Here is a 144179-nt window from a genome sequence, read left to right as displayed (position 1 = left end):
AACTTCAAAAAGATGCAAAGCTAGCTTCGGTGAGTAAGGTGAACCCAGCCACACAAGTGAGGGCTGACTCAACCCTTCCATGTGACCATGAACTTCAGAGCTATTGGCCAGAATGGGGGAGAACAGCCCTTCTCAGACCCTGGGAGCCATTCCAACAACAATCTGGCAGTTTCTATTACAATTTAAAACGTACAGGTCAGTGGTCGTTCGGGCTTACAGAAGATCACACGTTGATACACGCAGAGATCTGAAAACCCCACAAGCACCTGGAAATTCTGATGGCTTTCAATGGGCCCAACCAAGTGACATGGGGACTGGCATGGGACCTCTTTTCACAGTATACCGTTTGGTACCATACTCTGCCCAATTTTTCACACAGAGAATTTGTTCACTTAGCGACACAAATCACGTAAGTGTTCCACGTAAGTCGTGATATTTAAACGTGGGGCTCCATAAAAATTGTGTCACCAAACTGTTAATGATCCTGTGATTGTGCACTACCTCTCTGGACCACTGTCACAGCTGCATACAGGATTCAAGGGCAAGGATGGGTGGTGTGTGTGCAAGTGAGATAGGCTGGGACCCTTCACTGCAGTGCTTGCCCTTGCCCTTGGACAAACATCTTCTCCTTCAACAGGATACAAAGAAACTCTAAGGGACTAAAAGTAACTGCAAACATGCCCAGCGGGGACAATTAAGAACATAAGATAGGAACTGCCATTTCTGAGGTGCTGAGGAAAAGCAGGGTCCTGTGCATGATCCCGGCACACGGCACCACCGGCAGTGGGGGCAGACCATCTAAGCCATCCCTCCGGCCCGACCCAGGTCTGCCCCCGCCTCACCCCATTCACGGAACCATCCAAGCCCCTCGGAGGGCGAGCAAGGGCACCTGTTGCTTGTTTTCATTCCCTCACAGCGAGTCCCAAAGAAGGCTTTCCTGAATTTCTCCTCTGGCCTCTTATCAATTTCTATTGATTACAGACTCCGAGGACCTGAGTGGGTAACAAAAGTGAAACACTGAGAAAATAGACCAAAACACTGTCAACAAGAAAATGGTTAAGTAAGTCATGGCGTATACAAGGCAGATGTAAGGAACTAATTACATCTTTTTGTATAAACTGGTTCTCCACTAAGGGCAATTTTGCTCCCTGGGGGGACCCCTGGAAGTGTCTGGAGACAGTTTTGAACCTCACGACTGACTGCGGAGGGGCTGCTACTGGGATCTGGTGCAAGGAGACCAGGGATGCTGGTCCACACCCTACAGTGCACAGAAAGGACCCTCAAAAAGGAATGATCTGGTTCTGAATGTCAGCGGTGCTGAATTTCAGAAACCCTGGTGTATAAAAACTAAATCTCAAAAATAACGTTGAAGGAAAAGAAAAAAAGCTGGCAATGAATCCTAACAGTAGGATGCTGTTATGGCAGTTTTTAAAAACACAAAAAATTACCATGTGTTGCTTAAGAGCACACACGTTTTTAAAAAGCCTATATACACTACAAGACTACATGTCAAATTAGAAATGGTGACCTCTGGGGAGGGAGGGGGAGAAATATCCATACTGTTTTACAAATGTGTGCAGCAAATATGGCTAAGTGTTAAAATCTGTATATTGCTTCTGTATACAAAATCTGTGTACACTTCTTTGAATTATTTCATTAAAAAGCAAATACGGAAATGGTGTTTCGTTAAGATTAAGGAATTACTTTGGATCTGGAAGACAATCATTTCTCTGTGAAAACTCACCAATAATAGAATAATAACGATATCATGGTATCTAATGAATGTCTACTACACATCATGCATCACTCACTCTAAACAGGGTTTCTCCATATCTGCACTATTAAATAATTTTAGTTGTAAGTGTGGCCCCATTCAGGGCAGGGTGTTGAGAAGCATCCCTGGCTTCCACCCACTAGATGCCAGTAGCACCCCACCTCCACCCCCCAGGTGGTACAAAAATGTCTCCAGATATTGTCAAGTGTCCCTGGGGGTAAAACTGTCCCAGGGTTGAAAAATCACTGCTCTAGACCGTTCATTTGATACTAGAGTCTTTTCTCCCAAGTCCAAGGTCGTAAGTGCTGTCATTCTGCTGCCTGCAGTTCAGGGGTCTAAGACTTTAATATGAGGAGGACGACCACAATGATGAGCTGACACTAACAATAATTAACACCTTTTTTTTTTTTGGCCAAACCGCTTAGCATGCAGGATCTTAGTTCCCCGATCAGGTATTGAACCCGGGCCCTCGTCGGTGAAAGCTCAGAGTCCTCACCACTGGACAGCCAGGGAATTCCAATAATAATCCACACTTTACATCCCACACATCACTTGCTAAATGCACGTACTGTTATGTACGTTCGATTTACAGGCTGGAAACAGGCTCTGAGGCTTAGCAACTTGCCTACTACCACTGGAGAGCTGATTAAGGCTTGGGGCCACGACTGGCGCCCAAGACTGGAGCTCAGCTGAGCAGAAGGTCTGACGGGACACGACTGAGATAGTAAAAATCAGCTGAGAAAGTACCTGCCCTGTCATTCATCATGCTGGGAGGGCGGATGAAGCCAGCTGCAAAATTAGCAGGAAACGTATCCTCCAAGAAGCTACAGCTGTAAAGTGTCAAAACAACTCCCTTTTAAACCATTCCCGTCTACCTCGCTGAATACTCTGTCCATTAAAAGCACAGCTTCTGACGGAAGTCCAATCAGAAGGAAGACAACGTCCCTCTCCTGCCTGTCAGGCCTGATTCTCTTAGATACCAAGAATCCGTCTCCATCTCCACCCAGGTGCAGGGCTCAGATAAGGGGTTTCCGGACATACAATCCACAGGCATCTTATCTTCGCGGTTCCCAAGGAAACAGGGCCTGGGTCCACGTCGCCGTCCAGACCCACCGCTGACCCCTCTACACGGAGCTCAGATTTGGTGAGCCAATGGAAACCAGGCTGCACTTATATCTCACCCACACCCACCCTTCCCCAAAATCCTACAGTGAGTTCGACCCGTGTCCTAAGGCCCAGGGGGTCAGAAGGTCCCGCGCCAACCAAAATTCCCAGGGCTCAGTCCCATCCCACCAGCCTCCACCCGGGCTGGACCCGGGGATTCGCGCTTTTAATGACCTCGCCCCCTACTCTTGGAACTGTGCCCCGCCCTCTGACCCATTCCCACCGCCGCCCGCCACTCCTCCAGCCTCGGCCGACGAGCAGACGCGGGGCCAGGACCTGCGGTGGACCCAGGAAAAAACCTCCCTCTGGAGAAGGAGGATGTCGCACGAAGGTAACCGCAGCCCGCGTCACCCGCCCCACTCCACGACCGCCGTTTCCGCTTCCGGTTCCAGGGCTGCTGGGAGCGGAAAAGTGGCAAACCTTCGGCTTGGGACTGGTGGAGCCCCGAAGATGGGCGGGCCAACAGCATCCTCCAATCGCCGAGCAGAGGAAGGCGATTTCCCCCGCCCCCCCCGCGGGACCCAATGTCCGGCCTCTCCCCTCTAGGTCATTCCTGAAACCAAAATTAAGTTGTGGGCGCGGTTAAGAAGGGATCCGCCTACGTGGGCGTGGTTATCGCCTAATGAGGCCCAGGGATGCTGCTGGAGGCGTGGCCTCCCGCCAATCCCTGAGCGCCCAGGTTACTCTGATAAGCAATTGCCGCTCGCATAAGCAATAAATGCTTATTTCTCCGAACACGTTCCTCATGCTAACACACCCGTATAAAAAGACATTCCCATTGTTGGAATGTTTCTCCCCTGAAAGTCTTTTATTTCTTGGGGAAATGGGGTCATATTTTATTCATTTCTCTACGTGTTGCTTCTGTTACTAATATATGCCTTGTGATATCCTATGGTGGCCACTGGATGGCGACCTACCTCATGTTTTCACTCTTGTACCTATATATGTATTTGTATTGGGTGTAGTCGGGAAAAATGCATGGGGACTCCTCAAAAAAAATGCTCTTTAAGCATCTCTGTATTCCAGACTCCATTGTCTGCACGGGGGAAGACAGCAGTAAACGAACACAAAAATCCTTGCCCTCATCCTTCTTAGATTCCAGTGGGGAGGGACAAAAATTAACCATATAAAGAGCATATATAATAAATATAATGTATCCCAATGTGGACAGGGGAGTGGCTGTGAGCACCTGCTGCTTCTGCTGTCTCCCCAGGGCCCTGCATAGCTGTTTGATTCCAATCACACACAGAGAAGCCTCTACCCTGCCCTAACCGCCCCCTCTCCCCCTTTAGGGACCCATCCCCAGCCTTTTTCCAGGTTCTAGGCAGGATGCTTCTGGTACAGGGAGGGCTGCCAGGGTGACTGAGGTGAGGCTGGGACAGGCCTGGGGGCTCTGCGAGCAGTTCCTGGCTCTGAACTGTTATCTCAGGCACTTGGAGAAGCTCAGATGTGCAGTGGATGGTGTCCAGGATGGGGTGCAGCTGGTTTATTTGCATTAAATTAACAGGCTCAATTTTGGGAGAATTGAAAATTCTTATAGGTCTTCTTTTTAAGGGCATGTCTGTTGATTCAGAAACGATAACTTCATCATAATATAGTGTACACAAGTCAGTTCAGAGTGAATCATGGAAATGAATGTAAGAAATAAAACTCTAAAACATCTGGGAGAAACACAGGAGAAAAATCTTGGGACTTTCCTGGTGGTGCAGTGGTTGGGACTCCATGCTCCCAATGCAGGGGGCCCGGGTTCCATCCCTGGTCAGGGAACTAGATCCCACATGCATGCCACAACTAAGAGTTCACATGCCACAACTAAGGAGCCCACCTGCCACAACTAAGGAGCCCATGTGCCACAACTAAGACCCAGCACAACCAAATAAATAAATAAATATTTTTAAAAAATCTTTGTGACCTTGGGTTAGGCAAAGATTTCTTAGCTAGGATACAAAATGTGGCAAATACACACAAAGGAAAGATCAAGTACGTCATTAAATTTTTAAACATTTGCTCATTGAAAGGCACTATGAAGAAAGCAAGCAGGCAAGCCACAGCAAGAAAATATTTGTGAAACCCTGACAAATAATTGTATCCACAATATACAAAGAAAGCGTTCAGTGGAGAATAGTGACCACAAGAGGGCGCCCTTTCACTAGCAAAACCTCCTAGTTGACTGTTTCAGAACAGCCCCTGAAGTATTTCAGGATAAAGAGGATGTTACCGAACCAAACTGGGTCTGCTCACCTGCGGGCAGTAAAGCCAGTTTACTGACCCGGGTTGTGGTGAAGGAAAGGGCAGTGTTTATCGCAGGCGCCAAGCCAGGAGTCCAGGCAGCTAGTGCCCAAAAGCCCCAGACTCACTCCCCAATAGTTTTGAGGGAAAGGGTTTTAAAGACGGCGTGAGGGAGGGGGTGGTTTTTGTGTGAGTGATCAGCTGGTGGACGTTCTTCTGATTGGTTGGTGGTGAGGTAATCAGGCGTCAACATCATAAACCTTCTGGTTCCAATTGGTCTGGGGTCTACGTGCTTGTGGGCGTCATGCAGTTTACTTCATCCACCTAGAGGTGGTTTCAGTATCTGCAAAACAGCTCAAAGGACACGGCTCAGAATATGATCTATAACCCTTGAGGAGGAACGGAAGGTCCTTGACTTTAATGGCTAAATCATTGCTATTTCGTCTTACTTGGCTGTTTTACTTTCTTTCTGCATTTTCTCCCTTCTCTGATTGAATTTATTCTTTGTAACTCGAGGAAGGCCTAGGAGGCTAAAGGTTTTTTTACAGACAAGAGGAAGGTGGAGGACATGGTGGGTGGGTTTGTCCTACAAAGGCCCCATAGGGTCCTGCTTGGTTACAGGGGCACAGAATGCAATTTCCTCCCACAGTTAAGGGGGAAAATATGCATAATTTATATATACATATGTATATATACACACAAAGAAAATGAAAAAGCAAAAGGGACCAGCTATTAATGTTGGTAAAACTGGGTGAAGGGAATATTCAGGAGTTCTTTGTACTGATCTTGCAACTTTTCTGTAAGCTTGAAATTATATCAAAATAAAATGTTCCCCCCACAAATAGTTTCCTAATTTGTACTAGAAAGCATATAGATAGCCAACCAGTGATCAGAGAATATCAGTGATCGATTTTAATTGTCTGTGACCATTTGGTTTCATTTGTTTTCCTGTCTCTCTGGTTTTATTGCTGTGTTTTCCACGAATATAACTGGTAAGATCATCCCTTTAAGGAATTTTATAATATTTGTGGTTGAAAACAATGGGTCCCAAATGAAGCTGCTTCTCTGTGTCACCCGTTTTCTTTTTGTTTTTCATCCTGAATTTTAATCTGTTTATTTCTGAAAAGCAGATTGGACAGTGACAGGGGAAATTCATTCATTTAGCTCTACACGATCATTGCTTGGAAGCTGCAGGCCATGTACTCTTTTATTTTTTTTTTATGGCCTCTCATGTTATTGGCATTCCTATCATGAAACCATTTTCTTACGTTTCTGTTAGTATGTCTCTCTTTTTTTTTTTTCTTACCATGCTGCGTGGCTTCTGGAAATCTTAGTTCCCTGACCAGAGATTGAACCCGTGCCCTCAGCAGTGACTGGGCAGAGTCCTAGCCACCGGACCGCCAGGGAATTCCCAGTATGTCTCTTTTTTAATTGAAAATTTTTATTGAGAGAACTGTAGATTCACATGCCGTTGTAAGAAATAATTCAGAGAGATCTCTTCTACATTTTTCCAAGTTTTCCCCAGTAGTAACATTTTTCAAAACTATAGTACAATGTCACAACCAGGATCTTAACATTGATACAATCTATTTTATTCAGGGGTGTGTGTGTGTGTTTGTGTGTGTGTGTGTGTGTTAAGTTCTATACAATTGTAACACCTGGTTGGGTTCATTTAGCCACAGTCAAGATACAGAGTATGTTCATCACCACAAGGGTCTCCTGTGTTGCCCTTATAATCACACCCACCTCCCTCCTAGTTTTCCTGCCACCTTAACCCACCAGGAAGTTTTTTTTTTTAATTTAAAAAGTTACTCATTCTCCTAGGAATCCTCTAACTAGAAGCACCAGGCTTGAGCTCAGAAATCTGCATGTCGACAAAGATGATCCCGAGGCTAGGACAGTAATCCTGGAGCAGGCAGTGCTCGCAAAATGATAAGGGCTTGTCACTACAGCCCAGGAGCCAGTTGGAAGGGGCTCCTACTGGCCAAATCTGGGACAATGGGACCATTAAAACAATTAAGGAGATGAAAGCCAAGGGCCCCAAGGGCAAGGCTGGGGGAGTTCTCCAGGGCTCAAACAATCATTCTGCAACTGTCCCAGCAAAGATTGTTTCAGGTAAGAATCAGCCCGAGCAAAGGCCCTGAGGTAGTGTTCAAGGACTAGCAGGGAGGCCTGTGTGGCTGGAATAAAGGGACTGAAGTCAGAGGGGGGCTAAAGACCCCGTGGGGCCTTCAAAACCCACCTGAGGACTTCGGCTTCAACTCTGGGAGACTGAGAGCTCTGGGAGGTGTCTGAGCAGGGGAGGGACAGGATCTGACTCAATGATAGGGATGCTATCTATCAGCAGGGTCCAATATAGCACCCGCCAGCCACATGTGGCTACTGAGCTCCTGTAAGGAGCTGAATTTTAACTGATTGAAGGTTAAAGAGCCACATTTGACTAGGGGTTACCTCACAGGACCTGGCAGCTTTAAGGGAAGGAGAGAGACAAATAAATAAATAGAGAAACAAGATTCACAAAATGTAAGCACCTAAAAGAAAATAGAAGGTGAACGGGTGAAAGTGAGTCAAGATTTTGAGCTAAGGTAGTCAGGAAGGGCTTCTCGGAGGAAGTGATGTTCACAGTGAGACATGGAAGATAAGGAGTTCCTGCCACCCTAGAGAGAACAGGGAAGGCTGTTTCAGGAAGAGGGCGCAGCATGTGCAAAGGTCCTGGGGCAGGACCAGGCCTGGTGTGTTGGAGGAATAGTGAGGAGGCCCGTGTGTCTGGAGCAGTGTGAGCGAGGGGGAGAGAGGGAGGGGGTGAGGGCAGGGAGGGGACGGAGCAGGTCATGCCGGGCCTAGCCTGCCACGGGGGAGGACTTGGGCTTCCCCTCCCGCCCAGGGAGGTGGGAGCCCTGGAGGGCTAGGGGCAGAGGGGGGGCCTGAAGTGGAATCCTCAGGGTATCAGGGGGACCCCCACATCTCAGGAGTGCATCTCTGGTCCCGAGCCTCTTCTCTCCTGTCCCCGCGTGCCTGGAGGAGGCCAGGGCCCTGTCAGCACGTTGCAGGTTAGTTGCCTGTGCTAGGAAGGGGCTGTTAGGTGCCAGGCACGGCCCGATGTGATCTCCGTGTGCCTGAGGTACTCAAGGGCCTGACTCACACTGGGGGTGGGGAGGGGCAGCTCCCAGCTCGGGGCACCTTGCTCAGGCTGAGCACATTTTCCACCCCGCCTGTCCTCCTGCTACCTGGCCCCTTTCTCCTGGGTGCTGGCAGGACTTTCTGCCTGTGCCGGATGTGACTCCTTCCCCAGCCGCATTCCCAGACTAAGCCCCAGAACAGCACAAGGCAAAACAACAGCGTCCCCACCAGGAGGCAAAGAACAGAAATGAAACACTTGTTTTCACTAAGTGGAGGAAATTGGGAAAAGATCCGTTATTTTACCTTTGCTGAAACCTGTGGTCAGAGTGAACGCAGAACCGTCAGGTCCAGGGTGGGTCCCCTGCAGCCACACGAACTGCCCCCCACCCCCACCCTGCAACCAGTGGTCGTCCCATCCTCCCTCCGACCACTGCCCAGCGAAGGACTGGGGTGGAAGCCCCGCGTAAGGTCCAGACAGGACGCCGGTACCTGACCCCACGGCACAGGGTGGAGACTTGGATCGTGAGCCCTGGGGTAGGACCGGATCCATGGCTGCTTCCAGCCCTCCTGACTCTCAGGGGCATTCTCCCTGCGGCCCTGTGGCCCCGCGGCCCAGGCAGGTGAGAGCGATAGGGACGGTACACCTGGGAGTGCACGTGGCAGGTGAGCACAGCAGCTGGGCGAGAGCGAGGTCCATGTAGGGTGCCAGCGGGCCTGCCCCCAGCTCTGATTGGAGGGTGCTCTGGGCTCACCCTCTCATGGAGGGCTCTGATTGGACAATTTCCCAAGACCCGCTCCTGCCTCTTCAGTGACAGGTCAACAGGACACCTGTGGCTGACCAGCCCACCCCCGGCCTGGGCTCTGAGCTGAACCTGGTCCCGAGTGGGCATACCCTCCTGAAGCCAAATGTGTGTCTTTTTTTTTTTTTAAACAATGTGTGTGTCTTGATTCAGTTTCCCCAGGGAGCCAGGACTGGACAGGATGGGATGGGGGTCTGGTGACATCCTGGGCCAGTGGTCTGCCCAATTTAAGGTCGCCTTGGGCCTATGCCCTTTATTTAAGAAAAAAGACAGTGACGTCACCACGTTCAAGGCAGGGTCGGACTCTGTCAGACATGTGACCTTTGACATGGGGTGACCTCGCCCTTCATCCCCACCCTCACATCTGGGGCTTGAGGTTAGCAACCCAAGGCTCCACCATGGGAAGCCGGACCATGAGGCCCTAGTCTCCCCGCAGGACTGGTTCAGTCCCACTTGCTGATCTTGGAGGACATGTCAGAGAGGCAGGAGGCATCTGGGATTCCCTTTGAGGACACCGATGCTGGCTGGCAACAGCCATTTTGGGGAGTTTGTTTTACCAAAAGGACATCATTGTTGAAAAGCACCATTTTGGGGTCCTCCATCTAGCCTATAAGCTCTGGGGGCTTACTAGCCCACCAGCAGGCCGGCACCTGTCCCCGGTCCCCCATGCGATGAGCAACCAGTCACTCCAGGACCTGGCCCCCGACCACCAGTGGGTCAGCAAAGCCTGGGAGCCAAACAGGCCAGGGAACAGTCCCACCTATGAGTGCACCCACAGTGGTCAGATTCACCACAACAGAAGGACCCATAAGCCCACCTAGGGAGCACCCCCAGAGCATACAGCACAGGTGTCCAGAAGGGAGTTTGCGTCTGGGCACCATAGGTTGTCTCTTACATTAAGGTCACATCTACAAGATTGGGAAATGAAACTGACCTACCTAATACATAGAAATAGACACAGAGAATTAGACAAAATGAGGATTAGAAGGAATATGTTCCAAATGAAGGAACAAGACAAAACCCCAGAAGAAGAACTAAGTGAAGTGGAGATAAGCAATCAAATGAATAAAGAATTCAAGGTAATGATCATAAAGAAGTTCAACAAACTTGGAAGAAGAATGATGAACACAGCAAGGATTTTTATGAAGAGTTAGAAAATATAAAGAAGAACCAATCAGAGCTGAAGAATACAATAAATGAAATTTAAAATACACTAGTAGGGAGCTTCCGTGGTGGTGCAGTGGTTAGCAGTGGTTAAGAATCCGCCTGCCAATGCAGGAGACACAGGTTCAAGCCCTGGTCTGGGAGGATCCCACATGCCGCGGAGCAACTAAGCCTGTGAGCCACAACTACTGAGCCCCTGTGCCACAACTACTGAGCCTGAGCTCTAGAGCTCTGCAAAAAGAGAAGCCACTGCAATAAGAAGCCCGCGCACCACAATGAAGAGTAGCCCCCACTTGCCTCAACTAGAGAAAGCCCGTGTGCAGCAACGAAGACCCAAGGCAGCCAAAAATAAATAAAATTAAATAAATTTATATAAAAAATACACTAGTAGGAAATAACGAATGCTGGAGAGGGTGTGGAGAAAAGGGAACCCTCTTACACTGTTGGTGGAAATGTAAATTGGTGCAGCCACTATGGAGAACAGTATGGAGGTTCCTCAGAAAACTAAAAACAGAATTACCATATGATCCAGCAATCCCACTCCTGGGCACATATCTGGACAAAACTGTAATTCAAAATGATACATGCACCTCTATGTTCATAGCAGCACCATTCACAATAACCAAGACATGGAAACCACCTAAATGCTCATTGACAGATGAATGGATAAAGAAGATGTGGTACACATATACAATGGAATACTACTCAGCCATAAAAAAGAATGAAATAATGGCATTTGCAGCAACATGGATGCAAGTACAGATTATCATACTAAGTGAAGTAAGTCAGACAAAGACAAATACCGTATGATATTACTTATATGTGGAATCTAAAATATGATACAAATGAACCTGTCTATGAAACAGACTCACAGCCAAAAATAAAATAAATAAATAAATAAAAACTTATGAAAGGGAAAAGCACGTAGCCAAGAATACTCCACCCAGCAAACTATTACTCAGATTTGAAGGAGAGATAGTGTTTTTGAGACATGCAAAAGCTAAAAGAGTTCAGCACCTCTAAACCAGCTTTACCAGAAATATTAAAGGGACTTCTCTAAGTGGAAAAGAAACTATCACAACTAGAAATGTGAAAATTAGGAAAGGAAATATTTCTTTGGTAAAGGCAACATACAGTAAAGGTAGTAGATCAACCACTTATAAAGCTAGTAGGAAGTTTAAAAGACAAAAGTAGTAAAATCATCTACATCCACAATAAGTAGTTTAAGAAAACACACAAAATAAAAGATGCAAAATATGATGTCAAAACATTACATGTGGGGCTTCCCTGGTGGCGCAGTGGTTGAGAGTCCGCCTGCCGATGCAGGGGACAGGGGTTCGTGCCCCGGTCCGGGAAGATCCCACATGCTGCAGAGCGGCTGGGCCCATGAGCCATGGCCGCTGAGCCTGCGCGTCCGGAGCCTGTGCTCCGCAACGGGAGAGGCCACAACAGTGAGAGGCCCGCGTACCGCAAAAAAAAAAAAAAAAAAAAAAAACCACATTACATGTGGGACTTCCCTGGTGGTTCAGTGGTTAGGACATGGCGCCTCCAATGCAGGGAGCATGGGTTTGATCCCTGGTTGGAGAACTAAGATCCCACATGCCGTGTGGCACAGCAAAAAAAAAAAAAAAAAGAGAGAGAGAGAGAAAGAGAAAGAAAGAAAAAACATTAAATGTTGAGGGGAGGGTAGTGGTGGTAAAGATCCAGGGTTCCTAGAAAGCATCTGAACTTAAGATATGAACTTAAAATAATCACATATATATAGGGTGTTACACAAAATCTCATGGTAGCATAAACCATAATCTATAACAGATATACACATAGAAATGAGAAAGGAATCCAAACATAACACTGAAGATAGTCATCAAATCACAAGGGAAGAAAGAAGAAGAAGAAAGGAACAAAAAAGAACTACAAAATAACCAGAAAACAATAAACAAAGTGACAATAAATACACACCAATCAATACTTACTTTCAATGTAAATGGACTAAATGCCCCAATCAAAAGAGGGCCTGAATGGATCAAAAAAACCAAGACCCATATATATGCTGCCTACAGGTGACTCAATTCAGATCTAAAAACACACACAGACTGAAAGTGAGGGGATAAAAAAAGGTATTCCATGCAAATGGAAATGAAAAGAAAGCTGGGGTAGGAATACTTATATCAAACAAAATGACTTTAATAAAGACTCTAACAGGAGACAAAGTAGGACATAACATAATGATCAAGGGATCAAACAAAAAAGAGGCAATACTAGTTGTAAATATTGGAGCACCCAATATAGGAGCACCTAAATACATAAAATAAATATTAGCAAACAAAAAGACAGGAAATGAAAGTAACTCAATAATAGTAGGGAACTTAACACCCCACTTGTATCAATGGGCAGATCATCCAGACAGAAAATCAATAAGGAAACACTGCCCTTAAATGACACATTAGATCCCATGGACTGACTGACTGACTCTCTCTCTCTCTCTCTCTCTCTCTCTATCTATCTATATAAACATTCCACCCCAAATGCAGAATACACATTCTTTTCAAGTGCACATGGAACATTCTCCAGGAGAGACCACATGCTAGGTAACAAAATAAGTTTCAATAAATTTAAGAAGATTGAAATCATATTAAGTATCGTTCCTGAACTCAACAGGAGACTAGAAATCAACTACAAGAAAAAAAAATGGCAAACCCCCAAAATACGTGATGGCTAAATAATATGCTACTAAATAACCAATGAGTGACTGAAGAAAGCAAAGAGCAAATAAAAAAATAACTGGAGACAAATGAAAATGGAAACACAACATTCCAAAATCTATGGGATATAATGAAAACAGTTCTAACAGGGAAGTTCACAGTGATACAAGCCTACCTCAGGAAACAAAACAAACCTCAAGTAAACAATCTAACCTTACACCTAAAGGGACTAGAAAAAGGAGAACAAACAAAACCCAAAGTTAGCAGAATGAAAGAAATCAAAGATTGGAGCAGAAATAAATAGAGACTAAAAAAATAGAACAGATATATGAAATTCACAGCTGGTTCTTTGAAAACATAAATGGTATATACCATTTTATATCAAATATCTTTCTTTTGAAAATGGTTAGTCATCCATACCCTTGTAGGACAATATACCATTTTCACGTATTGATTCAACTGCTAGCAGTTACTTTCACTCTTTGGACCAATGTTTCTAGTAACATTTTTGAAAAAAATTTAACTTGTAGTAAACTTAGTAAGTCTTATTGGTTTATGTTCTGCTTCAGCCTGTCTTGATTTCATCTCCATCCCGACACACTTAGAGTGGGACTCATCACACTCCAGCACTATTCTCCATGGGTGACAACCTGCATCTCAGTTATAGCAACTCAATCATGCTGGGTTTTTTTTTTTTTTCTGTGCAAAATAATGGAGGAACCATTGACTCTTCCTCTCACCCAAACTTCCGGCCATCAAGAAATTCTAATAGCCCGAGTTTCAAATTATGTCTGGGCTCTAACCCCATACAACACTGCCACTGCTACCAACCCAGTCTGATCTACTACCTTGATTGACAACATCATCCTAGTGCCTGTTCTCAAGGAAACAGAGGATCTTGTGAAGCTGCCTCATCTGGTCAATTTTAGGCTCCATGTCACTCACAGCCAATGTCAGTGCCCCATGGCAGGCCAGTGCATCAATACATGATGTGCCTACCACCCTCACACTCTCCTCTGACCTCTGCTGTTGTTCCATCATTTCACTCTACTCCAGGTGCACCGGCCTCTGGCTATCCTACAAATACTTAAGGCCTACTGCTGCCTTAGGAACTACATTAGTCTACTCAGGTCCCCTAACAAAGCATTGGAGTCTGACATTCCGAAATCAAGCTATTGGCAGCACTGGCTCCTTCTGGATGCTGTGAGGGAGAATGTTCCAGGCCTCTCTCCTAGCTTCTGGTGGTTTCCAAAAACCCTTTACATTCCTTGGCTTGTGGACAGATCATGCCAATTTGCTCCTTCTTACTTCATGTGGTGAGGACATATTTATCTTCTGTGCAGGTCTCTGTGTCCGAAGTTCCCTCTTTCTAAAAGGACATCCATCGTTGGACCAGACCTACTCTAATCTGTTATGAACTCGTGTTGAGTATATCTGAAAAGACCTGTTAAACAAAAATTCAACTGATCATATTTAAAAGATTTAATTGTCTTTATTAAATGACTCATGAATTGGACAACATCTCATCTAGCAAGTAGAAAGGAGCTCTAAAAAGCTACAGAAAAAGAAAGAATGAGGTGGAAAAAAAGAAATTATCATCAAAGAATGCATTGTTTCAGGCAAAGTCACCTTCCTAAGGGAAACTGAAGGGGTCTACCAGTGGAGTACCTCTTACAGTTGACCAGGAGATGCCAGAGGCCGGCTGGCTAGAGGTTACATTCCTGGGAAAAGTTGACACTGCTATTCAGTTAGGTATTAAGACTTGGTATGCTGCAGTGGGGCTGGGGCCTAACACAAGTGACTCCATCTGAGGCCTGTAGTTTCCTTTTTTAAACATTTCCCTCTTTTGATCAGTCTCAGCTTTACTGAGAAATGTGTTCAAAATTTAAGGCATTAGTACCACTCAGCTGTTACCCTGTAGTTCTCACAGCTTTGTGAATTTTGTTGATCCTTTGTGTGGTATCCATATGTCATGACACTTTTTGCTTAATCCTTGTGATATTCACAGGTCACAGCTTTAGGTTTCTATTTTAAATTTGGTCATTCCCTTGTTTCTTTTCTGACATTCCAGTCTTAGATCATTTGCTTGGTGGTTCGCAGCTATGAACACACATTAAAGACTCTTGAGGGGATACAGTGCACCAGAAAGCGTATTATTATTAGTGGAAAGAAGATAATGCCCAATGTTCAGAGTGCACTTTACAGCCATGTTCCCCATGGCCCAAACCAATCAAAATCAAATAAGTCAAAGAAAGACCCCACCAAAAGAGTCACCTCTTTCAGCCAAGGGGCTTACTCAGTGAGCTCACATAACCGAGTTTCAACTTTCCCAGAAATGTTGATCCAGGTGCAGTAGGTTGTGTTGGTCACGGCACAAACCTAATTACTGCAGACTTCCCAAGAGAAAGCTCTGTGTGCACCACCAGCAATTTCTGTGGAACTGTGGAGTAGGGAAAGTGTTGATCCAGCAGACCTCAATAAATGGGGACTATGGAATAGGAGCTCCACATGATTGGGGAACTGCAAGCTGCCACTAACAGTCCCCATGTGGATCTTGGGACAGAAAAAAGGGTTGGAGTTTTCCACTCAAACACCTGGAAATTGCAAACTAAAAAGCCAACGAGAGTGAGAGCTCAAGGGAAAGAGAGTAGAGATCAGAACCAAGAGGAACTTACCCATAGCCCTCAGAGATAATGAGAAAGACAGTGAACTCAAAGGGTTCCCTCGTACCACATCTGTGTTTCTCATTGTCCCCAAATGCCATCAGAAGTTCACCTCAGATCCTATCACTGCCACCAAATCTGCTAAATAACAAAAATTCAACTGAGTAACTTTTAAACATCTAATAGGCTTTATTAAACGACTCATGAATCAGGCAGCATTTCACCTAGCAAGCAGAAAGGAGGTCCAAAGACCTGCAGAAATAATGGTTTTTTAAAGACAGAGAAGGGACAGAAAAAGGAAAGTTATTAGCAAAGAGTGCATTGTTGGCTGGAAGCTGAGGCTCGGGCTTCGGTCAGAGCGCAGGGAGAGGACTGGGGCTGGCGGCGAGAACTCAGCCTGAAGGGGGCTAGTGTGCCCCAGCTAGCCGGGAAGGAGTCCGGGAAAACTCTGGAGCTGCCGAAGAGGCAAGAGACTTTTTCTTCCCTCTTGGTTTCTTGGTGCGCGAGGAGAGGGGATTAAGAGCGCTGCCTAAAGGAGCTCCACAGACGGGCGCGAGTCGCGGCTGAAAGCGCGGAGTCCAGAAACGGGCGTGGGACGCTGGGGCTGCTGCTGCCGCCGCCAAGAAGCCTGTGTGCGAGCGCAGGTCACTGTCCACACTGCCCTTCCAGGAGCCTGTGCAGCCCGCCACTGCCGGGGTCCCGGGATCCAGGGGCGGCTTCCCTGGGAGAACGCACGGCGCGCCTTGGGCTGGTGCAACGTCACGCCGGCCTCTGCCGCTGCAGGCTCGCCCCGCACTCCGTGCCCCTCCCTCCCCCTAGGCCTGAGTGAGCAAGAGTCCCCGAAGAGGCTGCTCCTTTAACCCTGTCCTGTCTGAGCGAAGAACAGACGCCCTCCGGCGACCTACACGCAGAGGCGGAGCCAAATCCAAAGCTGAGACCCAGGAGCTGTGAGAACAAAGAAGAGAAAGGGAAACCTCTCCCAGCAGCCTCAGAAGCAGCGGATTAAAGCTCCACAATCAACTTGATGTACCCTGCATCTGTGGAATACATGAATAGACAACAAATCATCCCAAATTGAGGAGCCAGGAGTCAGTGCTGTGCCTCTGAGGTGGGAGAGCCAACTTCAGGACACTGGTCCACAAGAGACCTCCCAGCTCCACATAATATCAAACGGCGAAAATCTTCCAGAGATCTCCCATCTCAACACCAGCACCCAGCTTCACTCAACGACCAGCAAGCTACAGTGCTGGACACCCTATGCCAAACAACTAGCAAGACAGGAACACAACGCCACCCATTAGCAGAGAGGCTGCCTAAAATCATAAAAAGTCCGCAGACACCCCAAAACACACCACCAGACGTGGACCTGCCCACCAGAAAGACAAGATCCAGCCTCATCCACCAGAACACAGGCACTAGTCCCCTCCACCAGGAAGCCTACACAACCCACTAAACCAACCTTAGCCACTGGGGACAGACACCAAAAACAACGGGAACTACGAACCTGCAGCCTGCAGAAAGGAGACCCCCAAACACAGTAACATAAGCAAAATGAGAAGACAGAAAAACACACAGCAGGAGAAGGAGCAAGATAAAAACCCACCAGACCTAACAAATGAAAAGGTAATAGGCAGTCTACCTGAAAAAGAATTCAGAATAATGATAGTAAAGATGATCCAAGATTCTATTTCCAAGATCCAAAATCTTGGAAATAGAATAGACAAAATGCAAGAAACAGTTAACAAGGACCTAGAAGAACTAAAGATGAATCAAGCATCGATTAAAAACACAATAAATGAAATGAAAAATACTCTAGATGGAATCAAAAGCAGAATAACTGAGGCAGAAGAACGGATAAGTGAGGTGGAAGATAAAATAGTGGAAATAACTGCTGCAGAGCAAAATAAAGAAAAAAGAATGAAAAGAACAGAGGACAGTCTCAGAGACCTCTGGGACAACATTAAACACACCAACATTCGAATTATAGGGGTTCCAGAAGAAGAAGAGAAAAAGAAAGGGACTGAGAAAATATTTGAAGAGATTATAGTTGAAAACTTCCCTAATATGGGAAAGGAAATAGTTAATCAAGTCCAGGAGGCACAGAGAGTCCCATACAGAATAAATCCAAGGAGAAATACACCAAGACACATATTAATCAAACTGTCAAAAATTAAACACAAAGAAATCATATTAAAAGCAGCAAGGCAAAAACAACAAATAACACACAAGGGAATCCCCATCAGGATAACAGCTGATCTCTCAGCAGAAACTCTACAAGCCAGAAGGGAGTGGCAGGACATAATTAAAGTGATGAAGGAGAAAAAACCTGCAACCAAGATTACTCTACCCAGCAAGGATCTCATTCAGATTTGATGGAGAAATTAAAACCTTTACAGACAAGCAAAAGCTGAGAGAGTTCAGCACCACCAAACCAGCTTTACAACAAATGCTAAAGGAACTTCTCTAGGCAAGAAACACAACAGAAGGAAAAGACCTACGATAACGAACCCAAAACAATTAAGAAAATGGGAATAGGAACATACATATCGATAATTACCTTAAATGTAAATGGACTAAATGCTCCCACCAAAAGACACAGATTGGCTGAATGGATACAAAAACAAGACCCATATATATGCTGTCTACAAGAGACCCACTTCAGACCTAGAGACACATACAGACTGAAAGTAAGGGGATGGAAAAAGATATTCCATGCAAATGGACACCAAAAGAAAGCTGGAGTAGCAATTCTCATATCAGACAAAATAGACTTTAAAATAAAGACTACTAGAAGAGACAAAGAAGGACACTACATAATGATCAAGGGATCGATCCAAGAAGAAGATATAACAATTGTAAATATTTATGCACCCAACATAGGAGCACCTCAATACATAAGGCAAATACTAACAGCCATAAAAGGAGAAATCGACAGTAACACAATCATAGTAGGGGACTTTAACACCCCACTTTCACCAATGGACAGATCATCCAAAATGAAAATAAATAAGGAAACACAGCTTTAAATGATACATTAAACAAGATGGACTTAATTGATATTTATAGGACATTCCATCCAAAAACAACAGAATACACATTTTTCTCAAGTGCTCATGGAATATTCTCCAGGATAGATCATATCTTGGGTCACAAATCAAGCCTTGGTAAATTTATGAAAATTGAAATTGTATCAAGTATCTTTTCCGACCACAATGCTATGAGACTAGATATCAATTACAGGAAAAGAGCTGTAAAAAATACAAACACATGGAGGCTAAACAATACACTACTTAATAACGAAGTGATCACTGAAGAAATCAAAGAGGAAATTTAAAAATACCTAGAAACAAATGACAATGGAGACACGACGACCCAAAACCTATGGGATGCAGCAAAAGCAGTTCTAAGAGGGAAGTTTATAGCAATACAATCCTACCTTAAGAAACAGGAAACATCTCGAATAAACAACCTAACCTTGCACCTAAAGCAATTAGAGAAAGAAGAACAAAAACATCCCAAAGTTAGCAGAAGGAAAGAAATCATAAAAATCAGATCAGAAATAAATGAAAAAGAAATGAAGGAAACGATAGCAAAGATCAATAAAACTAAAAGCTGGTTCTTTGAGAAGATAAACAAAATTGATAAACCATTAGCCAGACTCATCAAGAAAAAAAGGGAGAAGACTCAAATCAATAGAATTAGAAATGAAAAAGGAGAAGTAACAACTGACACTGGAGAAATACAAAAGATCATGAGAGATTACTACAAGCAACTCTATGCCAATAAAATGGACAACCTGGAAGAAATGGACAAATTCTTAGAAATGCACAACCTGCCAAGACTGAATCAGGAAGAAATAGAAAATATGAACAGACCAATCACAAGCACTGAAATTGAAACTGTGATAAAAAATCTTCCAACAAACAAAAGCCCAGGACCAGATGGCTTCACAGGCGAATTCTATCAAGCATTTAGAGAAGAGCTAACACCTATCCTTCTCAAACTCTTCCAAAATATAGCAGAGGGAGGAACACTCCCAAACTCATTCTACGAGGCCACCATCACCATGATACCAAAACCAGACAAGGATGTCACAAAGAAAGAAAACTACAGGCCAATATCACTGATGAACATAGATGCAAAAATCCTCAACAAAATAATAGGAAACAGAATCCAACAGCACATTAAAAGGATCATACACCATGATCAAGTGGGGTTTAATTCCAGGAATGCAAGGATTCTTCAATATACGCAAATCAATCAACGTGATACACCATATTAACAAATTGAAGGAGAAAAACCATATGATCATCTCAATAGATGCAGAGAAAGCTTTCGACAAAATTCAACACCCATTTATGATAAAAACCCTGCAGAAAGTAGGCATAGAGGGAACTTTCCTCAACATAATAAAGGCCATATATGACAAACCCACAGCCAGCATCGTCCTCAATGGTGAAAAACTGAAACCATTTCCACTAAGATCAGGAACAAGACAAGGTTGCCCACTTCACCACTCTTATTCAACATAGTTTTGGAAGTTTTAGCCACAGCAATCAGAGAAGAAAAGGAAATAAAAGGAATCCAAATTGGTAAAGAAGAAGTAAAGCTGTCACTGTTTGCAGATGACATGATACTATACATAGAGAATCCTAAAGATGCTACCAGAAAACTACTAGAGCTAATCAATGAATTTGGTAAAGTTGCAGGATACAAAATTAATGCACAGAAATCTCTGGCATTCCTATATACTAATGATGAAAAATCTGAAAGTGAAATCAAGGAAACACTCCCATTTACCATTGCAACAAAAAGAATAAAATATCTAGGAATAAACCTACCTAAGGAGACAAAAGACCTGTATGCAGAAAATTATAAGACACTGATGAAAGAAATTAAAGATGATACAAATAGATGGAGAGATGTACCATGTTCTTGGATTGGAAGAATCAACATTGTGAAAATGACTCTACTACCCAAAGCAATCTACAGATTCAATGCAATCCCTATCAAACTACCACTGGCATTTTTCACAGAACTAGAACAAAACATTTCACAATTTGTATGGAAACACAAAAGACCCCGAATAGCCAAAGCTACCTTGAGAACAAAAAATGGAGCTGGAGGAATCAGGCTCCCTGACTTTAGACTATACTACAAAGCTACAGTAATCAAGACAGTATAGTACTGGCACAAAAACAGAAAGATAGATCAATGGAACAGGATAGAAAGCCCAGAGATAAACCCACGGACATATGGTCACCTTATCTTTGATAAAGGAGGCAGGAATGTACAGTGGAGAAAGGACAGCCTCTTCAATAAGTGGTGCTGGGAAAACTGGACAGGGACATGTAAAAGTATGAGACTAGATCACTCCCTAACACCATACACAGAAATAAGCTCAAAATGGATTAAAGACCTAAATGTAAGGCCAGAAACTATCAAACTCTTAGAGGAAAACATAGGCAGAACACTCTATGACATAAATCACAGCAAGATCCTTTTTGACCCACATCCTAGAGAAATGGAAATAAAAACAAAAATAAACACATGGGACCTAATGAAACTTCAAAGCTTTTGCACAGCAAAGGAAACCATAAACAAGACCAAAAGACAACCCTCAGAATGGGAGAAAATATTTGCAAATGAAGCAACTGACAAAGGATTAATCTCCAAAATTTATAAGCAGCTCATGCAGCTCAATAACAAAAAAACAAACAACCCAATCCAAAAATGGGCAGAAGACCTAAATAGACATTTCTCCACAGAAGATATACAGACTGCCAACAAACACATGAAAGGATGCTCAACATCTTTACTCATTAGAGAAATGCAAATGAAAACTACAGTGAGATATCATCTCACACCAGTCAGAATGGCCATCATCAAAAAATCTAGAAACAATAAATGCTGGAGAGGGTGTGGAAAAAAGGGAACACTCTTGCACTGCTGGTGGGAATGTGAATTGGTACAGCCACTACGGAGAACGGTATGGAGGTTCCTTAAAAAACTACAAATAGGGGCTTCCCTGGTGGCGCAGTGGTTGAGAGTCCGCCTGCCGATGCAGGGGACACGGGTTCGTGCCCCGGTCTGGGAAGATCCCACATGCCGCGGAGTGGCTAGGCCCGTGAGCCATGGCCGCTGAGCCTGCGCGTCCGGAGCCTGTGCTCCGCAACGGGAGAGGCCACAACAGTGAGAGGCCCGCGTACCGCAAAAAAAAAAAAAAAAAACTACAAATAGAACTACCATATGACCCAGCAATCCCACTACTGGGCATATACCCTGAGAAAACCATAATTCAAAAAGAGACATGTACCAAAATGTTCATAGCAGCCCTATTTACAATAGCCCAGAGATGGAAACAACCTAAGTGTCCATCATCGGATGAATGGGTAAAGAAGACGTGGCACATATATACAATGGAATATTACTCAGCCATAAAAAGAAACGAAATTGAGCTATTTGTAATGAGGTGGATGGACCTAGAGTCTGTCATACAGAGTGAAGTAAGTCAGAAAGAGAAAGACAAATACTGTATGCTGACACATATATATGGAATTTAAGAAAAAAAAATGTCATGAAGAACATAGGGGTAAGACAGGAATAAAGACACAGACCTACTAGAGAATGGACTTGAGGATATGGGGAGGGGGAAGGGTAAGCTGTGACAAAGTGAAAGAGCGGCATGGACATATATTAAAAAAAAAAAAAAGAGTGCATTGTTTCAGGCAAGGTCACCCTTCTGAGGGGAACAGAAGCGTGGGCAGTCTATCAGTGGAATACCTCCTACTGTAGACCAGGAAATGCCAGGTTCACTGGTTAAAGGCCACATTCCTGGCAAAGTGGACGCTGCAGTTTGGTTCGTTATTAAGTCTTGGTTGGCTGCCTAACACAAGCGACTCCATTTTGGACCTACTGTCTCCCATTAATCAGATTTTATTTCCAAAAAAGATCATATTCTGAGGTTCCAGATGGACATAAAATTTGGGGGGACACTACTGAACTCCGTATATGTATACTTTTATATATTTTATAATCCATTTAAGTATCAACTTCCAGTGTTATCTGAAATATTTTACTGTTCTGCTTATACTATTTTCTGGAACCAGAAATATTTTAATATTTTATATTTTATACATATATATACTTCATATATATATATATAATCTCCATCTTCATATCCCTCTAGCCCCTACTGTGCTACTAATGAAAGGTCAATGAAAGGTAGATATGGTTCTGTTGCATTGCATTATTTCATTGTGGGTAAGGCTGGGATGTATACTTCCCAGAATCGTCTTTATAATTTCGGGTTATAATTCACCAATAGCCTAATTTGCAAGAGATTTGGAAGGTACAGGTGAAGAAGCTATTTCTCTCAGTGCTATAAGCCATCATGCAGACAGACGGACCAATGCATAGGGGGTTGTTGGACACCAACTTGCAGCTTGTTTTTCTGATTATTGTATAATTATTGACTACTCTGGTCTATCAAGTATGAATACAAACAAAACATTTTAAAAATGAAATAATTAAACACTGGGTAATCACATATATAAATGCAAGGTAAGTAAATATAGTAGGTTTATGGCTTAGAGAGCAGTCAGCTATAAGAGAAAACAGGGGCTTCCTTGGTGGTGCAGTGATTAAGAATCCGCCTGCCAATGCAGGGGACATAGGTTCGATCCCTGGTCTGGAAAGATCCCACACGCCGCAGAGCAACTAAGCCGAGTGCCACAACTACTGAGCCTGCTAGAGCCCTGCTCTGCAACAAGAGAAGCCATGACAATGAGAAGCCTGCACACTGCAACGAAGAGTAGCCCCCACTTGTCTCAACTAGAGAAAGCCCATGCGCAGCAACGAAGACCCAACACAGTCAAAAAAAAAAAAAAAGAGAGAGAGAAAATGCTCACAATAGGCCAAATACATTCAAAAGTGCTTACTGCAATCATAGAAGTATCCAGAAACAACAAATGTAGGGTCAGTGCAGCCTCAACAATGCAACCAGGGAAGTAAGTTTCCTGCATTTGGGTGGGAAGGAAACAGCCTCTCTACTAAAGGAATAAGATGCTTCTTACAGATATCACATAATTATGAGAATCATCAGACATGAAGGGGGGTTCACAGGATATGAGTAAATCACTAGGTGATCTTCTGAAGCCTGAAGAAGTAGGCTGATGGACACCAAAGAGCCATAGGAACATGCAAGGATCTGTGCGCACTCGAAAACCAAAGAAGATCCATAATGAGGAAACTTGTGGACAAGTGTGGAATCTGCTACCCAACAGGGAACTAACGTCAAACACATGTCTGGTTGGGGGCTGTTCCACATGGGCAGAGCCAGAAGTCAGAAAATGGTGCTGGAACTCAGGCTCACCAGGTTGCCATGCATCTCTGTCTCCTGATGATACAGAAGACCTGAGAATCGTGGCTTCCCCACTTCTGCTTTCCAGACCTCATGCATCTTCTTCTTCCCATGAACTTTAACTCAGAACCACTAACAGAAGGACTCTGGATATACAGTTTCCCACTTCACCCAAGCTGACAACACAATTCAGTAGAACCATCTGGACAGGAGCTTTCATCTTCATGCCAGCAAGTCACTCTTCTTAACTCCATGGATCATGTCCAATTTCCAACCAAGATCATGGACATGAACAGAGGTCAAATTATGAACATAATCAGATGAGACAGAATGTCCTCCAAGACCTTGCACAATTACTAATTTCTGTGAGGACATATATGCAACAAGGAAACATGGAAAGGACACACCTTTCAGTTTAATACTCCAGGGGAGGGTAAACACTGAGTCAGAAAATTCCAGTATCTGTAACAGTAGACAAGGAAGGACATTTCAACAATACAGGTCTCATGATCACATACTAGGAAAACAATGGGACGTAAGAATCAAAAATTTTTTCATCTAAAATTATACCAAGTTGCACATGAAAAAAAACCCCAAAACCAAAAACCACTTAACATCCCTGGGTTCAAAAGACACTGTAATGGAAATGAGACAAGTTTTATATGAGGTACAGATGAAGGGGACATGGAGGGATAGTTAATTATCTTAAGTGTTCAGATCAGCAACATGAACTAGAAATTAATACACTGGGATCCCTATTCAGGATGAGGCACTTACAAGGGAAAAACCATGTTTATAAGAAAAGATTTCTGTCGTGCCCTGAGTTTTCATTTATAAAATAAGTGAAGTGCTGAAGGTTTTTCCACATTCTTTCCATTCATAAGATTTCACTCCATGTGATTGCTTCCATTTACAATGAGGTTTTAAGGGAGAAGGAAGGCTTCTCCATAGTTTTGTATTCAGAACTGTCACCAGTGTGTGTCTTCATGTGTCTTTGCATGGATATCAGATACCTGAAGGCTTTCCCACACTGCTGACACTGATAAGGCTTCTCTTCACTGTGTGTTTTTATATGTTGTCAAAGGGATGAGGAAGTAATAAACGTTTTCCCACATTCTGTACATTCATAGGGTTTTACTCCGCTGTGTGTTTTCACATGTTTTCTAAAGTATTTGGGACAACTGTAGGATTTCCCACATTCCTTACACACATAAGGTTTCTCTCCAGTATGGATCCTCACATGTCCTTGCAGGGATTTGAGATAGGGGAAGGCTTTGCCACACTGCTTACATTCATAGGGTTTTTCTCCACTGTGTGTTCTCATGTGTTCTCGAAGGTAAGTGCACCAACTGAAAGCTTTGCCACACTGCTTACATTCATAGGGTTTCTCTCCAGTGTGCATTCTCACATGTTCTCGGAAGTGTGAGATGCGAGTGAAAGCTTTCCCACATTCTTTACATTCATAGGGTTTCTCTCCAGTGTGAGTTCTCACATGCCATGCAATCTGGGAATAATAACTGAAGGATTTCCCACATACTTCACAAACGTGGATTTTCTGTCCATAATGACCTCTCACATGTCGCTGGACAGATGACGGGCAAGTGAATGATTTTTTAGATTTCTTACACTCTAAAGACTGTTTGCTACTGTGACTTTTCACATATCTCTTAGATGCTCTCCCATCATCCTGACGTTTGTCGGTTTTCTCTACAATGTCTGTTCCACCAGGAGGATTTAGGCATGAGACACAGGTGCAGGTTTGCCCACATTCTTCACATGGAAGAGGTTTGTGTCTGGTGTGAGATCTTTGCTGATTCCTCTGGAAAGAACAATCCCTGAAGGCTTTTCCACACTTAGTGCATTTACAGGGCTGAATTGCAGTCAGATAACCCTTATGCACAGTAAGATGTGTAAGCTGGTTCCAGGTTTCTAGACATTGATGACCTTCTTTACCTTCACAGAGACTCTCCACCAAATGATTTCTGTTCAAAGTAGGAAGCACAGTATTAGGGATTAATAATAATAATTTCTTTATTAATAACTTATTGATAGATGTTAATGATTATTTTGACTACGTATTTGCCATGTGCACTGAATTGGCATGTTTTTAGCACTCTCTGCAATGTGACAAAGTTCAACAAGTTTAATGCTCCAGCTGAGGGCTCAAATAGAGCCATAACGTTCAGTGTTTTTTACATATTGGGTTTCCTGATCATTGAAATTTCCTACTGAATTAAGTTTCAGATGCTCAGTGTCTACATCACATTTATAAAAGTATTGTGTTGTAAAAACTCTGTGAGTACACAATTGTTTAGCTAGGTTTATATCTTTTATTTAATTTCAAGTGAGTCAAGTGAGTCTAACACTCTGCTGAGATCCCCTTTCTCCTTGTGGGAGTGCCACTCACCTCAAATGCCTCTCCTGGGTTACACGCTGATCCCTCATGTTATGAAATGCCCAGTTTTCTCCCAAAAAAGAGCAGGAATCATTTCTTGTGAACCCTACTATTTTATCTTCACTGCATAGTCCAGTCTCCAAAATATCCCAATGAGCACTTGATCTACTGGTTTTAACTTGAGGGCAAGAACCTGCAACAATTGGTAACATAACTAAATCCTTGGGAAAGAAATGGTGGGATAAAGGAAAGAGGCCATTTGTACTTTTTTTCCATACGCTGATTCAAAAATGTAAAACAGTTTTATAAAGGAAGGAAGGATATATGTGTGATATTGTGATTTATAAGAAATATATACATATATATTTGGTCATTCAGATGACCAACATACACTTCTCACATAAATCGGGTCCTCATCCACAGTTCCCTGCTCACAGCTCCCAAAACCTTTGGAATTTCCTGAATGATAAAAGCAATGGAATAATATTTGATCTCCTGTTCTCAGTTCCTGAAAATGCTTCAGGGTCAGAAGGGTGAAATGAGTGTTCTGTTATTCATAACAAGCCCTTTCCATCACAACTGGGTTTATATTCATGAAGGTGACTGTTGGAAAGCAGCACAGGATGGGGGCTGGTTGCCAATGGAGACACCATGTGACTAAAGGGTGGAACTTTCAGTCCCACTCACACCCCTGGACACCCCAGCACCTCTGGGGAGGGGAGAGGAGCTGGAGTTTCAATCACTTGCCAATGGCCAATGATTTAATCAATCATACATATGTTATAAAGCCTCCATAACCTCCCCCACCGCAGCAAAAAGAAGTTCAGAGAGCATCTATGTTGGTGAAAACATGGAGATAATGGGAAGACTGGCACCTGGAGACAGCATGGAACCTCCGAGCCCTTCTGACATATACTGCCCTATGCATCTCTTCCATGTGACTGTTCCTGAGTTATATCCTTTTATAATAAACTGGTGATGAAGTACATTAAATGTTTCTCTGAGTCCTGTGAGTGTACTAGCAAATTAATTGAACCTGAGACGGGGGTCACGGGAACCTCTCTCATTTATAGCCAGTTTGTCACAAGTACTGGTAACAACCTGAGCTTGAAACTGGCATCAGATGAGGGCGGGTGAAGACCAGGGGTGAGTCTTGTAGGACCGAACCCTTAAGCTGTGGAATCTGAGGCTACCACTGGGTAGATGCTATCACAATTGAGTTGACCAGTTGTGAGGAGCCTAAACACACAAACACACAGATACACACATGATGCAATTGGGTCCAGAACCTAATTTATCACTCAAGCAAAGAAAAACTCTGAAGACCTCATCTATTTGGAACTTTGGCAATGGTAGGGAAAATGAGTCAAAATGGCAGCCTGTCCACTAAGAAATACCTCAAAAAGAATGGAGACTGATGTCGAGATCAATATTACCAGAGAAGCAAAGTAGGAAGAAACTGGGCAAAATGCACATTCCCAAATGCTCCCTTTATAAAAGGAGCTATAGAAAGACTTCTCAAGCGGGCAAAGATGGATGAAAAGTCCAACAGGGAAGCCAGGAAAATGACAAACGTCACCTTCTCAAAGACAGAGTCATGTTTCTAACAGGTATGTCCAAATACCTCTCCCTGATCCAGAACCTGCTCCTCCCGAGAGGTGTGCCCTCCTGGTGATCGCAGGCACAGAGGCCCTAGAGGAAGCCTATCTCCACTGACCCAGCTGCCACTGGGAGATCAGATGGTGCGTGGCTGCTGTCCTGCTCGTGGAGAAAGGCTTCTCATGGGGAGGATGGAGGACCACAAGCCGTACATCAGATGGGCCGATTCTCTGGTCCTCATGTCACTGAGGATGGGTGAGTTTGGGTTTAAGTGCAGCTAGATTATCATGTCAAATGTGTACTGATCGCAGTGTAACTTTCACAGGGTGAAAACCGTAACGCCGCTCTCACTGCCCCAAAGTGACACTGGAGACCACGCTCACGTTTATACAATTAGGGAGCCTCAGGATTCTGATCAAGAGTAATAAAAATCAATTCAATCTAAAAATATTTATGGTCATGGAAAAGCTATTTGACTCTAGGTAGGTTCTATAAAGGTGGGGACCACGTCTGCCTGTTTTTCAACATATTCCTATTCCTTGGTTACAGTAAGAAAGAACATTGTAAGAAATATTTGTTCCCTAAAGACTAAGTGCAGGGAGGAAGCCGTCCTCACCCACGGAGGCCAGGTTCCTGAAGGTCTCCAGTATCACATCTCTGTAGAGCTTCCTCTGAGCCGGGTCCAGCAAAGCCCACTCCTCCACCGTGAAGTTCACAGCCACGTCCTCAAAGCCCACCGAGTCCTGTAACAGCCACAGGTTCCATGTCAGCAAGGCTCCCTCTTCACCCCCGTTGTGTGGGAGGATGGGGAGGCCGACAGTTGGGAACCGGACTCAATTCCTAGGACTCCTGAGCTTACACTCTTGTGGGAAATGAACACACACAAGCCAATCAAATGCATTTTACTCAGTGATGGTAAGTGCTGGAAACTGAAGCAACATGTAACAGCAACAACAGATGTAGACTTATAGACACATGATTAAAAAGAACTGTTTTTTATCTAATATAAAATAGATAAACAAGAAGGATTTACACAGGGAACTATATTCAATATACTGTAATAACCTATAATGGAAAAGAATTGGAAAAAAGACTATAGATATATACATACATATGTGTGTGTGTGTGTGTGTGTATATATATATATATATAAGGGAATCACTTTGCTGTACACCTGAAACTAACACACAATTTTTTTTTAACTTTTTGGCTGCACCACCCAGCATGTGGGATCTTAGTTCCCTGACCAGGGATCGAACCTGCGCCCCCTGAAGTGGAAGCTCGGAGTCTTAACCGCTGGACCACCAAGGAAGTCCCCTAACACAATATTGTAAATCAACTATACTTCAATTTTTTAAAAAATTGTTTTTAATGAGAGAGCAGAACCTGAGGTGGTAAAGACTGAAAATAAAATCATCATTCAGATAAGAAGGAAATGAATACTTGGTTTGGTCAAAAGTTATTTCCTTGAAACTCCAAGAACAGGAGCAGACTGTCAGGAGGTCGTGAACACTGATTTTCTAGGGCCGCTGCATCTGAAGAACTCTCGCCTGGACTGAACAGCATGTAAAAGCCTGGGCCAGTCCCCTCATATCTGACAGAAGCAGAGACACAACCCTCTGCCAGGATGAGGTGGACACCGAGGGCACAGACGCAGGCCAGGGCCCAGGACCTGGGAAACCTGTGGGGTAAGAGGCGGCCTGTTTCCTGAGGGATCTGTCAAGCCAGCAGGGCCTCTCAGATAAATAATCATGTGCCCAGAAATGGAGGGAAATGCTCCACGAAGAAGAGTCGCAAAAGGATCTGACGGCAATAGGGCCAAAGGAGACTTGAACAGAGAGAAAAAAACACCTAATTATTATCTTTAGGACAATATGGATGACACCAGACCCCTGAAATACAAAGCAAGCAATTATTTTTAAAAATTAGAATTTTAATCCAAAATATAGCCTGACAATCTAAATTATAAAAAATTCCAAATATATCAGCTACAAAGAAGGCAAGGCTGCCTCGCCTGAAGCTGCGACTGGGGTTTGCTAATCACACACCTGATAAGAAACTTGTATTTTAAATACATTTTTAAAAACTAATAGGACAACAATAAAAAGTAAAGGGCAACAAGAGGAAAACAAATAATGCATAAATAATGGACAAATAATGTGAGCAGACATTTCTCCAAAGAATAAATACAAGTGGCCAATAAGCCCATGAAAAGATGCTGGACGTCACTCATCAGGGAAATGCCAAAGCTACAGGCAGATACTTCACACCCACCAGGATGGATATAAGATGGACAAACAAGGCAAGGCGGGGCAGGCGAGGATGTGGGGAAGTTGGAACCTCACACACTGTTGATGGGAAGGTAAAATGGTGAAGCCACTTTGGAAGACAGTCCAGCAGATCCTCAAAATGATAAACACAGTGTCACCATATAACACAGCAATTCCACCCTAGGTATCTATCTACCCAAGAGAGGAGGTGAAAGTGAACACTAACACAAAAACTAATACGCAGATATTCACAGCAGCATGACTTATGACAGCCAAAAAGTGGAAACAACTTGAAAGATCATCAAGTGACTTGGATAAGCAAACACAATATAATCTCACAACGGAATATTATTTGCCAGAAGAGGAATGTTGTACTGATCGGAGGCACAAAACCAATAAACTTTAAGAACATTAAGACTCCACATAACACTTATACAAAAGGCACAGAATGAGCAAATCTATAGAGATAGAAAGTAGATTAATAGGGCTTCCCTGGCGGTGCAGGGGTTAAGAATCTGCCTGCCAATGCAGGAGGACACGGGTTCTAGCCCTGGTCCGGGAAGATCCCACATGCTGCGGAGCAACTAAGCCTGTGTGCCGCAACTACTGAGCCCACGTGCCACAACTACGGAAGACCGCACACCTAAAGCCCATGCTCCACAACAAGATAATCCACTGCAGTGAGAAGCCTGCGCACGGCAACGAAGAGTAGCCCCCGCTCGCCACAACTAGAGAAAAGCCCGCGCAGCAACGAAGACCCAACGCAGCCAAAAATATAAATTAAAAAAGAAAGAAAGAAAGAAAGAAATATGAAGTGCTTTTCAAACTCTCATCCCAATGGAGCAAAATACCAATGAACAATTATTCCCCTGCAGGATCCATATTAATGGAATCTCACCTTCAATCATCTCATCTATCTCCTCATCACTAAGGCATAAATTGCTTGAAAGCAATTGAAATACCAGTCTTGGGACTTTATACATTATCTGCTTTGTAGTTCCTTCCTATTGTTCAATGAGGAAATGCTCCTCTTTAGTAAACAGATATCTGTGTACACTGCTGGGCTGCTTTGGGTCAAGGTGTGACTGACCATGAGAGCTTTCAGGGTATATAGAATTGGAAAATATATTTTTAAAAATCTGCCCAATGCATTTGAGCAGAAGTGCTGGTTTCTATTTAAAACCTGTTTTTCTGCTACATATACCAGGATGGGAGCAAAAGATGCCTTAATATGTCACGTGTCATGTGCTGGAGACAATGAGTTTAGTAAATGCCTGTTTATCTTCTGTGTTTTTAGTATTGGGTGACTGAGGTTTTCTGAGTGGTTTTCATAAAACCACACTTCAAGTCTTGTTTCTGCTCACAGTCTTTTCAAGTATTCAAACATATTTCTCACTCTGAGCTCTTGGTAATAACAGACACAGAAATCTCTCTAATGCTGATCTGCCATACATGCTTGATTTTTAAAATTATTAATAGAGGAGAGTGAAGACAACCTACACAACAGGAGAAAATATTTGCAAACAATGCGACCAACAAGGGCTTAATTTCCAAAATATATAAATAGCTCATACAACTCAACAACAACAAAAACAACCCAATCCAAAATGGGCAGAAGACCTAAATAGGCATTTCTCCAAAGAAGAAATACAGATGGCCAATAGGCACATGAAAAGATGCTCAACATCACTAATTATTAGAAAAATGAAATAAAAACTACAGTGAGGTACCACCTCATGCCAGTCACAATGGCTATCATTAAAAAGTGTACAAATAACAAACGCTGGAGAGTAGCTGTGGAGAAAAGAAAAGGGAGCCCTCCTACACTGTTGGGGGGAATGTAAATTGGTACAGCACTGTGGAAGATTCCTCAGAAAACTAAAAATAGAACTGCCATATGATCCAGCAATCCCACTTTGGGACACATATCCAGACAAAACTACAATTCAAAAAGATACATGCACCCCTATGTTCATAGCAGCACTGTTCACAATAGCCAAGACACGGAAACAACCTAAGTGCCCATCAACGGAGGAATGGATAAAGAAAATGTGGTATGTGTACACAATGGAATACTACTCAGCCATAAAAAAGAATGAAATAATGCCATTTGCAGCAAAATGGATGCAACTAGAGATTATCATACTAAGTAAAGTAAGTCAGACAGAGAAAGACAAATACCGTATGATATCACTTATACGTGGAATCTAAAATATGACACAAATGAACCTGTCTATGAAACAGAAACAGAATCATGGACACAGAGAACAGACTGGTGGTTGCCAAGGGGGAGGGAGTTGGAGGTAGAATGGGGTGGGAGGTTGGGGTGAGCAGATGTAAGCTTTTATATACAGAATGGAAAAACAACAAGGTCCTACTGTACAGCACAGATAACTATATTCAATATCCTATGACATACCATAATGGAAAAGAATATTTTAAAAAAGAAATAACTCAATCACTTTGCCATACAGCAGTCATTAACACAACATTGTAAATCAAGTATACTTCAATTTGAAAAAATAATTTAAAAAAAGAAACAAGCAGTAGAAATGTAAAAGTTTAAACAGACTTTTCTTAACATAGACTTTTTTTTTTTTTTTTTTTGCGGTATGCGGGCCTCTCACAGTTGTGGCCTCTCCCATTGCGGAGCACAGGCTCCGGACACGCAGGCTCAGCGGCCGTGGCTCACGGGCCCAGCCGCTCCGCGGCATGTGGGATCTTCCCAGACCGGGGCACAAACCCGTGTCCCCTGAATCGGCAGGCGGACTCTCAACCACTGCGCCACCAGGGAAGCCCCCCAACATAGACTTTTAAAACTAATTGTCATTAGGGGACCTCTCTGGCTGTCCAGTGGTTAAGACTTGGAGCTTCCACTGCAGAGGGCATGGGTTCAATCCCTGGTCGGGGAACTAAGATGACACTTAGCACAGTCCAAAATAAATAAATAATTAATTAAAACTAATTGTCATTAAAATTAATTTTCTTCCTAAAATACGTTTAACAAAAAATATAAAACAATTTAATGGAAAAACTTCAAAACATTATTGACTAACACCATCCTAGAAGGAAATGAGTGGAGGGATGGAGCATATCCACAGAAAAGAGACCAGGATGTCAGCTTCTCCCAAACAGGTTAAGAGTTTTAAGAAAATTCCATTAAATCCAAAATTGGCTTGTTTTGGGGATGGTTTGATTCTGTTTTGTTTGAACTTAAAGAAAAACTACTTCTAAAAACTGAAATGGAAAACAAATTTCTAAAAATAGCCAAAATTTTCTACGGAACAAGCTGGTGGGATGTTCCGTAACAGACATTGAAGCGTTTTAAACTGCAGTGATTAGGACAGGATGGTGTTAACAGAGGGATGGACAAATACAGCAATGGAAAAACAGCGCACTGAAACAAAAACCTGTTTTTGTCAAGTGGATCAACGCCAGAGCATAAGCTGCTGGGCAGGGGCCAGATGATGACACTTTGACCTGAGGGGCAGTGATCACTGGGTATTTACAGGGGAATAAGAAATCTTTTTCCTTAGTAACTGCACATGCAATAACCAATTCACTGTGAACGTAACTGTGAAAGAAGAAAGTAGAATACGTTGAGAAGTTACAGGCAAACTCACTCATGACTTGAGAGTAAGGGGAAGTTTTCCTATACATTAAAAGAAAAAAGCTACAACGGAAGAGATGGATAAATTCAGTTCAAGTCTATTAAAGTTAAGAATTGTCCATGAAGTGTAGAATAAAAAGAAATGATAGGGACTTCCCTGGTGGTGCAGTGGTTAAGACTCTGCACTCCCAACGCAGGGGGTCTGGGTTCGATCCCTGGTCAGGGAACTAGTTCCTACATGCACGCTGCAACTAAGAGTTCGCATGCCACAACTAAGGAGCCCGCCTGTGCCACAACTAACACGAGGTGCAACCAAATAAATAAATATTTAAAAAAAAACAAATGATAACCCACAGTTTGGGAGAACATCTTTGTCATACCTAGAAATGAAAAGAGATGAATGTCCAGTGTATGTAAATAACACATAAAAAATCAATAAATATACAAATGAATTAAAGGTGAGAAAACAACTGAAAACTATTTCACAGAAGATGAACCACCACTTATAAGAAATGCTCAGACTCAATGATTATCAGTAAAGACCAATATACAATCACAAGCAGATCCATTTTACACACTAGAGATGAACAAAATTAAGCTGGAATCTCCAAATCTCCATCTGCTGGAAATGACGTGGAATAAACACTCGTCTCCAGCCCTCCATCCACACTTCCTAGTATTTTGAAAATATTCATAATCTACAATCCTACAATTTTCCTTCCACATGTACAGAATTTATATTGCATTGGCACTTGGAGACAAAATTAAGGAGTTTAACGGCGCTGCTGACAAATCAAAATTAAACATGAGACAACTCAAGCCTCACACGACTGGATGGAAGATTTAACCAGGTGACCTCTGACACCAGCACGTGTGAAACAGACTGGGGCTGAGAACCACAGAGAAGCCTTCTGTGTGCCATTACTGGTGTGGTATGGGTCATATTCACTTATTGCAAATTCAGCAGAAGCAAAATCAGACAAAATGATGCTTGGTGATGAAGGACAGATGTAAAGCTGCAAAGAATAACAAAAAGACCAGGATGATCAGCACCCTGGCGGCCCGCTCACTGGGAAGTGCTACCAGCCAACCAAGGGAATAAAAATCTACACCTTCAAGTAATGGAACAAAAGTCTTCAGTACTCACACTGAGTCAGATGACACAAGATTCCATCAAAGAAACAAAAGGGAAGAGCAGCCAAGTGTGAGCCGCTCAGATGAGCAGCCTGCTGCCCACGGTGCACAAGGAAACCCCAAGTCAGAAGGTCAAAGCCATCCGCGCTGGGGGGCTGGGATCCCCCTACTGACACACAGCCTGCTGGGCGCCCCCAGGGCAGCGGGAGGGACCGAGCTCCAGAGCTCCACATGCCTGTGCTGCCTCTCTCACTGTGGAAATGCCCCCTCCTTCTGGGTCTCAATTCTCACCCAGGAGGAAATGCTCAAGTTGAAGTTCTGACCCACAGAAACTCTCCAGTTCATCAACCCTCTCAATAGCAGTTGAGCTCAAGGAGCCTTCTCCACGCCTGACCTTCACAGACTCACTCAGGGTGCACACATCACACTCAGAGCATCAACTCCCTTGGATGAGGCCAAAAGCAAAGGTCAGGGAACAGCTGAGGGCAGCAGAACCTCAGAGGACAAACCACCCCTAGCATTCCTGCAGGTGGATCCTCTCCCCCATACTCATGCCATAAACAGCTCCTTCTGTGGTGGTTCTATGGTCTGGAGGCCACCGGCGTGGGAGTGGGGTAGGGTGGACAGCAGGACCCAAGGCCACCTTCCTTCACCTAGGGAAATTCTGGGGCACTTTTATGATTTGAGGAACAGGATACCGCTCATCCCTTTCAGAAGACAGGCATCAGTTCACTAATATCCTCATGATGACAAGCTGTAACTCATCTAAAAAGAAGTGAGCAAGTCTCAGTAGCACTGGTCAGATGCCACAGAATTTCCATTCATCTCTGTTGTCCAGGTAATAACAGTTAGTGGACCAGATTCAGACAGTGTCAGAACTCTGCACCCTGCATGGTAGAGTCACTACAATTCCTGTGAATCTTTTTCATCAGCATCTCCATCCATTTCACATGAAGGGGTGGGACTGCCTGCATTTCCTGCAATCCTAATGGAAGTGAAAACATTTTCTGTACTGAGACACTTCTCCCCAGAGGCATCTGGGGGCCCAAAGGCCCAAAGGCCCAGAATAATACGAGTCAGCAGGAAAGGGCCAAGACCTGAGATGCTTACTACCCTCACTAAAGAGAAGAAACCAGGCAGAAAGAATGCAGAATTTTACACTTGCTGAAACCGGAAGCTGGATTAGGGAAAGGAAGCTATTAGTGCTGACCCAGAGGACCCAGAGGAGGCAGCTCACAGGTGTCAGGGGACAATGCTGAACACTCCCTGAGCCCTGTGCTCCTGGAAACTTCGATGGAAGGTGAAAGGACCCCCCACCCTTTGGTCTTCTGGAAGACGGCAGGCTGCAAGAAACCACCCCCGTGCCCCACCTGACTCAGATAAGACTCACACGGAGGCCCCCTGTTTATCCAGGACAAGGCCAGACGCAGTACCCTCAAAGCCCTGTCTCCACCTCATCAGTGATTAGCGGAACGGTTCCCCCCACTGACCAAGCAGAACAAATGCTTGTTGGCCAAACGTTGGTTCAGCTCCTCTCCTTCCCCCTGACCGGGCCTCACCCCAGCCAGCCGACAGACCCCTAAGGACAGGCTGGCCTCAGGGATCTGCTATCTGAGCATCTCACCTGGTCCCTCCTGGTGGTGTTTACTCCTCTGTATAAGAGAAAAACTCTCTTTGCCCAACTCTTGAGACGCTTGCAGATCTTAGGTTCACATGTCTCCCTTCCTGCAGAGCCCCCTGTGCCTGGTGCAACAGACCCTTCTCCCCCTGCAGGAACTCATTTGGATAAAGGTCTTTTGTCTTGAAGTTTAGATTATTTTATGCTACAGGCTTGACCAAGTATTCTCAATGGTCATGTGAAAATTAAGAGAAAACTCACTAAAAAAGGTTTTGGTGGGGAGAAGAGGGAGCCTCAGCCAGTACCACCTGACGTCAGTTACAGGAACAAGTGTCAATTAGAGACCCCAACAGAACAATTGAAAACAAGAAAGAATCACCAATTGCAGGCCACAATAGGAAAAGATGTACATGCATGGCATCTTCTCAAGAAACTGGCTACCCCAGCAGCTAGCCAGTGAGAAACCAGCATCACCCTGAACTCTCCATTTTCTCCAGTGGAAGTTGCTTCAGTACTATAACTTTTCCCAACTCCATCCTTTCTCTCCAATAAATAAGTTCGTTGGACTTGCATATGGCTTTTACTATTCGTTGTCTGTCCCAAATTGCAATTCTTTGTTCTTCCCAAATAAACACATTTTTGCTGGTAATTTTATTTTTAAGGTCAACGACTATTTCTTAGCCCACCTTTGATCAGGCTTCTCACCCACAGGCCCCTGATTTTGGGTCTCTCCCCCACCTCAACCCCACCCTCACCCGCAGCCCCACCCCAAGAGACACTGAGCTGCAGAACAAGCCCTTGCAGACCTGGGCCGAGAATGCGCTGACCACAGGGAGGCCCGATCCTGAAAAACAGCCTTGCTCTCACCCGCCTCACAGAGAAGAGAAAAGCCCTTTGCTGTGTGGTTGGAGACGCTGGCACCTCTCTGAGATCCCAGCCTCGGCGCTATCGCAACAGCATTCGCAATACAGGCTCCTTGCTTGAAAAGTCTGGGCTGGACTTCATCTGTCAGGTCCAGGGCGGGTCCCCTCCCCACCAGCGCCTGAGCGTCCGCTCCGCTGGTGCTCCCTCGGACCCCACCCCCTGCCCTCCCGGCCCAGGAACAGATCAGGGCGCCCAGACCCTGCGCGTGGATGGGACAGGACACCTGACCCACGTCGTGGGTGAGGGTAGAGAGTTGAGTGGGGACTGCGGACAGGGAGACGGGGCCCGCGGCCCGTTCCGGCCAATTGGAACGAGCCCCGGCGGGTCTCAGCGCATGGCCCGCGCACTCACCATCTCCGCCTCCTTCCGAGTTCTCTGAAGAGTCCTCCGGGCGACCGTCCGACCTGGGCAGGTAAGACCTACGGGGACGCGACACCTGAGGCCGCGCGGGACAAGTTCGCACCAGCGCGCTGGCCGCAGAGAGAAACTTCCGGGGGCTCGGAACGCGCCCGTCGCCCGCCCTCATTGGACGGCGCTCCGGGGCCCGCGCCCTGATTGGACGGTAACCCTTGCCCCGCCCCCGCCCCGATGGGCAGTCCTCCTGGTCCCTTCTTACCCTGATTGGCTGGTTGTCGGGACCCCGCCCAGTCGCCGCTGACTGGACAGTTCAACCAGGCCCCGCCCCTAACCCGAGTGACAGGCCAGGCCACAGGGACACGCGTGGCTGATTCCCCAGCCCGGGACTTGGCCTCCGTGCAGAACCCGCTCCCAGCCAGGAGGCCCCTGTGGCATCTGCCCGCAGCTGGGCGGCTCCCCTGTGTCCTCTTCCTGCACCTGGAAGTCCAGATTCAGTTTCCCCGCGGATCGCTCCGTATCCGGAGTGAGGATGAGGAAAGAGGGACACAGGGCTTCGTGAACTCCGGAGTCAGGACACTGCCCGGGGAGAAGTCACCGGGGGAATGTGCCCGTTAAGAACCAAATTCTCAGTGACATCAACACGTGCAAGGCAGGGTCAGGCTAGGTTTTGAAGTGTGACCCTTGACACGGGGAGGTCCCACTTTTCGTCCCCGCTTCCTGCCTCTGGGGCTTGAGATCAGCAACCCAAAAGCCAGGGACCTTTCCCCCGTGGGAAGTCGGACCCCGAGGCCCCAGCCTCCCTGCAGCCTCAGCACATACACAGGTGTGAAATGTCACCGTTCTCAGGTGTGCATTTTACACTGCAAAGAAATTTGTGTCCGATCAGGCTTTAGTCAGTCCAAGTGAATTTTGAAATGTAGAAGTCTATATTTCCTTATTCAGATTGTATAGCGATGGTTGCACAGCTGTGCGATGTGCAAGCCACTGAGTTTTACACTTAAAAGTGTGAACGTATGTGAAATAGAGTATGTGAAATATATCTTCATTTAAAAAAAACAAATTATAAGGCTATTTTATATCCATGATAACCCTACCTCCTGATCACCACTAAAATACTTTCTGTCTCACTGGATTTACCTATTCTGGACATTTTATATATCTAAATGGAATAATACAATATTGGCCATTTGTGTCTGGCTTTTTTCCTCAGCATAATAATTTCAAGGTTCATTCACATTGCAGCATGTCAGAGCTTTCTTCCATTTTATGGCTAAATACTGCTCCATCCTATGTACAGGCTACATTTTGTTTATCCATTTTATGAAATACAATGTATATTTTGAGGCAGGACAATAAAATTTAAATGTAAAATTCTCTCTGTCCTTTTGGGCCTCCTCCCTCCCTCCCCTTTAGTGGGCAGTGAGCATCTGCCTTATATATTAACCAGACCTCCTCAAAGATGGGATGCCTGCTCAACCGTAAAGTTCCTTTTTTTTTTTTTCCTTTCTTCTGACCCTAGCAACGTAACTTCTTAGAAGATTTGCATTCTTTCCCAACTTTGTAAGGGGTCATGGTTACTTACGGGGTTGCTTTGTACATGCTTACCTGGACGGTGTATCTTTGGTGAGCTTCATGTAAAATATCAGTATGTCATTTTGATGCATGAAATTGAAAATATATGACTGTGCCTTTGACTTCCAGCAGGTCAAGTCCTTTGTTGTTTTTTTAACTGGGTTGTTTGCATTTTTGTTACTGATGTGTGAGGTTTTTAATGTATTCTGGACAATAAAACCTTATCTCTGGACTTCCCTGGTGGCGCAGTGGATAAGAATCTGTCTGCCAATGCGAGGGACACGGGTTCGAGCCCTGATGCGAGAAGATCCCACATGCCGCGGAGCAACTAAGCCCGCGAGCCACAACTACTGAAGCCCGCGCGCCTAGAGCCCGTGCTCCGCAACAAGAGAAGCCACCACAATGAGAAGCCTGCGCACTGCAACGAAGAGTAGCCCACGCTCGTTGCAACTAGAGAAAGCCCGCGCACAGCAACAAAGACCCAACGCAGCCAAAAATAAATAAAATAAACGTATATATATATTAAAAAACCCAACCATACAGCTCTTTGTGAAATATTGACATCGTGGTGACATGGCTCTCTCCTTTCCTGGAACCCTTTCCATCATTCCATTTATTTTAGTCTGCTTTGATGTCATTCAATATAATTTAAAATGTTTTCCATATGGTTCTCTCTATATGTTTCATTAATTAGACTTATTTTGATAATTGAATAATTTCACTTTTACCTTTGGACATGTTACCTTTTAAGTTATACACACTCAACTTCTTTTTGGTAACGATTAGAAAGGTATTGATGTTTATTTTTATATTGTTTGCATTCTGAAAACCTGTTAATCGCTTTCATTTTCATGGTTACCCTCATGTGGTTTTTTTTGTTTTGTTTTTTGTTTTTTTTTTAATTTATTTTTATTTTTGGCTGTGTTGGGTCTTTGTTGCAGTGCGTGGACTTCTCATTGCAGTGGCTACTCTTGTTGCGGAGCAGCGGCATGTGGGATCTTCCTGGACCAGGGCCTGAACCCGTGTCCCCTGCACTGGCAGGCAGATTCTTAACCACTGCGCCACCAGGGAAGTCCCCCTCATGTGGTTTTGAGGTTCTATATGCACAACTGTTTCAGTAACAAGATAAGATACTTTTTTTCTTCCTTTATAATTCAAATACCTATTTCTCCTGGCACCAGCTAGGCTATCTAGGAGACTGTTAAAGGGGTGATGGGTATGTAATTTTATTGAATAAATGACCTTTGGCTACTTATATATACTTTCTATAATGAAAAAAATTTTTGAAGTTGCCTTTCAAAAGATTATGAAAGTTCTCATCTATTCTTAAATTAGTAAGAAATTTGTCATGGGTGTTAAATAGTATAAAACACTTTTTATCCATGCATTGAGATTATTTGAGATAGCTTTTTTAAAATGTGGTATTATGGTGAGTTATATTGATGATATCACAGCATTTTATATTTGAAAACACAATGCAGAAAAATGCATAAAATGTACACTCGACAGAAATATGACAAAATAAATATCATGACGTCACAAACTGGACAAGAAAGAGAGGCTGTGGCTACACCTCACATCCCAGTGGTTATGATGACCTGTCAGGAGAGCCACCTGCCGGCTCAGTCACCAATATCCTAAACTTTTAAAAGGTCATTTCCTTTTTCCCTCTAGTTTCATCACCTAAGTATACAATAATTTTCCATTTTATATTGCATGTAAATAGAATCAAAGAGTATGTATCATTTTATATCAAATATCTCTTGTTCAAAAATATTTACAATCTTCCTGCGCTTAGCTCTTCATTCACTTTATTAATCTATTATTATCCTTCTAGGACTATACCATTTTCGTGTATTGATTCAACTGCCAGCAACTATTTTGGTGTTAACAAACCAATTTGTATTAAAAAAAAAAAAAAAAAAAAAAACACCCAGTATCTGCAATGGGCTTAAAGCGATGTGCACTTCGGGTGCGGGGGTGGGAAGGGAAAAAAAGAACAAAAAACGACATGCACTAAAAGGACGTCAGCCTATACCAAGTTGCAAAAGAAAAAACCCCCAAAACAAAACCGACTTATCATCCCTGGGGCCAAAAGACATTGTAATGGAAATGAGACGAGTTTTATATAACTACAATTATTTAAAGACCTAGATAACAAAATATATGCAGTACGGATGAAGGGGATATAGCGGGATAGTTAATGCCGAGTTTTTTTACATTTTTAATGACATTTATTGTTTTCTTTCTAATTTTACAAGTAATCCGTGTTCACTGCAGACAACTAGAAATAAATAAATAAATACAATTAAAAAAAATAAAACAAAATAAAGCTCTTGAATGAATACAGTGCACCAGAGAGATGATGATGATGATGATGATTGTTATTATTATAAGCAGGAAAATGCTCAATGTTTGGAGTGCACTTCAGAGCCATGTTCCCCAAGATCCAAACCAATCAAAATCAAGTAAGTCAAAGAAAGACCCCACCGAAAGAGTCACCTCTTTCAGCCAAGGGTCTTGCTCAGTGAGCTCATGTAACTGAGTTTCAACTTTCCCAGGTGTTAATCCAGGTAGCAGGTGGTGTTGGCCACAGCACACAACACCTCCTTGCTCAGCTGTAAGATAACCGAGATCTATCCTATTATCAGGAAAAACTCTGGCCAGAGTGTCTAAGGTTCTTTGTTGGGCAGCTGTGGATTCTGCCATACTTTCAGAAGTTATGGGGCAGTTCCTGATCAAGCGTCATTCACCTTTATTCCTCACCAGGAAGTAGGGTCCTGCCAAAGGAAGGAAATCCTGAGTCATCGACGCCTCCTGGAAAATCTTTTCTAAATTAACAATGTAAATTTAGGTGAGTTGGGCAATAAGGTGTCTCAGTAAGTTTGTAAGCAGGTGGCAGCACAGCTAGATAATGTGAGAGGCATTGCCCGCTATGCGGTAGCCATTCAAGCATTCATAGGCCCAAGGAGAACTGTTACTGAAACGCAAGTCCGTGTGCCCAACGCACAGTGAGGCTAAACAATACCAAAACATTGGAGTTTGGAACAAAGAAAGGTTTATTGCAGGGCCATGCAAGGAGATGGGTGGGTGGCTCATGCCTGAAAAACCCCAAACTCCCGGAAAGCTTTCAGCAAAGCCCTTTTATAGGAAAAGTGAGGGAGGGGTGTGGTTAGTTGTTGCAAAGTTCTTGGTGTCGGATCCTTTGTTCTTGAGGTCAGGTCACGATATTCCTGTAAACCTCCACCAAACAAATGTTACTCTCTGTTCTGACAAGAAAAGGCAAGGTCCCAAGACACAACTTTCACCCTCCGAGGTCCAGGTCCTGGCTAAGAGGAGGCAGATCTCGGTTGGTGGCTCCCTCAGGGCCAGGTCCCCAGACCCTGCCCAGCTGTCATCGCTGAGGGAGCCAGGCACCCAGGACCCAACTGGCCCTCAGGCTCCTCAGGCCACCCAAACGGCGGGGGCCAGGTCCCACAGACTGTGTCCCACGCAGACTACCGTTGCCATGAGGTCGCAGAGGCGGGGATGGGAGAGAGGTTCACCGCCCCCTCAGGGCCTGGGCCCGGCCAGTGGGCGGTCCTGGTGAGGGCTCCGGAGCCCTGCAGGACACACCCCCAGCCTGTTCCCTGGGCCCCCCAGCTCACCCGCCAACCCGATGCCGGGTGAGCTGGAGGGCCCCGGAGAGAAGGCCAGGATCTGCCTCTTACCCCACTCTCCACCTGACGACCACCACTCCGGCGACCCTTGGCTCGATGCCCCTCCACCGGTTGCTCATTGACAGCTGCTCGCTTGGGGCGGGGCCCACTGCAGCACTGACCAATGGCTGAGCATGACCTCTAACCTGGCTCTAACCTCCCCGCGTTAATGGTCTCCCGGTAACAGTTGCCTGGTAACAGGGTGCGGGGGGGGCGGGTAACTGCTCGTAGCAACGGCCTAGCGCTAAGGGCTGCGCACTGCAGCGCTCTATTACAGTTCTGAGCAAACTTGGTTATTTAAATGAAGTCCCAGTTTTACATAAGTACACTATTGATATTAAAGCTAATTTAAAAAAATTCTTATATTTATTTATTGATCACACACAAAAATTTTCCCTGATTCCATTCTTACAAAGTTTCTGTAATTTTCTATGTCCACTTGTTTTCTTTCTCTTGGAAATAACCAGCTTTACTTTAGGACAAAATCACTCTCTTTTTTAAAAATTGTTTTTCTCTTTTTTTTTTGGCCGTGCCACACGGCATGCAGGATCTTAGTTCCCCCATCACGGATGGAACTCATGCCCCCTGCAGTGGAAGCAGGGAGTCTTAACCACTGGACCACCAATGAAGTCCCCTAGGACAAAATCACTTTCATTTCCCTCATACCTCATACTGTTTCTAAACAAAAAACATATCTTACTTTCCTTGAATATAGAATTATTTCCCTAATTATTTTCAGTAGTTTTAATTACATGTATTAATTAGAATTCTTAACAATTAGAAGAAGCAACTATCTTTACATTAGCATTTGTAGAATTGTCAGACTTACAAGAACTTTTTATACTTTCTAGAAACGTGCTGTTCCATAGAAAATTTCTCATTTTTACCAATGGAATATCTTTAATTCCTCAATAAAAGGAAGCAAAAAGTGGATAAACCTATGCTCAGTAACTAATGTTTTAGTATTTTTTCTTATTTGGAAATGATCTGGATATTCCATGTATTTAACTTAAATCATCATTTAACTTAGGAAAACTTTAAGATTCTAGGTTACCAAAAGACTTGGGGAGTCTTTTGGAAAATTCACCTAAAACCTTATCTTGCAATCTATTTATTTGTTTTCAACTATTATGTTTCGATTAGTTTTGAAAATTTAATTAAATCAAATTATCTTTTTTCCTGACAAATTTTGTGAGATAAAGTGAAGTTATTTGACTTTAGGTAAACTTAAGTAAAAAAAATTTTTAACATCTTTATTGGCGTATAATTGCATTACATTGTTGTGTTAGTTGCTGCTGTATAACAAAGTCAATCAGCTTATGTATACATTTATCCCCATATCCCCTCCCTCTTGCCTCTAATTTTTATATTTAATGCTGATAACTCTAAAGACATGCCTATTTTAATTAAACCAACAAATGCAAATTAGCTTCACTCGTGAATATTCTCCCAGATGACGTGAACCTGAAAAGCATTTTGGTTAGTTTCCACTACACTTCTGGGAATTTAATTTATATAAGTGCTTATTTTCTTTAAGGCAATTAAATAGAGCTCCTTTTACAATATAAATTAATTTTGTCAATAGCATCCAGAGGTAAAAAAAAAAAAAAAAAACACTGTATCTTTAATGTACATTCATAGACATACACACACAGATCCAAACAGAGACCTTAGAAGACACTTTAAGGGTTTCTTGTTTTTCTAAGTTGAAAATAACCTTTCCCCCTTTCCTTTTACTTCTCATTACAAATACATCCCTGAAGTTTGTACTTTAAACATACGGCCTAGATTAGGAGTTAACATTTTTTTATCTCAAAGGCACAGGGAAATGATATAAATTCCTCTAAGGACTCTGGCTTCCTAAGACCAATAACTTAAAAGCTTTTTGAGATAAATAGGGAAGGTTTTACAATTGGTAAAAAGAAATAGATATTGGATTGCCTCTACAGCTGTTTTTTTTTTTTTTTTTTTTTTTTGTAAGATAAGTACAGTTGCTCTCAGTTCCTCAAAGAATTGGGTTGTAGTGTAAATGATATCATGCGTTGCTCCACCTCTCCACCTTTGCTGGAATGTTCTTCTTTCCCTATGGGTACATTTAACTTAAGGTAAAAGGCCTAATGAAAGTTTTTTCTTTCAGGCTCTGCATATCAGCTTCTAATCTGGCCAAATTTCTGGTTTAACGTTATTAAGTCCTTTCAAATGTCGTGTCAGGTTTCAGCCAGGAGAAGCAGTGAATATTTTTGGCAATTTGAACGTCTTGGATTCAAGAAGTGTCCCCAAGGAGGTACAAAATACATTATCTTCACAATATCTAGAGTCACTCACAAAAGAGCCAAAGAAAGCGCCATCAACTTGTATGTCCCAGGAAAGCAGAAAGCCCAGCCAAGTTCTTTTTCTTTTTCCTATTTATTTATTTATTTACTTTTGGCTGCATTGGGTTTTCATTGCTGTGTGTGGGTTTTCTCTAGTTGTGGTGAGCAGGGGCCACTCTTCGTTGCAGTGCGTGGGCTTCTCATTATGGTGGCTTCTCTTGTTGTGGAGCATGGGTCCTAAGCACGTGCGCTTCAGTAGCTGTGGCATGTGGGCTCAGTAGTTGTGGTTCGTGGGCTCTAGAGCGCAGGCTCAGTAGTTGTGGCGCACAGGCTTAGTTGCTCCATGGCATGTGGGGTCTTCCCGGACCAGGGCTCGAACCGTGTCCCCTTCATTGGCAGGCAGATTCTTAACCACTGCGCCACCAACGGAAGTCCCCCAGCCAAGTTCCTATGACATAAAACAAGACATGCAAGGAAGCAAATCTATCCCTGGGAGAGAAAGGACCAATAACCAGTTGGTATGGATTTTGGAAAGGAACAGCCGTGAAATGTTATTTCCCTCTCTCGACTGGGCAGTACAGAGATTTGGGAGTGCTGACTATGATAAGAATTTTCACCCTTAGCTGATTTTGCCAGTTTTTCCAGGATCGCATCTGCAGGTTCTGAGTGGGGTAGAAAGTGGACAGCGTAGCTCTGATTTTTACTAGAATTTGGCTAGAGTTTTAAATTAATTTTAATTTTAGTTTCCCCTAGGCTGTTAAAGAGAATAATGCAGCAGTTTACCAGAAAATCTCTGACTCTTATCAACTCTAGGAGGGATCCTCCTTTCAAGGTAGGTAGGTATGAGGGTGTATATGAGGCTGCTAACTTGTTGGACTTTATGTTGCCTTTTATACAATTAATTTTTAATTAGCTTGTTGCAAGGAAACTTTAATGAAGGTAATTTTGGAATTTTGAAGCCTTTTGGGAGCTTCTGGGTGCCAATTAAAGTAAGTATCCCATTCTGTTTGTTTCATTTGGGAACTCTTGAGTGCACCTCTGAAATGATCTTATCCAATTAGAGAGGTTCTTCTAATGGGCATTGCAATTCTCCTGGGGGCTGACAGCAGTTATGTAGGACCCTAGTCTGTTAGGTTAGGTGCAACCCACATTTCAGTCTGGCCATGTTTTGGGGCCCCCAACATGACAGTTACCAAGCCAAGTTCTCAGGAAACAAAACAAGCTTAGCAAGATTTTGCCATTACTACAAATATCTACAGCTTCTGGGACCACAGTTCTTAGATATGAAAAAAAAACAAGTGTGCCAGAAAGGGATACACTTGACTCTGTAGATTTTAAGGATCACATTGTATTACTGTTTTTGTATTTTTAGCTAAGCTTTTGGGTCTCTCGAGACAATCTGATACCTAAAAGGGACATGATGCTGGGTTGGAAGTTGTGTGATGTATTACGCTGTACCTCACTGAATGAAAATTAATCTTCTTGAGGCTTGAGGGTGACCCAGTATCAACCTAACCCATTTTGTAACCAACTTAACCTAACATGGGTGTCTGAGTTAGCATTGAAGTTTGCATTCCTTGCCCAACTTTTGTGGCTATGGCTTCTGAAATTCCCATGTAGCAAGTAGCCTTTACCTCATGCACACATTAAGAGCATCCAATGGTAACCAAGGAAATGGAGCTGTGGACACCAAAAGCAACCAGAGAACTAGAGACAGGGACAGGATTAAACCACCAGACCTCACAGATGGGCCCTGTGGACTCATTCCTAACAAATGGAGAACTGCAGTTGCCATCAGCAGTTCCCCATGTGGACTCTGGGGGAAAATTCCAATACATAGGGAACTATACACTAAACCACCAGCAGATCCCAGTAAGGAAACTGGGAACAGAACCAAGGGCTGGGGCTTAGAAATTATTGCAGACTTCCCAAGAAAAGGCCCTGTGTGCACCACCAGCAATTTCTGTGGAAACTTGGACTAGGGAAAGGGCTGACCCAGCAGACCTCAACAAATGGGGACTGTGGACTCAGGGCTCCACATGGTTGGGGAACTGCAAGCTGCCACTAACAGTCCCCATGCGGATCTTGGGACAGAAAAAAGGTTGGGATTTTCCAAACACCTGGAAATTACAAACTGAGAAGCCAAATAGAGTGGGAAGCTCAATGTGAAGAGAGTGGAGATCTGAACCAAGAGGAACTTACCCATGGCCCTCAGAGACAATGAGAAAGACAGCAAACTCAAAAGGGTTCCCTCGTACCATACCTGTGTTTCTCATTGTCCCCAAATGCCAAACATGTGTCTGGTTGGGGGCTGTTCCACATGGGCAGAGCCAGAAGTCAGAAAATGGTGTTGGAATTCAGGCCTACCAGGTTGCCACGCATCTCCATCTCCTAATGGTACAGAAGACCCGAGAATCATGGCTTCCTCACTTCTGTTTTCTGGACCTCACACATCTTTTGTTTGTTTGTTTGTTTGTTTGCATTGGGTCTTCGTTGCTGCATGCAGGCTTTCTCTAGTTGTGGCGAGTGGGGGCTACTCTTCATTGTGGTGCAGGGGCTTCTCACTGCAGTGGCTTCTCTTGTTGCAGAGCACAGGCTCTAGGTGCGCGGGCTTCAGTAGCTGTGGCTCACGGGCTCTAGAGCGCAGGCTCAGTAGTTGTGGTGCACGGGCTTAGTTGCTCCGTGGCATGTGGGATCTTCCTGGACCAGGCCTAGAACCCGTGTTCCCTGCATTGGCAGGTGGATTCTTAACCACTGCACCACCAGGGAAGCCCTGGACCTCACGCATCTTTTCCTTCCCTACACTTTAACTCAGAACCACTAATAAAAGGACTCTGGTATATATAGCTTGCCACCTTGCCCAAGCTGACAACAAAATTCAGTAGAACCATCTGGATAGTAGCTTTCAACTTCACACCAACAAGTCGCTCTTCTTAACTCAATGTTTCGTGTGCAATTTCCACCCAAGATCATGGACAATGAAGAGAGGCCAAGTTAATAAACATAATCAGATGAGACAGAAGGTCTTCCAAGACCTCCCACAATTACTAATTTCTGTGAGGAACACAAATATGGTATCCACTAGCAACAAACATGGAAGACACACCTTTCAGTAATATAAACTAAGGGCAGCTTAAATACTGAGTCAGAAAATTCCAATATCATTCAGGAACCAGAAAAGACATTTCAACAACACAGGTCTCACATCATGATTACATATTAGGAATATAAGGCAAAGTAAGAATCAAAAATATTTTCATCTAGGGGCTTCCCTGGTGGCGTAGTGCTTAAGAATTCTCTTGGCAACGCAGGGGACACAGGTTCGAGCCCCAGTCAGGGAAGATCCCACATGCCGTGGAGCAACTAAGCCTGTGCGCCACAGCTACTGAGCCTGCACTCTAGAGCTCACAAGCCACAGCTACTGAAGCCTGTGCGCCTAGAGCCCATGCTGTGCGACGAGAAGCCACCGCAACGAGAAGCCCACGCACTGCAACGAAGAGTAGCCCCCACTTGCCACAACTAGAGAAAGCCTCTGCGCAGCAACGAAGACCCAACGCAGCCAAAAATAAATAAAATAAATAAATTCATTAAAAAAATTTTTTCATCTAAACTCATACCATGTTGCACATGAAAAAAAACACAAACCAAAAAGACTTTCACTCTGGGTTCAAAAGACATTGTAATGGAATTGAGACAAGTATTATTTGACTGTATAACTATTTAAAGTCCAAGATAACAAAACATAAGTAGTAAATTTGATGGGAACATAGAGGCATGGTTATTATCTTAAGTGTTCAGATCAGTTAACATGAGCTAGAAACTAATACACTGGGATCCCTATTCAGGATGAGGCACTTAAAAGGAAAAATAATACTTATTTCCATTAAAAAAATTTCTGTCTACCCTGAGTTTTCAAGTATAAAATAAGTGAAGTGCTGAAGGTTTCCCCACATTCTTTCCATTCATGTTTCTCTCCTGTGACTGCTCCATTTATAAGATTTTAAGGGAGAATGAAGGCTTTCCCATAGTTTTTCTATTCAGAATTTTTCGCCAGTGTGTGTCTTCATGTGTCTTTGCAGGGATATGAGACACCTATAGGCTTTTTCACACTGCTGACATTCATATGGCTTCCCTTCACTGTGGGTTAGCATGTGTCCTTGCAGGGATCTGGGATACCTGAAGGCTTTCCCACACTGATGACACTGATAGGGCTTCTCTTCACTGTGTGTTTTCATATGTTCTCGAAGGGATGAGGAAGTAATGAATGCTTTCACACATTCTGTACATTCATAGGGTTTTACTCCGCTGTGTGTTTTCACATGTTTTCTAAAGTATTTGGGACAACTGTAGGATTTCCCACATTCCTTACACACATAAGGTTTCTCTCCAGTGTGGATCCTCACATGCCCTTGCAGGGATTTGAGATAGGGGAAGGCTTTGCCGCACTGCTTACATTCATAGGGTTTTTCTCCACTGTGTGTTCTCATGTGTTCTCGAAGGTAAGTGCACCAACTGAAAGCTTTGCCACACTGCTTACATTCATAGGGTTTCTCTCCAGTGTGCATTCTCACATGTTCTCGGAAGTGTGAGATGCGAGTGAAAGCCTTTCCACATTCTTTACATTCATAGGGTTTCTCTCCAGTGTGAGTTCTCACATGCCGTGCAAGTTGGCAATAATAACTGAAGCATTTCCCACATACTTGACACATGTGGATTTTCTGTCCATAATGACTTCTCTCATGTTCCTGAAAAGATGAGGGACAAGCGAGAGCTTTTCCAGACTTCTCACACTCCAAAGACTGTTTGCTACTGCCACTCTTCACGCACCTCTTCGATGCTCTCCCAGCATCCTGATGTTTTTCGGGTTTCTCTACAGTGTCTGTTTCCCTGGGAGGGCTTAGGCACGAGATACAGCTGCAGGCTTGCCCACATTCTTCACATGGATAATGTTTGTGTCCAGGGTGAGATCTTTGCTGATTCTTCTGGAAAGAATCATTCCTGAAGGCTTTTCCACACTTAATGCATTGATGGGGCTGAATTCCAGTCCGATAACTCTTATGCACAGTAAGATCTATAATCTGGTTCAGGGATTCTAGACATTGATGACCTTCTTTACCTTCACAGAGACTCTCCACCAAATTATTTCTGTTCAAAATAGGAAGCACAGTATTAGGGATTCATGATTATAAGTGATTTATTAATTAGTGATTTGTTGATGGTTATTCATTATTATTTTGACTACACATTTGCCATTTTCAATGAATGGGCATGTTTTCAGCACTCTCTGCATTGTGACAAAGTGCAAGTTTAATGCTCCAGCTGAGGGCTCAAGCAGAGCCGTAACTTTCAGTGTTTTTTACGTACGAGGTTTCCTGACCAGTGTTTCCTACTGAATTAAGTTTTAGGAGCTCCATATCTACATCACATTTATAAAAGTAGTTTTGTAAGAATTCTGTGAATAGAAAATTGTTTAGCTAAGTTTACACTTTTTCTTTAATTTCAAGTGAGTCTAATACTCTTCCGAGATTCCCCTTCCCCTTGTGGGAGTGCCACTCACCTCAAATGCCTCTCCTGAGTTAGATGCTGATCTTGCATGTTATGAAATGCCCAGTTTTCTCCCAAAAAAGACCTGGAATCATTTCTTGTGAATCTTACTACTTTCTCTTCACTGCATAGTCCAGCCTCCAAAATATCCCAATGAGCACTTGATCTACTGGTTTTAACTTGAGAGCAAGAACCTGCAATAATTGGTAACATAATTAAATCCATGGGAAAGAAATGGTGGGATAAAGGAAAGAAAAGAGACCACATGTAGATTTCTTTCCATAGACTAATTCAAAAATGTAAAATAATTTTATAAAGGAAGGAAGGAAGATGTGTGATATTGTGATTTATCAGAAATATATATATATATATATATATATATATAATTGGTCATTCAGATGGCCAACAAATATTTGTCAGATAAATTGGGTCTTTATCCACAGTTTCCTGCTCGGGGATCCTAAAGCCCTTGGAATTTCCTGAGCAGTAAAAGCAATGGAATAATATGTGGTCTCTTGTGCTCATTTCCAGAAAACGCTTCAGGATCAGAAAGGTGAAATAGGTGTCTTGTTATTCATAAAAAGCTCTTTCCATCCCAACTGGGTTTATATTAATGAAAGAAATTGTTGGAAAGAACTGAAGTATGGGGGTTGGTTGCCAGTGGAGACACCATGTGATTAAAGGGTTGAAACTTTCAGTCCCACCCACACCCCCAGACGCCCCAACACCTCTGGGGATGGGGGAGGGGCTAGAGATCAAATCCACTGCCAATGGCCAATGATTTCATCAACCATGCCTATGTAATGAAGGCACGAAAAAACAGTTCAGAGAGCTTCTGGGTTGATGAACACATGGAGATGTGGGGAGACTGGCACATGGAGAGGTGCAGAAACTCCTTTTCAAAATCTTACCCTATGCATCTCTTACATCTGGTTGTTCCTGAATTATATCCTTTTAAAATGAACCTGTGATCTAGTAAGTAGTATGTTTCTCTGAGTTCTGTGAGCTAAACTAATAAATTAGTTGAACCCAAGGAGAGGGTCATGGGAACCTCTGATTTATAGCCAGTTGGTCAGGAGGACAGGTAAAAGCCTGGACTTGAGATTGGCATCTGAAGTGGGGGAATATGGAGTAAGTCTTGAAGGACTGAACCCTTAAGCTGTGGAATCTGTGGCTATCACTGGGTAGATGATGTCAGGATTGAGTTGAATTCTATGATGTGCTGCTGGTCCAATAATTGTTTGTTGGTGTGAGGTGCCTTAACACATGTGCATGCGTACGCGCACACACACACACACACACACACACACACACATTGGAATTGGGTCCAAACCAAAATTAATACCCACACACGTTGGAATTGGGTCCAAACCAAAATTAACACACACACAAAGAAAAACTCTTGAGGACCTCAGCTATTTGGAACTTCAGTCATCACAGGGAAAATGAGTCAAAATGGCAGACTGTTCACTAAGAAATACTTCAGAAGAGATACTTCACAGAAGCAAAGCAGGCAGGAACTGGGCAAAATGCACACTCCCAAATGCTCCCTTCGTAAGAGGAGCTACAGAAAGACTTCCCAAGTGGAAAAAGATGGATGAAAAGTCCAACAGGGAAGCCAGGTTAATGACAAACATCACCTTCTCAAAGACAGAGTCATGTTTCTAACAGTTATGTCCAAATATCTCTCCCTGATCCAGAACCTGCTCCTCCCGAGAGGTGTGCCCTCCTGGTGATCGCAGGCACAGAGGCCCTAGGGGAAGCCTATCTCCACTGACCCAGCTGCCACTGGGAGATGGGGTGGTGCGTGGCTGCTGTCCTGCTCGTGGAGAAAAGCTTCTCAGGGGGAGGATGGAGGACAACAAGCCCTCCGTGAAATGGGCCGATTCTCTGGTCTTCATGTCACTGAGGATGGGTGAGTTTGGTTTAAGTGCAGCTAGATTATCATGTCAAATGTGTACTGATCGCAGTGTAACTTTCACAGGGTGAAAACCGTAACGCCGCTCTCACTGCCCCAAAGTGACACTGGAGACCACGCTCACGTTTATACAATTAGGGAGCCTCAGGATTCTGATCAAGAGCAATAAAAATCAATTCAATATAGAAATATTTATGGTCATGGAAAAGCTATTTGACTCTAGGTAGGTTCTATAAAGGTGGGGACCACGTCTGCCTGTTTTTCAACATATTCCTATTCCTTGGTTCCAGTAAGAAAGAACATTGTAAGAAATATTTGTTCCCTAAAGACTAAGTGCAGGGAGGAAGCCGTCCTCACCCACGGAGGCCAGGTTCCTGAAGGTCTCCAGCATCACGTCCCTGTAGAGCTTCCTCTGAGCCGGGTCCAGCAAAGCCCACTCCTCTGCGGTGAAGTTCACAGCCACGTCCTCAAAGCCCACCGAGTCCTGAAACAGCCACAGGTTCCGTGTCAGCAAGGCTCCCTCTTCACCCCCATGTGTGGGAGGATGGGGAGGCCGACAGTCGGGAACCGGACTCAATTCCTAGGACTCCTGAGCTTACACTCTTGTGGGAAATGAACACACACAAGCCAATCAAATGCACTTTACTCAGTGATGGTAAGTGCTGGAAACTGAAACAAAGTGTAACAGCAATACCTGATAAACACTCATGCACACGTAATGAAAAAGAACGGTTTTTACTGAGATAGAGCAGACTGTGAGGTATGACACATACTGAAAATGAAATCATCATTCAGATGACATGGAAATGGACACTTGGCCTGCTCATAAGTTATTTCCTTGAACCTCCTAGAACCGGAGCAGACTATCAGGAGATCGTGAACACTGATTTTCCAGGGCTGCTGAATCTGAACAACTCTCGCATGGACTGAACAGCATGTAAAAGCCTGGGCCAGTCCCCTCAAATCCAACAGAGGTAGAGGTACAAACCCCCTGCCAGGATGAGGTGGACACCAAGGGCACAGACGCAGGCCAGGGCCCAGGGCCTGGGACACCTGTGGGGTAAGAGGAGGCCTGGTTCCTAAGGGATCTATCAAGCCAGCAGCGCCTCTCAGATAAATAAGCAAGAAATCAAGAATAATGCCCCACGAAGAAGAGTCATAGAAGGATCTGATGGCATTAGAGCCAAAGATGACTTTAACGCAGAGAAAAATCACCGAATTAATGTTTTTAGGACAATATGGTATGACTCTACACCCTTGAAATATAAAGCAAACTATCTTTATCAATTAGAATTTTAATTTAAAATATATTCCGGAAATTGAAATGATAAAATATTCCACTACATCAGCTACAAAGAAGGCAAAGCTACCTCACCGGGGCTGCAGCTGGGGTTTGCTAATCACACACCTGAAAATATGGGACATCAGTCATCAGGGAAATGCAAATGAAAACTACAAGCAGATACCTCTTCCTACCCACTAAGAAGGCTATAAGACAGACAAATAGATGCTGGCGAGGATGTGGGAAAGTTGGAACCTTACACACTGCTGGTGGGAAGGTAAAATGAAGCCACTTTGGAAGACAGTCCAGCAGATCCTCAAAATGATAAACACAGTGTCACCATATAACACAGCAATTCCACCCTAGGTATCTATCTACCCAAGAGAGGCGAAAGCAAACACCAACACAAAAACTAATACACAGGGACTTCCCTGGTGCTCCAGTGGTTGAGAATTCGCCTTCCAATGCAGGGGACGCAGGCTCGACCCCTGGTAGGGGAACTAAGATCCCACACACCACGGGGAAACTAAGTCCATGCGCTGCAACGAAGAAGATCCCACGTGCCACAACTAAGACCTGATGTAGCCAAGTAAATAAATATTTTAAAAAACCCCAAAAGTAATACACAGATGTTTACAGCAGCATGATTCGTGACAGCCAAAAAGCGGAAACAACTCAAAAGGTTATCAACTGATTTGGGTAAGCAAACACAGTAATCTCACAACGGAATATTATTTGCAACAAGAGGAATGAAGTACTAATCCACGACACAAAATCAACGAACTTTAAAAACATTAACAGGATTCACAAAAGCCCACAGGCAGTATCATATCATTTATGTGAAGTGTACAGAATGAACAAATCTATAAAGACAGAAATTAGATTAATAAGCTGCCTAGACCAAGGGCGGGCGGAGGCTTGGAATGAGAGGTGACTGCCAGCAGGTACAAGTTCTTTTGAGTGATAAAAATATCTAAAATTAGAATATGAGGACGGTTGCACAATCCAGTAAACATTCTAACACTTTTTTTTTTTTGGCGGTATGCGGGCCTCTCACTGCTGTGGCCTTTCCCATTGCGGAGCTCCACAATGGGAGAGGCCACAGCAGTGAGAGGCCCGCGTACCGCCAAAAAAAAAAAAAGATTCAGACTAGCTAAAAACACGTTCTTCTCAATCTAATGGCAATTTTATTCAAAAGCACCAGAACTTGGGCAAATAAAAGAATATGAATTGCTTAAGGAACAAAATTACAAACGTTTCAGAGATCCAGTAGGTTGAGGAGATATCACAAATCAATTGTCAAGGATGCAACAAGTGTCCAGAGATGGAACTTGATGCATGATGTTCTATTTCTACAAGAGACGAAAATTCAGTCTGGTTTTCTTTCAAGACTACAGGCTGAAAATGGTGATTCCCCAAACTGCCTTAACAGAGAGATCCTGGAGAGAAGTAACGCCGCACATTCCACCATGTGTGAAATGAAAGCAGAGCTGGCCAGTCACGTTCAGCTTGGAACTGCCATCACCTACAGACTGTTCCCACCCACCAAGGGCAGCTCCTGGAGAAGAGTCCTCCCAATACCCTGCACCACCCATACGCCTGATCATCCTTGTTGAAACTCCTAAAACGGTCCCATCAAGAAAGAAAAAAGACAAAAAATAACCACTTTCAAAAGCCCAGAATGAAGAGCTGGCAGATAACATGGCTCGGCAAGAAACAGCTCCTGAGGATGGGCTGAGTGGATGTGAAGCCTTTAAACATGACTGGCCCTAAAGATGATGAATGATGCTCAGTCTTGGAGATGAGGAAAGACTGTCTTTTCAAAAAGGAACCGGGCTCAAAATCTTTCATAGTCTTTCCTAGTATGGAGGGAGGTTTCCATAAAGCACAATTTTTGATACCATTCTTGGGGGGAAAATGTTGCAAGCTGACAGTTCATGAAAGATGTAGTTCTAGTACACTATTTCCACGCACCTGCCTTAATAACAGGTGAACAGGTCACTCTTCAGTATACTTTATGGAGCCTGTTGAGCTTTGAAAATGGACAAATACGGGAAATAATAAATAATTAGTATTAAGTTAAATGATCTTATTTTAGTAAACATGACTTTTTTTAAGGCATATGAAGTGCTTTTCAAACTCTCATCCCAATGGAGCAAAATACCGATGAACAATTATTCCCCCGCAGGATCCATATTAACAGAATCTCATCTTTAGTTAAGTCTTCATCTCGTCTATCTCCTTATCACTGAAGCATAAATTTCTTGAGAGCAACTGAAATACCAGTCTTGGAACTTTTTTACATAATCTTCTTTTCATTTCTTCCTACTGTTCAACGGGGAACTGCTCCTCTTTACTAAACAGATACCTGTGTACACCACTGGGTTGCTCTGGGTCAAGAAGTGCTTCATCATGAAAGCTTTCAGGGTGTGTGGAATGGGAGAATATAAAAAACAAATCTGCCCAATGCATTTGAGCAGAAGTGCTGGTTCCCATTTAAAGCCTGTCTCTCTGCTGCATATACCAGGATGGGAGCAAAAGATGTCTTAATATGTCACGTGTCACGTGCTGGAGACAATGAGCTTAGTGCCTGTTTATCTTCTGTTCTGTCTTTTTAGTATTGCATGACTGAGATCTTCTGAATGGCTTATCATAAAACCACATTTCAAGTCTTGTTTCTGCTCAGAGAGTCTTTTCAAATATCCAAATGTATTTCTCACCCTGATCTCTTGGTAATAATAGACATAGAAATCTCTCTAATGCTGATCTGCAGTACATGCTTGAGTTTTAAAATCATTAACAGAGGAAACTAATGGCATCATTTTACCAGGAAAAAATACATGCAGGCCTTGGCAACACTGTGGGTTTAATTCCAGAGCACCACAATAAAAGAAATATTGCAATAAAGTGAATTACACAAATTTTTTGGCTTCCCTGTACAGGTAAAAGTCACATAGTCTTTTAAGTGTTCAATAGACTTATGTCTAAAAAACCTTGTACATACATTAAGAAACACTATTGCTAAAAAATGCTGACCATCAATGAGCAAATACTCTTTGAAAATGGCACCCACAGACTTGCTCAGATGCAGAGTTGTACAACACCTTCAATTTGCAAACATCGCAGTATCTGCAAAGTGCAACAAAAACTGAAATGCAAGGGACTTCCCTGGTGGTCCAGTGGTAAAGAATCTGGCTTCTAATGCAGAGGACGCGGGTTGGATCCCTGGTGGGGGAACTAAGATCCCACATGCCGCAGGGCAAATAAGCCTGCGTGTCACAAGGAAGAGTCCACGTGCCGCAACGAAGATCCGTGTGCCACAACTAAGACCCGACGCAGCCAAATAATAATAAAACAAACAAAAAATGACAATCAACAGACACCAACACCAAAATCACACATGAATTATCTGACAAGGATTTTAAAGTCACTGAAAAATACTTCAGTAATTACAAACACACCTGAAACAAATAAAAAATTGAAAGTCTCAGCAAAGAAAGAAAAGATACAAAGAAGAACCAATGGATATTTTAGAACTGAAAAATACAATAACTGAATTAAAAAACTGGATGGTTTCAATACAGAATGAATATGACAGAGGAAAGAATCAGTCAACCTTAAGGTAGAACATCAGAATTTACCCAATCTAAACAACAGAGAGAAAATAGACCAAAAAAAAAGTGAAAGAGCCTTAGTGACCTGTGGGACAAACACAAAAGATAAAACATTAGTATCAATGGAGTCCCAGAAAGAGTGGAAAAAAGTATGCAATAGGGCTTCCCTGGTGGCACAGTGGTTGAGAATCCACCTGCCGATGCAGGGGACACGGGTTCATGCCCCGGTCCGGGAAGATCCCACATGCCGCGGAGCAGCTGGGCCCGTGAGCCATGGCCACTGAGCCTGCACGTCCGGAGCCTGTGCTCCGCAACGGAGAGGCCACAACAGTGAGAGGCCCACGTAACGCAAAAAAAAAAAAAAAAAAAAAAAAAAGTATGCAGTAGAAAATTACTAGAAGAGGGACTTCCCTGGTGGCGCAGTGGATAGGACTCCGTGCTCCCAATGCAGGGGGCTCGGGTTCAATCCCTGGTCAGGGAACTAGATCCCACATTCATGCCGCAACTAAGAGTTCGCATGCCACAACTAAGGAGCCTGCCTGCTGCAACTAAGACCCAGTGCAACCAAATAAAAATTTTTAAAACTACTAGAAGAATTATAAAAATGAAGAACAGATGAGTGGTTGTCAGAAGTTAGAGGTGAGGGGAAGAAGGAAGTGGGGTTTGTGTGACTATAAAGGGATAGCAGGACCTATCTTTGTAGTGACAGAATAGTGCTGTATCTTGATTGTGGTGATGGCTATACACATATACACATGATAAAGCTGTACACACACACATACACATACATATAAAATTGGTGAAATCTATAAAAACCAAACAACCCTACACTTTCAAGTAATGGAACAAAAATGTTTTACATGCTTTCACACTGAGTCACAGGGCAGAACACTGTATCGAGGAGGACACAAAAGGGAAGAGCAGCCAAGTGTGAGCCACTCAGATCAGCAGCCTGCTGCCCACAGTGCACAAGGAAACCCCAAGTCAGAAGGTCAAAGCCATCCGAGCTGGATGGGTACCCCCAGGGCAGGGGGAAGGACTGGGCTCCACCTAAGTGTAGGAATGCCCCCTCCTCTGGGCCTCAATTCTCACCCAGGAGGAAACTCTCAAGTTGAAGTTCTGACCCAGAGAAACTCTCTAATTCATCGACCCTCTCAACAGCAGTGGAGCCCAAGGAGTCTTCCCCACGTCTGACCTTCACAGACTCACTCAGGGTGCACACATCACACTCAATCCACCAACTCATTGAATGAGGCCAAAAGCAAAGGTCGGGAGATAGCCAAGGGCAGCACAACCTCAGAGGACAAACCGCCCCCAGCACTTCTGGAGCTGGATGCCCTGCCCCATGCTCGTGCCATCAACAGCTCCTTCTGTGGTGGTTCTATGGTCTGGAGGCCATCTGCAATGGGGGTGGAGTAGAGAGGTGGGGCGGGGCAAGACCCCAGGGCACCTTCCTTCACCTCCCTCACAGGCTCAGCTTGTCCCCGCCCCAGATGATGCACCTGCTTCAAGCACCGTGCGTCATTTACATGAGACGAAGACCCCTGTCTCAGTGTGTAAATGAGAACCTGCAGGATCACTGCTTCCTCCTGTGTTCATGGATAATGTAGGAGAGGGAAATTCTAGGGCACCTTTATGGTTTGAGCAACTGGTTACTGCTCACCACTTTCAGAAGACAGGCACCAGTTCACTAATATCCTCATGATGACAAGCTGTAACTCATTTAAAAAGAAGTGAGCAAGTCTCAGTAGCACTGGTCACATTTCACAGAATTTCCACTAACCTCTGTTGACCAGGTAGTAACAGTTAGTGGACCAGGATCAGACAGTGTCACAACTCTGTACCCTTCATGGAAGAGTCACTACAATTTCTATGAATCTTTTTAATCCATCTCTCCACCCATTTCACATGAAGGGGTGGGACTGCCTGCATTTCCTGAAATTCTTTTTTCTTTTTTTTCAAAATAAATTTATTTATTTATTTTTGGCTGTGTTGGGTCTTCATTGCTGCGCGTGGGCTTTTCTCTAGTTGCAGCGAGCGGGGGCTACTCTACATTGTGGTGCGTGGGCTTCTCATTGCGGTGACTTCTCGTTGCGGAACACAGACTCTCGGCATGCGAGCTTCAGTAGTTGTGGCTCGCGGGCTGAGCAGTTGTGGCGCACAGGCTTAGTTGCTCCACGGCACATGGGATCTTCCCGGACCAGGGCTTGAACCCGTGTCCCCTGCATTGGCAGGCGGATTCTTAACCACTGTGCCACCAGGGAAGTCCCATTTCCTGCAATTCTAATGGAAGAGAAAACATTTTCTGTACTGAGACACTTCTCCCCAGAGGCATCTGGGGGCCCAAAGGCCCAAAGGCCCAGAATAATACAAGTCAGCAGGAAAGGGCAAAGACCTGAGATGCTTACTACCCTCACTAAAGAGAAGAAACCAGGCAGAAAGAATGCAGAATTTTACACTTGCTGAAACCGGAAGCTGGATTAGGGAAAGAAAGCTATTAGCGCTGACCCAGAGGACCCAGAGGAGGCAGCTCACAGGTGTCAGGGGACAATGCTGAACACTCCCTGAGCCCTGTGCTCCTGGAAACTTCGATGGAAGGTGAAAGGACCCCCCACCCTTTGGTCTTCTGGAAGACGGCAGGCTGCAAGAAACCACCCCCGTGCCCCACCTGACTCAGATAAGACTCACACGGAGGCCCCCTGTTTATCCAGGACAAGGCCAGACGCAGTACCCTCAAAGCCCCGTCTCCACCTCATCAGTGATTAGCGGAACGGTTCCCCCCACTGACCAAGCAGAACAAATGCTTGTTGGCCAAACGTTGGTTCAGCTCCTCTCCTTCCCCCTGACCGGGCCTCACCCCAGCCAGCCGACAGACCCCTAAGGACAGGCTGGCCTCAGGGATCTGCTATCTGAGCATCTCACCTGGTCCCTCCTGGTGGTGTTTACTCCTCTGTATAAGAGAAAAACTCTCTTTGTCCAACTCTTGAGACACCTGCAGATCTTAGGTTCACATGTCTCCCTTCCTGCAGAGCCCCCTGTGCCTGGTGCAACAGACCCTTCTCTCCCTCCAAGAACTCATTTGAATAAAGGTCTCTTGTTGTAAAGTTTGTAATTTTTTTAATGCCACAGCGTTGACCAAGTGTTCTCAACAGCCCTTGTGAAAATTAAAAAAGAGAAAACGTACTAAAAAGAAGTGGGGGTGGGTGCAGAAGGGAGAGCCTCACCCAGTACCACTTGACATCAATTACAGGAAGAAGTGTCAATTACAGTCCCCAACAGAAAAATTGAAAACACCAAAGAATCAACAATTACAGGCCCCAACAGAAAAAGATGCACATACATTGCATCTTCTCAAGAAACTGGCTACCCCAGCAACTAGCCAATGAGAAACCAGCATCATCCTGAATTCTCCATCTCTCGACGGACTTTACATCAGTACAACCCCTCCCAACTCCCTCCTTTTTCTCCAATAAATAAGTCTGTTGGAGTTGCCTATGGCTTTTGCTATACTCTGCCTGTCCCGAATTGCAATTTTTTGCTGTTCCCAAATAAATCCATTTTTCCTAGTAAATAACTGTTATTTTTAAGCTCAACATCCATTTCTTACCTAAACTTTACTCAGGGCTTCTCTTCCCAAATGCCCCTGACTCTGGGTCACTCTCCGCTACACCTCCCAAACAGAGCATCACTGAGCTGCAGAGCAAATCCCCTCTCACCTGGGCCGAGGACGCCCTGACCACAGGACCTCTGGTTCTGTCAATCCGCCTTCCTCTCACCCTCCTCTCACAGAAGAGAAAAGCCCTTTCCTGTGTGATTGGAGATGCTGGCACATCCCTGAGATCCGAGCCTCGGCCCTATCGCAACATTAATTGCAAAACACTCTCCCTGACCAACCCTGGACTTATTATCTGTCAGGTCCAGGGCGGGACCCCAGCGCCTGATCGCCCGCTCCGGGGGCTCGCCCCGTCCTCGCTCAGACACCCACCGGGACAGGGAATGGGTCGGAACTCACGGGATCCCACGTTGCGGTCGAGGGCGGAGACCCGAGTTGGGACCCGAGACCCCACGCGAGGACCGGACAGGACCCCGGGACCGCGCGACGCGGTCGAGGGTGGAAACTAGGGTCCGGACCGGGGTCAGTGAGTCCTATCCTGCTGCCGCTTCCGGCCAATTCGAACCAGCCCCAGCCGGTCTCGGCGTCAGCCCCACGCACTCACCATTTCAGGCCCTCTCCGCGCATTCAGGTCGTCCTCCCCGTGGCCCTGCAGCCCAACAGCTCCGGCAGGTTAGAGCGACAGCGACGGGATACCTGAGGCCCCCTGAAGTAGGTGCGACGGAACGCCCGGGCGGCTAAGAGCGACGTCACCACGTAAGAGAATGCGCCCGCCCCCGTCTCTGATTGGATGAGGCTCCAAGCCTTCGCACCTTAATTGGATGGGCCTCTAGGCACACCCCCTTCTTGGGCCCTGATTGACAACGGGTGCAGGCCTGGATTCTGAGTGAAGGGCGGGCTGTAGGTCACGTGACGGAGCAGGGCGGAAGTGCGGGTGGCTGGCTTCAGCCCTTTACTGCCTGGCTTTCTATGGGGCGCCAGACCTGGCTGCCCTGGTGGACTCTAAGCCGAATGTACTCCTGGCCAGACAGACACAGCATCAGCCCACAGCTTGCAGTCCCCTTCTCCTGAACAGAAATGTGCCATTCAGTTCCCCTCAGTGCCCCCTGTCCAGGGCTGCCCCCCTAAGTCCGGGAGCCAGGACAGCAGGGGACAGGTGTGAAAGGAAAATCAAAATGGAGTCAGTATTGCTAAGAAAGCGCTCTAAAATGAAGGCAGGAGGCCACTGAGGAAGTGGGCCTTATGCAGGTCTCAGCCCAGATGGAATCTGAACTTTTGACCACTTGCTGCCTTAACACAGGCATCCAGAACATCTGCCCAATGACCCAGAAAGTCAAGATACTTGTTGGACCCTTCCCCTAAATAACTCGTGACAGCCTATTCCTTAAGGACAAATATTTCATTCCCTGTGTCAGTCTATCATAATTCATGCCAGGCAACTTTAACAACCCTGTGGCTTTTCCTTTAATAAGTCTGTTACTCTTTCTCCTCCCTACAACACTTTCAGTGTTATGCTGTTGATGAAAAATGAATAGTTGGTCTAAAAGAGAAAATAGAAAATTTTGTTTAAGCCTATGAGAGGATTATAACCCAGGAGACAGTCTCTCGTAAAACTCAGAGGGCTGTTCCACTTACTAGAAGTCTAAGGCCATCATATACATTTTTGAGACAAAGGAGCATATATCAAAATGACACAATGACATCTCGCATAAAGTTCACCAAAAATACATAGTCTAGATCTGCAGCAGATCAGCATGACCCCTGACAGGATTAGGAAAGGTATGTTATCTTGGAGTTACATTGCTGGTGGAAGAACGAGGAAAAAAATTTGATCTTTCTGGTGGAGCAGACATTCCTACCTTTGAGAAGGTCTGGTTAATGTATAATGCAGATGCACAATGCACATTAGGGAGGGCCCAATAAGGGCAGAGAGTAATGTTATGCTTAAATTTTCTTTCTTATGCCTCAAAAACATAAATTGTATTCCATCAACTCAAATCTGGGTCCCCCAAGTTGCAATTCCTAATACCCCAAATAAAGCTCAATACTGATAACTGTTCCACATGAGACAGGAGCGCCTGGGGACCTCCTGAGTCAGGGGTCGGCCTGGGGGCAAGGTCACTGTGAATCTGTTCCCAGAATACAAAGACACTCTGTGATGCTCCCTGCATGTATTCAGGGGCCAGCCCCACTTTGACATTTTATCTTTGACACCAGGAGATCCGGCCCTCCTGCCCATACATTTGGGCTTGACCAAGTTCTCTGTGTCCTGTTTCTTACCCCACAGCGTCAGACTTCTCCCCACAGGTTCCTGGACGGGGTGTCGCCCCCACGTCTGAGCAACACTGAGGTTCCAAACAAGCCCCTGGTCAGCTTCTCCAGACAACAGGTGACCCAGGGAGCCCTGTCCAGTCCAGCCACGCTGGCCCCGCACTCCGCGCACCGCCCTCACTCGCCCAACTTCCCTCCTGCTTGCCCTCCTCACACAGAAAAGCCCTTTGCTGTGTGGCTGGAGACGCTGGCACATCTCCGAGATCCGAGCCTCGGCGCTATCGCAACAGTATTTGCAATACAGTCTCCTTGACAAGTCCGGGCTTGACTTTATCTGTCAGGTCCAGGGCGGGTCCCCCACGCCCCAGCGCCTAACGGCCCACGTCGGGAATAGTCCTGTCCTCCCTCCGACCCCCACGGGGCCAAAGACTCAGTCCGGACGCCCCGGACCCCGAGCAGTGACGGAGCAACACGGCAGGTCCTCAGCCCGCGGCCGAGGGGGAGACTCGGGTCCGGATCCCGGGTACCCACCCCGAGGCCGAGGGGGAGACTCGGGTCGGGAGTTCGGGGTGGGTGGGACGCGGGGAGACCCTGGCCCGGCCGTCGCTTTCGGCAAGTTTCGGACCGTTCGAACCAGCCTTTCCCCTGTTAGGGCCCTGAGCGGTGCACTCACCATCTGTGCCTCCTTTCGGGTTCTCCGAAGCGTCCTCGGGGCGACCCTCCGACCTGGGCAGGTGAGACCGACGGGGACGCAACACCTGAAGCCGCGCAGGACAAGTTCGCACAAGCGCAGAAAAACTTCCGCGGGCTGGGAACGCGCACGCCGCCCGCCCTCTCCGGGGCCCGGGCTCTGATTGGACAGTAATCCTTGTGCCGCCCCTGCCCTGATGGACAGTCCTCCTAGTCCCACTCTATCCTGATTGCTGTTTGTCCGGACCCCGCCCAGTCGCCGCTGATTGGACAGTTCAACCAGACCCCGCCCCTGCCTCCAAATGACAGGCCACAGGGACACGCGTGGCTGATCCGCCCGCCTGGGAATTGGGCTCCGTGCAGAACGGGCTCTGGGCGCGGAACACCCTGTGGCATCTGCTCGGTGGCTCCCCTGTGTCCTCCTCCTGCACCTGGAAATCCAGACTCAGTTTCCCCGGGGATCGCTCCATACCCGGAATGAAGATGAGAAAATACGGGTCATAGGGCTTGTTGATGGAAATAAAAAATAAACGACAGGGCCTCCCTGGTGGCGCAGTGGTTGAGAGTCCGCCTGCCGATGCAGGGGATACGGGTTCGTGCCCCGGTCTGGGAGGATCCCATATGCCGCGGAGCGGCTGGGCCCGTGAGCCATGGCCGCTGGGCCTGCGCATCCGGAGCCTGTGCTCCGCAACGGGAGAGGCCACAACAGTGAGAGGCCCGCATACCGCAAAAAGAAAAAAAAAAAAAATAAATAAACGATCTATAATAGGAATAGAAAAGTCTTTTGAGCCAAACTGAAGACTAGAGCCCTTAAGACGGCCTCTCAGATAACTCAGAGGACCTGCTCAGGAGAAGCAAGGTTTTAAGCACCGTTTTCTATCTTGTCAGAACTCTTTAACAGCAGACAAGGCAAGGAAATATTCCTTCAAGGTTTCAAAAACCAACAGATCAGGGACTTCCCCGGTGGTCCACTGGTTAAGACTTCGTGCTCCCAGTGCAGGGGGCGTGGGTTCAACCCTTGGTCAGGGAACTAGATCCCACATGCTACAACTAAAGACCCCGCATACCACAACGAAGATCTCGCGTGCTGCAACTAAGACCCAGTGCAGCCAAATAAGTAAATATTTTTTTAAAAAACGGCAAGAACAAACAACAACAACAAAAACCCAAAAAACAAACAGATCAGTACATAGGCTGCAGCAGGAGGCAACGAGTAGCTATGGCCTTGGCACCTGGGAAGGAAGTCATCATAGAAGGAGGACCAGCATTGGTGTCCCAGGAAGGGAGACATTTAGTCTTTATTTTTAACATGGACATCTTTTGTTCTGGTCAATGTGCCCTTTAATAATTAAAGCATACAGACAATGTGTTTGATAGGCCACAAACAGGCCGTTTTAGTTAGCATAAAATTCGAGTTAAATCATGTATAAGCCCGAATAACTTCCCCATACCTCAATAGGTGAAAATTTCATCAGCTTGGTGATCTCCAGTGTCAGGGCATGGCCCAGGGCAAGGTCATGGTGGAAACTTGCCCTTTAAGAACAAAGACTCAGTGACACCACCATGTGCAATGCAGGGTCAGGCTTGGTCCATGTGTGACCTTTAACAGCAGGAGGCTCTGCCCTTAGTCCAAGCTCCCACCGCTGGGGCTTGAGGTCAGCTACCCAAGGCCCAGGGAGCTTTACCCCATGGGAAGTCAGACCCTGAGTCCCCAGTCTCTCTGCAAGACTGGTCTCAGCACAGCCACTGAGATGTCACAGTTCTCAGGTGTGCATTTTATACTGCAGGGAAATTTATGTCAGATCAGCTTTTAGTTAGTCTCTGTGAATTTTGAAATGTAAAAAGTTATATTTCCTTTTTTACACTGTATAGTGATGGTTGGACAGCTGTGCAATGTACAAAAAGTCAGAGTTTTACACTTAAAAGTGTGAACGTTATGGTATGTGAACTGTATACTCGTTTAAAAACAAAGTATAAGGCCATTATAGCCATGATAACCCTACCTCTTGGTCACCACTAAAATACTTTCTGTCTGGGAATTCCCTGGCAGTCCAGTGGTTAGGGCTCTTCAGTTTCACTGCTGAGGGCCTGGGTTCAATCCCTGGTGGGGGAACTAAGATCCCACAAGCTACAAGCCATGGCCAAAAAAATTCTTAAAAAAATTTTTTTTTTCTGTATTTGGATTTACCTAGTCTGGACATTTTATATACCTAAATGAAATCATACAATATTGGTCTTTTGTGTCTGGCTTTTTTTCCTCAGCATATTTTCAAGGTTTCATTCATGTTGCAGCATGTGTCAGAGCTTCCCTTACTTTTTATGACTATTATTCTCATCCTATGTACAGGTTATGCTTTGTTTATCCATTCAGCCACTGATGGACATTCGGGACATTTCCATCAGCCACTGATGGACATTTAGGACATTTCCACCTTTTGGCTATTGTGAATAGTGCTGCAACCAGCATTCATGTACACATATTTGAGCATCTGTTTCAGTATAGGCAGGAGTGGAAATGTTGGCTCACAGGGTTAATTTCATGTTTAACTTTTTGAACTTCTAGAACTTTGGACTTCCTGCATTTCTTGTCTAGACAAAGCCTTTCTTACTTCTGCATTATGACCATTGATGGTATGGTATTTCTGCAACACAGTCTTATCCACAGGATCATGCTCATCAAAAGTAACAAACCCAAAGACTCTTTTCTTTCCAGACTGCCTATCAATTATCTCAATGGTATCAATTTGTCCGTATGCCTCAAAGTAATCTCTAAGATAATGTTCCTCAGCATCTTCTTTAATTTCACCTACAAACAGCTTCTTCACAGTGACATGAGCCCCTGGCTTTCCAGATTCCCCTCTTGCAAACAGCATGTTTTGGCTCAACCGCTCTCCCATCCGTTGAACGAGGTCTGGCAGCCATGGCAGCACCAATCTCAGCCATGGATGAAAAAGTTACAAAACCAAATCCTCTTGATCTTTTGCTTGCAGGATCCCTCATTACCACACAATCTGTAAGTTTTCCCCCATTGTTCGTAGTACTTCTTCAAACTTTCTTCTGTCGTTTCAAAGCTCAGGCCACCAATAGTTTACGGATTTGTTCCTTTTCTCTCTCCATCGCGGACTCACTCGCTTCATCCCGATTTCCCGCAGCCGAGCGAGATGAGAGAGATCTCCGCGGACGAACACGAACCGGAATCGTCCCCGCGCTGTAGTCAGAACTGCCGCTGCTCTAGGAGCACCTCCACTCTCTGGACCCGTTGCTACTGCTACTGCCGCTAGAGCCGCCGCTGCTGCTTTTCTCCTTGACAACACTTCTGGCCATGATTCTAGCCATCCTAGTAGGTGCAAAGTGGTTAGCTCATGTGGTTTTGACATGCATTTTCCTGATGATTAGCGATGTGGAGAAAATTTTCATCTGTTTATTGGCCATTTGTATATCACTCTTGGACAAAAGTCTATTCAACTCCTTTCCCATTTTTTAACCGGGTTGTTTGCATTTTTATTATTGATATGCAAGGCTGTTTAATGTGTTCTGGATAATAAAACCTTATCACATGTATGATTCCCAATATGTTCTCCCATTCTGTGGGGTGTCTTTTCACTCTCTTGATAGTGTCCTTGGATGCACAAAAGATTTTACTTTTGATAAGGTCCAGTTTACCTATTTGTTTCTTGTGTTGCTAGTGCCTGTATTCCTGTCTTACTGGTTGTTTGGCCTGAGGCGTTCAGCACTGGAGTTTGCAGGCAGTTGGATAGAGCCAGGTGTTGGTGCTGAGATGAGGACCTCCGGGAGGCCTCACTCCAATTAATATTCCCTGGGGTCTGAGGTTCTCTGTTAGTCCAGCGGTTTGGACTCGGAGTTCCCACCATAGGAGCTCGGGCCCGACCTGTGGCCTGGGGACCAAGGTCCCTGCAAGCTGCGTGGTGTGGCAAAAAAAAAAAAAAAGAAAGAAAGAAAGAAAAAAGGGAGCAGTACAATATCAAAGAACAAAAAACAAAATAAAATTAGAAAGATGAAAAATATATTAGGTAAAATAAAAATATAATTGAAACAAACAGTCGCTGGGGGTTCCTCCCATCCCCTAGGTGTCTGTGGTCCCCCACTGGTGCCTGGTAGGTGCCCTAGTTGTGCGGAGACGCGAATTCCACATCCCCCTAGTCCGCCATCTTCCCTATGTGAAGTTTTAAGTGATAACTGTTTTATGCTAGATCTATTTAGAATAGCTTACCAATTTTGAGGGGGTAATTTACACCCTTAGAGTTTGCTACATTAAACTGAATGATGGGAATTCATTGAATGTCTATGTCATTTCTGAGTAAGATAAAATACTGAAACATTAGTTATTCAATACTAAACAAGCCTAAGTTTACCTACCTTTGCCTTATTATAGAAAACAAAAGATATTTGGATCTATTAATAAGATACTTTTTACTGAATTGGAAAAGAAATATTGGTATAACAAACAGTTCACAATTGCTTACTTCTTAGTTTCACTATAAATTAAGGTTTCTAAAACTACTAAGACTAATAAGGAAGACATCCTTGTATGCAAGAAAATTAAAAGAAAAATGTATAAGGAATGGGAATGCATTTTGTGGGAAAACGAAGTGACTTTGTCCTAAAGCCAGTCATTTCTAAATAGGAAAGAAAACAAAGGACAAGTAAAATGGACATAGAAAGTTGTAAAAGTTTTGTGAAAAAAAAGGAATCTTTAGAAAGGATTTTTTTGTGTCATCAGGACTGGCTAAAATTGGAATAAATTTAGGTGAACAAGTTTTAATATGACAAGTAAGTTAGTGCAAAAGTAAAAATTGTTTTTTCTGTCAAAAGAACAAATATTTTTTCTAGTGGTCTGCTCGTGATAATAAGAGACTATAAAAGATGGACATGTTTTGTCAAAATAACCACTATGTTCAATGTTGTCTTTATGAGTTCTTTTGTTTTAGATACCTCTTACAGCTTTAATTTTCTATTAGCCTTTTGTAATGAATTTTTAAGAATTTTTTTTTTACTTTGGAGGGCCCTACATGCCAATTAATCCCATTCTGTTTGTTTCACATGGAAGCCCTCACTTTTCTTTTTTTTTCGCGGTACGCGGGCCTCTCACTGTTGTGGCCTCTCCCATTGCGGAGCACAGGCTCCGACGCACAGGCTCAGCGGCCATGGCTCACGGGCCTAGCTGCTCCATGGCATGTGGCATCTTCCCGGACCAGGGCATGAACCCATGTCCCCTGCATCGGCAGGCGGACTCTTAACCACTGCGCCACCAGGGAAGCCCAGAAGCCCTCACTTTTAAGTGCACTTTCTTTGTAATTCTTAAAAATTTTTATTATTTTAAAATTTTTTATTAAGTGCACTTCTTAAATGATCTTATCTAATTAGAATGTTTCTTATAACAGCCACTGTAATGCTATGTTTTAATTTCCCTGAGGAATGGCAGCAGTTTGGTAGGACCCTAGCTGCAAATGGAGATTAATATACATTTCTGTTTGGCCATATTTTGGGGCTCCCAAGCCATGTTCTCAGGACACAAAATTTGTAGGTTGTGGTAAGATTTTGCCATTTTTACAAATATTTATAGCTTCTGGGACCACAGTTCCTAACAGGTGTACTGGAAGGTAGGCATGCTTATTAACCATGTGGATTTAAGGATCTTATTTATGTATGTATGTACGTATGTATGTACCTTTCTTTCCTCCCTCCCTCCCTCCATTTCTTTCTTATACTTTCGGTCACTTGGAGACAAACTAATACCTAAAAGGGACATGTCACTCGGTTGGAGACTGTGGTAGTTTACAATGTACCACACTGCATAGAAATTTTCTTGAGTTTGGCAAGGGACCTTGTACCATTTCAACCCATTCTGTGACCAACTTATCCCAACATGGGAGTCTTTGAGTTAGGTGGCAAGTGTTCTAACAGTTCTTAAATTCTTGATCTGTGACCACCAACTTTTGTGGCTTTTTGGTTTCTGAGATCCATGTTAGCAGTAGCCTTTATCTCTACAAAACAAGATAAACATGTTCACCAAAACAAACCAGCAGCAACCAAGACACACTGCTGCAGAAGTCCGAGTACACCATCAGCAACTCCCAGCATGGGGGACTTCCCTGGCAGTCCAATGGTTAGGACCCTGCACTTTCACTGCAGGGGACACAGGTCCAATCCCTGGTCGGGAACTAGGACCCAGCATGCCTCAGGGCATGGCCAAATTAAAAAAAAAAAACCCAGCATGGACTAAATAAGGAGACTCCAGCAAATGGAGTCAATAGACTGGAACTGAGGAAAGGACTGTATCAGCAACCCCAGTAAAGGGGAAATGCAGGGTGCAACTTGCAAAAGGGATTCCAAACAAGCAGGAGATTGCAGACTGAACTAAGAACTAGGGACTAGGGTTCTGGATGGAATCATCTTCCAGCTCAAGCTGACCCCCTAAACCCTTGACTGGAAAGTCAATTCGATTGGGAGTACAACAGAGAGCAGAGCTCAGAAATGAGAGGAACTTATCCACAACCCTCAGAAATGGTGAGAAAGACAGTGAACTCAAAAAAAGGTTTGCTGGTACCACGCCTGTGTGTGTGTGTGTGTGTGTGTGTGTGTGTGTGTGTGTGTGTTTTAATTATTTATTTATTTTTTGGCTGCGCCACATGGCACATGGCATGTGGGATCTCAGTTCCCTGACCAGGGATGAACCTGTGCCCCCTGCGGTGGAAGTGCAGAGTCTTAACCACTGGACCACCAGGGAAGTCCCCCACGCCTCTGTTTCTGGTCATCTCTGAATACTGTTGGAAAGTCTTTGATCCCACTGCTGCCACCAAATCTGTTAAATAGCAAAAATTCACTGAGTAAATTTAAAGATCAAATTGGCTTTATTGAACAGTTGAACAGGGCAGCATCCCATATGGCAAGTAGAAAGGCACACCAATGAGCTTCAGAACAGGAAAGGTTTTCAAAAGTGGAAAGGAAATTATTAGCAAAGAATGCATGGTTTCAGGCAATGCCGCCCTCCTAAGGGGGACGGAGGGGGCCTATCAAGGGGATTACCTCACTAGTGCTGAGCAGGAAAACCCAGATTGACTGGTTAAAGGTCACGCCCCTGGGAAAGACTGAAAGTGCAATTTGGCTAGGTAGTAAGTTTTGGCTTGCTGACATGGGATTGAGCACAGGTGACTACATTTTGGGCCCGATGTCTCCTTTTTTTTAACACCTGATGTCATAATCCATAAAGGACAAGGAGGCTGCTGTCACACCCCCCACATCCCACTTGGGTTTATGCCCCATCAGAAGCCCCACCCTGCCTTCTCACAGTTACCAATATCCCAAACTTTTAGAAATCATTTCCTTTCATTTACTTTTAGTTTCATCAATAATTTTTCCTGTTTTATATTTCAAGTAAATAGAGTCAAATGGTATGTATTTTATATCATGTCTTTTTAAAAAAATATCAGCTTTAACAGTCCACTTTTAAAATTTTATTTATTTTTTTATTTTAGCTGCGCTGGGTCTTTGTTACGGCACAAGGGCTTCTCTAGTTGTGGCACTCGGGCTTAGCTGCCCCTCGGCGTGTGGGATCTTAGTTCCCCAACCAGGGATCGAACCCACATTCCCTGCATTGGAAGGTGGATTCTTAACCACTGGACCACCAGGGAAGTCCCTATCAAGTGTCTTTTATTCAAAAATGTTTTCCGTCCACAGCTTGGTAATTTGTGCACTTTTATTAATCTATTTTTATGCTTGTAGGACTATACCATTTTCATGTACCGATTCAACTGTTAGGAGCTTTTTTTTCCCACATTTTTGCCATTGGGACCAATGTTTGTAACAACATTCTCTTACAATATGTATTTATTTTTTTAAATTTATTTTTAGTTTTTGGCGACACGATGGGGCATGTGGGATCTTAGTTCCCAGACCAGGGATCAAACCCACACCCCCTGCAGTAGAAGCTCAGAGTCTTAAGCACTGGACCGCCAGGGAAGTCCCTAAAGTATTTTTTAAATTGTAATAAAATCTAATAAAATTCTCATAAGTTTACCTTCTGCCTTAGTATGCCCTGATCTCATCTTCATCTCAGCACACTCCAAGTTCAACTCCTTACACTCCACCAATATTCTTCTCCATTGCCCATGACCTACATGTCAGTTGATGGCAATACCATCATGCCAGTTTTTCCTGCACAAAATAATAGAGCCACTCTTGACTCTTCCTCTCACCCCACCTTCAAGCCATCAAGAAATTCTGATGGCTCTTACTTCAAATTACATCCGGGCTCCAACCTGGCACATCACTGCCACTGCTACCAACCCCATCTGATCCACCACCTTAAGTGACAACGTCTTAGAGTCTATTCTCAGGTAACACAGGGACTTCGTAAAGCTGCCTCATCTGGCCACTTTTAGGCTCTATGTCACTCATGGCCAATGTCAGTGCACCACGGCAGGTCAGTGCATCAGGACATGATGTGCCTACCCACTGCCATTGCTCTCCTCTCACCTCTGCTGTTCTTGCCACCAGCTCACTCTGCTCCAGAAACACTGGCCTCTGGCTGTCCTTCAAATATCCAAGGCCCACTCCCTCCTTAGGAACTACATTAGTCTGCTTGGGCTGCCCTAACAAAGCACCAGAGACATGATGGTTTAAACAACAGAAACTTATTTTCTCACAGTTTAGGAGGCTGGCCGTATGAAATGAAGTGGTCAGTAGGGCTGGCTACTTCTGGAGGCTCTGAGGCGGAACCTGTTCTAGGCATATCTTCTAGCTTCTGGAGGTTGCCAACAATCCTTCGCATGTCTTGGCTTGTACAGAGATCACACCAATCTCTGCTCTGTCTTTACACGGTGAAGACGTGTCTGTCTCCTGTGTAGGTCTCTGTGCCCAAATTTCCCACTTTTTATAAGGATACACATCATTGGATTAGGACCTACACCAATCCAATATGACCACATCCTGATTACATCTTCAAAGACCTTATTCCAAATCAGGTTGTGTCACTGATTCCAGGTGGACATGAAATCGGTGGTGGGGCGGGGGAGGACACACTACTGAAGTCAGTATATACGTATGTATTTTTTGTGGGGGGCTGCGCCATGTGGCACGCAGGATCTTAGTTCCCTGACCAGGGATCGAGCCCATGCCCCTTGCATTGGGAGTGTGAAGTCTTAACCACTGGACCAGCAGGGAAGTCCCACACATTTGTATATATTTTAATAATCCATTTAGGTATCAACTTCCAGTGTTATCTGAAATAGTTAGTTTACTCTTCCGCTATAATATTCCCTGGAATAAATGAATGAATGAAACTTCCATCTCCATATCCCTCTCATCCCCACTGTGCTACATTCCTTGGTACTACTGTGAAAGGTCAATGAAATCTAAAGGTAGGTATGTTTCTGCTGAATTGTTGTTTCACTGAGGGTAAGGCTGGGAGGTATGTTTCCCAGAATCCCTGTCTTTACGATTCCAGGTTACAATTCACCAACAGCTTAACTCATATGAGATTTGGAAGGCACCAGTGAAGAAATCATTCCTCCCAGGGTTTGGAACCACCATATACAGACAGACCAGTGCACAGGGGCTTGTTGGGCAACCAGGCTGGAGCTCGTGATCACCAGCCAGGTCAATCAAGTAAGTAATCAAACCAGACGCCAACTTTTTCTCTTCCATTTTCTAGGGGTCCTGGCTTCCACATGTAACATCTATAAACCCCCATCATGGATCAGATTCTGTAGCCAGAAATCCACAGGGTTGGGTTCATCAAACATGTCTGATTGGGACTGTTCCACACGGGCAGAGCCAGAAGTCAAAAACCAGTGCTGGAACTCAGGCTCACCAGATTGCCATGCATCTCTGTCTCCTGATGGTACAGAAGACCTGAGAATCATGGTTTCCTCACTTCTGCTTTCCAGACCTCATGCTTCTTCCTCATCTTAAGAACTTTCCTCAGAACCACTAACAGAAGGACTCTGGATATACAGTTTCCCACCTCACCCAAGCTGACAGCACAATTCAGTAGAACATTCTGGACAGGAGCTTTCATCTTCATGCCAGCAAGTTGCACTTCTTAACTCAATTATCATGTCCGATTTCCAACCAAGATCATGGACATGAACAGAGGCCAAATTACAAACATAATAAGATGAGAATGTTATTTTCCAAGACCTTCCACAATTACTAATTTCTCTGAGAAACACAGATATGGTATCTGCTAGCAACAAATAACTTGGAAGACACATCTTTCAGTAATGAAGGTGCAAGGGGAGGGTAAATATTGAGTCAGAAAATTCCAGTATCTGTAACAGTGGGCCAGGAAAGACATTTCAACAATACAGACCTCATATCATGATCACATACTAGGAAGATAATGCAAAGTAAGAATCAAAAACTTTTCATCTAAAAATTATACCAAGTTACACATGAAAAAAAACAAAAACTGAAAACCACTTATCACCCCTGGGTTCAAAAGACATCATAATGGGAATTCCCTGGCAGTCCAGTGGTTAGGACTCTGTGCTTCTATTGCAGGGGGCATGCGTTCGATCCCTGGTCAGGGAACTAAGATCCCACAGGCCGAGCAGGGCAGCCAAATAAAAAAAGACACTGTAATGGAAATGAGGCAAGCTTTATATGACTGTATGATTATTTAAAGTTGGAGATAAAAAATATAAGTAGTACAGATGAAGTAGACATATTGAGATAGTTATTATCTTAAGTATTCAGATCAGCAATATGAGCTAGAAATTAATACACTGGGATCCCTATTCAGGATGAGGCACCTACCAAGGCAAAACCATATTTATCTCTGTTAAAAGATTTCTGTTGTGCTCTGAGTTCTCATGTACAAAGTAAGTGAAGTGCTGAAGGCTTTCCCACATTTTCCCTTTCATAAGTTTCCTCTATAGTGTGCTGCTCACATTACAAGTTTGAAGAGAGAATGAAGTCTCTCCCATGGTCCTTGGATTCAGTTTCTCCCCAGCATGTATCCTCATGTGTCCTCGCAGGTTTGCGGGGTACCAGAAGGCTTTCCCACATCGCTGACATTCGTAGGGCTTCTCCTCACTGTGCATTCTTACGTGCTTTCGTAAGGATGAGGGCCAACAGAAAGCTTTCCCACACTGTGTACATCTGTAGGCTCTCTCCCCACTGTGCGTTCTCATGTGTCCTCGAAGGGAGGCGTGGCGAGTGAAGGCTTTCCTGCAGTGCTGGCATTCGAAGGGCCTCTCCCCAGTGTGCGTTCTCTCGTGTTCCCGGAGGGATGTGGAACAACTGTAGGCTTTCCCGCATTCCATACATTCATAGGGTTTCACTCCGCTGTGCATTCTCACATGCTTTTTAAAATATCGCTGATGCCTGAAGGCTTTCCCACAGTGCTGACATTCATAGGGTTTCTCTTCGCTGTGTGTTCGTGAGTGTTCTCGAAGGGATGAGGAGCAACTGTAGGCTTTGCCGCATTCCGTACATTCATAGGGTTTCATGCCACTGTGTGTTTTCACATGTCTTCTGAAGTATTTGGGACAACTGAAGGTTTTCCCACATTCCTTACACACGTAAGGTTGCTCCCCAGTGTGCATCGTCACATGTTCTCCCAGGGATGCAGGATATCGGAAGGTTTTCTCACATTCCTTACATTCATAGGGCTTCTCTCCAGTGTGAGTTCTCACGTGCCGTGCAAGGTAGGAATAATACATAAAGGATTTCCCACATACTTTACACACATGGATTTTCTGTCCATGGTGACCACTCTCACGTGCCTTAAAGGATGAGGGACAAGCGAGAGCTTTTCCAGACTTCTCACACTCCAAAGGCTGTTGACTACTGCCACTCTTCACGCACCTCTTAGATGCTCTCCCAGCATCCTGATGTTTTTCAGGTTTCTCTACAATGTGTGTTTCCCCAGGAGGATTTAGGCACGAGACACAGCTGCAGCCTTCTCCATGTTCTTCACATGGATAAGGTTTGTGTCCAGGGTGAGATCTTTGCTGATTCTTCTGGAAAGAACTATCCCTGAAGGCTTTTCCACACTTAGTGCATTTATAGGGCTGAATTCCAGTCGGATAACCCTTATGCACAGTAACATGTGTAATCTGGTTCAGGGTTTCTCCACATTGATGACCTTCATTACCTTTGCAGAGATTCTCCACCAAACCATTTCTGTTCAAAATGGGAAGAACCGTATTAGGGATTAATGATTATAACTGATTTCTTCATTAATGATTTACTGAAGGTTGTTCATTATTATTTTCACTATGTATTTGCCATTTTCAAGGAATGGGTATGTTGTAGGCACTGTCTGCATTGTGACAACACGTAACAAGCTTAATGCTCTGGCTGAGGGCTCAGATAGAGCCATAACGTTCTGTGTTTCTTACATACAGGGTTTCCTGGTCGTTGTTTCCAACTGAATTATGTTTCAGATACCTCACATTTATGAAAGTATTCTCTTGTGAAAATTTTCTAAGTACAAAATTGTTTAGCTAGGTTTATACCTTTTCTTTAGTTTCAAGTTAGTCTAACAGTCTGCAGAGATCCACCTTCCCCTATAGCTGTGCCACTCACCTGAAATCCCTCTCCTGAGTTTGGTGACCTCGGATGTTATGAAATATCCATTTTTCTCGAAAAACAGAACAGGAATCATTTCTTGTGCATCTTACTATTTTCTTTTCACGGCATAGTTCATTCTCCAAAATATCCCATTGAGGACTTGATCCATTGGTTTTAACTTGAGGGCAAGAACCTGCAACAGTTGGTAACATAACTAAATCCTCGAGAAAGAAATGGTGGGACAAAGGAAAGAAAAGAGACCATATGCAGATTTCTTTCCATATACTCACCCAAAAATGTAAACAAATTTTATAAAAATGGACATGGGAACAAAGAAAAACTCTGAGGACCCTGGCTACTTGGAACTTTGGCCATCGTACGAAAAATGAGTCAAAGTGGCAGCTTGTTCACTAAGAGATACTTCAAAAAGAATGGAGACTGATGTCGAGATCAATATTTTCAGAAAAGTAAAGTAGGATGGAACTGGGTAAAATGCACATTCCCAAATGCTCCCTTTGTAAGAGGAGCTACAGAAAGACTTCCCAAGTGGGCAAGGATGGATGAAAACTCCAAGAGGGAAGCCAGGTTAATGACAAACATCACCTTCTCAAAGACCGAGTCATGTTTCTAACAGTTATGTCCAAATATCTCTCCCTTATCCAGAACCTTCTCCTCCTGAGAGGTGTGCCCTCCTGGTGATCACAGGCACAGAGACCCTAGAGGAAGCCTATCTCCACTGACCCAGCTGCCACTGGGAGATCGGATGGTGTGTGGCTGCTGTCCTGCTCATGGAGAAAAGCTCCTCATGGGGAGGATGAAGGACAACAAGCCATCCATGAGATGGGCCAATTCTCTGGTCCTCAAGCCACTGACAATGGGTAAGTGTGGGTTTAATTGCAGCAAAATTATCACGTCAAATGTATACCGATCACAGTGTAACTTTCACAGGGTGAAAACCATAATGCTGCTCCTACTGCCCTAGGTGACACTGCAGACTATGCTCACATTTATAAAATTCAGGACCCTCAGGATTTTAATCAAGAGTGACAGAAAGTCAATCAATGCAGTAAACTTTGTTTTCATGGAAAAGCTACCTGACCCTAGGTAGGTTTCATGAAAGGTTGGACTGTGTCTGTCTTTTTTCCAACATGTTCCCATCCTTGTCCCTAATAAGAAAGGACAATCGTAAGAAATATTTGTTCCCTAAAGACTAAGTGCAGGGAGGAAGCCATCCTCACCCACGGAGGCCAGGTTCCTGAAGGTCTCCAGCATCACGTCTCTGTAGAGCTTCCTCTGAGCCGGGTCCAGCAAAGCCCACTCCTCTGCGGTGAAGTTCACAGCCACGTCCTCAAAGACCACTGAGTCCTAAAACAGCCACAGGTTCCGTGTCAGCAAGGCTCCCTCTTCACCCCCATGTGTGGGAGGATGGGGAGGCCGACAGTCGGGAACCGGACTCAATTCCTAGGACTCCTGAGCTTACACTCTTGTGGGAAATGAACACACACAAGCCAATCAAATGCATTTTACTCAGTGATGGTAAGTGCTGGAAACTGAAGCAAAGTGTAACAGCAACACCTGATAAATACTCACACACACATAATTAGAAAGAATTGTTTTTACTGAAAGAGTATATCCTAAGGTATTGTAAAGACTGAAAATTGAAATCATCATTCAGATAACATGGAAATGGATACCTGGCTTGGTCAAAAGTTATTACTACCTTGTCACCTCCAAGAACCGGAAACAGAACGTCAGTGCTGCTGATCTGAATAACGCTTAACTTTAAGGCAACAGCAGCAGGGAGTCTGGTCTAGCCCCCCATATCCGACAGAGGCAGAGATACAACCCCCTGCCAGGATGAGATGGACACTAAGGGTATACAGGCAGTCCAGGGCCCAGGGCCTGACACATCCACTGGGTAAGAAAAGGCCTGGTTCCTCAGGAATCTGTCAAGCCAGCAGGGCCTCTCAAATAAATAACAGAGTGCTCGGAATTCAAGGAAGAGGCCCCACAAACAAGAGCTGTTGAAGGATCTGATGGTAATGGAGTCAAGTTGACTTTAACAGGGAGAAAAAAGAACCGAATTATTATTTTTCGAGAAATATTAGGGACTTCCCTGGTAGCGCAGTGGTTAAGAATCCACCTGCCAATGCAGGGGACACGGGTTTGAGCCCTGGTCCGGAAAGATTCCACATGCCACGGAGCAACTAAGCCCATGCGCCACAACTACTGAGCCTACTCTCTAGAGCCCATGAGCCACAACTACTGAAGCCCACGTGCCTAGAGCCCATGCTCCCCAACAAGAGAAGCCACTGCAGTGAGAAGCCCGCACACCACAATGAAGAGTAGCCCCCGCTCGCCGCAACTAGAGAAAGCCCGCGTGCAGCAATGAAGACCCAACACAGCCATAAATAAATAAATAAATAAATAAATAAATAAATAAATAAATGTTGCAAGCTGACAGTTCATGAAAGATGTAGTTCTAGTACACTATTTTCACACACCTGCCTTAATAACAGGTAGGTCACTCTTCTATGTACTTTATGGAGCTTGTTGAGCTTTTAAAATGGACAAATATGGGAAATAATAAATAATCAGTATTAAGTTAAATGATCTTATTCTAGTGGATGTGATTTTTGTTTTTTAAGGCATATGAAGTGCTTTTCAAACTCTCATCCCAATGGAGCAAAATACCAATGAACAATTATTCCCCAGCAGGATCCATGTTAATGGAATCTCATCGTCAATCAAGTCTTCATCTCGTCTATCTCCTTATCACTGAAGCATAAATTTCTTGAGAGCAACTGAAATACCAGTCTTGGAACTTTTTTACATAATCTTGTCATTCCTTCCTACTGTTCAACGGGGAACTGCTCCTCTTTACTAAACAGATATCTGTGTACACCACTGGGTTGCTCTGGGTCAAGATGTGCTTCATCATGAAAGCTTTCAGGGTGTGTGGAATGGAAGAATATAAAAAACAAATCTGCCCAATGCATTTGAGCAGAAGTGCTGGCTCCTATTTAAAGCCTGTCTCTTAACCTGCATATACCAGGATGGGAGCAAAAGATGCCTTAATATGTCACATGTCATGTGCTGGAGACAATGAAGGTGGTAAATGCCTGTTTATCTTCTGTTCTGTGTTTTTATTATTTTTTTTTACTTTTAATTAATTTATTTATTTTGGCTGCACCACGTGGCACGTGGGATCTTAGTTCCCCAACCAGGGATTGAACCCACGTCCCCAGCATTGGAAGCGTGGAGTGTTAACTGCTGGACCACCAAGGAAATCTGTGTTCTGTGTTTTTAGTTGTTTAACAACTGAGGTCTTCTAAATGGTTTGTCATAAAACCACATTTCAAGTTTTGTTTCTTTTCAGAGAATCTTTTCAAGTATTCAAATGTATTTATCACCCTGATCTCTCAATAATAATAGACACAGAAATCTCTCTAATGCTGACCTGTAGTACATGCTTGATTTAAAAAAACTGTTAATAGGGGAAACTAATAGAGTAAGTTTCACCAGGAAAAAAATATTGTAATAGAAGAAAACATTTACCTTTATTCATTGCTCAAATGTTTGTGCATGTCATGCCCCAAAAGAATATGAAAATAATCACAGAATCAGATTTTTAGTAAGTTTCCTGTATACAAACTCATAAAAATAAATCTTGGTGTATTTTGAATCACTAGAAACAAGCAACTGAAAAGTAAAAATTTTCAGGACTTCCATGGCAGTCCAGTGATTAAGACTCCATGCTTCCAATGCAGGGGGTGAGGGTTCGATCCCTGGTTGGGGAACTAAGATCCCACATGTTGCACGGTGCAGCCCCCCCCCCAAAAAAAGTAAAAAATTTAAATATTAGGCTTTTAAAACTAATTGCTACAAAAAATAATTTTCTTTAAGTCCTAAATTATGTCTAATTAAGGATATAAGCTGATTTGTGGATAAAGTCCAAAATGTTATCAAACGACACCACAGTAAAATGAAAGAAATGGAGAGATGGGCACATTCTCAGTAAGGAGACTTGATGTCACCATGACGTCAGCTTCTCCCAAACAGGTCAAGAGTTTAAGAAAATTCCACTGAATCTTCAATTCCACTGAAGATTTGCTTTGGGTTTTGTTCTGGGGGTTGTTTCTGTTTTGTGTGATCTTAAGAAAAACTACTTTTAAAAACTGAAATGGAAGACAAACTTCTAAAATAGCCAAGACTTTCTACAGAACAAGGTGGTGGGATTTTCCCTAACAGACATTGAAACTTCTTAAGCTGCAGTGATTAGGACAGGATGGTGTTAACAGAGGGCTGGACAAATACACCAATGGAAAAAAACCACAACACACTGAAACAGACCCACATGTTTTCAGCACGTGGATCTACACCAGAGCACTTGATGCTGGGCAGGGGCCAGATGATGACACTTTGATGGGGCAGTAACCACTGGATATCTACAGGGGAATAAGAAATCTTTTCCCTTATAACTGCATGTACAATAACCAATTCACTGTGGGCTTAACTATGAGAGACGAAAGTAGAACACATTGAGAAGTTACAGGAAAATGCATTATGACTCGACAATCGGGGGAGTTTTCTTATAGAGGAATAATAGAGTAAGCTACAAAGGAAGATGGAGAATGTCAAGTCTATTAAAGTTAAGACGTGTCCATCAAATAGAATAGAGAGAACTGATGAACCACAATCTGAGAGAACATATTTGCCATACCGAGAAATGAAAAAGGTTGAATGTCCAGAGTATGTAAAGAAAGTATAATAAATCAGTAATTATACAAATGAATTACAGGTAAGAAGATGACTGAAAATTATTTCACAGAAGATGAACACCACGTATAAGAAGTGCTCAACCCCAGTGGTTAACAGGAAAAACCAATATACAATCACAAGGAGATCTCACTTTGCATATTATGATGGACAAAATTAAGCTGGATACTCCTGAGCCAGGCTGGAACCTGGGAAGCTTTGCTGCAGTGTCTGCAACTGGACAACCATCTCCTCCAGCAACAAAATACAAAGAAACTATAAGGGACTAAAAAAACTGCATGCAGGCTTGGGGCAAATTAGGAACAAGAAGATATAAAAAGACCAAACATCCAACTGCCACTTCTGAGGAGTCCGGAGCAAAAGCAGGGTATTGCCCATGCGCCTGGCACACAGCACCACCAAGGGGGTGGGCATGCCACTCAAGCCACCCCTCCGGCACAGCTGCTGGACTAGAGCCCCCCCCACCCAATATAAGAGAACGCAGCTCACCCCCACCCCCTCCTCAGAGAGTGAGCAAGGAAACCTGTTGCTTGTTTTCGCTCCCTCCTGCTGCTGCAGGAGCCCCAATAAAGCCTTGATTGGAATTTCATGTCTGGCCTCTTATCAATTTCTGTTGATTCAAGTCCAAGAACCCTGGTCAGTAATACTCCAAGTGCTGGAAATGGCGTAGAATCAACACTAGACTCCAGCCCTCCATCCACACTTCCTAGCATTTTGAAAATATCCATAATCGACAATCCTTCAATTTTCCTTCCACATTTAAAAAATTTATATTGCATTGGCATTTGGAGACAAAAATCAAGGAGTATAAATAATAGCACTGCTGATAAATCAAAACTAACCATGAGACAACCCAAGCCCCACAGAACTGGATGGAGGATACCACCTGGTGACTCCCTTCCTCTGAAACCAGCACATGGGAAACAGACTGGGGCCAAGAACCACGTAGAAGCATTCTGTGTGCCATTACTGGTGTGGTACGGGTCATATTCACTTATTGCAGATTCAGCAGAAGCAAAATCAAAACGCTGCTTGGTGATGAGGGACAGGTGTAAAGCTGCAAAGAATACCAAAAAGACCAGGACGATCGGCACCCTGGGGGCCTGCTCACTGGGAAGTGCTACCAACTGACCAAGGGAATAAAAATCTACACTTCAAAAGTCTTCAGTACTCACACTGAGTCACATGACACAAGATTCCATCAAAGAAACAAAAGGGAAGAGCAGCCAAGTGTGAGCCGCTCAGATCAGCAGCCTGCTGCCCACGGTGCACAAGGAAGCCCCAAGTCAGAAGATCAAAGCCATCCGAGCTGGGGGGCTGGGATCCCCCTGCTGACACACAGCCTGGCTGGGCGCCCCCAGGGCAGGGGAAGGGACTGAGCGCCCGAGCTCACTGTGGAAATGCCCCCTCCTGAGGACCTCAATTCTCACCCAAGAGGAAACACTCAAGTTGAAGTTCTGACCCAGAGAAGCTCTCCAGTTCATCAACCCTCTCAGCAGCAGCTGAGCCCAAGGAGCCTTCCCTAAGTCTGACCTTCACAGACTCACTCAGGGTGCACACATCACACTCAATCCACCAACTCCTTGGATGAGGCCAAAAGCAAAGGTCAGGAAACAGCTGAGGGCAACACAACCTCGGCTGACAAACCACCCCCAGCCCTTCTACAGGTGGATCCCTTACCCCATGCTCATGCCATTAACGCCTCCTTCTGTGGTGGTTCTACGGTCTGGAGGCTACATGTGTGGGGAGGGGTGGCAGCAAGGGCCCAGAGCACCTTCCTTCACCTCCCTCACAGGCTCAGCTTGTCCCCGCCCCAGGTGATGCATCTACTTCAAGCACCGTGGGTCATTTACAGGAGACAAAGACCCCTGTCTCAGTGTGTAAATGAGAACCTGCAGGATCACTGCTTCCTCCTGCGTTCACTGATAATGTAGGAGAGGGAAATTCTAGGGCACCTTTATGGTTTGAGCAACAGGTTACTGCTCACCACTTTCAGAAGACAGGCATCAGTTCACTAATATCCTCATGATGACAAGCTGTAACTCATCTAAAAAGAAGTGAGCAAGTCTCAGTAGCACTGGTCAGATGCCACAGAATTTCCATTCATCTCTGTTGTCCAGGTAATAACAGTTAGTGGACCAGATTCAGACAGTGTCAGAACTCTGCACCCTGCATGGTAGAGTCACTACGATTCCTATGAATCTTTTTCATCAGCATCTCCATCCATTTCGCATGAAGGGGTGGGACTGCCTGCATTTCCTGCAATCCTAATGGAAGTGAAAACATTTTCTGTACTGAGACACTTCTCCCCAGAGGCATCTGGGGGCCCAAAGGCCCAAAGGCCCAGAATAATACGAGTCAGCAGGAAAGGGCCAAGACCTGAGATGCTTACTACCCTCACTAAAGAGAAGAAACCAGGCAGAAAGAATGCAGAATTTTACACTTGCTGAAACCGGAAGCTGGATTAGGGAAAGGAAGCTATTAGTGCTGACCCAGAGGACCCAGAGGAGGCAGCTCACAGGTGTCAGGGGACAATGCTGAACACTCCCTGAGCCCTGTGCTCCTGGAAACTTCGATGGAAGGTGAAAGGACCCCCCACCCTTTGGTCTTCTGGAAGACGGCAGGCTGCAAGAAACCACCCCCGTGCCCCGTGCCCCACCTGACTCAGATAAGACTCACACGGAGGCCCCCTGTTTATCCAGGACAAGGCCAGACGCAGTCCCCTCAAAGCCCCGTCTCCACCTCATCAGTGATTAGCGGAACGGTTCCCCCCACTGACCAAGCAGAACAAATGCTTGTTGGCCAAACTTTGGTTCAGCTCCTCTCCTTCCCCCTGACCAGGCCTCACCCCAGCCAGCTGACAGACCCCTAAGGACAGGCTGGCCTCAGGGCTCTGCTATCTGAGCATCTCACCTGGTCCCTCCTGGTGTTGTTTAAGCCTCTGTGTAAAAGAAACTCTTTGCCCAACTCTTGAGACGCTTGCAGATCTTGGGGTCAGATATCCCCCTTCCTGCAGAGCCCCCTGTGCCTCGTGCAGCAGACCCTTCTCCCCCTGTAGGAAATCACTTGAATGAAAGTCTGCCTTTAGGAAGTTTGGATTTTTATTTAACACTGGCTTGACCCAGTGTTCACAATCACCCATTTCTTACCCAAACTCTACTTAGGCTCCTGTCTACCCACAGGCCCCTGACTTTGGGTCACCACTCCCTCCTCCCGCCCCCCACTGAGAAGCACTGAGCTGCAGAGCAAACCCTCCCCCCGGCCCCCCTCCCCGACCCCGGGCTGAGAATGCGCTGACCGCAGGGACGCCCCATTCTGTCAAACAGCCTTGCTCTCACCCTCCTCACCCATAGCCCTTTTCTGTTTAGTTTGAGACCCTGGCACATTTGTGGGATCCGAGGCCTGTCCCTATTCCAAGTCTTTGGAATATTAAAAACAAGACCACAGCCCCAAACGGAATCGGTTATGCTAAGTCCCAAATCACCAGAGACTTAATTACAGTTTCAGCCTCTCCCAGAAACGGAACCTGAAACCAGTCAGTCAGGAATTACCTGGTCAGCACAGTGAAGTGATCTGCCTGACAGACCCCTGCCCTCCGTAGAGTAACCTGGCCACAGACAATCCACTTTTCGCTACTTTCTTTGTCCCGTTCCCTCTGCCTATGGAAGACTTTCATTCCGTACAGCTCCTGGCAGCGCCCTTATAGATATGCTGGATGGGAAGCTGCCAGATTCATGAATTGTTGCATACAGCCAGTAAGAGCTTCAAAATGTACTCAGTTGAATTTTGTTTTTTAACGGGAATAAAGTCTCTCCTTACCCAATAAGGGTTTGACTTTATCTGTCAGGTCACGGCGGGTTCCCTCACCCCCGCCCCTGACCACTGCCCGGGCCACCCGGTCCTCCCTGGGACCCCCAAGGGACGCATACTCAGGTCGGGACTCCCCTGCCCCCCACGAGAGGACGGGAAAGACAGGACGCCGGGACCCCACCCCGCGGCCGAGGGGGAGACTCGGGTCGGAATCCAGGGGAGCGGGCGCGGAAGACCCGGGCCTGCCTCAGCTCCCAGGCGGTCCTAATCAGCCCCTTCCGGTCTCTGGCCCCGGCCCGCGCACTCACCATCTCCGCCCAGGTCCTGGGTGTCCAGGGCGTCCTCCCGCGGCCCCACAATCTAGGCCGGTGACAGCCACAGAAGACTTGACACCTGGGTCCGCGCCCTGTAAGCGCGCAGGAGCGCCGAGATCCACCTAGAGCGACGCTTGCGCGGGCTGGGAGGGCTGGGAGGGCTGGGAGGGCTGGGAGGGCTGGGAGGGCTGGGAGGGCTGGGAGGGCACCCACCCCAACCCTGATTGGACGGAGCTCCGGGCCTCCGCCCTCTGATTGGACGGTGCTCCAAGCCCTCCCCCCCGGGGCTTCCGAGTGTACACTACTCCGTGACCCGCCCCCGCCACCCTTTAGAAAAGGACTCCAGAACCGGCCCCCGCATTCCTTGATTGGATTGTTCTCCGAGAACCGGCGCTCTGATTGGACGGTACTCCAGTCACTCACCCTATTGAGGACTCAATGTATAGAGCGAGGACAAGCTTCCGGGTTCTGATTGGACAGTTGTTCAGACCCTCCCCGTCCCTCCGCCCAGTTTCACGGGCTCCACCCTAGCGCTTCTGATTATTTCCCGGGCCCCGCCCCCGTCTCCCTTGATTGGACAGTGTTATAGTCCCTAAGGCCTCAGTGATAAGCTGGGACCTTGGTCAAGTTCCCAAGCTGGGCAGAAGTGCGGTTTTTGAGCCCGGGGCGTAGGCTCCCAGCAGAACTTGTTCCTGGGCAGGCGGACGCGGACCGGGACGTCCTGAATCAGTTTCCCCGCGGAGAGACCCTTGTCCAGAGTCGGGACTGGACAAGATGGGCCGGGAGAGGCTGGTGACCTCCAGGGTCAATGGTCGACCCGGGGTCAAAGGTCACCATGGGTCTGTGCCCTTTCTTTAAGAACAAAGAAACGTTCGCCTGTAAGGCAGGATCCGGCCGGGTTTGACGTGTGACCTTTGACACCTACCGCCCTCCTGACCCGCCCGCATATCTGGGCTTGACCAAGTTCTCTGTGTCCCATTTCTTACCCCACAGCATCAGGCTCCCTCCCCACAGGAGGGGGGTACCGTTGGGTCGCCCCCACATCTGAGCAACCCTGAGGTTCAGAGCAAGCCCTTGGTCAGCTTCTCCAGAGAACAGGCCTCCTAGGGAGCCCTGTCCAGTCCAGCCACACTGACCCGCAGTCCACGCACCGTCCTCACTCGCCCAACTTCCCTCCTCCCCTCCTCACACAGACTGGAAAAGCCCTTTTCTTTGTGGCTGGAGAGGCTGACACATCGCTGAGATCCAAGCCTCAGCCCCGTTGCAACAATCTTTGTGAATAAAGTTTCTCTAAGTATAGATTAGTTTTTTATTAAACATACTTTTATTTTTTCGGCTGCACCATGGGGCATGTGGGATATTACTTCCCCTACCAGGGATCGAACCCGTGCCACCTGCAGTGGAAGCACGGAGCCCTAACCACTAGAACGCCAGAGAATTCCCATAAACATACTTTTAAAATGATGAATCCTGCAGCTTCCTGAGAGCTTGGTTCTAGGGCCATTTTGCCCAGGGTGATATGGCACTGGGATATCCTTTCCCAGTGGATACCCATTTGGGTTGATGTGCATCCAATTTTTGTGGCTCTATGGTAGAGCCATAGCGGCTGAGCCACTTGCAGAATTCAATGGCAATTGTGGGCCTGGGAGCTTGACTTGCAAATACCTTTCAAATCAAGGTGCACAGCTAGCAAAGGTGATGGCAGCCTCTCTGAAACTGCCATCATTGGACTTAACTGGCACAATTAAAGCCTCAGTTATGGGTGGCTGAATCTAGAAGCTCCCAACAGTCCAAGGTGTTGCCCAGAAGGATGATGAGATGGTTCTGTTGCAAATAGGTTTTAAATCATATGACCAGATTTGGGTGTATGTGGTTCATAAGGTATCAGGTTGTTTGCCAATTAAAATACATGTGGCTGAGGTTGGAACTCCAGCACTAGCCTGCAAGGACTTTAGTCAATAATAATGTATCAGTGATAAAATAAACAAGGTCCTACTGTCTAGCACAGGGAACTGTATTCAACATCCTGTGATGAACCGTAATGGAAAAGAATATGAAAAAGAATGTATATATATATATATATATATATATATATAAAACTGAATCACTTTGTTGTACAGCAGAAATTAACACACTGTAAATCAACTATACTTCAATAAAACTAAAAACCTTAAAAAAAAAGATTGTGATATTCCAAACTCAACCTCCATAGCTTTTATAACAACCATTCAAATTAAAGAAAAGGTAGTTAAAAAAAGAAAGTCCCTGCATCTCTCAGTATATTGATGGCAATACCAACTTCTGAAATTCCTCCATGAGTGAGGTGTTGCTTCAGGCTTACTATCTTAAGGAACAGTTCTAGAAGCATCTCTTTGACCTTTCCCCAACAATACCCCTCAAGGAAACCAAAATGGTAATTTTAGTGGTTAGTAAGTGTATCTATTCCTACAATCCATCCTGGGCCTGAGGAACTAATCTATGTTCGTTATCTTTATAGAGCATTTTGTAATTTATGATTTTGTAAGTTTCTGTGCACAGGCTTTGCACATTTTTCTTGGACTTTAACATTTTGCTTCTGATTTATAAGCGCTTTTAAAACTATTAATTAGGGTTTCTCTGGTGGTGCAGTGGTTAAGAGTCTGCCTGCCAATGGAGGGGACACGGGCTCGAGCCCTGGCCCAGGAGGCTCCTACATGCCACGGAGCAACTAAGCCCATGCGCCACGACTACTGAGCCTGCGCTCTAGAGCCCGCCAGCCACAACTGCTGAGGCCCGTGTGCCTAGAGCCCGTGCTCCGCAACAGAAGCCACTGCAATGAGAACCCCGTGCACCGCAAGAGTGGCCCACGCTCGCCCCAACTGCAGAGAGCCACCCGCGCAGCAACGAAGACCCAATGCAGCCCAAAAAAAAAAACCTATTAATGATATTGCATTTTTTGCTATGACAGCATTGAAAACATTTCCAAGTTATTATGTCTTTCATCATTTATGACGTTTTTACTTTTTTTTTTCAAATCTTGTCATCATTCTATTTATAGTTTTACTTTGGATGTCGTGACTTTCACTCCCTAAGTATACAGAAATACTTACTGATGTTTTCTTTTCGTTTTTTTTTTCTTTTTAGCTGCATTGGGTCTTCATTGCGGCACGTGGGACCTTCCTTGTGGCACACGGGATCTTTCATTGCAGCGCCCAGACTCTTTGTTGCAGCATGGGCTTCTCTCTAGTTGTGGCACATGGGTTCCAGAGCATGCAAGCTCAGTACTTGTGGCACACAAGCTCTCTAGTTGCAGTGCACGGGCTTTAGAGCACAAAGGCTTAGATGTCCTGCGCCATGTGGGATCTTAGTTCCCCAACCAGGGATAGAACCCGTGCCCCTGCAGAGGAAGCGTGGAGTCTTAACCACTGGACTGCCAGAGAAGTCCCTATTTTTTTAAGTTTAAATCTTTATCCCATCTGGAATTTATCTGGATGTAGTAGAAAGAGGGCTGAGATTGAATCATCTCTTGCCATAAATCATCATATACAGTATTTTATTATATTCTTGTGTCTGTTTATAGACTCTCAAGGGTGTATATGTTCATTCCAAGATTTCTCAACAATGGCACGATTGTTATTTTGAGTCAGATAATTCCTTGTTTCTGAGGGCCATTTCAATTATTTGTATTCATTCGTTATTTTAACTGGTAATCTGATCAGAAGTTCTTCCTCATTCTTCATTTACATTTGCCTACCTACTCCTTGCACTACTTTCAGAAATTCTTTTATAATTATCTTATTATGAGGCATAAAGTGCTTCTTGATGCAAATTTGGTTGGAAATTTCTCTCAATTTTATGGCTAGGTTTAGAGAGACCTGCATCTTTGAACTGAGGAGTCTTCAATATCACCTCCAATCACAATATTTATTCCTATCCTTTATAGGGCTCATTGTCTATTCTGACATGATCTTATAACAGATTAAAGCAATGATAAATAATTGAGGTGAAAATAGACATATTTGTTTGGTTGCTCCTTTCAGTCAGAAGTCCTACTGATATCAGTTCCTCTTCACTTCCTGCTCTCAAACACCTTCAATGAGTAGCAGCCTGGCCCGGCAGTCATTGCCTAAAATCGATCAGAGAAAATTTAGTAATAATAATAATAATAATGGCAGTGTCTCTAGCAGCTAAGGTTGTGAAATAAGGCCATAGACTTCTTTCCAATAGTGCTGAAATTACGTCGGGGAGACAGACAATAAGCACCAAATAAACTCACAGAAAATGAGGCGTATAAATGCAAGAGAGATTCCTCTTAGAGCAATTAACAAAAGGAGAGATAATGCTTGGGGGGGGGGCTCCTCAAAAGGTCACGTGAGAGAGAGACCTTTACACTGAGACCAAGGAGTAGAACACGAGGTGCCTGACTGTGGGGAGAGAGAGGAGGGGATGTTTTCTTCTTACGGGGAAAATGTCACTGATTTTTTAATTGATGGATTAGATCTGCAGAATGGAGAGAGGGTGGTGCTGGGCCCCTGCAGACCTATGGCAACAGAAGCTGGGGGAGAGGGGTGCCTCCGCCCAGATTTTAAACAAAATAACGGAGGGAAGGGCATTCCCTGGCAGTCCAGTGGTTAGGACAGGGCGCTTCCACTGCAGGGGGGATGGGTTCCATCCCTGTTCCGGGAACTAAGATCCTTCAAGCCACGCGGCCAAACAAAGGGAAAAAAATAGAGAAAATAACGGAGGAAAGGACAAAGAATATAAATGGAAACATTGACAAGAAAAATCCTGACCGTACGCTAAAATGATAGAAATGAAATCTTATATAAACAAACCAGAATCAGATCTAAGTGCATTTAAAAAAAAAAATCAGATTTCGAGACCAAAGTGGAAAAAATACGGTTTCCCTGAAAACTCAGACACAATGATATCAATTTTCAGTGTAGGTGCTGGTATACTAGAGGTCGTGGTCTCTAAAGCCCCAGGTCGACACCTGACCCTGGAAGTCACCAGTCTCCCGCGTCCTGTCCAGTCCCGCCTCCAGACACGGGGTGCTCCGCGTGGAAACTGAGTCAGGACATCCGAGACCAGAAAGGAGTACGAAGAAGGACCGTCGAGCTGTGGGCTGACGCCAAGTCCGACCAGCAGGGAGCGAGTTCCGTTCGGAGGCCGCATCCCGTGCAGGTAGTTCCGCGTCCAGGGTAGAAGGCCGGACAAAGACAGGGCAGAAGCTGAGAATCCACGTTTCCGCCCGGCTCTTCCACGTGATCCCTGCCCCCGCCCATATCCCAGACAGGGTCGGTGCAGACACTCAAGTTGCCCAATCAGGGGCGCCGGGGCCTGTAGCACTATCCTCAGAGGCTCCAAAGGTGGTGCCCGAAGCGCTGTGCAATCAGAGTGCGTGCGTCGGGGAACTACCCAATCAGAGTCCCCATGGGGAGGGAGTACTTGGAGAACCGTCCAATCAGAGGGCGAGGAAACCCAATTCTATCCAATCAGGGCATGGGGCCCGGAACACCGTCCAATCAGGGCCGGGGGGCGGGCACGCTCCCAGCCCGTGTAGGGGGTCGTTCTCGGCCGGCAGTGGTGCTGGTGCGCTACTCCGGGCAGCCCGAGGTCAATCTTCCCCATCGCTCTCACCTGCCCAGGTCGCGGGGCCGCGAGACCGCGGGAAGGACTCCCGGCAGAGTCCGGAGCGGGGCGGAGATGGTGAGTGCGCTGGCCGGGTCGGAGACTGGGAGGGGCTGGTTCGAACCGGCAGGAACCAGCTGGAAGTTGACGCGGGCCGGGGTCTCCACGCCCCTCCCCCAAGGTCCCGGCCAGAGTCCCCGCCCTTGGTCGCGGGGTGGGGGGTCCCCCTGTATCCCCTGCTTTTTCTTTACTGACTCACCAAGCTTCCTAAACTATGAGGCTTTAAACGAGGGGATCTTTTAATTTCTCATTTGTTTATCGCAACCACAGGGGGGAGGGTATATAGCACTTATTAGACATTCAAGGTTTTTTTCATTAAATGGATGGATTCTGGTGCCCATGGGATTGAGTTTCTCGCATGTAAAAAACTAGGATTAGAGTCAGCATTTCAAGTACAAAGAATGAGTTGCAATTACAGTGAACCTGTAGATGAATTCGAGGGTGGATCTACATCCTGTACGGTATTGAACTTTGCGATCCACGGTCTTGGTATGTCTCTCCATTAATTTCCTTTAATAATGTTCTACTGTTTTCGTCATGTTTTACAAAACCTTTGTTAGACTTGTTCTGCATGTAATGTTGATGCTGATTTAAATGGTATCTTAAAAAAAAACTGTTCCTGGTACATAGAAGTAAACTCATTTTTGAGCATTTTTCTTAGTGTCTTTGTTAGGTGCAAGCATAGATTTTAATTATTGATCTGTAAAATCTTTGAATCTTTACTTACAAAATCTTACCTGCAAATAATGATACTTCAGTTTTTTTCTTGTCCTGTCATTTTACCTTTTTCTTTTCTTTTTAAATGATTCATCAGGACCTCCTGTCCAGTGTAGAATAAGGTACTTTGTGTGTCTTGTCTTCTTGACAAGAGAGCTGTTTTACTATTTCAGATTTTTCATTTAACATTGCAGTAAGTGTTTTTATGCACCATCTTCCCCAGGTAGCCATGTTCCTTCTAGTTCTGATGTATTAAATTTTTATGTCCATTAATGATAGTCATTGTTTTGGATTTGAGGACAACGAATTATGATTTTTCTGCATTTCTATTAATATAGTAAAATGGATTAACTTTTGTATACTGAAAACTACAAAAAAAACTTTAATTTTTATTGGAGTATAGTTGCTTTACAATGTTATGTTAGTTCCTGCTGTACAGCAAAGTGAATCAGTTATACGTGTACATATATCCCCTCTTTTTAAGATTTCCTTCCCATTAACGTCACCACGGAGCACTGAGTAGAGTTCCTGGTTTTATAAAATGGATTAATTTTTGAACATTATTGCATTCCTAGAATAAAATGAGCTTGGTTGTGGGACTTCCCTGGCGGTCCAGTGGTTAGGACTCCATGCTTCCACTGCAGGGGGCACGGGTTCGATCCCTGGTCTGGGAACTAAGATCCCACATGCCCCATGGCTCGGCAGAAAAAAAAAAAGCTTGGTTGTGCTTGATTATGCACATTACTCATTATTTAGGGAACTAATTTTTAATAGAATTTTGCACCTGTGTTTGTTAATGATAGTTTATTTTTTTCATTTGTACTATTCTGCTCTTGGCATGTCTCTGAAAAAGGAATTGTTTTCTGCTCATAGAATTATTGATCTCGTTAATACTTAATAAAACTAGCCTGTAAAACAATTTGGGATTTTTGTTTCCTTTTTGTGAATGTTTGAAAACACCCTTTTATTATCTTTAAATTACTTTCGACTACTGAGTAGTATGGAAGTACTCAGATTTTAAAATTTTATTTTAGACCATTCCCCTCCTCTCGTGTTTAATCCCTAGAACATCCCTAATTATGTCTGCTTTTTCATTTGTAACTTTATTTGCCCATGCTTTGTTTTTCTTGAAAAAAATTGTCAGAGGTTGCAATCTGATTAGTTCTAAGAGATGTGGTTTGTATGGTTTTTTGTTTTGGACTCGCTGCACAGCTTGTGGGATCTTGGTTCCCCAACCAGGAGTTGAACCCAGGCTCTTGGCAGTGAAACCACAGAGTCCTAATGACTGGACCGCCAGGGAATTCCCAAGAGATGTGTTTTTAGCCTCCCTTTTATATCGTTCATTTTGCCCTTCACATTTCATTCTGTGCTTTCTTCTTTTATTCTGCTTCTCTTTTTCCAGATTCTTGAGTTCATTTTTAGCCCATTGGTACTGTTCTTTCTTTCTTTTTCTGGGAGTAGATGGTGCTTCTGCTCTTGGCTGGGACACTTTGATTCTAGTGTCTCTCCAGTGGGACACGGTGAAGTTAACAAGCACTTGAAACCTTTCCAGAGGTTTTGTGAAATCATGACATTGTTTCTAATCCTTATAGTTTAAAAATGCAGTGGCATTAAAAACAAACAAAAAACCAAGCAACGGTATCCATTTCCAATGTTACCCAGATGGTTATGTCTCTGTTATGATTTCACCCTGCCCCAGTCCCTTTGCTCATGTTCCTAGTTCCAAATGCCTTCATTGTCCTGTATTTTACCTACAGCACTTAACCCTTCATCTAGATAATATTCAATTTACTTATTGTCTTCCACTATGAGATTTTAAGATCCATGCGGTTCAGAATTTTTCTCAAGTGCTGTATCTCTGCATGTAGTAGGAATTATCACCTAAATAGATTTTCAGCAAATGAATGAGTCAGAGCTACAGCTGTATAGAGAAGCAACTTGCCTGAGACAGAGGGCTTTGCCAGGAGAAAGAGCCCAAGGATGTCTGATGTGAAGAGAATGTTCCATTTTTCTAGTCTCCACTGTCCTCTCCAGGAGACAGGCAGAGTCTAGATCTGCACTGTCCACTAGAGCACCCCTGGCCACACATGGCTGTTGAGCTCTTGTACAGCTATCAAAATTGAGTTGGGTGCATGTGTGAGATCCATACCAGATTTCTAGCATTAAGTATGACAAAAATAACATAGACTATCTCAGTAATTATGTTAGTTATGTACTGAAACGATCTGTGTACTTGTATTTAGTGGGCAAAATGAAAATTATTAAAATTTCAATACAGGGACTTCTCTGGTGGTCCAGTGGTTAAGACTCCATGCTCCCAATGCAGAGGGCCCAGGTTCGATCCCTGGCTGGGGAACTAGATCCCACATGTCACAAGTGAAGATCCCACATGCCGCAACGAAGATCCCACGTGCCGCAACTAAGACCTAGTGTGGCCAAATAAATAAGTAAATAAATATTAAAAATTTCAATACGACTTTTTTATAAGGTAGCTACAAGAAAATTCAAATTTGGATATATTGTCTGTATTGTCTTCCTATTTAATGGCACTGCTCCACAGGCCAAACCCAGCCTGCCACCTATTTGCATAAATAAAGTTTTATTGGCACACCACCACATCCATTCTTTGACATGTTGTCTCTGGCTACTTCTGTGTGACAAAGGCAGACCTGAGCAGTTGCAACAAAGACCACATGGCTAGAAAAGCCTAACAATGTACTATCTGACATTTGCAGACAAAGCCTGCTGATCTCTGCTCTAGGTCATTGTACACATTTTGAGGAATAATGGGCATAACAACATGTATATACAGAAATGCAGCTGCTAGACATTTAGGCTTTTAAAGCAGTCAGACCTACGTACAGGGTTCTAATTGGGTAACATGGAGCATATTATTAATTGATTCTGTCCTTTTGAGTTTCCTCTGCTACATACTGATTGTAATGATATCTACTGTGAGATTTATTATGATACATAAATGAACTCAGGTGTGCAAAATATTTCACACATCATGGATGCTCAAAGAGCACATTTTCTTTCTTTTTTTTTTTTTTTTCTGATACGTGGGCCTCTCACTGTTGTGGCCTCTCCCGTTGCAGAGCACAGGCTCCGGACGCACAGGCTCAGCAGCCATGGCTCACGGGCCCAGCCACTCTGCGGCATGTGGGATCTTCCTGGACCGGGGCATGAACCCGTGTCCCCTGCATGGGCAGGCAGACTCTCAACCACTGTGCCACCAGGGAAGCCCCACATTTTCTTATTAATGCTGTTGTGAGACTGTTACAGGTTTTTTTTTTTTTTTTTGCGGTATGTGGGCCTCTCACTGCTGTGGCCTCTCACACTGCAGAGCACAGGCTCCGGACGCGCAGGCTCAGCAGCTATGGCTCACGGGCCCAGCCGCTTCGCGGCATGTGGGATCTTCCCAGACCGGGGCACGAACCTGCGTCCCCTACATCGGCAGGCGGACTCTCAACCACTGCGCCACCAGGGAAGCCCTGTTACAGGTTTTGATGGCTTTTAAATGTCACCTGATACACAGCAGTGGAAGAGTTAGTTGAATTTTATCTGTGGATAAAAGTTTGTTTTGAGACAGTGCTAGATACCAGAGTACCTTGGTAATTAGTAATTAAGGATGCCCAAAGCAGCTGACTTTACTTACCAGCCTCATGAGAGAGTGTTCCCATTCTGGAGCATTCTAGTTCTGCTGCTGTTTATTGAACATGTAAATCGTATCCCCTGCATTGGACTGTGGCAGCCTATGTTCACACCTCTGCATGTGGAAGCTGATAGAGTGATGCACTTCCTCAAAAGCCAGGCTCTTGGGGGACCCTGCGAGCCATCAGATTCCATGCTTGGGGTTGGGCAGTTATGCCTGTCTGCATGCCACGGAGTGCAGAAATGACTGCTGTGTGTAGTGCCCCTAGGAGGCTGGTGTATAAGTCAGTGCCTCTGGCTTTTCAGTGGGAGCAGATGTCCTTTGGGAGGAAGGTGCCACCTGATCCCTTTATACCTTTTATGATCTGGGCAGATTCACAGCCAAACCCTTCTGGACTTCAATTAATTCATTTCTACAGTGGGCTCAGAACTGCCTCTTCACAGGCAGGAAGGACCAGGGCACTCTTTTCTGGGGAAGGCAAGGCTGTTCTGGTGTCTTGTGACATCAGTGACATCAGTTGAGGAAGAGCCACCACCCATAATTTTGACATCACTCATAATTATCAGCCCTCAGGCCCCTGAATGCAGGCACTGTCGTGAGGTCTGAAGTCTTAGGCTTCCCTTCTCTTGGCTGGGCTCCAACTTGTCAGTACACTGACTGCCTCCTGGAGAGCATGGAGAGAAAGGAAAAGGTGCTGTTTTATAAAAGAACAGGAGACAGATAAGTAAATATTAATGCTTCGCATAAAGGTGGACCTGCCAGTTTATGATGGATTGGAATTTTCCAAGGAACTATATCTATCTCAGGGCCTGGGTTGAAGGTTGGGCATAATCAGGCCTCTTGAGAATCAAATTGTTCGTGAGGGGGCAAGCAAGAAATGCCTCTGGACCCTCACTGTGTTTTAATTCATTAAAACCTCATCCAGGCCTGACTTAGTTTCATATCATGCTTTGGCCTGTATTGGACCACGAAGAAGGAGATGAAATCATTTTCATTACAAGGAACTGATGTTTTTAAAGATAAAATACTTGTTTTATTTGTACAGTATTTCTTCCATATCTCCAATGTATTGTGGACTGTTCTGGACCCTTCAGATGGAGGGGAAGAGTGGAAGGAGCCAGAGTCAAACTAGAGAGATAGGTGTTAAATCTATGAGGCAGGCTGGCATCTTGGAGGAAGTCAGCACTGAAGAGAGGGGAAGAGATGATGACAGAGCCCTAGAGTTGATGGGAGACCACAGAACCATGGATGAACTTGCTGTGAATTGAGTCCTGGTTCCCCAGTACTGTCAGCCTCCCCCTTCCTTCTGCACACACAGGTGGAGAGTGGTACCTTGCTAAACCAGAATTTGTTGGATGTTTTAGGAGTCTGGTTTTTGAAGATGTGGCTATGGACTTCACCCCAGAGGAGTGGGCTTTGTTGGATCCGGCTCAGAGGAACCTCTACAGAGATGTGATGCTGGAGACCTTCAGGAACCTGGCCTCAGTGGGTATGGATGACATCATTGCTTTACTGACTCTCTAGAGGACAGGTATCCCCAAGCTATTGAGCTTGCTCTAGAACTTGGGCTGAACAGTGGGAATTTATTGCTAAGTAAGATAGACATGGTCACATTACTACGGAGCAAATAGTCTAACAGCTTTCTCATGTATGTATGAAACCTACTACTTTCTCATTAAATGTTTTTAGCCTCTGTTAAGGGTTATAACTGTTCCTTAAGAGGAACAGCCCTTGTTGAGGAACATTACATTTGGAAATATTAATTAGAAAAAGAAATTACTCTTCTTTCTGTGGAAGTTGAATTTTGCAGATATGTTAGCTTCCCTTTTTTTGACTTTTCATCCATCCTCATGAATGGCCTTGCCCACATTGAAAGACCTTCCATAGTTCCTCTTTGAAAGTTTATATTTAGGCATATGCCTTTTGTCCAATTCTGTCCTATGTTGCTTCCTGACAATAGGGCATTTATGTCACCAGAAGTCTCAATCTTCATGGAAGTATTTCCAGTAAATTGCCCACCATTCTGTCTTCTTGTCCTTATTATTGTTAAAGTCCTGAAGTAGCCAGAACTCCTCCAATTCTTTTTTTATGCAAAAGTGTATTTTTCCTTATAAAATTTATCTCTTGGGTTGCTCTTGCAAAGAAATGTACATGTTTCCTACTTATTTTCTTGCCTTAATCCCACAAGTTCATTCCAAAGAAAGTAAACTTGTTACTATTTTTCATATTATGGCACTCAAAATCAATGGGTTAAGTCCTGTACAGTGAATGTTTGGGGAAGAAGTATGAAATGAACAGAATATAGTAAGTTTCAGAAGAAATGATTCCTGGTTCTTCATTTTAGGAGAAAACTGGAAATGCCATAGCATTGAAGATGAGCACAAGAACCAGGGAACACATTTGAGGTGAGTGACACATACATTAGAGAAAGTAGGTCTCAGGAGAGAGTGCTATGATATTAATAAGTGTGTAGATATATGTCAGATCTTAAGTGTTTACAGAGAATTTTCACAAGACAGTTTTATAAACATGATACAGTTGTTGGCTGATTGAGACGTAGTTCAGTTGTAAACAATTGTCAGGAAAAAAAATCCCATATATAACAAACAGTGAAAATGGTACCTCAGGTTGAGCCCTCTGTCAGAGCACTCAGCTTATATCACTTTGAAACAATTCTAACAGGGCAAGAAACATACACATTCACTGAAAATGGTAAAAGTGTAATCATATATATATATATATATATATATATATTTTTTTTTTTTTTTTTTTTTTTTTTTTTTTGCGGTACGCGGGCCTCTCACTATTGTGGCCTCTCCCTTGCGGAGCACAGGCTCCAGACGTGCAGGCTCAGCAGCCATGGCTCATGGGCCCAGCCGCTCCGCGGCATGTGGGATCTTCCCGGACCAGGGCACGAACCCATGTCCCCTGCATCGGCAGGCGGACTCTCAACCACTGAGCCACCAGGGAAACCCTAAAAGTGTAATCATATTAATCATTAAAAGCCATAATGAATTGTTAACAAATCATTAGTAATATGATTCCTATTTTTAACAGATGGCGTGTGGTGGAGATACCCTCAGAAAATAATGAAAGTAATCAATGTGGAGAAACCAACCAGATTTCCAATCTTATTGTACATAAGAGACTTTCTACTGGAGTAAAATCCTATGAATACAATAAGTTTGAAAAACCCATCATGGATTCTTCATCCCTCAAGAGTCCCATAGCATCATCTCAACATGGACAAAAACCCTATCAATGTAAGGAATGTGGGAGAACTTTTATTTCTTACTCATCCTTTGGGGCACACATAAGAGCTCACACTGAAGAGAAACCCTATGCATGTAAAGAATGTGGAAAAGCCTTTATATATTTCTCCAAACTTAGAGTCCATATAAGAACTCACACTGGAGAGAAGCCTTATGAATGTGAAAAATGTGGGAGAACCTTCAGATCTCCCTCAAACCTTTGGACACATAGAGAAACTCATACTGTTGAGAAACCCTATGCTTGTAAAGAATGTGAGAAATCCTTCTCTTCTCCCTCTTCTCTTAGAAAACATGTGAAGGTTCACAGTACAGAAAAAGCCTATGAATGTAAGGAATGTGGAAAAGCCTTCCTTCATTCTTTTTACCTGATCATACATGCAAGGATGCACACTGGAGAGAAAGCCTATAGATGTGTGGAATGTGGGAAAGCCTACAGCTGGCCCTCAGACCTTAGGATTCACATGAGGACACACTCTGGAGAAAAGCCTTATGAATGTAAACTGTGTGGAAAATCTTTCAGTTCTTCTTCGTCCTTTAAGGGACATTTGCGAACTCACACTGGAGAGAAACCTTACGCATGTAACAAATGTGGGAAAGCCTTCAGTAGTCCTTCATACTTTAGAACACATGTGCGAATTCACACTGGAGAGAAACCCTATGTGTGTAAGCAATGTGGGAAAGCTTTCAGTTGGTCATCATCTTTTCGAGGACATTGGAGAACTCACAGTAGAGAGAAACCGTATGAATGTAAGGAATGTGGCAAAGCTTTCAGTAGGCTTTCATCCTTACAAAGATGTGTGAGAATTCACACTGGGGAGAAACTCTGAATGTCAGCAGTGTGGGAAAGCCTTTTATACTCCCCTATCCTTAAAAAAAAACACATGGAAACTCAGGAAGGAAACTCCATGCCAGTTCCAATGATGGAAGGCCTGCATGCAGTTTACATGTATTGTGCACCACAAATTGCATAGCATTGGAAAATATTTACAAAGGTCTTGGATATACTGTTGGCTTTATTAGCGCCTTAAAGTAGATCCCTATCACACTATTTCCAGTTCTTTCTGAGAATAACATCTAGGAGATAATAATTCTTTAAGTTATTACTTTGCCAGGGCTGCCCTAACAGATTGCCACAGAGTTGGTGGCTTAAAGAAACAAATGTATTTTCTTCCAGTTCTGGGTACTAAAAATTGGAAATCAGGCATTATTAGGGTTGGTTCCTCATGAGGGTTCTGAAGAAGAATCAGATCCATGTGCTCTACAAACTTCCAGTGGCTACAGCAATCCCTGGTGTTCTTGGCTTATGGACGCCATCATTTATTTATTTATTTTTTGGGCGGGGCATACTGTGAGACATGCAGGATCTTAGTTCCCTGACCAGGGATTGAAACTGCACCCCATGCAGTGGAAGCACAAAGTCCCAACCACTGGACTGCCAGGAATAGACACAAGCGTGCATCATTCCAATTTCTGTCTTAATTTTTTTTTTTTTGCGGGACATGGGCCTCTCACTGTTGTGGCCTCTCCCGTTGCGGAGCGCAGGCTCCGAAAGCACAGGCTCCGCAGCCATGGCTCACAGGCCCAGCTGCTTCGCGGCATGTGGGATCTTCCCGGACCAGGGCACGAACCCATGACCCCTGCATCGGCAGGCGGACTCTCAACCACTGTGCCACCAGGGAAGCCCTGTCTTAATTTTTTTAATTAATTAATTTAATTTTGGCTGCATTGGGTCTTCATTGATGCACACAGGCCTTCCCTAGTTGCGGCAAGCAGGGGCTACTCCTCGTTGAGGCACACAGGTTTCTCACTGCGGTGGCCTCTCTCGTTGCGGAGCACGGGCTCTAAGTGCATGGACTTAAGTAGTTGTAGCGCACGGGCCCAGCTGCTCTATGGCATGTGGGATCCTCCTGGACCAGGGCTCGAACCCATGTCCCCTGCATTGGCAAGCGGATTCTTAACCACTGTGCCACCAGGGAAGCCCAATTTCTGTCTTAACATCCCCTTCTCTTGTAAGGACACCTGTCATTGGATTCAGGGCGCACTCTAGGATGATCTCATCTTGAGATCCTTATTACATTTACAAAGACTCTTTTTCCAAATAAGTTCACATTCACGGGTTCTAAGTGGACATATCTTTGGCGGGGAGGGGAGAGGCACCATTCTACCCACTACGTACCTTGTCAGCCAAATTACATACCTTTTGGTATATAGTGTTTTCATCATGAATTGCTTATATAAAGGTTATTTACACTATGAAATCTTTTGGACCCATAGATCTTTTGAAGTGTGTGTGTGTGTGTGTGTGTGTGTGTGTGTGTGTGTGTATATATATATATATATATATTTTTTTTTCCACACCACATGGCATGTGGGATCTTAGTTTCCCCAACCAGGGATCAAACCCACACCCCCTGAAGTAGAAGTGTGAAGTCTTAACCACTGGACTGCCAGAGAAGTTCCCCTGAGTGTATTTTAAAATACGTAACTAGTGGAATGTTAGTTTTATTTGTTTCTAATTATTATTACATTCCAGTCCACAATTTGGATCTTCCTGCAAGCTCCAACATGTCCACCCACACCACTGATTTTATACTTTCTTGGTTGATGACCTTCTCTGACATTCTCTCTTTTCTCCAGTTCTTACCATATTTGTGTTGGGTCTAATTTGTGTAGTGAACATCTTATATCTAGTGGCCCTGTGTTCCTGACTCTATCCTGAAAGTTACAGTTGTGATGTCAGAAAACACTTAGGACTTTATTTCCTGATTGCATTGTTGAGTGGTTGCATTTACCCTGTACTTTTTGTTTCCAGACAGTTCCACATGAGAGATGGGCACTGTGTAGTTATATGAAGCAGATTGTGTGAGTTTTCTGTTATTCACAGCTGAATGCAGTCTCTAAACAATGAACTTAATATGTGGTCAGTAATTAAAATTTTCATGCTTGCAAAATAAGATACATATTTTTAAAGTCCGACACAAGGTTCTGTACATATTTCTTAGAAAAATCCAAGTAAAACTGGTTTTATGATTGCTGTATACTTAAACATTATCTTTCATGTATTGAGAGAGGATATGTTAAAATATTCCAATACAGGGCTTCCCTGGTGGCGCAGTGGTTGGGAGTCCATCTGGCAATGCAGGGGACGTGGGTTCTTGCCCCGGTCCGGGAGGATCCCACATGCCGCAGAGCGGCTGGGCCTGTGAGCCATGGCCGCTGAGCCTGCGTGTCTGGAGCCTGTGCTCCGCGATGGGAGACGCCACGGCGGTGAGAGGCCCGCGTACCGTCAAAACAAAACAAAACAAAAAAAAGAAACCTACTGTTCAGTGCCCAGAAGAGGGACAGACTGTGCAGCATGTGTGCTGGGGGGATATGGAACTAATAAATCACTGCCATTTAAAAAAAAAAAAATTCCAATACAATTATGTATTATCAAATCAGTAATATAATTTTTGTCTTTTCAAACATGTTCTGAGATTATAGTACATAACTATCTTAAATTTTTTCATGTGAATTTTCTTATAATAGTTTTCCATTAAAGCAACTTATTCATTCATAAGAATAAAAGTTTATATACTGGCTATGTCAGTGCCCACGAACCAGAACCCAAGAGAAACACACCTGCAGTTGAACAAAACTGGGTTTGTTGACTTATATGCAGTGGGGTGACTACATAGCATGATGAACAACAGGACATCTCAGAAATTCTATGTTAGAAAGGACATACGGGAATCAGACTTATTTCAGATGATTTGGGGAGACACTTCAAAGAAGCTTTGCACCAGTTTGGCTGTTGCCAGGAAGTGTGCAGTAAAGTATTAACTCAGCAGGCTTTGGTTGCTCAATCTCCACACTTTTCAAAGAGCGCACTGGTTCTTGACCAGCTCCTGGGAAATAAGTTCTGAGTCCTTGGAATATTCTGCCCGATAAGACTGTTTTGTCTGCCTGAGGCCTTGGGCCACACTTTTTATCAGTTTGACTAGATAGTTTATGCTAACAGTGTGACTTAAGGTGAATGCCTGTTTTGTATGCGTAAGGCCATAGGTGAAGCTGTATCCATTTGACCGCTGAGGAAAATAGCTGGAGACTGAGTGGCTAAGCTCAGTTATGTGGGCTCTACATGACCTCCCAATAAAAATCTGGAGACCAAAGCTCAGGTGAGCTGCGATTGGCAGCACTTCACATGTTGTCACTCACTGCTGGGTGCTGTCCACGTGACTGTACTGAGAGACGATAACTGGAAGCTTGCTCCTGATTTCTCCTCCACTTCACCATATATTTGCCTTTTCCCTTTGCTGCTTTTAATCTGTATCCTTTCACCATAATCATGATATAATGGCTTTTCTGAATCCTGTCAGTCCTAATGAGTCACCAAGTCTGAGACAGCTCTTGGGGACTTTTTTTTTAATAAAATTTATTTATTTTATTTATTTATTTCTGGCTGCATTGGGTCTTTGTTACTGTGCGTGGGCTTTCTCTAGTTGCAGCGAGTGGGGGCTACTCTTTGTTGCGGTGAGCGGGCTTCTCATTGCAGTGGCTCCTTTTGTTGCGGAGCATGGGCTCTAGGTGCGTGGGCTCAGTAGTTGTGGCTTGCAGGCTCTAGAGCACAGGCTCAGTAGTTGTGGCGCATGGGCTTAGCTGCTCCATGGCGTGTGGGATCTTCCTGGACCAGGGCTCGAACCCATGTCCCCTGCATTGGCAAGCGGATTCTTAACCACTGTGCCACCAGGGAAGTCCTTGACTGGGAATTTTAATATTTCTTGTTTAGAAGGCAAAAAAGAGGGCTTCCCTGGTGGCGCAGAGGTTGAGAATCCGCCTGCCAATGCAGGGGACACAGGTTTGAGCCCTGGTCCGGGAAGATCCCGCATGCCGCGGAGCAACTGGGCCCATGAGCCACAACTACTGAGCCTGCACGTCTGGAGCCTGCGCTCCACAACAAGAGAGGCCACGATAGTGAGAGGCCTGCGAACCACGATGAAGAGTGGTCCCCGCTCGGCGCAACTGGAGAAAGCCCGCGTGCAGCAACGAAGACCCAACACAGCCAATTAATTAATATTAATTGATTGATTTTTTTTAAAGGCAAAAAGAAGGGACTGGGGCTAAAATTAACTTGTAAGGAAACAAGTCAGTTTTGTTAGCTAGACTAGGAGAAATTTTCATCATTTTTGTGATTTGCATAATTCTTTTGATCCTGTGTGACGACATGATCACAGAGTGCTCTTGCTTGTGCCTAACCCCATAACATAACACCCAGTGGCCTTGTCTGATGACAGTGTTGTTTAAAATGGTTTCTGTTTAAGGGACCTGCCTGGTGGTCCAGTGGTTAAGACTCTGCACTTCCACTGCAGGGGGCGCAGTTTCAATCCCTGGTCGGGGAACTAGGATCCTGTTTGCCACCACGTGGCATGGCCAAGAAACTGAAAAAAAAAAAAAAAAAAAAAAAAAAAAAGTTTCTGTTCAGCAGAACACCACAGCCTAGGAGTGAAGACCAGGCCAGGTAGATCCCCATCTCAAGGGCTGATTCTTTTTTCTCACTATGTGAACATTTTGGTATGTTTACTATATATCTGCCACTGTTTTGTTTCCCATAAATTAGTTCAGTTAATGTAAATTGAGGTAATCCTCCAAAACTATAATGTAGATACTCTGATATCCTTTTGTGAGTTAACTGGGGCCTACAGATTACAAAGCTAGCAAGTGGTAAAGACAGGATCAGGATTCAAAACAAAACCTAGCCCTGAGACCATGCTCTTCACCGCATGTTAGTCTTTGAACCTCCTTTAATACACCCACCATTCTAAGCTCAAAACAAAATTAGGCCCAATCATGGCACACATGGTAGACTCTCAATGCAGAAGCAGGAAACAAGTCCTTGCAGTTCTGATTTGGCATCAAAGATGGAAATATGTGTCTTGGTGGAAAATAATCCATGATAAGAGAGAGAATAGAGAAAGCAGGAGGGTATAGTCTGTATTTTTTTTTCCTCTGAAAGGCGGGGGCATCAGTGAGTGAGGATGTGTTCATTAACTTATAATTCCATCATCTAGTGTCTTAAGTAAACACTACTAAAGGAAATGCTCAAGGGAAGTAGAATAATGAGTCTCCATAAAAATAAAATCCTACAGACTTGTGGTTGCCCAGGGGGAGGGGGTGGGGAAGGGAAGGATGGGGAGTTTGGGATTAGCAGGTACAAACTATTATATATAGGATGAATAAACAAGGTCCTACTGTATAGCACAGAGAACTATATTCAATATCCTGTGATAAACCACAATAGAAAAGAATATGAAAAAGTATATATGACTGAATCACTTTGCTGTACAGCAGTAATACAACATTGTAAATCAAGTATACTTCAATAAAATTTGAAAAATAAAATTCTACTCATGGTTCAATTTGCAATAATTAAAAGCTTTAGGGGCTTCCCTGGTGGCGCAGTGGCTGAGAGTCCGCCTGCCGATGCAGGGGACACGGGTTCGTGCCCCGGTACGGGAAGATCCCACATGCCGTGGAGCGGCTGGGCCCGTAAGCCATGGCCGCTGAGCCTGCGCGTCCGGAGCCTGTGCTCCGAGAGGGGAGAGGCCACAACAGTGAGAGGCCCACGTACTGCAAAAAAAGAAAAAAAAAAAGCTTTAGCTCATGTGATATGTACTTAGGAATTGGAAAGGGTTTCTGTCATCAGTGTCCCATCATTTATTTGGGCCACAGAGTGTGGCTGTTTATAATTCTTTTGAAAGAACTGTAAATTGGATTATATATTTGGCATTATCATTTTGCTATTATAGTATAGTCCAATGAGAGTTTTGTATCCCAGAAATCAGAGTTGCCCCCTAGTTTGCAAAAGGAATATGGTCATTTGCACAGCTATACCCTAGCATATGCTTTTTCCTATGAGCAGAATGATACCTATACAAGCTCTCGGAAATGTCCCAGTAGATGCAAGGAAAACTGCAGTCAGTGATGGGATTTTTCCACATCATAAATCCATTTCAGCTCTCAAATTCCTTTCCCAAGCCCATTTCTGTGTCTTTTTGCTGAGAGACTTCATTAAGGGATCCACACCTGTCTCCATTTTGGGAATATTTCCCCTAAGCAATGCCATGTGGCAGTGAGTGGGAACAGAAAACAAGGGCAACCAGGGCCCAGGACAGTTACTAACAAACTGTGGGCCAAGGGCAGAGGAACCGGCTCTCGATCATCTTCAGCTCAGCAGCAAGTACCAGGGTCACCACCGCCTCGACGCTGGACCCACAGACGCCGCATGTGCAATCACAGCCCCTATGTCGCAGTCGACCACCACGGGTCAGGAGCAATCGGGGCTGGGGCTCAGGGCTGCACATGCGCAGTCCACACCTAGAGCCACCTGGACTCTGGCTCCCTAGTCATTCGCAGGCTCCAGACCAGCTTTAAAGAGCCCTCCCTTTTGTCCTCCAAGTTCACTCACTTCCTGGGACACCACCCCAGGGAACCTGAGCCCCTTGAAAAATGCAGCTGGAAGAAAGCCCGCAGAGACTAGATTCCAGGCCCTCATTGCTTCCAGCACACAACGTGGCCTCCACGCCCCACCAGCTGTCCCCAGAGGCTGCTGGCCGTTGTGACCTTTGTCGACTGCCCAGGTTCAAGTGGATTATCCTCCCCTTGTTAGTAGCTGCGGCCTCTGGTTTTCCAGAAAAGCCCGAAAGGACGCCAGGCAGGGCCGAAGGTAGCAGGAATCTCTGCCTTCTAGTCCGGCCTCACTGGACCTCACTTCCGCCCGTAACCAGGTACTGAGGCCAGGTGAGGGGTTGCGAGGTTTCCCGAGGCTTCAACCTCCCTTCCGTCCCCAACCATGGCTGCCACTGGGAAGGCAGCTAGGTGCTAAGGAAACCACAGCAGATGCTGAGAGACTTAGTAGAGGATACGACAGCTAAAGAGGGATTGCACACCTTGGCAGCCCCAATGCAGTTCCTCCCTGAAAACAAAGGGACAACCAAACCCTCTGTATTGTCAGGTAGTGAGGGGCCTGTTCTTGGAAGAGACCTAAAGCAGAGTGGCTGGCTGGAGTATCCTTGACAAGGGATGTTGGCCCTTGACTCTCAGGGCCTCAGGCTTTTATCATGTGGTGGTGATGTCCCCTTGGCAGTTCTTATGATGAGTGCCTTCGAATGTTATGCACGGTGAGGGCTCATCATTGTGAGGTCCCCTCCCTCACCAGGTCGGCTGAAAGACCCTCCTTTGGGATTTGTTTTGAGTGCCAAGGGACATCACTCTGCCACATGGGAAGGGGGTGAGAACTGTATGGATCTGTTATGAGCTTTGAACAAAACCCTCATTGTCTGTGTGTGAATATATAAGTATCTGAACCTGGTCATTCAACTAGCATTTATTGATCACCTATATACCAGGTCCTGTTCTACATGCTGGAGATGCAGCAATGAATAGACACATACACACCCACACAAAGTCATGGGGATGTAATGAACAGCAAGGTGACTATAGTTAATAATACTGTACTGTGTATTTAAAAGTTACTAAGAGAGTAGATCTCAAAAATTTCAGTATACACACTGGGGAAAACCCAGAGACAGAGAAACACTACAGTCATCCATGCAGTGAGATGCACAGACAATCGGCACTCCTGTCAGGACACAGGAACCACCACTCAAACACCTGAACCTTCCCAGACAAATGCATGTGGTGGCATGACAAAATGACACAAACTTTGTCACTGGGACATACACGTGGACACACTCAGACACAGATACACAAATTCAGACACACTGGCAAAGATGATGTCTCCAGAGAAACTAACACACTCCCAGAGATACACAGCCTACGGCCTCTGCGACTCCCCCACTCCCCAACAGCTCTCTTTACTTAGAACTAACCAACCTCAGATACGTCATCTATTGCACTTGTTATCTCTCCTCCTGGAACAGGGACTTCACACTTCCTGAACCTGCACAGTTCAAAACGCCTCTCTCCCTAAGAACCACAAGAACCCAACCTGCGGAAGAAGTGTCAGGGGCCCGACGTGGCTTGGGTTGTGATGTTCCAGCCCCCCACACTGCTGAGGATTCTACCAGCAACACACTCATCACTACCTTTACCCTTTGTCACTTTGCTTTCCAACTGGAAACTCAATGCGGGCAGCAATGGTGTCTATCTTGTCGACTGGCAGCCATGTGTCCTGCACTGTGGTCCCCCCGGCAGCACTCTCTGCTGGTCTCATGTGCCCGTAGACTCCACCCTGTCTGCGCTGGGTGGCCCCAATGTCCTCCCGGAGACTCCGAGGATGGGCGCTTAGGGAGCACGGACCACACATCTCCAGGCCACAGAGATAAGTCTTGCTGATGCGCGAGAGGTGGTGACCCGACTTCCATCTTTCCCTGGGCAGCCTCTCAGTCGCCCCACCCACGAGCACCTGCACACTTCTGCGAAGTCTGCATCCCCCAGTGTCTCCAGAGGCGTTTAAGAGGCGGTCGCGTTGCATGCCTGGAGGAGTGTGGGGGCGGGGCTCTGGGCATCCGCTTCTGAGATCTCCATTTCCCACAGGCCACAGCGGCTGAGACTACGCTGAGCGCAGGCGTTGGTAGAAGTGTGCATGCACCACCATGGAGCGCGACCCAGAGGGGAGGGGAGGAGAAGGCGCGACCGGAAGTGAGAAGTTTGAGTGGGATTGGCGCACCTGCAACCTAAATCCTCCAGTGGTGGATGATCGTGGGGCAGTGGGTGTATGCGCGTGCGCGCCAACGGGCAGGCCATGGCTGGATGTCCCCTTGACGTCCCTGGAGGTTTTGAGATTGGTGTGCGCCTTGGAGCTTGTGGGCACTGAGCTGATGCTCCCGAGGAAGCAGGGGTTGCTGTGGCCACAGGCCATCTGTCGCTTTGTCGCAGGTTCTGCTACTGCTATGTTTCTGTCATCTCCCAGACCCATGCAGCTGCTGCAATGTTCCATGAGCGGGAGTGTAGAACCCTCATGATGTCTCCCAGCAAGAAGTCACAGGACCCGGCCTGATGCAATTTTAGAGCTGGATGGCCTAGAGACAGGCCCAGTAAAGGCATGACGCTGATGCCCAAGGATTAAGATGCCCCCAGGCAGGTCTCTTGGGGAGAACTGTAGGGGCACTTTTATGGTTCAGACCAGAGCATTCCCAGAGATCTCACTGGAGGAACCTGGCATAAACTTGGAGAAAGATTCCAGGAGCCCTTTCACTTCTCTCCTGTTGTGCGAGGCTAAGGACAGATGTGGTCCTTGCGGGTGTTTCCTAACTTTAGACCGAGTTCCAAGAATCTGTTTGGCCCCAAGTCTTTCTCTCTGCCCCCTCCAGGTCCTTCAGCATTTATTGAGGATCCCAAGATGGGGGTGGGGTGGGTGTCAAGGTTCAGGAGTTTTAAAATTCCCTTAGCAAACAAAGGCTTTGTTTTTCTATTATTTTTAATATACATGCAGTAAAATTCACTATTTTAAGTGAAGTGCCATGAGTTCTTATAAGAGATAACACCAACAGTCAAAATGAACACACCATCACCCTGAAAAGAACACAGGTGCCCATTTGTTCTCAAATGCCCCACCCATAATCACTGACTTGTTTGTTTCCTATACTCTTGTCCTATCCACATCTCATAAAAGGAAAGCCTTCCTTTGTCAGTCTTTTTGTAAAACTGGATGCCATTTTTCTAAAATTCAGAAATCACACTTGCCTTCCAGTGTTAAATGTCCAACACTTCCCAATAAAGATTAAGCAAAACTAAAACCTTCAAACCTGACATTCCATTTTTATGAGCTACATGAGTTTGGGCAACTCTGTGCTCCCCGTGCTTGTCATCGCCTGAATGATAGGAGGGAAGGAGGTACAGATGATTGTCAAATCACATCAAACTATGGAGTGCTATGAAAACCTAAGTTAGCACGGAAAAAAATTAGGGATTAGACATTAACTGCTCTTTTTTTTTTTTTTTTTTTGCGGTACACGGGCCTCAGTGTTGTGGCCTCTCCCGTTGTGGAGCACAGGCTCTGGATGCACAGGCTCAGCAGCCATGGCTCACGGGCCCAGCTGCTCTGCGGCATGTGGGATCTTCCCAGACCAGGGATCAAACCTGTGTCCCCTGCATCGGCAGGCAGATTCTCAACCACTGCGCCACCAGGGAAGCCCTCAACTGCTCTTTAATAAAAATAACTGACTGCTTCTGTTCTACCAATTAGTTTTAGCCAACCTCAACTACTTATGCTTTCTACACTCACCAAACACCAGCCCAAAACGGAAAATATATTCTTCCAAACAACCTCTGACTGGTACATCCCACTGTCTGTGCATTCATTCAAATTGCTTTAACTCAATACATCCATTTTCTTTGGTCAAACCAATGTGGTCCTGGTGGCTTTTGGGTAGAGACCTTGACAAAACCATTATTTAAGCTTTTATTATTAACAATGAATAAGCAATCCATTTAATGACAGATGTTGAAGTATGTAACAATAAGAATGTTTATATGACAAAAAACACCTTAACTTGTATATGCCAGCTAATATTGTCTCAGACTGTATAATGCTTAAATTAACAATATTAGTTGACTTAAAATCCATAATTGCAATGGAATACTTTAACATATTCTCAGTACATGAAAAATAATATTTGTTAGTATTACAGGTTGAACTGTGTTCCCCCCAAAATTCGTATTAAAAGTTCCAGTATCTCAGAATGTGACCTTATTTGAAAATATGGGGTTGTTGCAGATATAATTAGTTAAGATGAGGTCATACTAGAATAGGATGGGCCCTAACCCAATACATATGGTGTCCTTATAAAAAGAATGCCATATGAAGAGACAGGCATGCACAAGTAGAATGCCACGTGGAGATTTTTATTTTTTGGGGGGGCTGCGTTGGGTCTTCATTGCTGAGTGCGGGCTTTCTCTAGTTGCAGCGAGCTGGGGCTACTCTTCGTTGCAGTGCGCAGGCTTCTCTTGTTGCGAAGCACTGGCTCTAGGCGCATGGGCTCCAGCAGTTGTGGCATGTGGGCTCAGTAGTTGTGGCGCACAGGCTTAGTTGCTCCGCAGCATGTGGGACCTTCCTGGACCAGGACTTGAACCCGTGTCCCGTGCATTGGCAGGCAGATTCTTAATCACTGCGCCACCAGGGAAGCCCCCATGAGAAGATGAGTTATGCTTGTTGCAAGCCAATGAGCTAACAGAAGCTAGGAGAGTGCTGGAACACATCCTTCCTTAGCACTTTCAGAGGAAGCATGGTCCTCCCAACATCTTAACTTTGGACTTCTGCTTCCAGAACTGTGAGACAAAAATTTCTGTTGCCCTAGCCACCCAGTTGTGTGGTGCTTTGTTACAGAAGCCCTAAGAAACTAATACAGTTAGTGTACAAATGATTTGGAAACAGTAAACAAGATATTTCTAAGACATACCTACAGAAGATTTTTCTTGAAAATAAACACTGTTTTTAGTGACTTAGAATCAAACATAATAATTAAACCCATATCAAGGAACTGCATTCAGCTCTAACAGACATCTCCCCAAATTCACGAGGAATATGTTTGTTCTCACACAGGACTGAGTCAGCGCATTTAAAAATACAGTAGGACTTCCCTGGTGATGCAGTGGTTAAGACTCTGCACTTCCACTGCAGAGGCCACAGGTTTGATCCCTGGTCAGGGAAGTTCTGCGTGCCACATGGTGCAGCCGGAAAAAAAAAGAAAAAAGAAAAAAAAATACAACACCTTAACAAAGTCCCACGGGTTGTTTTGTTTTCCTGCAACATTGTAGCTTTTGTGGTAGAATCATGATCAGAGTCACTAAAAGTTTTGAGAACAAAGAGTTCGCTATACAAATTAGACCTTGTAAAATAAAGTTAACATCTAGAGAAGAGTGGAATCACAGCATCAGAGATCACTAAACATGAGTCTGAATTAGTGGTCTGCAGGACATGTTAAGGTTTGCAGGAAAATCCAAATTGTGAGCGCCTGACCACATGACCGAATCCCTGACACCAAGCTCTTGGAGGTATTTATGGAAGCCTACAACTCTGAGAAAAATAGAAATCAAGTACTTGGCATTTCTTTTGATGATACTCTTGATTGGTAAGGCCAACAATCAGGAAAATGGGCTGAAAGCTGGCTTCCAAGTAGCCCCTATGCATCTCTCTCTCATACTTTAATGTGGCTGCAAAAACTTAGTAATGGCTTCATTTCTGCCTTCCAAATCTCATGCCAATAGGCTACTGGTAAATTCGAACACAGAATCATAAAGGGAAGGGATTCTGGGAACTGTAGCTCCTAACATTACCCATGCTGACGTAACACAATCCAGAACTCTGTATCTCATGGTCACATCACAAGCGTCTCTTAAGTAAAAACCCACTGTTTAATTCGCTATCACAAGCAAGGACAAAGCAAAGGGCAAAAGCTGAAAGTAACAATTCACATGAGACTGTACACTTGGAAGAACTCTGCATAATTACAAATTTCTGCCAACTATTTAGAAGAAAAACAGAATAAGGCTCCAATGGCCTAAAATAAACAAATAAAGATTCTCTCAATCCATGGTGGAAAACATATAATGGTTGATTATCCAGTATCTGCCACACTAAGCCAGTAGGAAAACCCAAACAAATACCAGTGTCATTGTTCCAATAACCCCTTAAAGGACAATTTAAAGAACATATTAAAACTACTTATATATTAAAAATACACTTCAAATCACCCATGAGTCCAACAAACTGTAAAGATAAATGTTTTATTTCCTAAAACCTAAGAAAAAACACTTCCTGCAAAATTTACGTAGTGTAGCCAAGAGTACTTCAACAGTTAGTTTTCATCTAAATGTTTATGTGCAAAAGAACTGGAAGTACACTCCCTATGGTTCCACTTTAGTGATGAAGGACTCATAAAGGCAATACCAGGTTTACAACTTTTTAAGATTTCTCTCCTGATGTGAATTTTCTGAAGCACTGTGCATGAATTCATTTGCAGGAGGATTTCCCAAGTTACATATGTAGTGTTTCTGGGTAGTATGTATCCTCACATGTCTTCTTAAGGATGAGGAACAACTGAAGGCCTTCCCACACTGCTTACATTCATATGGTTTCTCTCCAGTGTGCATTCTCATATGTATTGGTAAAGATGAGGGCCATTTGAAGACTTTACCACATTCCTTACATTCGTAAGGTTTCTCTTCAGTGTGTGTCCTCACGTGCTGATGTAAACGTTCAGGCCAGCTGAAGGCTTTCCCACATTGCTTGCATTCATAAAGCTTCTTGGCAGTGTGCCTTCTCATGTGTCTTTGTAAGGAGATGTGGCAACTGAAAGCTCTCCCACAGAGCTTGCATTCATATGATTTGTCTCCAGGATGCATTCTCACGTGCTCTTGACAGCAAGCGGACAAACTGAAGGCTTTCCCACATTGCTTACATTCATAGGGTTTCTCTTTAGTGTGTGTTCTTGTATGTTTTCGCAAGGATATGGGCCAGTTGAAAGTTTTTCCACACTGCCTGCACTCATAAGGTTTCTCTCCAGTGTGCACTCTCATGTGTCGTCGAAAGGATGAGGGGTGGCTGAATGCCTTACCACACTGGTTACATTCATAGGGTTTTTCTCCACCATGCGTCCTTTCATGCCTTCGAAATGACTGGGGATAAATGAAGGCTTTTCCACATTGCTTGCATTCATAGGGTTTCTCTCCAGTGTGAATCCTTTCATGCCTTCGAAAGGATTGGAGATAAATGAAGGTTTTCCCACACTGTTTACATTCATAGGGCTTCTCCCCTGTGTGTGTTATCATGTGCCTTCGAAAAGCCGAGGAATAACTGAAGGCTTCCCCACATTCCTTACATTTATATGGTGTCTCCCCAGTGTGTGATATCATGTGTCTTCGAAAAGTTGAGGAATAACTGAAGGCTTCCCCACATTCCATACATTTATAGGGCTTCTCTCCAGTGTGTGTTATCATGTGTCTTCGAAAAGTTGAGGAATAACTGAAAGCTTTCCCACATTCCTTACATTTATATGGCTTCTCTCCAGTATGAGTTCTCACATGACTAGTAAGACTTGAAAAATCAATGAAGGCTTTTCCACATTGCTGACATTCATAGCTTTTCTCCGCAGTATGAATCCTTACATGCCGGTTGAGGGAAGAAGTACGAGCAAAAGTTTTTCCACATAATTTACACACATAGGGTCTCTCTCCACTGTGGATTCTCTCATGCGTCCTTAGGTGTGAACGACAACTGTAGGCCTGCCCACATTCCTGACATTGATACGGTTTGTGTCCAGTGCAAACAGCGATGTGACTCTTGAGGGATGAATGATGCGTGAGGACTTTTCCATCTGTACTGCATTCATACCTTTTTACCCCAGTAAGAGATTTCTGGTACAGGTTAAGATTTGGAGTCTGACTGAAGCCTTCCCCACATTGATCATTACTTTCATGGAGTCTCTCCACCACATGATTTCTGTTAAAAATGAGAAGCATGTTATCAATGGTTTGATTAATAATGATGTATTAGTAAGTACGAGAATTACATTTTCACCAATTTCAGTGGATGGATTTTCTCGACTTCTTTTTTTTAAAATAAATAAATAAATAAATAAATGTATTTATCTGTCTATCTATCTATCTATTTATCTATTTATTTATGGCTGCGTTGGGTCTTCATTGCTGCATGAGGGCTTTTCTCTAGTTGTGGTGAGCAGGGGCTACTCTTCGTTGCGGTGCACGGGCTTCTCATTGCGTTGGCTTCTCTTGCTGCAGAGCACAGGCTCTAGGTGCACGGGCTTCAGTAGTTGTGGCACACGGGCTCAGTAGTTGTGGCTCACAGGCTCCAGAGTGCAGGCTCAGTAGTTGTGGCACACGGGCTTATTTGCTCCACAGCATGTGGGACCTTCCCCGACCAGGGCTCAAACCCATGTCCCCTGCACTGGCAGGCGGATTCCCAACCGCTGCGCCACCAGGGAAGCCCTATCTGACTTCTTTTAAAGTGGAATGAACTCAATGCCACAGAAGGGGGCTCAACCAAAACGATTACAAAAACAATGTTTCTTAAACATGGGCTCTTATGTTGATTGTTTTCAGCTGTTTCTATCACTCAACATCAATGTCGCATTTAAGAAAAAAAATCATCGTGAAAATCTCTATGAATAAACAAATTTGATCTAGGCTTACATGTGTTTTGTTTGTTTGCTTCTTAAACTTTATGACATACTAAGATTCCCTCCTGGAATACTGTTTTCTCTCATGAGTGCAACTCACCTCGGATGTCTCCCTTGATCTATGTGCTGATCTTCAAGGCTGAGTTCTTCCCAAATTTTTCCTAAGACGGAGGCCAAGGAATCATTTCCAGTGAACTTTGATATTTTATGCTCCTTGGAAATTTTATTCCCATAAATATCCTGCTGAGAAACTGACCCATTGGCCTTAAATTGAGTCTCATCATCTGAAAGCAAGAAGGGAACAAATCTTACAAGAAAGGAGGTAGGTACCTGTTAGCCAAAAAGGTCACTGAGGAGTTTAGCTATGTCAAGACTTCATCAATAACAAGTATAAGGGGTCAAAATGGTAAGCACTTTAATAAACACAGTAAAATTCTCATATGGTTCAAAAACAGACCTCACTGGGCCCCCTAAGGCCCCATGAAATCTATATCCACCAATGATGCTAAGGGAGCTTTCTTTACAGAAAGAAAAACTCAGTTTAATACACAGATTCTCAGTCTCATGGGGAGAAACTATTAGATTCTAGCTCTATGATGGTTATGACCATGTCTGTCTTATTAGTTAACGTATTCTCTTTCCACAGTCCAATTCTTGGAACAGTGATGTGCCAGAAATGCTTGTCTCTAAATGACTAAGTGAAGGAATGATGTCATTCTTACCCACTGAGGCCAGGTTTCTGAAGTTTTCCAGCATCACATCTCTGTAGAGCTCCCTCTGAGCAGTATCCAGCAAAGCCCACTCCTCCAGAGTGAAGTCCACGGCCACATCCTCAAAGACCACTGAGTTCTGAAACACCCAAGATATGTGCAGGAGCATGGGTGAGACTCACAGCATTGAACAACTGTACTCAAGTCACAGGAAGTTCAAATAAGATTCCATGGTCACCTAACATCTGTTCTGTGATTCAGTCATCACACCTCCTACTTTATGTCCACAATCATAGATTATCCTCAGAGATTTAACAGCACTAACACACTGAACTTAATCTCTACACTTTTACTGTGACCATTCAAGTCTTATTCTTCTCTAACCAAAGGGTTTAGACCACACTGGAGAAACGAAGAAAATGCTATACAAATGAAATAATATTTGCATTTTAAGACCCATCAATCCCTTGTGACACAAGTGACTTTAGCTCCTTCCTACTGTACAACATCCATAAGCACATGAAGCCCAAGGTCAACCTGGATGAGGCTTAAGGAAGGAGCTTCACAGTGAAGGACTGGGAACTTTTCCTTCTCTTTCTGCCACCAAATATAAGAGGCCCATGGGTCTGTGGGAACCCAACTTGCTCCAAGGGCCTGCTATCCATATTGTCGTTTTTTTTTTTTAACATCTTTATTGGAGTATAATTGCTTTACAATGGTGTGTTAGTTTCTGCTGTATAAAAAAGTGAATCGGCTATATGTATACATATATCCCCATATCTCCTCCCTCTTGCGTCTCCCTCCCACCCTCCCTAATCCACCCCTCTAGGTGGTCACAAAGCACCGAGCTGATCTCCCCATGCTATACGGCTGCTTCCCACTAGCTATCTATTTTACATTTAGTAGTGTATATAAGTCCATGCTACTCTTTCATTTCGTCCCAGCTTACCATTCCCCCTCCCCATGTCCTCAAGTCCATTCTCTACTTCTGCATCTTTATTCCTGTCCTGCCCCTAGGTTCTTCAGAACCTTTTTTTTTTAGATTCCATATATATATATATATGTGTGTCAGCATATGGTATTTGTTTTTCTCTTTCTGACTTACTTCACTCTGTATGACAGACTCTAGGTACATCCAAGCCATACTGTCTTAAAGAACTCCAGGCCATCAGGACAGTCCAACTGGCTGAATGAAATATTTCTTTTGAAGAAGTATTAATTTTAACATTTTTGTATAATACTTATCACCAGCTCAGTTTCTACTCTTTTCCTCTGTGTATTTTCATGAAAATAGGAAGTCAGAACTGCACACGTTCCCTACACTCCTGAGCCAGTGCTGCTGCCCACCAGTTCTGAGTACACACACACACACACGTTACATAATGCCAAAACAGCTCTTCTACCAGACCCATAAAAGAGTACTCTTGCTGACCTTGAGAATAAGGTTAAGAGTCCTACTTTGCAAAGGACTTTAACATCAAAAACATCTGACAGTGGGCTTCCCCGGTGGCGCAGTGGTTGAGAATCCGCCTGCCAATGCAAGGGACACAGGTTCGAGCCCTGGTCTGGGAGGATCCCACATGCCACGGAGCAACTAAGCCCGTGCGCCACAACTACTGAGCCCACGTGCCTAGAGCCCATAAGCCACAACTACTGAGGCCCGCGTGCCTACAGCCCATGCTCCACAACAAAAGAAGCCACCTCAATGAGAAGCCCGCGCACCACAACGAAGAGTAGCCCCCGATCGCCACAACGAGAGAAAAGCCCACGTGCAGCAACGAAGACCAAATGCAGACAAAAAGAAATTAATTAATTAATTTAAAAAAGAAAACATCTGACAGCAAATTTAGCCTTGAGTATAAAATACATAGAGGATTCAGCAGTGCTTTCCTACAAAGGAAACACTCCCTTGCCTCAAATTCCAGGAGACAGTGATTCCACACAAACCATCCTAGAGGCTGCACTCTCAATTTCTCTCACGTCCATGTCCCTCCCCTGGTGGGCACATGAGCGTGTCAGGCCAACCCCTAAGCACAGGGACCACTGAGCTGCATGTCTCCTTTAAGCCATGGTTTTTTAAAAAGTTCATCAACCCACTGACACCCATGAGCGTGGGAAAGAAAACACTCTCATGTAATAATCCTGATGCCAGTATTTAGTACATATTCAACGCAGTAGCAGCATAACAGGAATATCTCTACTGTACAGAACAACAGGAGCTTCTGGAGCTTCTGGAGGTGAGATGCTCTCTGTATAGTTATATGTAGTGTTTCCTCTACCTAGTGTGCAGGAAAGGAGCTGACATGGCAAACCTTAACTTTACCCTTGGCAGTGACTGCTGGCAAGGTTGGCCTTGGCCAATGTGTGGGAACTTTAATTTCTGAAGGTTTCACATCACCCTAATTATTACTCCCTGTCTCTGACTGTGCAGACAACACAGTGCTGAGCACCTGCTTTTCGCGTGGGAGTCTGGGCTTTGGGCCCTTGTTGCGCAGAGGATGCTCACATGATCAGCTGTGGGCTGACAGAGACCCCCGGTGAACTGAGTCCCCAGTGAGCCTCCGGTAGATGGTATTTCACATGCTGTCGCAACCCATCGCTGGGGCTGCCAGGCGTGTTATGTGCCACTCCACTGGGAAAGGACTCTTAAAAGCCTGCACCTGGTTTCCTTCAGATTTCTCCCCATGTGCCTTTTCCCTTTGCTGATTCTGCTGTGTTCTTTTGTTGTAACAAATCATAGTCATGACTCCACCTATATGCTGTCACGTGAATCCTACCTGCAGGACCTAGGGGTGGTCTTGGGGACACCAGACACATTGGAACTGGGATTTGCAAGAGCAACCCCGATTCACTAAAATATGGCAAAAGCACTGTCTGGGAAGTGGGAGGGTGAAGCAGGAGGGGATGGCAAACCTTTGCGGCAGGGTAGCTATGGAGTCATCCAGGGTATGAAAGGGCAGCTGAGCTGTCTGGTGTGAGGCTAAAAGTTGAATGAGGTATGGGAATTCCCTGGCTGTCCAGTGGTTAGGACTCGGCGCTTTCACTGCTGGGGCCTGGGTTCCATCCCTGGTCGGGGAACTAAGATCCCACAAGCCGTGCCGGGGCCAAGAAAAAATGTTGACTGAGGTAAAAACAAGCAATCCAACTCCAGGAGGTCCAGCTCACTGGATATACCAGCTGCCTGTGGCCATGGAGGCCAAGTGAGAAGAAAATCAAAGTTCAGCACAGGTGACACCTGTGATTTTTGCTCTCTCTTCCAGGCAGGAGGAGAAAGGGCCAGCAAATTCACAAAAGTGAGCTCTGGATAGGCAAAAAATGTTAAAAGATTGTACTGCATCAGGAGAAAAAAAGTTAAATCAGTTCCTAGAGCTGAAACAAAATTTTACACAAACCAAAGGGGAGGGGATAGCCAGCCTTTCTTCAGCCTAGCTGCTGGGCCTCCTGGCCCACCCACATGTGCCAGCCAATATCTTCCCAGCTGTAACGCTATCCCTGTAAATGCTAAATACGTTTACAGAGATAGGCTGAAATCCTAACCCCTGATACCTATAAATGTGACCTTACTTGGAAATAGGGTCTTTGCAAATGTAATCAAACTAAGATGAGGTCATTAGGATGGGCCCTAATCCAAAGACCGGTGTCCATAGGAGACGGGGAAAATGCCATGTGAAGACAGAGCCACACAGAGAAGGCAGCAGAGGAAGAAGATGGACACAGAGACTGGAATCATGCTGCCACAAGCAATGGAACGCCTCGGGATACAGAAGCTATAAGAGACAGGAAATGACCCCAGGACTCTAGAGAATTCTGAGGGAGCATGATCCTGCCAACACCTTCATTTTGGACTTCAGCCTCCAGAAATGTGAGAGAACACCCACATTGTGGTAATTTGTTATTGCAGCCCTCGGAAATGAACACAAGGTTTGATTGCAATGAGGGAAAAAAGGGGGGGAGGGATTTTTTTTTTTCTTTACTTAAAATGGTTTTGTTTTGTGGCTACTGCACCTGCTTGGATGGTAAAAATGGATACTAATGGTATCTGCTTGTAATTTTATAAATGCTAGAGAGATCATCCCCATCAGTGCAAAGAAAAATGAGACACAGCTTCCTTGCTGTTTCCAACTGGTGCCTGGATTGGAATTTGAACCCTAAGTATCAGAAACAAGATTAGGTGTCCATAAATGATTTTTTACTATGACTTTTACCCACTGGAGGTTCAAAAAGAGGTAAACAGGGACTTCCCTGGTGGTGCTGTGGTTAAGAATCTGCCTGTCAATGCAGGGGATACGGGTTCAAGCCCTGATCCCGGAAGATCCCACATGCCGTGGAGCAACTAAGCCCATGTGCCACAACTACTGAGCCTGCACTCTAGAGCCCACGAGCCACAACTACTGAGCGCACATGCCTAGAGCCTGTGCTCTGCAACAAGAGACGCCACCACAATGAGAAGCCCATGCACCGCAATGAAGAGTAGCCCCCGCTCGTTGCAACTAGAGAAAGCCCGCGCAAAGCGACGAAGACCCAACGCAGCCAAAAATCAATCAATCAATCAATTAATTAATTAATTTTAAAAAGAGGTAAACAAAAATGAAAAGAAAGGCAATCTTTAAGTAAATATATACTTTTGGAATTTTAGGTAGAAGTTTTCAGTTTGCTAAAAAGCTCTTTTGAAAACCTATTTCGGATGACCTTCCGAGGCTGATTGCCCAGCAGGGGCTTAGCTGGGACTCTAAGGCAGACAAGACAAAAAGGGCTTAGGACAGTCTCAATGCAGGGAGAAAGGTACCCAATCCTGTTGACTTTGCTTTATTCTTGCAGTCAGAAATCACAGCCATGAGCAGACTATTCACCGAAGCCTGGGAGGCCTCCTAGTGAATCTCTGAACCTAGGGTGGTCATGGGGACTGCTACAGACTGAAGGTTTGTGTCCCCCCAAAATTCACATCAAAACCTAATCCCCAATGTGATGGTGTTTGGAGGTGGGCCTTTTGGAGGTGGCCAGGAATGGGATTCGCCCTTATAAAAAGGACCCCAGAGAGCTCCCTGGACCCTTCTGCCCTGTGAGGACACAGTGAGAAGACAGCCACCTACGAACCAGGAAGCAGACTCTCACCAGACACTGAATCTGCTGGCGCCTTGATCTTGGACTTCCAGCCTCCAGAACTGTGAGAAACATAGGTCTGTTGTGTATAAGCCACCCAGCTTACAGGTGCCCTACCTAAGACAGGGACTCCCAACACACCTAGCTTGAAACCATCAAATATTTAACACTTTACAATATTAATTTTTTTTCTTTTTTTTGTTTTTGTGGGATTTTTTTCGTTCTTTTTTTTTAAAAAAAATGTTTGTTATATTACAATATTAATTTTTTAAATGTGCCATTGAGCACACATTATATGAGAAGGACAAAGGGATTTGCACGCATTAGTTCATATATACTTATAATAACTCTGTAAAGCAGACATGATTAAAATGAGTTCACAGCAGAGGAAATGCAGAACAGTGAATTAATAACATCATGCCAGCTTGGCACACTTGCCCTTCTTTCACACACACCTCACAGTTGTTTTGCTAGTGTGACTGTTACTTCCCACTGTGATGAGAAGATAAGCTAGCTTCTGCCGGGTGCTGTGGAGAGCAGCCAACAGAAACATCCTATTCCGTCCTTACATCTCACACTGCTTCTCCTGCCAAAGCCCCGTGCCCATGCATAAACGCTTTGTTTGAAGACCTGACCTCTGGCTCTTCATTTAGTAAAATTTGTTTAGGTTACAGTACTTGCAGGCACTAGGGCTACAGCACTAACAAAACAAAAATTCTGAACCACGTGGATCTTAAATTCTTTTGGAGGAAAGCAGTAAATAAGCAAATCAAATATAATTACTGAGGAAAATGTGCCAGAGCAAGGGGATTTGGAGGGGTAGATATATATATAGAGAGAGAGAGGCAGAGATTTTCACGTGTGTGTATATACACGTTGATATCGATACACATATATATGAATGAATGGCTGCAGGGCAGAGTAGGGGAGAACAGTAAAATAGCCATTTGAGATAAGACTGCAAACTGGCACCTAAAAATCTAAAAAATATATATACACATATATATACACACATAATTATACATAATTATATATATCTTCACGTAATTCAACATACTCAACATATTGGTCATATCTGGAGAGTGGGAGAGGGGCCTGCCACTGGGGTTCGTTTTAAGTCTTTTAAGAAAGCTTGTTCTACATTTAGGGCTGAGTTTCATTTAACAGAGGATTACTTTTTTTTTAATATTTCTGTCAATTGTACGTATGTCACATGCATTTTCCTGCACTGATGTTATATGATACAACAGAAAACTCTAAAATCAATTCACAGGATTTACCTGTAATCATCTTAGAGTTGCTGAAAGCCATTTTATAATATTCAACAGTCATACATAAAAAAACACTCTTACCAATGGGGAATAGATGGTAATGTGCATGACTGGATAAAGGAAAATGGACAAAAGAATATTCAAACGAGACCAAAGAACATATAAATGGTATGAAGTTCACTGTTTTCTCCAAGACAATTAGGTACAAATGAAGTGTGGACAGCTGACCTCTCAGTCAACATTACATTAGCAATCCAATCTGGAAAATGCACAAATGTGCAATGCCAGGAGACACTTGTCTTAATGCCTAACTCAACAGCTGCACATGTATGACACCAACAGAACACAAAGATAATCGTACAATAAGATTCTGAACAAGATCTCAGAATAAAAATTCAACATAAAAATAAATTTCATTACCTTTCTAATTAATAGCAACAGCAAGTTGGAAAGTTCACTTTAAAAAGATAACACATACATAAACAAATGGGACCTACTGAAACTTAAAAGCTTTGCACAGGGGCTTCCCTGGTGGCACAGTGGTTGAGAGTCCGCCTGCCGATGCAGGGGTCACGGGTTTGTGCCCCGGTTCGGGAAGATCCCATATGCCGCGGAGCAGCTGGGCCCGAGAGCCATGGCCGCTGGGCCTGCGCGTCCGGAGCCTGTGCTCTGCAATGGGAAAGGCCACAGCAGTGAGAGGCCCGCGTATCGCAAAAAATAATAATAATAAAAATAATAATAAAAAGCTTTGCACAGCAAAGGAACCCATAAACAAGATGAAAAGACAATCCTCAGAATGGGAGAAAATATTTGCAAACGTAGCAACGGACAAAGGATTAACCCCCCAAAAATACAAATAGCTTATGCAGCTCAATATCAAAAAAACAAACATCGCAATCAAAAAATGGGCAGAAGACCTAAACAGACATTTCTCCAAAGAAGACATATAGATGGCCAACAAACACATGAAAAGATGCTCAACATCACTAATTATCAGAGAAATGCAAATCAAAACTACAGTGAGGTATCACCTCACGCCAGTCAGAATGGCCATCATCAAAAATCTACAAACAGGGTTTCCCTGGTGGCGCAGTGGTTAAGAATCCACCTGCCAAAGCAGGGGACACAGATTTGAACCCTGGTCTGGGAAGATCCCACATGCCACGGAGCAACTAAGCCCATGTGCCACAACTACTGAGCCTGTGCTCTAGGGCCTGTGAGCCCCAACTACTGAGCTCGTGCACCACAACGACTGAGCCCGCGAGCCCCAACTACTGAAGCCCATGCACCTAGAGCCCGTGCTCTGCAACAAGATAAGCAACCGCAATGAGAAGCCGGCGCACTGCAACAAAGAGTAGCCCCCGCTCACCACAACTAGAGAAAGCCCGTGCGCAGCAACGAAGACCCAATGCAGCCAAAAATAAATAAATTATTATTATTTTTTAAAATCTACAAACAGGACTTCCCTGGTGGTGCAGTGGTTAAGAATAGCCTGCCAATGCAGGGGACACAGATTCGAACCCTGGTCTGGGAAGATCCCACATGCCGTGAACCAACTAAGCCCATGCGCCACAACTACTGAGCCTGCCCTGTAGAGCCTGTGAGCCACAACTACTGAGCCTGCAAGCCACAACTACTGAAGCCCACGCACCTAGAGCCTGTGCTCTGCAACAAGAGAAGCCACTGCAATGAGAAGCCCATGCACCACAATGAAGAGTAGCCCCCGCTCGCCAAAACTAGAGAAAGCCCACACACAGCAACGAAGACCCAACACAGCCAAAAATAATTAATTAATTTAAAAAACACTTAACTTAAAAAAAAATCTACAAACAATAAATGTGGAGAAAAGGGAACCCTCATGCACTGTTGGTGGGAATGTAAATTGATACAGCCACTATGCAGAACAGTATGGAGGTTCCTTAGAAAACTAAAAACAGAAGTACCATATGACCCAGCAATCCCATTACTGGGCATACACCCAGAGAAAATCATAATTCAAAAACACACATGCACCCCAATGTTCATTGCAGCACTATTTACAATAGCCAGGACATGGAAGCAACCTAAATGTAGAACATGTGGTACATATATACAATGGAATATTACTCAGCCACAAAAAAGAATTAAATTGGGTCATTTGTAGAGATGTGGATGGACCTAGAGACTGTCATACAAAGTGAAGTTAAGTCAGAAAGAGAAAAACAAATATTGTATATTAACGCATAAATATTTGGAATCTAGGAAAATGGTATAGATGATCTTATTTGCAAAGCAGAAGTAGAGACACAGACAGAGAGAACAAACATATGGATACCAAGGGAGAGGTGGGGGGGAAGAATTGGGAGAATGGGATTGACATATATACACTATTGAAGCTATGTATAAAATAGATAACTAAGGCTTCCCTGGTGGCACAGTGGTTGAGAGTCAGCCTGCCGATGCAGTGGACACCGGTTCATGCCCCGGTCCGGGAAGATCCCACACGCCGTGGAGCGGCTGGGCCCGTGAGCCATGGCCGCTGAGCCTGCGCGTCCGGAGCCTGTGCTCCGCAACGGGAGAGGCCACAACAGTGAGAGGCCCGCGTACCGCGGAAAAAAAAAAAAAAGATAACTAATGAGAACCTACTGTATAGCACAGGGAACTCTACTCAGTGCTCTGTGGTGACCTAAATGGGAAGGAAATCCAAAAAAGAGGGGATATATGTATATGCATAGCTGATTCACTCTGCTGTACAGTAGAAACTAACATAACATCGTAAAGCAACTATACTCCAATAAAAATTAATTTTAAAAAAGGAAAAAGATAATACGTACAGCAGAAACTAACACATTGTTAATCAAATATACTCCAATAAAAATTAATTTTAAAAAAGGAAAAAAGATAATACGTACAGCAGAAACTAACACATTGTTAATCAACTATACTCCAATAAAAATTATTACTCAAAAAAAAAAGATAACACATACCATGGTAAAAACCAAATTGAAGTAGTAGAAAATCAGTTTAATGAAGGCTATAAAAAGAAACTAACAAAAATTTTAAAACATGAAGGATAATAACAAAGCAAAATGAAATAAATGACAAGATGTGCCATGTTCTTAGAAAGAAATCAGTGTTACCAAGATATCAACCCTCCCAAGACCGAGTCTTTATAAAGTTCCATAAAATTGCCAAACCAGATGTTTTTTAGGATTTGACAAATACTAACTTTACACACAAATGCCCCCAAACAGGCAAAATATTCTGAAGAACCAGGCAGGAATCCGTCTATCACACTGCAAGGGTTTTAAAGCAGCAGCAACTCCTGACAGGATGGAATTGGCAAAGGAATGGACGACTAAATCTACAGAAAGGAACAGAGTCCGAAGGAGGCCTGTGTCTATGGGGAGGGGGAGACCTGATTCACCACAGGGTACCCACAGGGAGCCAAGCAGAAATGATAGACACTTCCACACATGGGACAGGACAAACTGGTATCTAAGTAACATCCGTGTATTCCCACCTCTTGCATGGACAATAACCAACTTACTGCAGATTTAAGCAAAGTGTATCGCAGATAATAAAAAATAACAGTATCATCTACTGTCACAAATTAAATAACTGGTATTTTTGGTGAATCTTTAAAATTCACCAATTTCACCTACCACACTATGTGGTACTGTATTCTCTTCTCTGCAGCTGTACAGGAAGGGACAGACCTGAGAAACTTACTACAGACAGGAGGAGATTTTAAAAGAATGTTTAACAAACGTAATGTATGACATTTTTTTTTCCTGCAACTCATCCCTTTGAAAGTATTTTATCTTATATTTCCTGCTGTACTAATTCAATGTATTTTACACTTGCTGAAAATATGAGGTTCCAGTAAGTGAATACATCTTTTCAAGGTGAAAAACCCACGGAGGGGTTGTGCTGAACTGGTACCCAGACACAGATGACTCAGGGTCAAGTGCAGCCACGCTACCACGAGGGGCACCCCTCCCCCACTGCTCACTAACGAGCTCCCTGAACAAAGGACACCGGCTGTGTTCCCGCTGTGTAGCCAGTGCATTTGGCTTGGGGGATGGGAGGGGATGAGGGGTGCTGCCCCATCTCACAGTGGGCTTTCCTTGACCTTTGCGTTAGTTTTTCTCCCTTGTGTGGTTCTTGCGAGAACAGGGGGCAGGAAGCATTTCCGTCTTTTCCCCTCAGGCGTCCGGTCAGCTGACAAGTAGTGTCCCTCCAGGGAATGAGAACTGGGGCTAGGGTCATTTAGGACGGAGGACCTACCAGGAGACGCCCTCCCAGCCCAGGGCCCCCAAGCAGATCTCCCCAGGCTCCCCGCCCGCCCCCACAGGCTGTCGGCTGGGAGGAGCCGACCAGGGGCTGATGTTCCCGGACCCCGGGAGGAGGGTAGTTGTGCACATCTAGGTCACCCAGATAGTCCTGAGACACCAGCCCCACAAGCGGGGGCCAGACAAGACGCCGGGACCCCACCCCGCGACCGCTTCCAGCCGGTTCCGGACAGTTCGTAACAGCCCCTCCCGGTCTCGGGCCCCGGTCCCGCGTACTCACCATCTCCGCCGGGCTCCCGGCTCTCCCAGGCGTCCTTGCCGCGGCCCGCGCAGGTGAGAAGTACGGGGACAGAACACCTGGGCCCGCGCGGCGCAGGTGCGCAAGAGCGCCACGGCCGGCCGAGAACTACCCGCTCACGGGCTGGGAGCGTGCTCTGACTGGACGGTGCTCCTAGCACTCTCTTCCACCTGGCTCTTGATTGGGAGATGCTTCGCGCCCCACCGTTCTGATTGGACAGTGCTTCGGGCATTGCTACTGCCCGGGCCCCTGACTGGACGGTTTCCCGAGACCCGCCCCCTGACTGGACGGTTTCCCGAGACCCGCCCCTGGAGGCCCTGATTGGACAGTTCTCTGGGCCCGGCCCGCGAGCGCCTGATTGTTCCCCGGGCACCGCCCCGTCGCATCTGATTGGACATTCCTCCCAGGCCCGCCCTCTGGTTATTGAGTGACAGGCCTTCGTGACACATTGTGGACCGACCTGCCCGCGCGGGACATGCGCTCCGTGCAGAACCTGATCTCGGGCGGTCGGACGCGGCGTCCTCCCGCAGTTCGGCGGCCCCAAATTTAAAAATAAAATTTTAAAAATGGTTAAGATGGTAAAAATATAAATAAATAAGTACATGGTAAATTTCATGTCGTGAGTATTTTGCCACAGTATTTTTTTAAACGTTTTTTGTTTTTTTTTTTTTAAGGCTGTGATATCCTTGAGACAATTGAATTCCTACTTTTTTTTTTTTGGCTGCGTTGGGTCTTTGTTGCTGCGCGCGGGCTTTCTCTAGTTGCGGCGAGCGGGGGTACTCTTCGTTGCGGTGCGTGGGCTTCTCATTGCTGTGGCTTCTCTTGTTGGGGAGCACGGACTCTAGAGCACAGGCTCAGTAGTTGTGGCGCGTGGGCTTAGATGCTCCACAGCCTGTGGGATCTCCCCCCTCCAGTGATGGAACACGTGTCCCCTGCATTGGCAGGGGTATTCTCAACCACTGCGCCACCAGGAAAGTCCCTGAATTCCTACTTTAACTTATATAAAACAACAACAAAAAAACGTTTACATAAGGGCTTCCCTGGTGGCGCAGTGGTTGAGAGTCCGCCTGCCGATGCAGGGTACGCGGGTTCGTGCCCCGGTCCAGGAAGATCCCACATGCCGCGGAGCGGCTGGGCCCGTGAGCCATGGCCGCTGAGCCTGCGCATCCGGAGCCTGTGCTCCGCAACGGGAGGGCCACAACGGTGAGAGGGCCGTGTGCCGCCAAAAAAAAAAAAAGTTTATATAAATTTAGGATGGACCTAAGAACTCTTAATACACTTAACTAGATGGGGGCTAAACACCTACTGCATTTAATATGCCTGATTCTTTTAGAAAACATTCTCTCATTTGACATCAAGTGGATGCCCAAACTCGGATATCGTTTGTCATTTTATTTACAGACAGAACTTTAAAAATTCCTTTTTTAGGAATTCCCTGGCAGTCCAGTGGTTAGGACTCCGAGCTCTCACTGCTGAGGGCCGGGGTTCAATCCCCGGTCAGAGAACTAAAAATCCCACAAACCGTGGGGCATAGCCAAAAAAATAAATAAATAAAATAAAAATTTCTTTTTTACGGTTTTCAGAAAGGTTTTAGATGCTTTCATAAAAATGAGTGTTTAGAGAATTAACATAAAAAAGCTGCAAGGCAAAAATAAGTTACTCATTGGATTTATAAACTATTAAAGATAAAATATATACTTTTAAAAATATGGGTTAATAATGCATGCCAAGTTTCAATAAATCAGCATGGAATTTAGAAGTCTGCCTTAAGATCGGGTCCTGGCATGGCCCTCAAGCACTCCTGTCTGTTTGCCATAATGTGTTCAGAGATCTATCCTGTGAGCCTCACACATAAAGAACACATCATTTCATGTATTAAGGTGAAAAATGAGGCTGGTTTCCGAATTCTTCACCAAACACCCATTGCCACAAGAGAGTAGAGTAACACGTGTGGCCATCTGAGGGAAAGGAGGGGCGATGCAAGATATTTAGGCCACGCTGGGATATTATTCATGCACAGAGGTAACAAAGACATCCTCAACCACGCAAGGAATGAGAGGGGCCAATCCCTCTCCCTCCTCCAGATTCCATCCCCCCTCCAGTTGGCAGAAGCTGCTGGCAAAGCAGAAATGCAGTTTGCAGTGTTTTCACCCACATCACCAAGCAACGGGTTTGTGGGTTGGTTCAGCCCATAGAATTAAAGGTCCCCAAAGATGTCCACATCCTAATCACTGGAACTTGTGACTGTCACCTTAGGTGGCAAAAGGGACATTGCAGGTGGGATTAAGGACCCTGAGACAGGGATGACCCTGGATTCCCCGGGGGGCCCAGTGTCATCACAGGGTCCTTATAAGAGAGAGGCGGGAGGGTCAGAGGCAGAGAGAGACGGGAGATGCTGCGCTGCTGGCTGTGAGGATGCAGGAGGGGCCGCGAGCCAGGGATGCGGTGCCTCTAGAAGCTGGAAAAGGCGGGAACTGATGCTCCCCTGGAGGCTCCGGAAGGACCAGCCCTGCCCACACCTTGAATTTGGGCTTCTGCCCTGCAGAACTGTGATAAGAATAAACTGGCTATGGGCTTCCCTGGTGGCTCAGTGGTTGGGACTCGGCGCTTTCACTGCCAAGGGTCTGGGTTCGATCCCTGGTGGGGGAACTGAGATCACGCATGCAGCGCGTCACGGCCAAAAGGAAAAAAAGGGGGAGTTCCCAACCAATGTCCAGAGGAGGGAGTTCAGACGCAGCAGAACCCAGAAGTCAGACTCCACTAGTGCCTGGTGGGTACCTGTCTCTGACTTACAGCCCAGGGACAGACAGACGCTGGACCCGCAGTAAACGCAGCACAGACCACCAGCACGCGGGTCGGCCGGGAATGCTTTCCCCATTTCTTGTTGAACTGGTAATTCTACCTTCTGGATCCGTGAGTATGACCTTCCCACTTGAGAAGCTGCTCCTGCTTCTTCGTGATTGTTCTGCTCCAGGGTCATGCGATGGAGGGTCTATTACTGACTCTTCCGGGACAACCTCACAGCGTGGTCATGAGGGCTCATGAGTTCACGTGGGTCGTGGCCTCTGCTGCCCACAGAGCCAGAGAGCCTAGAAGTCACACCTAGAGCAATCTGTCTGACCAGGGAGACCCTCACCCCAAACCTGAGGTCCGTAGATACTGGTTCTTTGGTGCCATGAGTTGGAGTTCCATGTCACAAAGCACAGAGGGGTAAGGAGTGGGGTTTGCTACCTGCCCCAGACTCACCTGCTCCCTGAAATACTCGGGGAAAGCCGAATTTGGGGAAGGGAGGATGAAGGGGTGGGGGATGACAGATGCATGGTACCTGGCTGGGCTGGGCTGCTGGCTGTCCTGAGAAGGAAAAGCTACCTGTGGAATTTGACAATGACAGACCCGACCTCAGGAAAGTGGGTGTGCTTAAGTGTTGGATCCCCTGGCAGGTTTGGGCCATTCGGGCTAAAATGAGGGGATTTAAAAAAAAAAAAAAAAAAAAAGCAAGTATTGGTGATGCCTTTGGTCTTTTCCCTCTTCCAGGAGGAGCAAGGGCTCAGACATTCCCAAAGGGGGTGGCGTGGAAGTGGACAAAACATATTCAATGTCGCTGTTGCCTGTTCCTCCTAGCAGAAAAAAGCAGCCTTTTTCCCCCAGTGGCTGCAGCTGCTACAACCTCCCCCCGGGCCCCCTGCATTCCAGCTGGCGGCTTTAATGTTAACCCTGCAATTGCTGAATCACTGCAAGGGTTGAGTGAATTTGCAAGAAAAAAAATGTCAATGGCTCTGTATTGTATGGCTCTTAACATAGGATGCATAATAAAAAACTAGTGTGGGGGCTTCCCTGGTGGCGCAGTGGTTGAGAGTCCGCCTGCCGATGCAGGGGACATGTCTTCGTGCCCTGGTCTGGGAGGATCCCACATGCCGCGGAGCGGCTGGGCCCGTGGGCCATGGCCACTGGTCCTGCGTGTCCGGAGCGTGTGCTCCGCGGGGGGAGAGGCCACAACCGTGAGAGGCCCGCGTACCGCAAAAAAAAAAAAAAAAAATTAGTGTGAAATATTATTGGTTTGCATTTATTAAATACAATAATATATTTATATAATTATAAGCATTATAGTATTACTATAATCCATTATTCTGGTTATTATAATAAATGATATAAATATATTATTATAATTTCATAACAGGGAGATCATTCCAACCAGGGAAAGGTGGGAAAAAGTCTTAGTGGGACACAACTTCTTTGCTTTCTGCAAAGCTCCGGGCTGAAACCTGACTGTGTCCATGGGGGCTGTTTCAGCCAGGCTGACCTGAGAGTGGGTCCAGGCGCAAAAACCAGGACTTCGACTCAAGGACCAGAGCAGATCCAGGACACCTGACCAAGGTTTCTAAATAGGAGAATCTCACGGATGCTGCGGGGACCATCTGGGTGACTTACAAATGTCCACGAGAAAGGGCTTGTTTCCCTAGGGGACCTGAAACCGAACTGTGGATCAGCCCTGTTTTTCTGATGTAGAGAATAATTATGCTCAGTGAAATCAGCCAGACACAGAAGGACAAATACTGTCTGATTCCACTCACAGGAGGTCCCTAGAGGATTCACATTCACAGAGACAGGAAGTAGATGGTGGGGGCCAGGGGCTGGGGGAGGGGCTGGGGAGTCAGTGTTTCATGGGAACAGAGTTTCAGTTTGGGAAGATGAGAAAGTTCTGGAGATGGATGGTGGGGATGGCTGCACGACAGTGTGAATGTACTTAAAGCCACTGAGCTGTGCACTTAAAAATAGTTAAAATGGTAAACTTTATATGTATTTAACCACAATAAAATTTTTTTGAAAGAGGAAAAATGGTTAAGATGATAAATTTAATGTTATGTGTATTTCACCACAATTTTTAAAAATATAAATGTTTTAAAAAGGATGGCACCTTTTGGGGGGGCCCTCCCTGCCCTATGGGGGAAACTGCAGGGTCTTCAGGTGGTGCAGAGACGCTCCAGGCCCTGGGAAGGAAGCAGAGCCCTCCTCTGGGGATACAGTGCACCTCTCCCTACACTTAGGAGGAGCCTGAGTGCCTGGACCCAGACACTCATGGTGAATTCTCCCACCTTTCCCACAAAGCAAGGGCACTCCATTTCTGACAGGTGTGTTCCCTCTGGACATACTGGGTGCTTTTCGGGGGAAGAGGAAACCCCACTGGGGCCAGGGGAGCAGGCACCCAGCAGCCATCCTCTCCACCCTCCTGGGCAAAAGCAGCTTCCCGGGCAGGAAGGGCTGCTGGAGAGGAAAAGCAGAGTGAAGACCAGACCCAGCCTGTCCCCAGACCCCAGAATCCCCTCCACCACTTGAGATGACCCCCGCCACAGAGGATGGTCATGGAAGCCAGGACAGGCCAGGGGCCTTAATGGTTCCATTTTCTGGATGAAGATACAGAAGGTCTTGGAAGCACACAAGTTCTACTGTGAAGCGCTCTGTATTAGCATCCCGGGGCAACGGTAACAAATGACCACACACTAGGGGGCTTAAAACATCAGAAATTTATTTTCTCTCAGTTCTGGAGGTCGGAAGCCTGAGATTCAGGTGTGGCAGAGCCGTGCCTTCCTGCCTCTTCCAGCTTCTGGGGGCTCCAGGCACCCTTGACTTGTGGCCCCATCACTCCAGTCTCTGCCTCCCCTTCTCTCTGTGCCTGTGCATCTCTCTCCTCTTCTTATAAGGACACCAGCCACTGGCTTAGGGACCCCACCCCCACCCAACTCCAGGATGACCTCATCTTAACTAATGACATCTACAAAGACTGTTTCCAAAAAAGGTCACGTTCTGAGTTTCTGGGTGGACGTGAATTTGGGGGCGCGGGACACAATTCAACCCAGTAGGACCTCCCAGGCCCACGTTTTGGAAGGCTCAGTTCAGACCCCCCCATCCCCAGGCTCTGCATCAATCAGATTCACCTCTCCCTCCCCACAGCCGAATCCCTCTCAACCCTCCTTTCTTCGGCCAAACTACCCAAACTGCTCCGTGCTGTAGCAGGAAGGATCTAGATGGGACTGCCCCACCTTATGAGAAGCAGGAGCACGTGGCCCTGAATGCCTGTGGGGAATTCTGAGCTCCCCACATACCCAGGGTACCCACTGCCTTCCAGCGGGAGAGCTCCAGGTGGATCTGGGCTGTGCTGATTCTGGAATTCTCCACAGTGACAGGACTCCGTCCTTGACCAAACGTTAGGCCCCTCTGATCCCTCATCCCAACTAAGCTTCGACCTTTGGGCTCCCGAGTTTGTCTCTGCATTGCAGTTTTGGCAAAAACCCTGCTAAGTGACTTCAGCGAGAACCCCTGCCCTCTGTTTCTATAGTTATATGAGCTGCCACTGAGGGGGAGGCTGGGCGGTGGCTACATGGGACTCTGCCCTATCTTTCCAACTTCTTACGAGTCCGTAATTTGTTAAAAATTTAGTTTTAAAAAATAGTAGTCTCCCCCCACCAAAAAAGAATTTCATGGGAAAGGTTGATTAGGGAAAAAAATACCTAAAAAGGGGGTGATAATTTTTTTAAAAGGCTAAGAACACTGCCCAAGGGGAAGCTGTGTGAAGGTACATGGGAACTCTCCGTACCACCTTGGCAATAGACACTTCCAAAAAAAAAAAAAAAGAAGGGAATTCCCTGGCGGTCCAGTGGTTAGGACTCCGCGCTCTCACTGCGAGGGCCTGAGTTTGATCCCTGGTCAGGGAACTAGGATCCCACAAGCCACAGGGCTAGGCCAAAAAAAAAAAAAGAATTGACACTTCTCTAAAGACAACATACCAATGGCTAATAAGCACATGAAAAGATGCTCATGGTCACTAGTCATCAGGGAAATGCAAATCAAACCCACATTGAGATAGCATCTCATCTCCCCACCAGGATGGTTAGGATCAAAAAGACAAGTAAAGCAACTAGACTCCTATATATATATATATAAAGAGAGGTGTAATAAGAAAATGTAAAGAGCTCACGCACAAAGAAATAAAACTGCACTATAATAAAATTTTAATAGCACATTACTCCTTTGTCTAAAACAACAACACCAAAAAAACCCAAAAGACAGACAATAATGAGTGTTGCCAAGGATGGGGCACCCTCATCCATTGCTAGTGAGAATGTAAAATGGTGCAGCCACTGTGAAAAACAGTCTGGCAGTTCCTCAAATGGTTAGAGTTGCCACAAGACCCAGCTGCACTCCTAGGTATCTACTCAAAAGAAAAGAAAAAAAAAACACATTCACACAAAAACCTGTACACCCATGTTCACAGTAGCATAACCCACAACAGGTGAAAGGTGGAAACAACCCAAATGTCCATCAAGTGAGGAATGGATAATCACCATCAGGCACATCCACACAATGAAAGATTCTTCGGCCATAAGGAGGAGAGAAGCCCTGACACTCGTTACAACGTGGATGGACCTTGAGAACACGATGCTCAGTGAGAGAAGCCAGACACAGAAGGACACACAGTGTGTGATTCCATTGATGGGAACCGTCCAGAACAGGCCAATCCACAGACACAGAGAGTGGGTTCCTGGTTGTCAGGGGCTGGGGAGGGGGAGGGGAATGACTGTTGATGGGGATGGGGTTTCTTTTTGGGGTGATGGAATGCCCCAGAGTTAGACATAATCTGTACACACGCACACACGTGTAAATATACAGCAAAAAGCCATCAAGGATAGACACCAAACGATATCACGGTTACCTCCAGCAAGGACCTGGAATTATGAAAAGTATCAAGGAAAACGTGATGTGCAGTCAGCTTCTCGAAATAAAATCGAGATAAAATAGAAAAGTTAAAAAATCTAAAAATGACGGCAGCTTTTGCTGAGCTTCCGAGATGAGGGACCAGAGGGGATTTGATGCAAATTCTCTTCCCGAGAGCTGGCTCTGACTCATTCCACGTGGGTGGTGGGAACTGTGGGTGCACAATGCTGTGCCGAGCCATGCCCCCAAACTGCACCAGATGCACCTCGAGGACACAGAATAATTTACCCAGAGGGAACATCTGCTGCTAAGACTGTCATGGGCTGAATCACGTCGCCTAAAAGATACGCTCCAGTCCTGACCCCCAGTAGCTGTGAATGGGAACTTATTTGCAAACAGGCTCTTTGCAGATGTAATTAGTTAAGATGAGGTCATACTGGGGCAGAGAGTGTCCTAATGCGATATGACTGGTGTCCTTAAAAGACAGACAGACACACAGGGAGAAGGCCATGTGACTACAGAGGCAGAGATTGGAGTGATGCATGATGGCCACCACCAGAGGCTGGAAGAGGCAGGAAGGACCCTCCCCTGGAGCCTTCAGAAGAAGCAGAGTCCTGTGACACCCTGATCTCTCTGCTCTTGGGACTTTAAATTGCAGCTGCTGGCAATGGGTCCAGGACCCCCTGTCCTTTCCTAGGTCTTCCAGACCAATCCTCTTCCACCCTTGGGTGGTTCGCAGGACCCTCCCTCCCTCGTGGTTGATGTCAGTGATCCCGTTGGACCCTCATTCACCCAGGCCTGTGGCACCTGGTTCAGGGTCTTCCCTTTCCGTTTTCAAACCACTGAAACTCATCCTTTCTCCACAAGAAAGGGCTGAGGAGGACTGCCTGGCAGGGAAAAGTGCAATCAACCCCAGGGAAGGGGAGAGGTCGGTGAGCTTGTTGCTGGGACATTGGCAGAATGGTCAGCTCATTCCTGAGCAGGTGTGTCAGGAATCAATGGAGTGGACTCTTGATACCTTATCACTAGAATCACAATGCTAAGGTGTAAGACCCCTTGGCACGGGCGATCTGGGTCTGGATCATTCTCTGAGGGTCCATCCTGGGCGCTGTAGGGTGTTGAGCAGCATCCCTGGCCCCCACCCACTCAATGTCAGGAGGCCCCCCAGTCATGATAACCACAGATGTCCCCGAACACCGCCCCGTGTCCGCCGAGGGGGCAGAACCACCCCAGGTGAGAACCCCTGGGTTAGCCCAAGTGCCCAATGAGTCTACACCCTGGATTCCGGGCATTCGGTTTACCTGGTTTCCCTGTAACGTCCGGCCTCTGGAAACTCCATTTACTTCACGACAGAGTTTGCCCCACGGACCTGTCATCCAGGGGCACCTCCACAGGGCAGGGCTCAGACTTTGCCATTCTGGGTGCTGGGCGGCCTCGGGCAAGCTGCTCGACCTCTCTGCCTCTCTTTTGCCGCCTGCAGAGTGACGGGTGGAGCAAACCCAAGGGGAACACCCCAGGCCACCCCTCCCGCCCGGGACCCCGCCCCAGACCCCATCCAAACCCCCGCCCACCTAACTACATGCACAGGAGCGGGGGCCAGGCTCGGGGTCTGCATCCCAGCGCGGCTGCGCGGCCCGGACAAGCGCTGCCCGGGTGCTGCGGCCCCAGGTGTCGGGGAGCGCTCCGGCGCCGCCGGCTCCTGCCCGGGTCCCGCCGCGGCGGAGGCCCTCGGTGCAGCGCGTCCCGGAGACCTGTCAGCACCCTTCCCGGCCGCCCGCGCCCCCCGTTGGCGCCCCAGTTAACTCACGTCGCTGCCGCCGCCACCGGACGCGCGCCCAGGACGGAGCCGGCAGTGCGCTTGCGCGCCACGAGGCCGTGAACTACAAGTCCCAGAAGGCTCCGGGCGCAACCCAGGGTCCCCGTCCCTCCGGGGGCAGCGAGTTGAGTCACAGCGCTCTCTGAGGACGGGCGGTGTCTCCGCAGGACTGAGATGCCTCCTGCAGCTGAGCACTTCCTCCGGCCCCAGGCGCACACGCGCGCTCGCTGAGAAGCTCAGGCGCATGAGCGGCCTTTTCTTAAATAAGGGAGGAAATACGGTATATTCAGCGCCACGCCCAAAACATAGCTTTGCCAATAAAACAATAATAATAACCAGTATTATTTATTAATACATTAATAAGTGTATAATCCATTATATACCTAGTAAAATTGTTTTAATGATAATGTGTATTTATTAGTAATATTAATATGTTGATTTATGTTAATAATATTCTGTTAAATAATAAAACTACCATAATTAATATAGTATAGGTTGGTAATATATTCTTAAAACAATATAATATATAATTAAATTATATATTATATAGTAAATGTTATCATCCACTGATAAAACAATAGCTATTTATTAATAAATTATATAAATATTTTATATGTTTACATTATTATTATTGTTACTATTGGACCAAGCCATAATGTGTTATCTCTCTTCCCTGATACTACTTCTCTCACTCTTTTTCTTTCCATATAATGCTGTCTCTGCAATATCCCAAGTCCTCTCCTCTACAGCATGTTTTTGTTGTTTTTTTCCGCTGCATTGGTTCTTCGTTGCTGCGCGCGGGCTTTCTCTAGTTGCGGTGAGCGGGGGCTACTCTTGCCTTGCGGTGTGTGGGCTTCTCATTGCGGTGGCTTCTCTTGTTGCAGAGCACGGGCCCTAGAGCGCACGGACTTCAGTAGTTGTGGCTCGTGGGCTCTAGAGTGCAGGCTCCGTAGTTGTGGCGCACGGGCTTAGTTGCTCCACAGCATGTGGGATCTTCCCAGACCAGGGCTCGAACCCGTCTCCCCTGCTTTGGCAGGCGGATTCTTAACCACGCACCACCAGGGAAGTCCCTACAGCAATGTTTTATGTTGGAGAAGAAATGAAGTCCCCAGAAAATGCAGAGAAGTTGACAATGCTTCCTCCGTTACAACTGGTGACCGCTGACACTTGATGGTGTTTATGTGCTATATAATTATAAATGTTCTGATTGTGACTTTGCCATATGATCAACAGGTTCTTGGGCAAAATGGATTAGGATCCTTTCTCTAAAGTTACATTTTACTTGTTTCAAGCTTTGGTTTAGATAGAATAAACATCAGGTTAGAAGACTCTGATGTTGGTATGAATTTGTGTGACATATGGCCCAAGCCAACTCAATAATAAACATGATGTGTGTGATGGACTGAATGTTTGTGACCCCACAAAATTTGTAAGTTGAAATCAAATCCCCAGTGTGATAGGTTAGGAGGCAGGGCCTTTGGGAGGTGATTAGGTCATGAGGGTAGAGCCCTCACTAGTGAGATTAACACCTTTATAAAGGGACCCCAGAAAGCTCCCTCTCCCCTTCTACCATGTGAGGACACAGGAAAAGTCAGCTGTTTGAAACCTGGAGGAGGTTCCTCATCAGAACTTGACCATGGTGGCACCCTGACCTCAGACTTCCAGCCTCCAGAATTGTGAAAAGCAAATTGGTGGTTAAGCCACCCAGTCCATGGTAATTGTTAGAGCATCCCCAATGGTCTAAGACGATGTGTTGAACAATTTTCCAACCTAGCTTTTTCAGACTGACTTTACTGGTATAAATACCTCAATTAAAAGTCTTAGCCTTAGTCCATGACATGGAAGATATGCTGCTCAGATTCCTCCTTGAGGACTGAAGGACCTATTCCTCCTGCAGCTGGGAATGCTGCTGACCAATGGTCCTCAGCTCTCAGCCTTGCTTAATCAAAAATCATAGCAGTGTATTGAGGGGGTTATAACAAATGGAAAAGTAAAATCATGACAAAAATAGCCTAAAGGCAGGAAGGGGAGAAATGGAAATGTATAACACTATTGTGAGGTTCTTATACTACACATAAAGTTCTATAATATCAAGTGAAGATAGACTGTAACAAGTTAGACATGTACTCTAAGTCCTAAAGTAGCTAACAAACAAAACGTCAAAACACAGTTACAGGGACTTCCCTGGTGGTGCAGTGGTTAAAAATCCACCTGCCAAAAAAAAAAAAAAAGAATCTGCCTGCCAATGCAGGGGACATGGGTCCCTGGTCAGGGAACTGACCCACTTGCATGCTACAACTAAGAGTTCGCATGCCACAACTAAGGAGCCAGCAAGCCACAACTAAGACCAGGCACAACCAAACAAACAAATAAATAAATAAATAAAATACTCAATTACTCCAAAAGAAGGCAGGAAAAGAGAGAAAAGGGTAAGATGGAGTGAGTAGCATATAAATAGCAAGATGATAGACTCAAATATAACCATATTAAAAATAACATTAAATAAAAAATAAAATAAAAATTTAGCAAGTAAAAATCATATTAAATGTTACTGGTATAAATACCTCAATTAAAAGTTAGAGGGCTTCCCTGGTGGTGCAGTGGTTGAGAGTCCGCCTGCCGATGCAGGGATTCATGCCCGGTCTGGGAAGATAGCACATGCCGCGGAGCAGCTGGGCCCGTGAGCCATGGCCACTGAGTCTGCGCGTCCAGAGCCTGTGCTCTGCAACGGGAGAGGCCACAACAGTGAGAGGCCCGCGTACCGCAAAAAAAAAAAGTTAGAGATTGTTGGGATTCCCTGGCTGTCCAGTGGTTACGACTCTATGCTCTCACTGCCAAGGGCCTGGGTTTGATAACTGGTTGGTGGGAAACTAAGATCCTGCTTACTGTGTGGTGGCACAGCCAAAAAAAAAAAAAGTCACAGATTGTCAGAGAAAAAAGTTGACCCAAGAAATGCTGGCTTCAAGAAATGTGCTTTAAGTATGAAGACCAAATACAGGAAATGGAAAGATAGAGCATGTCAATACTAGTCAAAAGAAGGTAGATTTGGGGACTTCCCTGGTGGTTCAGTGGTTAGGATTCCACGCTCTCACTGCTGAGGGTCTGGGTTCAATCCCTGGTCGGGGAACTAAGATTCCCACAAGCCAAGGGGTGTGGCCCCCCCCCAAAAAATTGCAAAAGAATAAAAAGAACGTAGAATTGGCTATATTATTATCAAAGTCAATTTAAGAGCGAGGAATGTTACGAGGGATAAATGTCACTTCATAATGATAAAAGGTTTGAATTAGTCAAGAAGACATAACAATCCAAAACATTTATGCACCTAATAACAGAGCTTCAAAATACATGAAGCAAAAATGGATAGAACTGCATGGAGAAATTGATAAATCCACAATTATAGTTGGAGAATATTTCAGTACTCCTTGCATCGGTCAAGGTTTCCAGAAATATAGAGAGGGATTGATTTTAAGGAATTGGCTCACGTGATTGTGGGAGCTGGTAAGTCTTCAGGGCAGGCAGGCAGCCTGGAGACCCAGGGAAGAGCTGATGTTGCAGATGAAGACCCAAAGGCAGTCTGGAGGCAGAGTTCCTTCTTCCTTCGAGGACATCAGCCTGTTTTCTCCTGAAGTCCTTTAGCTGATTGGATGAGGCCCGCCCGCAGTATGGAGGGCAATCAGCTTCACTCAAAGTTAACTTACTTAAATGTTAATCACATCTAAAAATGACCTCAGCAACATCTAGACTGATGTTTGACCTAGCAACTGGGTACCATAACCTAGCCAAGGAGACACAAAAAACTAACCAGCACACCCTTCTCTCAATAATTAATAGGACAAGTAGGCAGAACATCAGCAAAGATATAGACTTGGAAAGCACTACCAACCACTTTGGCCTGACTGATATGTATAGAACACTAGACCTGACAACAGCGGGATACACATTCTTCTCGATTGGGCACAGAGCAGAGATAGACTATTCTGGACCATGAAACAAATCTCAATACCTTCAGAAGGATCCAAGTTATACAAGATGTTTTCTGATCACAAAGGAATTAAATTTAAAATCAATAACAAAAAGATCTCTGGAAAACCCACAAATATTTGGAAACTAAATAACATACATCCAAATAAACCATGAGCCAAAGAAGACAAAAACGGAAATTAGAAAGTACTTTGAACTCAATGAAATATCATTCTAGGTGCAAAGATTAAGAGCCACTATCATTATCCTTGTGATCCATGGATACTTCACCTGCTGCTAATAAGACATTTTTATTGTCAGAACTTCTCTTGTTCTGATTCCCCACTCTGTGTGCAGTTAGGGCTGTGGTCCTGAGTTCATGAAAACCCCTCAGGAGGGGAAGCCTGTCTGCTGTTTTGATTGCACCACTCACCCACATGGGGCGATTTCCAGTCAGACTGGCTTTGTAAGATTTGACTTTCTCCAAACATAGGAAGGTTAATCCCAAATTTATGCCCAGCCATCAATATAACGTATCCAATATACTTTCACTCACTGAGAATCTCCTCAGTCATGTGAGTTATTCTAAAGAAACTTTTGCTGTCTAGTCCTCACAACAGCCCCATGGGGTGAGTACAATCACGACCAGCATTTTACTCGAAGAATTGGAAGTACATCTAAAAGCAAAGCCTTTGTAAGCAGCAGAGTGCAGAATTAATTCTGAGTCTATAGGATTCAAAATCTCCTCTTTCAACTACATCGCACGGTCTTTGAAATTTTATAGTCTAATGAATGAAGCATGGCAAATACACAAATTCTTTCACCACCGTGCCAAAGGCTGGATGAGAAGAAGCTTGCACAAGAAACTTGAACTTGACAGTCTTGAAAGATCTGGGAATGATTCCCAAAGGAGATGTAGTTTGAGCTGAATTTTTGAAGCCAAGTAGAAAACTTTTGCCCAGCCAGACCCACCGTACACATGTTTCTGCCCCACCCTCTACCCTGGGAAACTGACTTCTCTGGATCACACCAACCAAGGTCATTTGCCTCCTGACTTCCATTTGGCTTTGACCAAATGGGAGCGACAGTACAAGATCAGCAGGGAGGGGAAATAATTAAGAGATATGTCTTCCTGTCTCCCTCCATGCTGGGTCATGGTTTGGCCATGGCTCTTGGTCTAGTGAAAGCTTCAGCTGCTGTCATGTTGAGCCCTTGCTGGGTTCCATGATTTAGTCCCTCTTTTTCCCCTTCAGGTCAAAGGTAGTAGCTGCTCCCACTCTTGCCCACTGCAGAATGCCACAGAATCCTTTGTTGGCTTTCTTTAAATGTACCCACGTATTTGCACATAGTCCTCTCAGGGAACGTTCTTCCATCACTCTCTTGAAGGGTGCCATCTGTTTTCTAGTGACACCCTTATGAACAGAGAGGGAGATTCGAGTCAGAGAAAAACATGTGCCAGGGCACAGGGGAGTGAATGAGCCGGGAGCATTTCAAGCTTGGAGGATTTCAAGTAGATAAAATGCATTTCCTCCTAGGCTAAAGAGTGTGAACTCTACCCAGAAGCACATAGGATCAATTTTAAACAATTGCATCATCAGATTTGCATGCTTAAGCAGTCACTTCATGAGCGGTGCACTCGTAGGAGGGAATTAGAACTGAAGACTGGAAATTCATTGCAAGTGAAGGGGAGGGATACAGTAACTATCTCTGTATACACAGTTTTGCACACTTGGGCCAATAGTGTATAAACCACATTTTGGAAAGACAAATATCATATGATATTACTTATATGTGGAATCTTAAAAAAGGGTACAAATGAACTTATCTACAAAACAGAAATAGAGTCACAGATGTAGAAAACAAACTTATGGTTACCAGGGGATAAGGGGGGAGGGATAAATTGAGAGACTGGGATTGACATATACACACTACTATGTATGAAGTAGATAACTAATAAGGACCTACTGTATAACACAGGAAGTCTGCTCAGTATCTTGTAATAACCTATAATGGAAAAGAATCTTAAAAAGAGTGGATATATGTATATGTATAACTGATTCACTTTGCTGTACACATGAAACTAACACAATATTGTAAATCAACTATACACCAATAAAAATTTTTTAAAAACACACATTTTGATTTTCTGTAGGGTAAATGCCTAGAAATGCAATTGCTGAGTCATTTGCATATGTACATACTCATCATTTTAAGGCCCTATGATACATTTTACCAAATTGCTTTCTCAAATGCTTGTACCTATTTACAGAAAACCTTATCCCTTTACCACTAGGGTTTGCAATTGTAAACAGCTTTTGCTAATAAAATGGTATGCCATCATTTTATTGCACATTCCTGGATTATTAGTGAGGCTGAATATCTTTTCCTGTATGTATTAGCTAAATTCCCCAACCGATGCTTCATATTTTGTCAGAGTATTGTCATCTTCTTGTTGATTTTAACAACTCTTTATAAATATCATCCTCCCTACTATATAAGCTGAAAATATTGTTTCATTTTGTTCTTTTACCTGTGTATGGTGACATTTGCCAAATTAAAGTTTTGAATTTTTATGTAGTTGGCAATGAAAATTCAATTAACAATCAAGTTAAGAAGAAAAAAGAATTTAATTCGAGCCAAACTAAGGATTATAACCCAAGAGACAGACTCTCAGAAGCTCTGAGGATTGTTCCACCTGTTAAAGTTGAAGGCACGGTCACATAACGTTTTCAAGACAAAAGATCATACATCAAAATGACATACTGACATTTTATACAAAGTTCACGAAAGACACATAGTCTAGGTAAGCACATACAAAGCAAGTAGTAAGTCATCATGACCTTCTACAAAGTTGGGAAAGAACACTATTCTTTTAAGAAGTTACATTGAGAGTGTCAGAAGCAAGAAAAAAATTGATCTTTAAGGCTGAGCAGGCGTTTCCATCTTTGAGGAGGTCTGGTTCATGTGTAATGCAGATGGAAGGGAGGGAGGAGGCCCAAATGGACACAGAGAGAATTTTATAAGTTTTCTCATCCTGCTTTAAAATATAAATTTTATTTCATCATACTTAAAGAACAAACTTGTGATTCCAAATTTGGGCAAATGTAAAATTATGCAGTGATTCAAAGTTAATTGAACATCTTGAATTTTTAAATCAAAGTTGATGTGCAGGGATTCACTGAAGGAATCCAATGCCCTCTGCCTAAGAAACGTATTGTTTTGGTAATGACCATATCAATTGTCTTTTCATCCTTTCATTCAGAAGATAAATAGGGTTCCAAGCAGCTTTTATCAAACCTGATTTCTTCTAACCCTCTCTGGATGCATCATTCTGGGTCAATTCCTTTCGGTGACCGATAAAATCTTCAGTAGTGTTGGGTTGTAGTTTGCAGCTATGAGAAACACAATGCCCAACTCAAACTACCCTTTTAAGGAGGAAATTCATTATATCCCTTAACAGGACATGGAGAGAGCCATGGTCCTGGGGTTAATTATTTCAAGTGCTCATCGCGACTTCCCTGGCTGTCCAGTGGTTAGGACTCCGCCCTTCCACTTCAGGGGGTGAGGGTTTGATCCCTTGTCAGGGAACTAAGATCCCATAAGACAAGCAGCGCGGCAAAAAAAAAAAAAATTAAGTGCTCATCAACATCATCAACAAGTTCACCCTATCGTCCATTTCAGTGACTTGGTGAGGTCACCCAAGGGGGACCCACCACCCACCAAACTGGGTCATATCATCAGGGACCTC

The 144179-nt window shown here is 44.9% G+C and overlaps 4 protein-coding genes and 1 pseudogene across 7 annotated transcripts; 1 reads left to right on the top strand and 4 right to left on the bottom strand.

The window, feature by feature from the left end:
• Positions 1–43377: 43377 nt before the first annotated feature.
• On the bottom strand, positions 43378–64484 carry LOC308617022 (zinc finger protein 77-like). 2 transcript variants are annotated; one of them, XM_081233676.1, is made up of 4 exons: positions 64383–64484; positions 53287–53413; positions 51025–51205; positions 43378–50612 (listed from the first exon to the last, which is right to left on the bottom strand). In XM_081233676.1, exons 1-4 carry the CDS (start codon positions 64383–64385, stop codon positions 49505–49507), a joined length of 1419 nt encoding a protein of 472 aa, XP_081089802.1. In that variant the 5' UTR covers positions 64386–64484; the 3' UTR covers positions 43378–49504. The 2 variants fall into 2 exon arrangements, with proteins under 2 accessions (XP_081089802.1, XP_081089801.1); XM_081233675.1 differs by lacking the exon at positions 64383–64484 and adding an exon at positions 62043–62149.
• Positions 64485–66927: 2443 nt separating this feature from the next.
• On the bottom strand, positions 66928–67926 carry LOC308617025 (heterogeneous nuclear ribonucleoproteins A2/B1-like; annotated as a pseudogene). The gene has a single exon. The product of its transcript is annotated as a heterogeneous nuclear ribonucleoproteins A2/B1-like (transcript).
• A 3326-nt stretch (positions 67927–71252) lies between these two features.
• Positions 71253–85958, bottom strand: LOC308617021 (uncharacterized protein). Its single transcript, XM_081233674.1, has 4 exons — positions 85837–85958; positions 78178–78304; positions 76955–77132; positions 71253–76549 (listed from the first exon to the last, which is right to left on the bottom strand). The coding sequence occupies exons 1-4, from the start codon at positions 85837–85839 to the stop codon at positions 75295–75297; spliced, it is 1563 nt and encodes a 520-aa protein (XP_081089800.1). The 5' UTR covers positions 85840–85958; the 3' UTR covers positions 71253–75294.
• A 5241-nt stretch (positions 85959–91199) lies between these two features.
• LOC308617024 (uncharacterized protein) lies at positions 91200–101440 on the top strand. The gene is made up of 4 exons (XM_081233679.1): positions 91200–91530; positions 97249–97373; positions 98229–98289; positions 98942–101440. The coding sequence occupies exons 2-4, from the start codon at positions 97274–97276 to the stop codon at positions 99981–99983; spliced, it is 1203 nt and encodes a 400-aa protein (XP_081089805.1). The 5' UTR covers positions 91200–91530; positions 97249–97273; the 3' UTR covers positions 99984–101440.
• A 9892-nt stretch (positions 101441–111332) lies between these two features.
• Positions 111333–127062, bottom strand: LOC308617020 (uncharacterized protein). Of its 2 annotated transcripts, none has more exons than XM_081233672.1 (4): positions 126928–127062; positions 116015–116141; positions 115393–115576; positions 111333–114595 (listed from the first exon to the last, which is right to left on the bottom strand). In XM_081233672.1, the coding sequence occupies exons 1-4, from the start codon at positions 126928–126930 to the stop codon at positions 113050–113052; spliced, it is 1860 nt and encodes a 619-aa protein (XP_081089798.1). In that variant the 5' UTR covers positions 126931–127062; the 3' UTR covers positions 111333–113049. The 2 variants fall into 2 exon arrangements, with proteins under 2 accessions (XP_081089798.1, XP_081089799.1); XM_081233673.1 differs by having other exon boundaries at positions 115393–115453.
• Positions 127063–144179: the final 17117 nt, after the last annotated feature.

Source organism: Mesoplodon bidens (genome assembly GCF_964165515.1).
Source record: "Mesoplodon bidens genome assembly, chromosome: 4".
In the NCBI taxonomy this organism is placed as follows: Eukaryota; Metazoa; Chordata; class Mammalia; order Artiodactyla; family Ziphiidae; genus Mesoplodon; species Mesoplodon bidens.
The sequence above is the reverse complement of the archived record's forward strand: the minus strand, read 5'-3'. Positions and strand labels throughout refer to the sequence as shown.

Coding starts and splice junctions, on each gene's coding strand:
- LOC308617024 (XM_081233679.1), top strand. CDS start 97,274: ATGGACTTCACCCCAGAGGAGTGGGCTTTGTTGGATCCGGCTCAGAGG. Junction 97,374..98,228: donor CAGGAACCTGGCCTCAGTGG/GTATGGATGACA, acceptor TCTTCATTTTAG/GAGAAAACTGGAAATGCCAT. Junction 98,290..98,941: donor AACCAGGGAACACATTTGAG/GTGAGTGACACA, acceptor TATTTTTAACAG/ATGGCGTGTGGTGGAGATAC.
- LOC308617022 (XM_081233676.1), bottom strand. Junction 51,206..53,286: donor CAGGAACCTGGCCTCCGTGG/GTGAGGACGGCT, acceptor CAATTATTGCAG/GTTCTTGCTCTCAAGTTAAA. Junction 50,613..51,024: donor ACTCAGGAGAGGCATTTGAG/GTGAGTGGCACT, acceptor TATTTTGAACAG/AAATAATTTGGTGGAGAGTC.
- LOC308617020 (XM_081233672.1), bottom strand. Junction 115,577..116,014: donor CAGAAACCTGGCCTCAGTGG/GTAAGAATGACA, acceptor TCTTGCTTTCAG/ATGATGAGACTCAATTTAAG. Junction 114,596..115,392: donor GATCAAGGGAGACATCCGAG/GTGAGTTGCACT, acceptor CATTTTTAACAG/AAATCATGTGGTGGAGAGAC.
- LOC308617021 (XM_081233674.1), bottom strand. Junction 77,133..78,177: donor CAGGAACCTGGCCTCCGTGG/GTGAGGATGGCT, acceptor CAACTGTTGCAG/GTTCTTGCCCTCAAGTTAAA. Junction 76,550..76,954: donor ACTCAGGAGAGGGATTTCAG/GTGAGTGGCACA, acceptor CATTTTGAACAG/AAATGGTTTGGTGGAGAATC.